The following is a 121,896-nucleotide window of genomic DNA, read 5'->3' on the forward strand; positions in this document are numbered from 1 at the left end:
ACGAAACGCGTTGCCAGTGCAATAAAATTCTATTAATACGTGAATTTGTCTTCATTGAGGTAAGCCACCTCACTTTTTTCATTTTATTTGTTTTTAACGTATTTTATCTGCTCTGGGCGCCTCTTCCCCCTTTACCTTGTGTCTTCACCCTCCTTTTGGAGGGGGATCAACCCTCTTTGACCAGTTTAGGTCATTTGAGGTTTGCTTTTTATCAAGAGTGCGACCATCACCAGCTCTGTCTGGTCACCCGAGTGGAGTCGGGGTTATACATCTCCACCTGCTTCTAGTGGTCGGTTGCCCTTCTGCAACCCACCTTTGTGAGTATAATACATTCGCATATTTTACAGGCTTCTGGTACTGTGACATACTGCACCATTTGGGCTCCTGTTGTCTCTGTGTTTTCTTCCTGCAGGGTGCAATTTTTATTATCCCTACTTTTTGTCCATTGGGGAGTGAGTGAGTGCCAGGGAGCCCCTTTAGGTAGTGAGTGAGTGACAGGGAGCCCCTTTAGGTAGTGAGTGAGTGACAGGGAGCCCCATTAGGTAGTGAGTGAGTGACAGGGAGCCCCATTAGGTAGTGAGTGAGTGACAGGGAGGCCCCCCTCTAGCCGCCGCACCTCCCCCCTCACCTGGCAGTGTAGTCAGACCTCAGGATCAGCGGCGACCCGACCAGTACTAGCAGGCGCCGGACGCACCCGCTCGATATGCGTCCTAGCGCCCGCACGATTGGTCGCTGGCTCGCCGCCTGATCCTGAGGTCTGAGTGACGCGGCGGCGGCTGGAGGGAGCCGCTGACAGAGGGGGGCGGCCGGGCGGAGATCCGTGGCACCCCAGGACAGATTGGGGGCACGTGCCCCCCCAAAATAGGGCTAGCGACGCCCCTGCTCCATACATACAGAACAAGACCAAATACTAAGAATAACACCCTGCATACAGGACAAGAGAAGTGATACTGTGCAACCTAGATATATACAGAATAAGAGCAGATACTGAGAATTACACCCTGCATACAGGACAAGAGAAGTGATACTGTGCAGTCTCCAAACATACAGAATAAGAACAGATACTGGGAATTACACACAGCATACAGGACAAGAGAAATTATTCTGTGCAGCCTCCATGTATACAGAATAAGAGCAGATACTGAGAATTACACTCGGCATACAGGACAAGAGAAGCGATACTGTGCAGCCTCCATACATACAGAATAAGAGTAGATACTGAGAATTACACCCAGCATATAGGACAAGAGAAGCGATAAAGTACAGCCTCCATACATACAGAATAAGAGCAGATACTGAGAATTACATCCGGCATACAGGACATGAGAAGCAAAGCAATACTGTGCAGCCTCCATACATACAGAATAAGAACAGATACTGAGAGTTACACCCAGCATACAGGACAAGAGAAGCAATACTGTGCAGCCTCCATACATACAGAATAAGAGCAGATACTGGGTATTACACCCAGCACACAGGACAAGAGAAGCGATACTGTGCAGCCTCCATACATACAGAATAAGAGCAGATACTGAGAATTACACACAGCATACAGGACAAGAGAAGCCATACTGTGCAGCCTCCATACATACAGAATAAGAGCAGATACTGAGAATTACACCCAGCATACAGGACAAGAGAAGTCCTACTGTGCAGCCTCAGTTTGGGTGTGGCTCCTGTGAGAGCAGCTGCAGGCAGTGCTGTGCTGAGCTCTGCTAATGTCTGGAACAAGCCCAGGGCCTGGCTGCCCTGGGCGGGGACACTCCCCAGGAGAGTCCCAGGCTTCTGGGCCTAAGCATGGAGGAAATTTGCAGGCTTCTAAGCCTAAAAATGGAGGAGTGTGTGGAGGAGAGTCCCAGGCTTCTGGGTGTAATGGTGGAAGGAGATCCCATGGACTTCCAGCAGTGAACACAGAGCTGTGCGGAGGGAAAGCCATGGATGGCGGTAATGTTGGAGGAAGGAGTGCTGAGGATGGAGCAGCAGAGAATGTAAGTCTTGATGGAATTGTTTGTAATGTAAAGTCCAGTGTGGGGGATGTGAAGAGTAATCAGCAGAAGCAGCTGAGTGGGATGTCTGATGGAAGTACACAACATAGTGAGAAACTGAAGCCCAGTCCCCGGCGCACACAGCGGAGTGGTGCGGGCACGCGAATGACTCGTAATGTTTCCCTCAGTCAAGGGAAGTCTGTACCAGACAATCAGCAGCCGGCAGCCGGCAATCGGCCCCAATCTGGCCCGGCCAGGCAGACCAAGCCAAGTAGTGGCAGCAAAGAGCCCACCAGTCCTGCTGCTAGTAAGGATGAGTTTAAGCGCCCTGCAGACAAGCAGAAAGGAGTGAGGCGAGCACCTGAGTTGCATCTTGCAGACAAGATCCCCGCACTGGTGAAAAAGCTGGAAGCTCTGAGGAAAAGTAAACTTAAGTTACAGGCGAAAATAGATGCTGTCTATAAACTGAAAGTCGCCAATCCCAAGAACCAGATTATGTATGATAGCAAACTCCATACCCTCAGCCTGGAGCTGGCCACTGTAGTGCAAGAGATGGACAATGTCCTGGATGATTCAGGACCTGTGGGAGAGGCGTACAGGAACCGGGACCGCTTTGATGCGGACAAAGGGACTGAACATTCCTCAGGATCAAATCCTGTAAAGCAAGAGCAAAAAATGTCATCTAGTGTGCAAAAAGTTCAGCAACAGAAAGGAGACTCTGCATCTGAGGAATCATTGCATCCTGTAGAGGGCAGCAGCGAGCAGCATCAGGATGAGAGTGTTGCACCTGCTTCATGTCCACCTTTAGAGGGCAGCAGAGAGGACAGTTCAGTTCAGCAGGCAATTACAGCAGAGGAGACTGTCCACAGCGATTCCCAACATATGCCTGCTGATACCATAGATCAGCATATCATAACTGATAGTGGTGACAATTGTGGAGGGGTTGTGAATAGTGAGAATGACATAAATAGCAATGCTGCTGGTATGGCTGAATCTGAGGTCGCTGAGAATGGGGAGATGGAGGTATCTGTGCAGAGTAGTCCCGAGGATTTCCCTCCTCTTGTGAGCCAGCCGCCAGCAGCAGCAGCAGCGGGTGGGAATAGTGCTGGATCTGGCCATGTTCCTCCTCGGAATGCCTGGAGCCGCGGGGCTCCCACCTATACTGGTCAGGCTTTTAAGAGGAGAAATGTGGTTAGGTTCAGGAACAGAGGATCTAAAGAGGACTTACCAGACAGGAGATTTGTTATCAGAGAGTTGCTGTGTAACCAGATGGGTTTTGTTATATCAGATATAATTGCTGTCATTAACTTGCCTGATAGACAAGGTTATGATGTTAGCTTTAAGCTTATGGCTCACTTGGACAGGTTCTGGTCCAATTATAGCAAGTTTCGGGAGGCAGAAGGCTGGAAGAACTTTAGTCTTGTTCCTATTTCCAAGCCTGACACTGTAAGTGTAAACATCATTTTCTGGAACGAGTCTGTGCCCCCTCAGGATATTGTGGTCTGGCTCAGAAGACATTGTGAGATGGTTTCTGATCTGACCAAAAATAAAGACAGTGATGGGGTGTGGACTGGTGGTTGGAGGGTCTTAGTCAAGTTGCGGCAGTGTAATAATGTAACCCAACATTTACCAAACTCCTTCTTCATTGGAAGAGAGAGGGGAGTGTGTTTCTATGCAGCTCAGCCCCGTTTGTGTTACAAGTGTAATAGAGTGGGTCATGTGGCGAGCATTTGTACGGTCCTGAAGTGTAATCTGTGTGGTGAAATTGGCCATGTCAGCTCTACCTGCGACAAAGTAAAGTGCAATTTATGCGGCAGGTTTGGCCATTTTCACAGAGATTGCCCTGAGGCCCTGCATAATGTAGAGCAAGAAATTGCAGATGAGGATTTGGTGACTGCATCAGATCAGTTAGAGGAGGAAGCTTTATTGTCTGGGACAATTTGGACAAGAAAGGAAGTAGAGCCAGTGGCCCAAATTAGTCCTACACAGGCAGCCGAAACCCAGCAGGCGGGGGAACAGCAGCCAGCTGCCCGCTCTTCATCTAATCCTGTCTCGGCCTCTGTGGAGGGAGCCCTCAGTAGAAACAGAAAAAGAAATAAAAAGGATACATCTTCCCGGAAACCAGAAAGTGACTGGACCTTAGTGCAAAAGCCAGCTAAAAAAACGAAAGTGCTGCGAAATACAGAGGTAGCTTTGAGCCCTAACAGGTATGAGGTGTTGTCGGGGTCAGAGGCTGAGTCTTTTATAGATACTGTGGAGTTGGAACAGGAGCTAAAAAGAGTAGACAGAGAGTATGTTACTGAGTCAGAGGACGATCCGCCCAATAAGAAGCGTCTTCCTCCTGATTCTGGAGAGTCAGATATGGAAACAAGTAGTCAGCAAAATGATTCTGACTCAGATCAATGATGGGGAACCTTTTTCTGCTAAGAAAGTGATGTATATTTTGTACTTATAGAAGTGTTCATAGCAGTAATTAAATGGGGTTCTGATCTAAATATGCTTTGTAAGTTTTCAGGGCATTGACAAAATGTAATTTTGTTGTTCTGTTATAGTATTATTTGTTTTGTTTCTACTCAATAAAAATTTCCATACATACAGAATAAGAGCAGATACTGAGAATTACATCCGGCATACAGGACATCAGAAGCAAAGCAATACTGTGCAGCCTCCATACATACAGAATAAGAACAGATACTGAGAGTTACACCCAGCATACAGGACAAGAGAAGCAATACTGTGCAGCCTCCATACATACAGAATAAGAGCAGATACTGAGAATTACACCCAGCATACAGGACAGGAGACGTCATACTGTGCAGCCCCCATACATACAGAACAAGAACAGATACTGAGAATTACACCCAGCATACAGGACAAGAGAAGCCATACTGTGCAGCCCCCATACATACAGAATAAGAGCAGATACTGAGAATTACACACAGCATACAGGACAAGAGAAGCCATACTGTGCAGCCTCCATACATACAGAATAAGAGCAGATACTGGGTATTACACCCAGCACACAGGACAAGAGAAGCGATACTGTGCAGCCTCCATACATACAGAATAAGAGCAGATACTGGGTATTACACCCAGCACACAGGACAAGAGAAGCGATACTGTGCAGCCTCCATACATACAGAATAAGAGCAGATACTGAGAATTACACACAGCATACAGGACAAGAGAAGCAATACTGTGCAGCCTCCATACATACAGAATAAGAGCAGATACTGAGAATTACATCCGGCATACAGGACATCAGAAGCAAAGCAATACTGTGCAGCCTCCATACATACAGAATAAGAACAGATACTGAGAGTTACACCCAGCATACAGGACAAGAGAAGCAATACTGTGCAGCCTCCATACATACAGAATAAGAGCAGATACTGGGTATTACACCCAGCACACAGGACAAGAGAAGCGATACTGTGCAGCCTCCATACATACAGAATAAGAGCAGATACTGAGAATTACACACAGCATACAGGACAAGAGAAGCCATACTGTGCAGCCTCCATACATACAGAATAAGAGCAGATACTGGGTATTACACCCAGCACACAGGACAAGAGAAGCGATACTGTGCAGCCTCCATACATACAGAATAAGAGCAGATACTGAGAATTACACACAGCATACAGGACAAGAGAAGCAATACTGTGCAGCCTCCATACATACAGAATAAGAGCAGATACTGAGAATTACATCCGGCATACAGGACATCAGAAGCAAAGCAATACTGTGCAGCCTCCATACATACAGAATAAGAACAGATACTGAGAGTTACACCCAGCATACAGGACAAGAGAAGCAATACTGTGCAGCCTCCATACATACAGAATAAGAGCAGATACTGGGTATTACACCCAGCACACAGGACAAGAGAAGCGATACTGTGCAGCCTCCATACATACAGAATAAGAGCAGATACTGAGAATTACACACAGCATACAGGACAAGAGAAGCAATACTGTGCAGCCTCCATACATACAGAATAAGAGCAGATACTGAGAATTACACCCAGCATACAGGACAAGAGAAGCAATACTGTGCAGCCTCCATACATACAGAATAAGAGCAGATACTGAGAATTACACCCAGCATACAGGACAAGAGAAGCAATACTGTGCAGCCTCCATACATACAGAATAAGAGCAGATACTGAGAATTACACCCAGCATACAGGACAAGAGAAGCAATACTGTGCAGCCTCCATACATACAGAATAAGAGCAGATACTGAGAATTACACACAGCATACAGGACAAGAGAAGCCATACTGTGCAGCCTCCATAAATACAGAATAAGAGCAGATACTGAGAATTACTCCCGGCACACAGACTCAACAAGAGTATCCCTCCTGTGCAGTGTGTTAGGTATTATTGCAGCCATTGCTCCTTGCCTGCCATTTGATTGGGAATGTAATTAGAATGTGAAGGAGAGATTAGTCATTCATGTGGTAATCTGTGACAGGTGAGATCACACAAGCAGCACATGCCACTTCCAGCTGGCGGCAGGCCTGGCACACGGACAGCTGGCACGGCACCCACTGGGAGTCACACTTGGTGCCCTGAGGACACTCATACATCAGCATATACAGGGAGACATCCCAGGCCTGATGCGCAAACACCTTAAAGAGGAAAAAGAGGAACTGAAACATACAGTAGTAGGGGAAAAATAAATCAATACATTGCAATGCAAAGTGAGTAGTTAAAAAATAGATCAAGAAATGATTGATACTCGCTGTCTAATTCATTTATGTTGTTTGATCCACTGTGAGCCTGGTGGTCTTCATCTTTACTGTTGGCAGGAACGGAAAAAAAAAGACAGCATCAACACTGCCATTATCTGTAAACACACCCTCTAACTACATATATATATATATATATATATATATATATATATATATATATATATATATATATATATATATATATATATATATATATATATATATATCCTACCTAATAAGTCACCAGGCATCTGCGTTCTCCTGTGTGCAATGCACTGTGCAGGCTGCTGTAGTGAGATGCGGGTCATGGCTGCACGCGCTAGTGCATGTGTGGGCCGCGGGCGTGTGTTGGCCACTGTCCCGTGCGAGTAGTGGGTCACGTGCTTGTGCAGTGGGTCGTGGCTAAGCACGTGATGAGATCACGCATGTGGAACAGTTCTCTTATTAACGCACTACAGGACTAGTGTGTATATACTGTATGTATGTACTGCTCTATGTATCTATTGTCCAGCGCTGTGTAATATGTTGGCGCGTTATAAATACAATAAATAATAATAATCTACTGAACCCACCTCATTAAAACAAGGATTCTTACAGACCTAAAGTGTTCTTGAATTCTGGCTCCTAATTGGTGCATGGTTTTGCCAATGTAAAATGAGATGCAAGGACACAAAATACAAAACACAAGATATAAATCATGTAAATATTTTACTACTGAGACCAGATGGACAGTTGATGACAGGATTTTTATTATTTAGTATTTATTTAGTGCCGACACCTTCCACAGCGCTTTACAGAGTACCGTATATAGTCTTGTCACTAAATGTCCCTCAGAGGGCCTCACAATCTAATCCCTACCATAGTCATATGTCCGTCGTAGTCTAGGGACAATTTTAGAGGCAGCCAATTTACTTATCTGTATGTTTTGGGGATGTGTGAGAAAACCCATGCAGCCAAGCGGATGACATAGAAACTCTGTGTAAATATTGCCTTCAGGGCAGGTCATAGACTTATAGCTGCCTGGAGCAAACTTCTGAGGAAGCGCTTCTGGTCAAACCATTGATCCTGCACTGCAGACAGAGTTTCTGGGGGGATCTGCTAGGAAACAGTAAAAAAAGGGCGCAGGTGGCTAGTGGACAAATCGGGCACCGCCATTCACTCCCATAATAAATATCATTTACTGGGCACCGAACGGGAAAAAAGGGCGCCTGAGAACAAAAAAGTTTTCCAACGGCGCCCGAAGATTTTTAATGTTTTATAACTGCTTGTGATGATTTACGTTTCCTATTTCAATAAAACATTATTTTAAATGTTATCCCTTACTGTTTGTAAAACATTATTATTCACAAAATAAAGCGATCAGTACGTAACGTAAATTGTAATATATTTTATCCCTTACTGTTTCTAAAACATTATTCTACACACAATACAGTGATCACTAAGGAGGGTCTTTGGTTTAGGCACCACCAGGGGGGTCTTAGGTTTAGGCACCATCAGGGGAGTCTTAGGTTTAGGCACCATCAGGGGGGTCTTAGGTTTAGGCACCAATACTGGGGTCTAGGGGTTAGGGGTAGGTACAGGGAGGGTTACTTACTAATTTTTTTTTAAACGTTATTATGCATTTCAGTTTTTAAACGGAAGATTAACGTTTTCACAATTGCCGATTTCATGCACATTATTTAATGATTTATAACTTTATAAAACATAATTTATAAACGAAATATAGTACAATATATTTTTAAATGTTATCCATGCTTATCTTTTAAAACCCAGCGCCCTTTTTTCCCAGCGCCCCTTTTTAACGTACGCAATCTGCTAAATCTGAAGCCTGCAGTTCACATTTCTGCATACAAGACATGCCAACATGACATACCAACATGCTAGCAAGTGTAGAGGTCCGTCTAAAAGCATCGTTAGGTCACGTGACAGGCATCAGGAGGATGGAGGATGCAGCAGAAAAGCAAGAAGCTGTAACAAGAACAGATGACTGGACCTCTGGTATGTCCATTCCACTGTGCGCTGCTCTGCAAAGCTGGAATAGAGGGCTTTGTAGGGGATTTTTTTGTTGGACTCACAAGCAACCGAATTATCTGGTATCAGCCAATAGCCGTCTGTGCAGGTTAACCGGGACTCTACTGTACTCAGCAGTGGGCATCTTATTGTCAGGACTCATTTTGTGTCCGCGATTCCTATTAGCACATCTAGAACAGGAAGGAAGGCACATAATCCAGAAGGAAGTGTGGTAGAAGGTAAAGGTACCTGGACAAACATTTAGTCACTGAATCACATACTCCCAAAGTTGGACAGGTAGTCCAGTACTTTTCTTCCCACTCCTTTGCTTAAAAGATACACTTGCTGGGGTGGGAAGTATTATAACACTGTGTGGCAAAATCAAAGCTCCTCCAGGGTTTGATGGTACACATTGGTCCATACTAGCTCAGGAGGACCATAGGGAAAGGTCTAAGTGATTTGCAAGAGATAAAAAAAAACTTACAATCTCCCAGGCACCTTGACGCTTATCTCTCGCTGCAGATTCGCACTACTATTGACCCGATTAAGCTGCTTTTGGCAGCGAAATGTGTTGCGTTGCTTAATAAAAAATCATATCCTCAGCTCTGACCAAAATAGGGGTTAAACACTACCTTCTTCCCATAAGTCACATAATGCTAAGTAGCCTTCTTCCTCATATTTATGCCAAGACTACATGAAGCTCTAATGGTCCCACTAAAGACCATCTCCACATTAGAAGTCCAGGACCTTCATTGTGCAGCAACAATGTTAATCTAGATGTGACTGTGTCCAATGTATTACTGTCTGAGCTAGTCCGTAATATCTCTGCAGAGCTTTATTGAAAGTCTTCTGATGAGGTGGCCTCTCATTCTGTAGATGAGGGTGAGTCACAAAGGGAGTCAGCAGAGATGCAGTTTATGAGGGGAGGAGGCTACGAGGAAGGATGTATAGCAGCTAAATATCTTTACATGATTGAATGAGCATTACTTCAGCTGAGTGACATTCTTCGTCACCTCCCGACTAACAACTGGAAATACATCTTCGAGGATACCTCACTGTATTTCCTCCGCATCTGTCCACTGGGCCTCCATCCTGCTGTGTCCTTATTAATCAGTGTTCTCCTCCCCACTGCTCACTGTGAGCTGTGGAGGGGAATCATTCACCAAATTCCACCTGGTGCCTCCACCTGGATCCTATAAGCTGACCACCAATACCATGAGAAATCACCATCCTCTGTGGACTCTCGCTCTTCTTCTGACCACAAGTAAGTACATTGCTGGATTTTCAGGGTCATCTTCTGGGTAACAGGTCATTGCATGGTTGGTGTGGAGGATAGAGAGGTCACAAATGGGGTGGTAATAGTCATGGCTACTGTGATTACATCTATGAAGAAGTTCTGTTTGAAGTTCTGGTAAAATTATTCCAGCCTTATTGCACTTCTCTACATTCTGCTGTGCCCCGAAAGGGGTTATTTGTCAAATTTTGGATTTGTTGTAAACCAGGGGTGTCAAACTCAAACACAAAGTGGGCCAAAACAGAAAACTTAGACAATGGGCTTGATTCACAAAAGAGTGCTAACTGTTAGCACGGCCGTTTTCGTGCGAATTTTTGCATTGCGCGCGATCGCAAATGTTCACGCGAAACGATAACGTTTTCGCGCGAAAATTCGCGTTTGCGCGCGAAACCGTTATCGTTTAGCGCAAAAAATCGCGAGCGCGCACAATGCGAAAATTCGCGTGAAAACGGCCGTGCTAACAGTTAGCACTCTTTTGTGAATCAAGCCCAATGTCGTGGGCCTTACAGTTCCCTGGTGTCTAGTAGCTCCCTTCTCTCCTCTGTACTGTTCCCGGGGGTCTCGTGCTGTCCTCCTCCCCATATGGCTTCCCTGATGATCAAGGGTTTCACCACCAATATAGTTTCCCTGATTTGTCTATAGTGGGCCAAACATAATGCAGTGGGGAAACCATTTGGGGGCCAAATTTGATGGCTCTGCAGGCCAGTTTTGGCCCGCACGCTGGAGTTTGACATGTATGCTGTACACTTAGGAGTCAAAAACTGCCTTGGCAGTAATTTCCCTTTCATTACCCATGGATAAAAACCCTTCATTCCAAACGGATTCCTCAATATCTGTATTTGTTAGGTTGTCTTTCAACATACAATGCTATTTTCTCCAATGCCCGGTTCACATCGACACGGATGGAAAACTGATCAGTGTACAAACTGATCTGTGGAATGTAGCAGTTTTTAGGCTCCCTGCACACTGCATGCGAATCCGATTCCGATTTTTAATCGTTTTTTACATCCAATTCCGACTTTTAATCGTTAGTGCATGCTGCGTTTTTTACTCCGTTTTTCTGTTGATTGCAATCAGGGAAAATCGGAATTGCAAATCGGAAAACGGAATCAGAAAACATATTTGCAGTGTGCAGGGAGCCTTAAAGGCATCAGTTTTTCATCTGTGGTCCTCCGTTCCATTAGCGCACAGTTAATGTGACGTATCCGTCAATCCAGATAAATTGTTTCAGACCCAAAATAGACCAAACTGATCCGTTCAAACAGAGCATTTTGAAGGGATCCTATTAAAAAAAAATTTAAGGCACTCATGGGGCTTACCGGTAATTAGGAAGTGATTGTAGTAGGCTCTATTTAAACGTATACCACTCAGTCAATACTTACCTCTGGAGAAGCAGAGAGCCGCGGAATGCATGAGGGCGCACGTGGGGGCGACGGCATTTGCAAGACTTGGCAGTTATTTTTTCCTTAATTGATGTCTTTTCTTTGTTTTGAACGAATCCTATTGATTAACATAGGATCCGTTCACCTCCATTCAGCTAGGTTCACAGTGGTCAGTCGCAACGGAGACTGGACATACACTAATGCAAAGCCTGTATGCAGCGAGTTAGAACAACGTGATCTGTTACAATGCAGTACTTTGAAAAGGCCCATTGGCAGTGAGTTGACATGCAGAATTATTCTGAAAGCCACTGAGCACTGCAAACAGGGACTTAAGGTCTGTTCCATTACAGTGCGCTAAACAGAGAATCTTCATCTTCCTCTGGAGAATCTTCAGTAAAATATTTACTGATCAGACCCTTCTTTCCAATGACTGTTCTCCAGACATTCTCTTTATTTTTTTTCTCTAAATTTTCACCAGATACCCTCACATCTCCATCTGGCCAATATTTTTTTTAATTTTCTAAACAGAAATTTTACTGCAACGAATCCAGATTAATAAATGTGACCAAATGTACTCATTATCTAGACTATGGGAAAGGATTATGAATGTCATGAGTCCACATCAACGCATTTTTTTTTTACTAGAACAGCATTCAAAGGGTTAAACACAGGCCTTAGAAGCTCCCCTGCAGGGAAAGCTTAACGAATCCGAACTAGAGATAATGTTATCTTGTGTTTAATTGTATCGTGTGAGAAATGTAAACAAACACTTCTCTGACACTGCAAACTCTGAAGACAATGAGACAATCAGAAAGCACCAGAAAGCGTTTCTGCTTACGTTAGAAGATGAATATAGCAGTTATGAATAAAACGTACAGTCAATTTCAGAGCAAAAAAAGTGTACTTTGGGAACATATCATTTCTAAATTAATAATAATACTTATGCACAAAAGCAAATATATAAACAGAAAACAGACTCTGCGCTGACAATGTACACTTAGACACTCGGTCGCCCCTCTGCTTTTTGATTGAATATAGTGCTACCAAAGGTTGGCGCTCACAGTGTGACCCACACCCTCTCACAATTCCCTGGGCAACAGTTTCCCAAGCAATACAGTATATACTTCGAGATTTACTCCTTCACACCCTTTGTGGATACAATGCCTAATGCTGGGCATACACGGTTAGATTTTCTCTTATCAATCGAGCCGCTGATGGCTCGATTGATAATTTCCGATATGTTCGATCACAGTGTGGATCGATTTCCCGCTCGATACCCGCGGGCGGACAATAGCGGAAATCAAGCGGAAGATAAGGAAGCGCCCACTGGGACGAGCGGGAATCGATCCGGGTGGCCGCGGGGACGAACGGGGACACGGCGGGAGTCGATCCGGAGGCTAATCGAGCCACCGGGTCGACTTGTGCATTCTCAGCATAACACATTGCTTACAAAGTAGCTAGCATAGTCCACTGTCATAAAAAGAGGCTCATGCAGTCATAACACAAAAAAGTCCACTGTAAGTTTAAGCTGCTCCAAGCTGTTCTACAATATACAGGGTTGGAGTATGGTTCAGTGTTCCTCAGCTGCTAGTGGAGATCTTGTCCTAGGATTGGACTCTTACTATAGAGAAAGCCGTCACCACACTCTAGTGAGATACACTCACTAGATATTGCTGCTGGTAGGTCAAATGGAGCCTTGGGACAGTTACCCGGTCGTCCCTGACCACTCAGGCAATGTTCCGGATGTTCCACTATATTGTGAATCTTCCAAGATATCAGTACCTCAATAAAAAAAAGCCCCAACATAGTGTGATACTGTCTCTTTAATAAAATTTATAAAAACATATTTCACTTGCAGATTCCGACACAAATGTTCAGCATAGAGTTTTTCCCACGGGCTCTCCCCCATCAGGATGGTCGGCTGGCATAGGTTTCCCTTTACTCTCGGTGGACCTCATATTTTTTTGCATACACCATGACCTAGATCACAGCTGTCAAACTCCAGTCCTCCTCAAGGGCCATACCCATGCAAGTATTTAGGATGGATTGAGAAATGGAGAAATGGCTTCTACTTGATGTACCAAACCTTTCCTGACTCAGTCCCATCAATTAATTTGAGCTGTGCCAAAATGTGAAAAGACCTCGGCCCTTGAGGATTGGAGTTCTACATCCCTGACCTGAACCACTTAAGGACCAGGGCTGTTCTGTCTGATCTGCGCTGCGGGCTGGAGAGCCCACGTGTGCAAGGTAGGGTGATCAGACTTCCCCCCTTTTTTCCCCACTAGGGGGATGACCTGCTGGGGGGGGTCTGATCGCCGCCGCTCCGTGTGGCCGAGCGTGGGAGGCTCCTCAAAGCCCCCCTCCGCAGCGTTTTCTACGCTCCCTTCCTCTCCCTTTCCCTATGGGCTGCGCAGGACGGAAATCCGTCCTAGGCGGCGCAGGATTTCTTCCCCGCGTGTTTACAATTAGCTTGCGAGCCGCGATCGGCGGCTCGCAGACTGTTCGCAGAGACACCCTCCGTGAACTGACATGGAACGGCCCATGGAAACACCACTTCGACCTGCCGACGCCTATCGGCGTTAGGCGGTCCTTCATAAGAACCTCCCCGGATAAAAAAAGATGATGCATGGAAGTAGGATGCATTGGCCACTTTAAAGACACGACACAGAGCATGTATATCGCGCTTTTCTCCTGGAGGCCTTATAGTGCCAGAGCTGCAGTCATTAGGGCGTGCTCTATAGGCAGTAGCAGTGTTAGGGAGTATTGCCCAAGGTCTCCTTAATAGGTGCTGGCTTACTGAAGAGGAAGAGTTGAGTTTCGAGCCCTGGTGTCCTGTGTCAGGGGCAGAGCCCTTAACCACTATCCAGCCACTCAGAAGTAACCTGTTATTTTTCTGTATTATTTGCTTTTCTATGTTGTATATTTAATAAGATGGTGCTTTTGCCACACAATTGCAGTCCACCAAGAAAAGCTAAATGAAAACCTCATATCCACTGCAAGCTACAAGAGCCCTCAACATCAATCAATGAAAGAGCACTTCTTTCGCAGATGTAATAGTCCCCTCCTTACTACTACCACCACCATCTTCTCCCCCAGCCTTGATGGAGGAGATCCCACATGACCAAGTAAATCCCGAGAGGCTGTTTTCTGATGGCTTTGCACTGATAGAGGTAACAGGCGTCCACATGAGATCCCAAGGATCAGGCAGCCAATTGTTCTCTGGTCACCCAGTGCCGTTAGAAATGGAATAATGTAAGCCAGGGTTCACAACACAGAAGAAAATATCAACACAAGGACATTTTAGGGCATTGTGTTTAAAGAATTCAAATTGATATACTGTGTATATTTGTTAATGTGGAATGTTCCTGGCCTTATTTCTTTGTGAGTTATTTTATACAGCTCAAATCTCTTGTTAGTCATATAGTGATAAAATGTTTTTTTCCCTAGACTGCAGTAGTAACATAGATTGTGAAGATAGTGGTGATCAATTCTACCATCGGGTTCACTTGAGAGTGATTAGATTTTCAGCAGAAATCTAATCAAGACAAGAGTAGATTGAATAGATAGTGTTGTACCACTTGATGCAGTGCAACAATATGTGACCATCTTTCCACCTTCCCTCCTCCCTCAGTCCTAATAATGGAAGCTTCCAACCTTCCCAATTACTCCTTGAATTGATGATCTGCCCTAAATAGCTTGAAAGTAGATTGATCAGCCAGGTTGAGGACAACAGATCTCCTGGTGGATTTAATTAAAATGACTGAATCAGCTGAAACAATGAATACACATATAGGCAGCCTTAGTGGTAGGAATTGTTTGATGTAATCTGGAAAAATATTAGTATTTTTAACAACAATAATATTGTCTCTTTTCATGTGTCTACAACAGTCAGTCAAATACCAGTTTTTAAAAGTAATTTAACCAATATTTCTTTCCATATTGCTCTACTTTCCCATTTTCTCTTACTTCACATTTCCTTTAAAGGGAACCTGAAGTGAGAGGTATATGGAGGCTGTCATATTTACTGTCTTTTCAGTTGCCTGGTTGTCCTGCTGATCTATTTGGCTGCAATAGTGTTTGAATAATAGTGTTAAGTTAAAGGGACTCTGACCTGTAAATAAAAAGAAAATCTGAACTTACCTGGGTCTTTCTCCAGCCCACCGTAGGTCGGGAGGTCCCTCGGCGTCCTTCTGGCTCCTCCCCTGGTCCCTCCGCAGAAATGACACCCGGCGGCTCTCAGCACCACCGGGACCGAGTGTCGGGCTCCCTCTTCCTAAAAGATGACGTTAGTCGTCATCATGCCGGCTGCCTCGCGTCATCACGGCAGCCGGCGTGACAGTACTGCGCATGCGCGGTTTAATACTTAATGTAAGTAGATAAATACTTGCTCTACTTACATAACAGATATATTATAGTGTCCTCGTTTTCCTTCCATTTAATTTTATATTTTAAATAAGGCTGGGTCCACACTAGACCCGGTTGCAGGACGGACACTGCAGTCCGGATCAGGGGAAGTATCCACCGTACTGCAAACTGATGAAAGTGCATCAGTTTTGCATCAGTTTTGTATCAGTTTCCGTTCAGGTTTTTCCCTGACAGAAAACGTCTCTATCATTAGGAAGGAGTGGGAGGATTTTTTGGGCCAATCATAAAGCTCAGGCTATCCGTTTTCACATCCGTTTTTTGCCTGTGGAGCTGGAGATGCGTTTTCTCATTGCTTTCACTACCCCTGCGTGTATCCGTGGTCCTGATCCGTTGCGTGAAAATGCAGCAGGTCCGGACCTTCCGTTCAGGTTTTGAAAACGGATCCCCGCAAACGCAGACGGATCCGTTTTTTACTTGGGTGAGGCTGGCTGCTATTTTAAACATTAGTATCCGGGACTCCGTTTTTCATCAGGTTTGAAAAACGCAGCCACGGATACGTTTCCGGACCTAGTGTGGACCAGCTCTAAAGGTGCATTCTCTTGATGGCAGGGGCCACCCTGCTTCCTCCGGGTAGCTTCTTCACCCCCCCCCCCCCGCATACCCCTCCTCCCCGCACTAATTATGAGCACAGCGGGGAGAATAAATGCAGCAGGCACAGACTCACCTATTAATGGATCCAAGCGCTGCCGTTCCCATCTATTTTCTGCATTACCGCTGGTGGTAGTGCAGAGAGTATAGAAGGGAACTGCAGTGCCTGAAACCATTATTCCGGGAGTCTGTGTGCGCTGCCTTTATCCTTCCCCAAAGTTCAGTGCGGGGAAGAAGGAGGATGCGGCGGCAGCGGATGGCAGAAGGGCAGAAGGGGGGCGCGGACATGCCACTGGAGGAGGGGGGCAGAGGACAGTAACAGGAGATTGCCTCTGGCCCCCCTCCATGCGCTCTAACAGCGGCTGCGACCACCGCAGACAAGGGGAGACCAGGTGGCCAATTGCAGTGCAGAGAGGTGAGTGACAGAGGCTTCAGCCAATCAGGCTGATTCAGCATGCTTGTCACTTCTCTTTTGCGTCTGCGTACCATGTTAGAGCCTGGGGGCATGGGGAGAGAAAACCTCTTAGGAAAAAAAGTAAGAATGATTTTAAACATTTGCATTGCCTTGTTAGCACCTTTTCTTAGCTATGTAACACCCTGAAATAGAAAATTGATTTTATATTTAATGCCTAACAGTTATTCTTTAAGGAGAATAGTATAAATAAGTAAAAAAAAATAATAATTTTTCAAAAATACTTTGTAATTTTTAAGAAAATCGATTTTAAAAATGCAAAGGAAAAATGTTATTTAAATTGTATTTTTTTTCGAGTTTAAAAAACGTTTTTTCCTTTGCATCTTTAAAACCGATTTTCTCAGAAACTACAAGGTCTGTTTAAAACATTTTTTTTTTATTTATTTATTTATTTACTTGTTTCCTTTCTTTTCTTTAACCCTCCTGGCGGTAACCCCGAACGTAGTTCGGGGTAAGCCGCGCAGGAGGATTTCTCAGGCCCTGCTGGACCGATTTGCATAATTTTTTTTTTGCTACACGCAGCTAGCACTTTGCTAGCTGTGTGTGCACACCGATCGCCGCCGCTACCTGCCAATTTGCCGCTACCTGCCGCGCCCCCAGACCCATGCGCTGCCTGGCCAATCAGTGCCAGGCAGCGCTGAGGGGTGGATCGGGACTCGCTTTGACATCACGACATCGCTGACATTATCCCACCCGTCGCCATGGCAACGTGGGAAGCCCTAATGGAAATCCCGTTCTGAACGGGATTTCTGGACGGGCTTGATCGCTGGAGGCGATCAAAGAGGGTGGGGGGATGCCACTGCACAGCGGTGCCTGGCGGTTTTTAATAGACTAACATACCTAGCAAGTTTGCTGACAATGGCATGTATAGGAGCTTTCCTATTAACCACTAAAGTCATCACGGAATTATGTGAAAATTATGGTTCCTTATTAAATTTACGAACAAAAGGAAATTCGATTTTTTCTCAAAATATTGAATTACAGTTTGCATCATCATTGCAAATTACAATGAAAAATTACGATTATGCAATCACTATGACTGATGGACATATTTTACAAAGAAACAAACGCCTAGGCATTTTCAAGTGCTCAAGGAAACCAAGAATGGTGTTACCAAAAAACGGTGACTCAGCAAAGCTTACAACACGTGAATAATAAGTCTTACTTATTAGGTATCAGTCACACAAATAGTATAATAGGAGTAATAATAATCTTACTTATCTTCTTAGGCAATAGTCACATGCAAATTTGAATAACAGCCATCTCTCTAACCTACTGGATAATAGACACACAAATAGCACAAAGCCAGGTACTTATGACACAATTATCACACCCAGTGCAGCAAGCCACCCACCTCCTTATTAATGACCAAGACACAAACTGGAGGATTTCGTTATAACAAATTGAAACATCTGTGACATTCTGCATTTACTCACAACCAATTCAAAACTATAATTAAAGGATACCCGAAGTGAAATTTGACATAATGAGGTAGACATGTGTATGTACAGTGTAGGGTTGCCACCTTTATGGTGAAAAAATACCGGCTTGTGGGTGTGGCCTGAGGGGTGTGGTCTAAAAGTGGGAGTGGTGTGTCACGGACTTTTTAAAGGACAACTGACCTGAGAGGGATATGGAGGCTGCCATAATTTATTTACTTTGAAGCAACACAAATTTCCTGGCTGTCCTGCTGATCCTCTACCTCTAATAGTTTTAGCCACAGCCCCTGAACAAGCATGCAGATCAGAGTTTTCTGACTAATGCTGGGTACACGCGATACATTTTTCCGCTCGATTTTTCAACCCGTTCGTTTTATCCGCTCAATTCTCCACTCGATTCTCTTATCTTCCACTTGTTTTTCTTATCTTTTTCCATTCACTTCTATGACAAATAGAATCGATCAGAAGGAATATCGGACATGACAGGAATTATCTATCAGATCCATCTATCGAGCGGAAAAATGTATTGTGCAGTGTTCTCCCCAGAAATTTTTTCCAGCCGGGTGGCATGAAAAAGTAGCCGGGTGGCATGAAAAAGTAGCCGGGTGGGGCGAGATGAGAGAATACAGGGCTGGTGCTTCTGTGAGCAATTATGCTTACAGAATAGGAGGTGGTGAGCTGATATCAGCCGGGTGCTCATCAAAACTAGCCGGGTGGAGCACCCGGCTAAAAGAGCCTGGGGAGAACACTGTTGTGCATACCCAGCATAGAAGTGTGACAAGATTAGCTGCAAGCTTGTGTCGGGTGTTTGATGCAGACACTACTAATGCCAGAAAGCTCAGCTGGACAGCCAGGCAACTGGCTTTGTTTTAAAGGAAATCAATATGCCATCCTCCTTATCCCTCTCTCAGGTCACTTGACCTTTAATGCTTGGTACACACTATACAATTTTCTGACAGATTTACTGTCAGATCGACTATTTCCAACAGGTCCGATCTGATTTCCGATAGATTTTCTGTTCACTTCTATGGAAAATCTACCGGAAATCAGAACAGAAATAGTAAATCTGACAGTAAATCAGTCAGAAAATTGTTTAGTATGTACCTAGCATTAGGCTCAATCTGGGTCTCATAGAGGCAGCATTAATGGGCGTATTTATACTTACCTGGGGAGCTTCCTCCAGCCCTATGAGGTGTGGGGGCTCCCTAGCCAGCTGTTTCATTCACTTGATATGCTCCCCCTGGTAATATCTGGCTGGCCGCGCTCTTGTGTGCCATGCATCTACCTATGTAGTGCTCCTGCAGCGGGGAGCATTACACACATGTGCGGTAGTGGCTGGGTTGCGTATATGCAGATGCGCATGACTGGTTGTGACTGACCAGATTACCGGGGGATATCAAGTGAACGGAGAGGCTGCAAGTGAGCCCACACACTTCATGGGGCTGGAAAAAGCCCCAGGTAAGTATAAATACACCTATTATATCAGGTACACTTTAACCTCCTTGCGACCGACTAACGCTGATGGGCAGTCGCAAGGTGGCTCCCCCAGGACCGTCTAATGCCGGCTGGCAACAAGTCCTGGGGGAGGAGCGGAGTTACGAGATCAGTTGCCTGCAGGCGGCAGCCTGTTTCACATTAAAAAAAAAATAGTTTATTTACATGTACAGCCCTGCGATCTACCGCAGCGCTGTACGGGGGACAGCTCTGTAACTGAGCTGTCCCCTCGAGTGTGCCACAAGAAGATCCCTCTCATAGGCTGATGCCTATGAGAGGTGATCAGCTCTGATTGGCTCTCCGGTGGGAAGGGAGGGTGGGTGAATCATTTAAAATACGTGATTTTATTTAAAAAAAAAAAAAAAAAATCTCAGCAGCAATCAGATGCCACCAACAGAAAGCTCTGTTGGTAGCAACAAAAGGGGGCAAGATTTAATTGCGTGCTAAGTTGTATGGCCCTGCAGCAAGCTGCAGTGGCCTGAATTTTAAAAAATAGCCTGGTCACTAGGGGGATGTAAGCTTGTTATTTACTGTAGATCGCAAAGGGGAAAAATGAGTTGAACCTACCTGGGGCTTTTAATGGTCCCCCGCAGACATTCTGTGCCCGCGCAGCCACTCACCGATGCTCCGGCTCCGCCTCCAGTTCACTTCCGTAATTTGCAGCTTTTAAGTCGCAAAACTACTGTGCCTGCGCAGGCTTCTCTTTACCCCCACTGACATCCCCGGGAGCATACTGCGCAGGCCGTACAGGCGACAGTGGCAATTTCCAGAAGTAACCGGCGGCAGGGACTGGAGCATTGGTGAGTGGCTGCGTGAGCACAGGATGTCTGCGGGGGTTCATTAGAAGCCCCAGGTAAGTTCAACTCTTTTTCCCCTTTGCCCCACAGTACTACTTTAAGCAGTTAAGAGAAGGGTGGGTCAGGTCTATCAGGGACAGGTGGGGGAGGGGAGGGGGGGCAGGGTTATGGCAGGACAACTAGTGCAGAAGAAGCGTGGAGGTGTATTGCCCATGCTTGCTATGGGGTTAAGGGAGGGGGTGTTACACTGAAGGGGGGATGCAGTTTTTCATACATACACCCACATGCTCTATGTACATACATACATGCTCTGTATACATACATACATACATATATGTATACATACATACATACATATATGCATACATACATACATACATACTCTATATAGACGTACATACATACACACATGCTCTCTCTCTCTATACACATGCAGATCACATCACACACACACAATATACTAACACACATGCTCTGTATACAGTACATACACACATACTCTATATACATACATACATGCTCTATATATACACGCAGATCACATCACACACTATATACATACACACACATGTTCTGTATACAGTACACATACTCAATATACATACATACATACATACATACCCAATGAGTTCTGGGTCACCTTGAGCTTGCTGGTTAGTCTATACATACATACATACATGCTTTATATATACACGCAGATCACAACACACACACACTATATACTTTACATACACACACCTGCTTTGTATACACACAGATCCCAGAGACACACACACACTATATGCATACACATCACGTCACACACGTCATACATGTACACACACTGCATCCATACACACACAGCAGTGACAGCACCTCTCCTATAGCAGCAGCATCTCCTGGCACTCACAGCTTCAGCTCCACGTGTCTGACTGTATCTCTTATCCTCTCCGACCGTCCTCAGTCTGCGGGAGGAGGAGGGGGAGGAGCTGCACATTCCTCTCCTCCACACTTAAGTCAATCAGTGTAATCAGCTCCGCAGTCCGCAGTGACAGGGAGCTGTGCAATCACAAAGGAGGAAGGGGGAGAGCAGGCTGTAGCCTCATCTAAGTTAGAAAAGAATTATTATAACAGACCTGGTGTCTCCCCCTCTGTGGAATAGTCCAAATTACCGGGCAGATACATTGCCGGTAAAAACATTTTTCCGGCAGCGGCTTTTTAATTGATTTAACGGCTTGGCCGGGGAGATACCGGCCAGGTGGCAACCCTAGTACAGTGCCTAGCACACAAATAACTATGCTGTGTTCCTTTTTTTCTTTCTCTGCCTGAAAGAGTTAAATATCAGGTATGTAAGTGGCTGACTCAGTTCTGACTCAGACAGGAAGTGACTACAGTGCGACCCTCACTGATAAGAAATTCCTTTTTTTACCTCTTTCTTGCTCTCAGAAGCCATTTTCCACTAGGAAAGTGTTTTATAGTTGGAATTTCTTATCAGTGAGGGTCACACTGTAGTCACTTCCTGTCTGAGTCAGGACTATTCGAGCTATTCGAGCTAACAGCGCTATTCGAGCTCGAATACCGAGCTCGAATAGCGTCATAGCCCAGATTGATGTCCTTAGAGCCAATCATAGGGCTCCCAGGCCCTCTGACGGCAGCCAATCACAGAGGGGGACCCTGGCCAGCCCCTACCCTATAAATAGCGGCCGCCATGTTCCGTTTTTCCGTCCTTGCCTGACTTTGTACAGAGAGAGATCTGCTCCTTTGTGCTTTGGCTTAGCAAGAGCTTTATTGTGGTCAACTACCTAGCGTTTTTGCTCACATACACCTCCTATACACACCTATATTGTTGTTAGTTAGATAGACATTGTATTTTAGTTAGTAGCTTGTGTGTTACATAGAGACAGACACAGCTGCTGCAGGCAAGCTTACACTGCTTTAGGCCTCAGGGCCTTGCCTGTGTGGGCAGCTGTCCTCCTGTGACTGTCCTCTGTTAGTTTATTATACCAGTGTTTCTGCTGTCCTACCTTTACTACTGAGTGATTGTATTTTGTAGTAACTGTACTAGGACACTCACTGTCACTGTTTGTTCATAGCTCCTGCGTGTGTGCGTGCACAGTACACACAGGGCCGGCCCGCTCATGAGGCGGGGTGAAACATTTGCCTCAGGCGGCAGATCTGGGGGGGCGGCACCCGCCCGTCCATGGACGCTGGGGCCGCCCGCCGAGCTGGAGGGGTAGCGGGCAGAAAGGGGGTATTGGGCCTAGCGGCGGGGAGGGGGGTCGGACCCCCCCCTCCCTCGCCTGGGTCCCCCGATCTGCGCTCCTCCTCCAGCATAAAGTACCAGCCAGCGTGCATATGAGAAGAGGCAACGGGTGGGGGAATCACTCACCTTCCGCGTTCCATCGCGTGCTCCACTGACGTCACTTCCGGCAACGCCGCCCACTGTATTGTAAGTGGACGGCCTTGCAGGAAGTGACGTCGGTGGAGCGCACGATGGAACGCGGAAGGTGAGTGATTCCCTCGCCCGTTGCCTCTTCTCATATGCAGGCTGGCTGGTACTTTACGCTGGAGGAGGAGCGCAGATCGGGGGACCCAGGCGAGGGAGGGGGGGGTCCGACCCCCCTCCCCGCCGCTAGGCCCAATACCCCCTTTCTGCTAGCTACCCCTCCAGCTCGGCGGCACCCCCCCCCCCACCCACGGGGGAGGGGGGGGCGATTTTTTTTTCTAATTTTGCCTCAGGCGGCAAAAAGTCTAGGGCCGGCCCTGAGTACACACACACACTCTATTTCCTTCTGATTACTATTGATTATTGTAATTTCTAGTTGTACTCACTAACTACTTACTACTAGGGACACTCCATTAAAGTACTCCACTTTGGGCAAGGGGAAGGGCAGCAAGGGAATCAAGAGGAGAGGGAGCAGCATTGTGGCAGGCCGCGGCCGCGCCACCATGCACAGTTCCGCAGCAGCAGCAGCTGCGTCAGTGGCTAACATTCCTCCTAGAGCCACTGTCCGTGGACGCCTTGGGCGCCGCCCAGCAGGAGCAACTCACGCTGCAGAGACACAGCAGCAGCAGCAGCGTGTAGTACCTGCTCCTATTTTCCTCCAGCCGGGTCGGAAACGTCCCATTGAGGAAAAGGATGCAGACACTGTGGTGCAACTGATGACGGAGGATGAGCAGCCCGCCATCAACTCTTTTTCGCCCGCAAGGCCATTCCTGCACTGCACCGCTTTGTGATGGCCAATGTGGAGCGAGGGCTGGAGCACGCGGTTGGTGAAAGGGTCCACGTCACCATGGACTCCTGGAGCAGCCGCTTCGGGACAGGCCGCTACCTGTCCTTCACTGTCCACTGGGTCAGCTTGGTGGAAGGGGGTGAGGATGGGAGAGCAGCAGCGGGCACAGCAGCAGCAGCAACACAGTGGGTGGTGCCACCCCGCAGGGTCAGGGGAACTGCAGCAGGTTCCTCCGATCCTCTGCCATCCTCCGGCACACCTGGCCAAACCCCCCGCCTCAGCAGCAGCGTGAAGGCCCGCCACTGCCAAGCGCTGCTGCACTTGGTCAGCCTTGGGAAGACCAAACTGACGGCAACCCATGTGTTGGCCAAACTCCAGGAGCAGGAGAGGATTTGGCTGACCCCCCGAGGCCTCAGAGTCGGAGAGGTGGTGGCCGACAATGGGGCCAATCTGGTTGCCGCAATTGACAGGGGAAACCTGACCCACATCCCCTGTCTTGCCCACGTGCTGAACCTGGTGGTGCAGAAGTTCTTGCGCACCTACCAGGGGTTGGGCGAACTGCTGGAAACGGCAAGGAACGTTGTGCGTCACTTCCGGCGCTCGGCTGCAGCCTGTGCGAGCCTGGAAGACGTGCAAAAGGAGCTGGAGCTGCCACGCCATCGGCTGATCCTTGACGTTCCAACTCGCTGGAACTCCACCCTGGCGATGTTGGAGCGTCTGGTTGAACAGAAGCACGCTGTCAACCAGTACCTTGCCCAGGCCACTGTTTCCGCCGCTCAGAGAAGGGACAAGACCAGCAACATTCCATCCATCGTCCCCGATGATGACTGGAGGCACATGCAGCAGGTGTGCTTAGTGCTGGCTCCCTTTCTGCAGACCACTAACATGGTGAGCAGGGACCATGCTATGGTCTGCGAGTGGGTGCCCCTGGTTTGTCTGCTGAACAGGGCCCTCGATGCTTTGCTGGAACAGGGAGCGGCAGCCTTGGACCAGCAGGAGCGGCAAGCAGCTGCACAGTCCACCTCTGAGGGGGAGGAGGAGGAGGACTTGGTGGAGGTCCCTGACCTTGCTGCTGATGAGGGGGATCAGCACAGCGCAGCTGAGTTGGTGCGGGGGTGGAGAGAGGATGAGGCGGCAGAGGAGGAGGATTAGGACAGCACTGCCGTCGATGTGCCAGCACACGTGGCCCGCCTCTTCCCAATGGCAGCGCACACGCTGACGTACCTGCGCAAGGACCCCAGGGTGATCCAGATGAAGCAGAGGGAGGACATCTGGATCAGCATGATGTTGGACCCACGCCTCAAGGGGAAGTTGAGCCAGTTCCTGCCGCCTGCAGGAGGAGACCCAGCGCAACAAATAAGGAGCTTGCAGCAGGCCCTTGTTGAGCGCTTGGAGGAAGCCTTCCCCCAGCCTTCCACCCCCACTGTCCAGCCAGCACAGAGGCAGCAGCAGGTGCCTGCATCCAGCAGCAAGCGCCCCACAGACCTGCTGTCTCTCAGCAACGAGCTCTACAGGACTGTAGAGGCTCCGGCAGCAGTGACTAGAGAGGAGGTGCATGCAGCAGCATCCTCCTCCGGTCACAGCCAGCGCCTGACCCGAATGGTGGCTGACTACATGGGGTCCTACAGCGGGCTTGACAGCGATGCCCCTGTTGATCCCATGGAGTATTGGGTCAAGCGCCTGGAGATCTGGAGCGAGCTGGCGCAGTACGCCCTGGAAGTGCTGTCCTGCCCCCCTTCCAGCGTGCTGTCCGAGCGCTGCTTCAGTGCAGCTGGTGGCGTGGTCACCGAGAAACGCTCACGTCTGTCTCACAAGTCTGTGGACAGACTGACGTTTCTCAAGATGAACCAGGCGTGGGTGGAAGGTGAGTTCCTGGCCCCTGTTGTCGGCGAGAGTGGGACATGAACTGGCTGCCGGAAGAACCATCGTTAATGTGCCTTACCACCCTTTACCACCTCCTGGCTCCTGCTCAGTGCACTAAGCCAGCCTGGTTCACTTTGACGATTACGTCGCCTGCAGCCACACATTTTACATCTACAGTGGGCTGCTGTGTACTGCCCTTCTGCTGTCTGTCTGTCTGTGTTTCCCACTGCCAGGGTACACAGATTTACCTTCTGCTGCCGCTCTGCCACCAGCTATTATGTCAAACAATAGGTGCCCTGCTGCCTGTATTTACCTTTAAAAAAAAAAAAAAAAAAAAAAAAGGTTTAATTTTTCCTGAGGTGCCCGGGTTGAAAACTGTGTTGTCCCAGTTGTGTATTGGACACGATGTGGGCTGCACGACCGCTGTCTGGGACCTCCTGTTGTGTTTATTTACAGCCCTGGTATCAACGCTAGGTACCAGGGCTATTATGTCACGCTGCCTACCTACCTGCTGCCACACTCACACTACTCCTCCATTCCTCCTGCTGCTGCTGCTGCCTGTCTGTGTTTCCCACTGCCAAGGGTACACAGATTTTACCTTCTGCTGCCACTCTGCCACCAGCTATTACGTCCAACAATAGCTACTCTCATTACTCCTCCATTCCTCCTGCTGCTGCTGCTGCTGTCTGTCTGTGTTTCCCACTGCCAGGGTACACAGAATTACCTTCTGCTGCCACTCTGCCACCAGCTATTACGTCCAACAATAGCTATATCTGTGTAATTTGCTGTAAAAAAAAAAAAAAAGTAAACCATTAAAAAAAAAAAAAAAAAAAAAAAAAAAAAAGGTTTAATTTTTCTGAGGTGCCCGGGTTGAAAACTGTGTTGTCCCAGTTGTGTATTGGACATGATGTGGGCTGCACGACTGCTGTCTGGGACCTCCTGTTGTGTTTATTTACAGCCCTGGTATCAACGCTAGGTACCAGGGCTATTATGTCACGCTGCCTACCTAACTGACTGCCTGCTGCCACACACTCATCCTCCTCCTCCTGCTGCTGAATTTACCTCCTGCTGTCTGTGTGTTTCCACTGCCAGGGAGCACATACAATGGCGCTTCCAACATGCGTGCGCCACCAGCTATTTATTACGCTCAAAAATAGCTGCATTTCTTTAAAAAACCAAAAATAATATATATTCTTTTTATTAATACTTTGTGATATTATTTTTAGAGGTGTCCGGGTTGAAAACTGTGTTGTCCCAGTTGTGTATTGGACATGATGTGGGCTTCACGACCGCTGTCTGGAACCTGTGTATTTACGGCCTGGTACCACCGCTAGGTACCACACAGCCTATTATGTCTCGCTGCCTGCCTCATTGACTGCCTGCTGCCACACAATCATCCTCCTCCTCCTGCTGCTGCTGCTGAATTTACCTCATGCTGTCTGTGTGTTTCCACTGCCAGGGAGCACATACAATGGCGCTTCCAACATGCGTGCACCACCAGCTATGTATTACGCTCAAAAATAGCTGCATTTCTTTAAAAAAAATATATAAAAGAGAAATAAGTGAAGAAGAAGAAGACGATATAGAAGAAGAAGAAGAAGATATAGAAAAAGAAGAAGACGAAATAGAAAAATAATAAGAAGAAGAGGATATAGAAAAAGAAGATATAGAAAAAGAAGATATAGAAGAAGAAGATGAAGGAGAAGAAGATGAAGAAGATGAAGAAGAAGATGAAGGAGGAGAAGATGAAGAAGAAGATATAGAAGAAGAAGAAGAAGATATAGAAGAAGAAGAAGATATAGAAGAAGAAGAAGAAGATATAGAAGATAAAGAAGAAGAAGAAGTATATACACTACTGAACAGAATTTTGGACACAACTTCTCTTCTCTTTCCACCTTTTTTTTTAAAGGAACATCCCCACATAATCACTTGCTGTTGTTACTTGGAAAAAAAGATGTTTCTTGCATCATTCACCCTCAAAACAAGTGTTGGAAGCTATTTAAGGCCAATTCGAATAGTCAGCTCGAATAATGAGCTTGAATACCGACTCGAATAGTGAGCTCGAAGTCCGAGGTTGAATCGAATAGTAAAAAATATTCGACTCGAATATTCGACCGAATTCGAATAATTTACTATTCGAATTCGACCAAACTCGAATAATAAAAAGGGGTATCCGAGCATCACTACTTTAAACACATGTATTTATTTACTTTGTATTTATGTAGCATTGACTTCTTCCGCCATGCTGCACAAAGTATATAGTATTGTGACTAGCTGTCCCTCAGAGGGATTAAAGAGAGTCTGAAGCGAGAATAGATCTCGCTTCAGACCTCATATATAGCAGGGGCACGTGTGCCCCTGCTAAAATGCCGCTATCCCTGTCCCCCCAAATCCCCTCCGTAATGCGGGGGAGCGCTTTCGCATTGGGGCAGGGCTAACCGCCGCAGCCCTGCCCCACACGCGTCTGTCAGCGCGTATCTCCGCCTCTCCCCGCCCCTCTCAGTCTTCCTTCACTGAGAGGGCCGGGGGAGAGGCGGCGATGCGCGTCTGATAGACGCGCTGAGAGGCAGGGCTGCAGCCGTTAGCCCTGCCTCTAGTAAGCATATTCTACGACCAACCTTTGCGACCAACTTTTGCGGGGGGTGGGTTTGGGGGTCAGGGACCCTCGTTTAGCCGCGGGATAGCGGCGTTTTAGCAGGGGCACTCGTGCCCCTGCTATATATGAGAGCTGAAGTCTCGCTTCAGTGTCTCTTTAACAATCTTATCCCCACCATGGTCATGTTTCCATCACAGTTTAAAACAGAGAAATCGAACTCCAGTCCTTTACCCTTTAGCAGCCAATTTATTTAAACGCCAGTAAGTGCTCCAGAACAATTTATTTTAGCACATTTGTTTATTTCTTCTTTGTTACATTTTCATGTTTTTAACTAGTACTGCTGTAATGTGTGTTTATGAGCACTTGTCACTAGGGGGCAGTGTGAGACAATAACAGAGGACTTCTGCTTTCAGTTTCTATATTTTCTGCCATTCTTCACAGCCGCGCATCTGGCAATAATGATCTTCATATGCTCACAGATCCGTTAGGTATCCCTAAGGGAGCAAATACAAGTACATAGCGGGTAACCTCCAACAACGGTACATCCCTGTGCTCAACAAACACACTGTGTTGTGATTGTTTCCACCACATGCAGGATGGGGACACACACTCCCCCGTCAGTTCCCTGCTCACCAGCCAACTTCTTGTAAGTGTGTGTATCAAAATCACTCTAATCCAGACTCTATAGCTAGAACATAAACACCACTTCTCATTCTTCTCAGTCTTTCAAGGTCTCTGCAGTAACATCTTATCTGAAGTTGTCTTTCACTGTTTCTTTGATGTATAAGCACTTCAGAAAATAGCATTGCTCTTTGACTAAATTAACCAGAGAGCTCAGAGAAGCTCTTTTGCATAGATAACAAGTAAAGTTTCTTAACTCTTCCTGTACTGGAACCAATATGAGAACCAAAAACATGGCCTGACATACCACTGCTATGCAGACGACACCCAACTATATCTTTCCTTCAAGCCTGGTGTGACAGACCCAACTCTAACTATAAACGCCTGCTTACGTGAACTACAGAAATGGATGAATGACAACTGGCTGAAACTAAATGCAGACAAAACTGAAGTCCTTCTGATTGGAGGGCAGAGTGGATAACAAAACAACTTAACTTGCAGTCTTCACCACTGGGAATAGGAGGCACGGATCTATGCAGCTCTGATCATGTGCATAGCCTAGGAGTTCTAATTGATTGGGATTTAAACTTCAGAACTCAAATCTCTGCTGTGGTGAAATCATCCTATTTTCACCTGAAGAACATTGCAAAAATCAAGCACCTCATCCCCCCAGAAGATCTGCCAACCTTAGTCCACGCCTTCATCACATCCCGACTGGACTACTGCAATGCTCTCTACACTGGCCTTCCAAAAAAGGTCTTGTACCGCCTACAGCTGATACAGAATACTGCTGCCAGACTGCTAACCAACCAACCCCGTCACTGCCACATAATGCCAGTCCTGCATTCCCTTCACTGGCTACCTATAGAATGGAGGGTCCTATTCAAGATCGGCCTACTGACATTTAAATCCCTGAATAATCTAGGCCCTGGATACATGAAAGATATGTTGCAGCTACGTAGCAATCCCCGCATTCTCAGATCAACAGGTTCTAATAATCTAGTCATACCCAGAGTCCACCTGGAAACATTTGGTCCCAGAGCCTTCTGTCATGCTGCCCCTACGTTTTGGAACTCCTTACCTCAACAGATCAGGACAGCTCCATCCCTGGACGTGTTTAAATCCAGACTGAAAACCCACCTGTTCAGTTTGGCACTTGCAGAAATATAACTTTTGTTGTGTGACTACTTCATCCTACTAATTACTGAATCTGAGAGAGCCTAAGCGCTTTGAGTCCTATGGGAGAAAAGCGCTATAGAAATGTTATTGTATTGTATATTGTATTGTAACACCTGTGATACTAATGTTATATTTCTTAGCTGTACTACACATACAATTCATTATATCATAAGTTTATTTTCACTTCACTTCAGATTCCCTTTAAAAACTACCTACATGTACCTGAAATAGTCAAAACTGTTCAGGTACATGAGTATAGTTATGACTATGATATAATAAGACTTTGAGATTCCAGTCCTGTTTAAAGTGGACCTGAACCCAGAACATCCTCTCTACTGGCGGAGCCAGTACGCCTGACGCATGTTATAAGGTGAGGGTGGAACGCGGAAGGAACCAGGTGGGAGCGTACGGCCGGAGAACGCGGGATACCGCGAATTGGATATAGAAACGGCGCACGCCAGGCCTGGGTGATCCACCGCTGTAACACACCATTTCATTTTAAATCCTGTAAGTTGCTGGAGTGCGCGAGAAGCGCAGTTGAGTTGTATTTGAGCAGACATACTGCGCAATGAAGTTTTATCTTTGTTTTATTAAAAAAGGCCTGTTTTACAAGTTGAAGCTGGGTATGGTCACTGATGTGCGGGGTGATACATACAGATAGAGCGTAATTCCCACCTGATGTTAGGTGGTCTACATCTGGTGAGCCTCTTGATTCATGAGGTGGTGGGAGCACAGTGTTTTTGCACCGTTGGTCAATTGTACACGGACTTGTGGTGAAAATTGAACCTTGAAACAGTATTACACTATGTGCAGTTATCTTTTATGTGCCTGAGAAGAGCGCAGTGGATTATATATTGTGGTGATTACAGAACTGAGAGGACTGACCACAGCGCACTATACTCCAGGACTTTAATTGTATTGATTTATTGTTTTTTTTTACTTTTGTTTGTTGGAAAGTGTGTATTTTTTACTGGTGGCTCAGCATATTATTTGCATTTAGTGGTATGGTAACAGCTGGCGAGCTAACAGTTCCGCCAAGTCAGCTGTGAGACGCTGGGCAAGGGGGTGACTGGCAGACATTGGCCTCTTCCGCTCAAAGATTGCCCTCATGGACACCTGGCTGCTGCTGTGGGCAGAGGAGCAGGAACCGCTCAAGGTGAGAGGCGGAGTGGAGGCTGTGATTGTGAAAGTGCAAGAGAGAAAGCGGCTGAAGATGATGCACCTGAAGGGGAAGAGGAGAAGGAGGGTGGCTTTGCTTTTGTGTGCTGCTTTTCCTCAGGTGGTCTTCCCATTGCAGTTTGTGCCTTTTCTGCATGTGCCTTCGTAAGGCAGTTGTCCCTACGTGGGTGTTGGCCTTTCCACGGCTCAATCTTTGGAGGCAGAGAGTACAGATGGCTTTGCTCTGATCTTTGGCATACACACTAAAAAATGTCCACACCGCTGAGCCACCCTGGGGTGTGGGCACTATGGTGGCATCAGCAGCTGATGTTGAAGGGCATGTTGGCTGGCTGTCCATAGGTGGTGATACATGGCGCCGGACACTGCCACCAGCTCTTTCTGAGGACGAGCTCCCCCTGCTTCTTTCAGGAACTTCTCTCCTCCTACTCCTCTCTGACTCCCCCTCTGAACTGTCCCCTGTTCATCTCTTCTATTGGGAACCTACTTGACATTCGTATCATCATAATCATCATAATCATCCTCCCCAGCTTTGCTTGCCTCAGACACCTCATAAACTGCACCAACAGCAGGTACTTCATCATCCTCCTCCTCCTCACACATTACATCCATAGTGTCGCCTAACTCAGACATATGAGGTGGTGTAACTTGCTTAGCGCCTTCATCTTGTTGTAACAATAATGGCTGTGCATCAGTGATTTCCCCACCAAATAACTCCTGCAAAATGTCAAATGTAGCGGATGTGGTACTTGGAGTAGCGCTGGTGGATGAGGAAGATGAGGTGTTCTGTGTTAAATAGTCAACCACGTCCTGACAATCTTGGGAGTTGATGGGATGTGCCTTCTTCTGAGCACTGTACTTTGGGCCAGGGCCGCACAAAATCATGTCAGCAGGACCTTGAACAGACCTGCCGGGTGGCCTGCCTCTGGGTCTCTGGTCTGCCTCTGGCTCTGCCTCTGCCTGTTGTTTTGTCCATATCGGGGGGGGGGGGGGGGAGAAGTGAAAGGCATGCACTGACTTGACTAATACAATGTGCAGTCACGCAGCTGCAGTGAAAGGTATGCAGTGACTGGTATTACAATACAACGTGCAGCTGTCACACAGGTGCAGTTAACAGGTATGCAAGGACTAGTATACTGAACTGCATGCGGTCACACTGGTGCAGTGAACAGGTAGCAGTGACTGGTATTACAATACAATGTGCAGCTGTCACAGAGGTGAAGTTAACAGGTATGCACAGACTGGTATACTAAACAGTGTGCGGTCACACAGGTGCAGGGAACAGGTATCAGTGACTGGTATTACAATACAATGTGCAGCTGTCACAGAGGTGCAGTTAACAGGTATGCACAGACTGGTATACTAAACAGCGTGCAGTCACACAGGTGCAGTGAACAGGTAGCAGTGACTGGTATTACAATACAATGTGCAGCTGTCACACAGGTGCAGTTAACAGGTATGCATGGACTGGTATACTAAACAACGTGCAGTCACACAGGTGCAGTGAACAGGTATGCAGGGATTGGTATTACAAATGTGCAGCTGTCACACACAGGTACCGTGAACAGGTGCAATGACTGGTGGTATATTACACTGCTTGCGCTCACGTAGGTAAGTACAGTAGGTAGGTGCACTGAACAGTGAACAGGTGCAGTGATTGAAATTACAAATGTGTAGCTGTCACACACAGGTACCGTGAACAGGTGCAATGACTGGTGGTATTAACAATGAGTGCACTCATGTAGGTATAGGTAGGTAGGTGCACTGATAACTGAACAGGTGCAGTGATTGTGATTACAAATGTGCAGCTGCCTGTCACACACACACACAGGTACCGTGAACAGGTGCAGTGACTGGTGGTATTAACAATGCGTGCGCTCACGTAGGTATAGGTAGGTAGGTGCACTGAACAGTGAACAGGTGCAGTGATTGGGATTACAAATGTGCAGCTGCCTGTCTCACACACACACACAGGTACCGTGAACAGGTGCAATGACTGGTGGTATTAAAAATGCGTGCGCTCACGTAGGTATAGGTAGGTAGGTGCACTGAACAGTGAGCAAGTGCAGTGATTGGGATTACAAATGTGCAGCTGCCTGTCACACCCACAGGTAGTCACTGAATGTGCTGGGGCTGGCAGTGGCACAGTAGGTATTACCAAGGCTGTCTATGCAACACAAGTGTCTGTGGGACACAAAAAAAAAATAGATCACAAGAACAAGATTAGCTCTCAAAAGAGCTGTTGAGGGGTGCTTTTTTAGCAATAAGAATCAGCAAGGAGCAAGCTAACAAGCCTACAAGAGCCTAACTAAGCTTTCCCTATAGCTCTCTCTGCAGCAGCAGCTCTCCCTTCTCTAATTACTGCAGGCACACAAGTGAGTCCAATGCCTGACGCTGCCTGCCTTTTATAAGGGGGGGTGGGGCTCCAGGAGGGAGTGTAGCCTGATTGGCTACAATGTGCCTGCTGACTGTGATGTAGGGGGTCAAAGTTGACCCTAATGATGCACTATGGGGCGAATTGAACTTCCGGAAAAGTTTGCGGTTCTCAGCAATCGCGAACCCCGGAAGTCTGCCAGTTCCCGTTCACCGGCGAATTGTTTGGGCACTCTCTAACCTTCAAATGGCCTTATCTGCCATCTCTGACATAGGGAGTCATGTGACACAGGGGAGATATCAGATTACAAATTGTGATTAGACACAAATGAGTGGGAATTAAACAGGCTAAATTCTCTAAATACATACAGGGTGCATTTCTCTATGTATTTCTTCAGTCCTGTGCAAGAGTTCAGGTCCACTTTAAGAATAGTTCTGAATTGTTTCAGTTATTTTCACTTCAGGTTTGCTTTAAACTCAACCCTTTTGGTGACTTTTTATTGTTCCTGAAACACCCCAAACCAGCCGCAGAGTGGGTGGGCTAATACTGTGTCCAGTCAGGTTGTAGCACTTTGCTCATCCCTGTTCCTCTAACATGCTGCAGGCACTGGGGAATCAGGACTCGAAAGGGAGGTGTTTAGGTTAGGTACTGAGAGCAGAAAGGAGAATTGTTAAATACTAGGTAAGCAGGGGGTGTTTGAGGCAGAGAAGGTGGCTTAAGACAGAATAGAAGGATGAAAATGCTTTCAAGGCAGCTAAAGATCACATGGGTGGCTCTAGATAAACCCTAGCTTTCTTTAGGGTAACTGAACACTCTTTACATGTAATTAAAGGAGCAGGTTCTCTTAGGGTATCTAAAGACTTCATTGTGATTCAGGAGAGAACCCAATTGTGCGAGGGGAGCTGAAGACCTCATAGAGGACTCTAGAGATGCTTAGGGTAAGGGTCACACAGGAGAAGACAAGGCTATTCCAAGGCATCTAAAAAGACCTAATAGATTACCCTAGAAAATCCCAGAGTACAAGGAGCACGGGCGAACACAAGACTCTTCTAAGAACCTCTGAAATGATTGTTGAGAGGGCGGCTGAATGTAAGGGTCAGCATGAGAAGACACAACTCATCCAGGAGAAGACCTTATGTCAAGATATAAACTTAGAATAGTTATAGACCACACAAGGAACTCTAGAAAAGCAAAGCATAGCTAAGACCACACAAGGAACTCTAGAGAACCTCAGCTTAGCTAGGACCACATGATGAACTCTAGAGAAGCTCATCATCTTAGCTAACTGTAGACTTCTTATATACTAGGTCTCAGACTCCCTTGGGCTAGCTGATGTCTAGTAATGGACCTGGAATTCCACCAGTAAAGTAAAAATTAATACATTGGTCCAATACCAACCAGAATTTGTGGTGACTATGCTGAAAATTTGCAGCCAGATAATCAGATACAGGCTCTGCCATGTAACTATATTCAGCAGTTTAATGAATTTGATAAGCCAGCTGCAAAGTACTAGCTTATCTGCCATAAATTATAGTTTCAGTAGAACTTACGTTTTAGCATTCTCAATACTAATCGCTGCGTGGCTGTAAAGCTGTCATTTGTGACCTGTGAAGGGACAACCTCTTTCCATGGTAGCAGAATAATTGTCATTAATGATGTTCATAATCTGCTCATTACAATTACACAAAATATCTCATACGGTATATTCGCGCAATTACGGCTATATGTAATTATGATTTCATCATTCAACTAATTTTGTGTAATCCATTTGCAATTTTGCTTAATTTTCATGTAATTTAGTGCCAAATTTAGAGGGTAATGGCAAAGCCCCCATAGATGCTATAGTCAACAAAATTTCTGGGTGGGAACAAGGCACAGAAAAATATTTTTTTCAAAAAGACCTTGTAGTTTTTGAGGAAATCGACTCTTAAAATGCAAAGGAAAAGTTTCCTTTGAATTTTAAAAATCAGTTTTCTCAAAAACTACAACGTCTTTTTGCCTTGTTCCTACTATTCCCCTTAACATACATAGCAATGTTGGCGATGATAGCAGGTATAGGGACTTTGCTATTAGCTGCTAAAGTCAGCACAAAATCACACGAAAATTTTTAAATTATGGTTCCTGATTAGGTTTACTAAGAAAATAAACCACTTCACCTCCAAGGATTTTTCACAATAATGAAAATGTATTTCATTTTTTCTATGGGAAGGTGTATAATAGGGTATTTGGATGTGGTTTTACTTTTTGGCCACAAGATGGAGATACAGAGTTAGTGTGTTCTAAAAATAGAAGACAGAACCAAGTGTTTACACATGTTTATATTTGTGTATATACAGGGATGTAGATACTCGTGCTGGCGGAGGTGAAGTGATTTTACCTGAAATTTTGCATTATGATTTTGCTTTGTAATTGCAAATTATGATGCGAAATTACGATTATGAGAAATTTGTGCTCATCACTAATTGGTCATGGGTTATCAAAATGCCAGATAATTTATTTTAAAAATAGCTGAAGGTTCTATGTGTAGATAACTCTACAAAGGACCACATTCCCTCAGTGTGCTTAAAGCACAGATCCAAGGAAAACAAAAAAACAAGATCTACTTACCTGGGGCTTCCTCCAGCCCCTGGCAGCCTATCTGCCTATCTGTCCCTCACCACAGCTCCGGTGTCCGCCAATCCTACCCAGGTCGGCATCTTCTGCTCCTGCACAGAAAGCTACAGGCCACATGAGCACGATCATGAGCGGCACCGCTCGCACAGGTGCAGAAGATGTCGGCCTGGTGAGGGGACCCCGGGACGCCGGAGTTGCGGCAAGGGACATATCGGCTGCCAGGGGCTGGAGGAAGCCCAGAGTAAGTAGATCTTGGTTTTTTTTGTTTTTGTTTTCCTTGGACCTGTCCTTTAACCCTCCTGGCGGTCTATTAGAAACCGCCAGGGGGCAGCGCAGCACTATTTTAACATTTTTTTTTTTTAAATCATGTAGCGAGCCTAGGGCTCGCTACATGATAGCCGCTGTACAGTGGCATCCCCCCAGCCTCTTCGATCGCCTCCGGCAATCTTTGATCAGGAAATCCCGTCCAAAGAACGAGATTTCCTGAAGGGTGGGATGACGTCACCAACGTCATGGACGTCGTGACGTCTAAGGGAGTCCCGATACACCCCTCAGCGCTGCCTGGCACTGATTGGCCAGGCAGCGCACGGGGTCTGGGGGGGGGGCACGGCGCGGCAATTAGCGGCGATCTTGCGCAGAGCGGCGGCGATCAGAATGCACACACAGCTAGCAAAGTGCTAGCTGCGTGTTGCAAAAAAAAAAAGTATGCAGGGCCTGAGAAATCCTCCTGCGCGGCATAGCCCGAGCTCAGCTCGGGCTTACCGCCAGGAAGGTTAAAGAGCTCATAGGTGACCCATGCAAGAACCTTATTCATTCAGCGTAGATGAAGATCACTCACAAGTCTCTGCATTGTTTCATTAGCAAAATATTAACATATGTCTTTGTCTTTTAGGTTTCCACCCTTCTTCTTCTTATTCAGGTGAGTCCTCTATATTCCATTATACTGTAGGTGTCCCTTCATATTACTCCATAACAATTTATCTACACCCTCCCAGGTGGGTGCTGACACTTTCTTGTCTTCTTCAGGTTGTGGGAAGCCAATAGTCTCTGCTGATCGCATTGTAGATGGACAGAATGCTCTGATTGGGGAGTGGCCCTGGCAGGTCAGCCTCCGGAGGAATGGCTACCACATATGCGGTGGGGTGATGATTGACAACCAGTGGGTACTGACTGCTGCCCACTGCATTATAAAGTAGGTGATCTTGCAGAGTGGGTGGCAGTGGCACATAGTACAATGAGACAGGAAATATTATGACCATTCCTAATCATTAGATAATGCAAACGAATGTACAAGATAACCAGCTTTACAGAGGACCTGAACTCTTGCACAGGACAGAAGGAAAACAGAGAAATGCACCCTGTATGTACAAAGAGAGTTTAGTCTGTCTTATTCCCCCTCATCTGTGACTAAGCACAAGTTGTAATTTGATCCCTTAGCTGTGTCAGCTGATTGCCATGGCAGAGAGCTAATTTGTAAACACAGGATGTTAACAAAGTCTATGAGAGCAGGAAGTAGACAAATTGCAGATGTATTGCAGGATTTGTATCAGCTGTAACAAAGAAATGTTTTTCCTTTAAGACGTTTATGCTGTTGCTTATCTTTTAGAGCTGAGATGAAGTCCTGAGTTCAGGTCCGCTTTAAACATGTACTCCGGGGTCAAAAATAAAAGGCATGACCCACTGCTGGCAAAGCTGCTATAGCCATATAACCTTATAAAATTCAAGATTCAATATTCTCCTTTTGTGAATGGTGCATCAGAACTTACCTTTAGGATGTGCAGTTGCATCAGTGCAATAGGCAGGATTAGGTGTTGACTGGGCTTGTCCTAAAACTTTATGTCAATGTGTTCATTTGTGCTCCATTTTGTACAATGTGGTACGAGCTGGTTGGTTTGGTTACTAGGGCCGGCGCTACCACCATAGAGGCAAAGGGGGCAACTGCCCCGGGGTCCCAACCTCTGCTGAGGCTCCCGCAGCGCCGCCCCTCCTACAGGGCCGGAGCTACCATAGGAAAAAATGAGCGATTGCCCCAGGGCCTCAGAGCCTGTAGGGGCCCCCAAGTTGTCCCTCCCCCATCTTAACTGTTGCTCTCCAGGGACTCTGCAGAGTCTGTTAAGTTGGAAGGTGATTGGGGGAGGGTCAGCAGCCAGCTCAGGGGCCCAGGAGGGAAATTTGGCTGCAACAAAGGGCCTCTAATGATGCTTTTTGGGTGGGGGTATGTGTGCCCTAGGGCCCAATTGTTACTTGAACCGGCCATGCCCTCCTACATTCTACCTGCTCCCCGGGGCCCTGCAAGTATAATAGCCATAATTACCTATTAGTCCCAGTTGTTGAGCGGATGGGCAGCGGCTGCTCGTCCGCTCACCCGCCGTGACTAATAAGTAATTAATTATGGATATTATACTTGCAGGGCCCTGGGGAGCAGAGGGGTAATGGTGACATGGGGGGGGGGGGGATTGGAGAAGCTTTGCGCTGGGGTCCCCAACTCTAGTTTGCCACAGGGCCCTTTAAACCAGCCCTGTTGGTTACAGTGCCTCACTATTGTTGGTAATAATAAATAAGCCAAAACATAACAAGCAGCTTTCTAGATCTGTCTCCATCCTGCCTCGTTATACTGTGTGTAGCTGCTCAATCTCAGTTTTTAGGTCTAGTTTTCAGAACAGCAAACTCCACCCACATTCAGGCATCAAACAATGATGTCACTTTGCCACGCTCCCTAGGTGACTGTGTGAGCCTGCAGCAGGCTGAAATGTAGTCATAGAAGCAGGGTAGTTCTATATCATTGAAATGCCATTTATACCGTTACATGAGGAAGCCATAAGGAGAAAAATACACACCTAGGGGGCTTTTGCTGCTTTTTATATACTGCACATGTGGCACATTCAAGAAGTATTCAGACCCTTAACTTTTCATTATTTTGGAGCTGTGTGTTAAATTTAAATAAATGTATTTTCCTTTATAAATAGAATGACTATGGCTAAAAGTATTGTAGGTAGAGGATCAGCAGGACAGTCAGACAACTGGTATTGTTTAAAATTGAATAAATCAGCCTCCATACACCCCTCACTTTGGGTTCCCTTTAAGTAAAGGGATCTTTGTACAGACCCCTTACCCATTCCTAAGATGCTTAAAGTAATTGTTAAAGAACAATACATCCATGTGACTGGAAAAATGATTAATTAAAATAAAATAAACCCTCGGTGGCATTGACAGACATCAACCATAGAGTGGATCTTTATCTGTTTTTTTACATTCGCCATCTGTGTTATTTTTCTTAATTGCAGACTTGTTGCCTGTATGTCTATCAGGGCCAGCCGAGGCAGAGGCAAGAGAGGTTCCAGCCTCAGGGCGCAGTGTAGGAAGGGGCGCACAACTCACTCAGCTATCATTCTGCTGTTGTGTTTGAAGCAGAGAGAAATAAGAAAAGGAAATACATGGCAGTGACTGCAAGCCAGATAACTAGAGATGAAGGTGTTGTGGGCCCTGGGGAGCGTCTTAGTCTAATAGCAATCAGTGTTAGAAGGCTGGGGTGGGAGGGATGCAGGGGCCCACTTTGGTGTCTCAGCCTTGGGTGATGGAGGACCTTGTCCCGGCTCTGATGTCTATACCAGGCATATGCAAACTTGGCCCTCCAGCTGTTAAGGAACTACAAGTCCCACAATGCATTTGCCTTTATGAGTCATGACTGTGGCTGTCAGACTCCTGCAATGCATTGTGGGACTTGTAGTTCCTCAACAGCTGGAGGGCCAAGTTTGCCCATGCCTGGACTCTATACTCATCACAATTCAGTGAGCAGATGAAAGCAACCTCAGAGCTGACTTTTCTGAATTTGGTACAGAGAATCCCCAGGAACAAAAAAAGATACTTGCCACTAAATTTTGACCAGTAGGTGCTGAAGATGCCGTCATTTGGATCAGCAATGAAAAATGTGGGGTAAAAAAGACCATGATCTTCTAGTCATCAGTGTAAATTATAGCTAAGGACATAGAAAAATAATTACAGATCAGGCATTGTTTTTATTTTTTCTTTAAATGAAACCTGAAGTGAGAGAGATATGGAGGCTGTCATATGTATTTGCTTTTAAACAATACCAGTTGCCTGGCAGCCCTGCTGATCTTCTTGGCATCACAATACTAATAATAATATTTGTACAACACTTTTCTCCTGTCAGACTCAAAGCACTGCAGCAACTAAGGGTACACTCATTAGGCCACCCTGCAGTGTTAAGGATTCTTGCCCAGTGACTCCTAACTGAATGGTTGATGACTTCCTAAATCGAAATAGCCTAACGCTATGCCGCTATTTCAGTCAGACTTCAATCAGAGCACCTGATCTGAATGCTTGTTCAGGATCTATAGCTAAAAGCATTAGAGGCAGAGGGGGATCATGGGGGATTCTCAGGGTTTGCTTTGTTCTCAGCTGCTCAAATAATATGATGCCAGCCTCCCTACTCGCACACTATTTTGGCAATTGGACTGAGCAACTGCTGTGCAGGGAATGCTTTTGAAAACAAAGAAACCACTGAGAATGCCCCATGAGGAGATGGACTAGTCCAAAACCAGTCCTGTCAGATTTTAACTGCTTACTTTTTTATTTGCAGTGGTCCTTTAAGAGATTTTCACTAAACCAGAAACAATAATAGTGAGTGAGGCTGCTGGAGTGCTCATGTGTTCTTCTTCCTTCCACTAGACCCTATACTCTGGCTGATTACATGGTGAACCTGGGCGCCTACCAGCTGGCTGTACCCAGTGGAGTCTTAGCTGCAGTCAGCGCCATCTATGTCCACCCCATCTACCAGGGGGACGGTACCAGTGGAGACATCGCCCTCATCAGGCTGCAGTCTCCTGTACCGTATACGGACTACATCATGAACATCTGTCTCCCCGCTCAGGATGTCCAGTTCCCGAGTGGCCTCAGCTGCTACGTCACTGGTTGGGGATCCATCAAGCAAGGAGGTGAGGGTGCACAATTATTATTATTGTTTATACTATTACACATACCATGTTTCCCCCAAAATAAGACAGTAACTTATATTATTTTTTGCACCAACAGATGTGCTCGGGCTTATTTTCAGCAGATGTCTTATATTTCTATGAACACACAAGTTCCTGTGCTGTGTGTCCTCCTGCTTTCCCCACTGTGCCGCCTCTACCTCTGCTGGATCCACTTCTTGTGTGTCCGTGTCCCCTTGTACCTTAAGTGTCCTAGTGTCCCCCTCTGCCCACATGTCCTCCTCTATTCCCTGTCCTCCTGTGTCCCATATCCCCCATGTTCTCCTTCTCCTCTGCATCATCCGCTGTTGTCTATGTCCTCCTGGTGGCCCCATGTCCTCTGATGCCCCCCTGCATCCTCTTCTTACCCCCAGCTCAATGCCACACTTTTCCTGTGACCCCTGATGTCCCTATGCATCCTTTTCTTTCTCCCAGCTCCATGCTGCTGTCCCCCCGAGCCTCAGCTTTTGCAGAAGCAGTACAAAAACTTGTGTTTCTACTGGAGCCAGTGGTCCCGTTATTGGGCCAATCACTGCCCTCGCTGTGGCTCAGGTAATAACACAAGTTGCCATACTTTTTCCCCTTACTACTGCAAGGGCTTACTTTAAAGGGTAGGGCTTATATTTCGAGCATGCTCGAAATGTCTTAATTTCGGGGGAAACAGGGCAAACATATGGAAACAGCACAAGTCTGGATACAAGATCTCAAGCAATTTATTCATTTGTGTGCTAAAATGGACCTGGAGGTTAAAAACTGCTATAAGTATAGGAAGTGGTGTCACAAAAAGTGCAGATGCTCTTCGCGTACCATGGAGTACCTTTTCTTTTCACAAGAAACAGAGTCTGAGGCTTAACTAATCTCCACCAGCAAGCCTCACAAAGAGGTTTAGTTTTGGCTGAGTGATATTCTAGTTGTAGCTTTCAGGTTTAGCTTAAAGGGATACTGTAGGGGGGTCGGGGGAAAATGAGTTGAACTTACCCGGGGCTTCTAATGGTCCCCCGCAGGCATCCTGTGCCCACGCAGCCACTCCCCAATGCTCCGGCCCCGCCTCTGGTTCACTTCTGGAATTTCAGACTTTAAAGTCTGAAAACCACTGCGCCTGCGTTGTCGTGTCTTCACTCCCGCTGATGGCACCAGGAGCGTACTGCGCAGGCCCAGTATGGTCTGTGCCTGCGCCGTGTGCTCCTGGTGACATCAGCGGGAGTGAGGACACAGCAACGCAGGCGCAGTGGTTTTCAGACTTTAAAGTCTGAAATTCCAGAAGTGACCTGGAGGCGGGGCCGGAGCATCGGTGAGTGGCTGCACGGGCACAGTATGTCTGCGGGGGACCATTAGAAGCCCCGGGTAACTTCAACTCATTTTCCCCCGCCCCCCCTACAGTATCCCTTTAAGCCCCAGGGCTGATCATTAAAGTAAAGGTCCAAGTCTACAGGTCAGCACAGTCTACAGGTCAGCACAGTCTACAGGTCAGCATAGTCTACAGCCAACTCCAGCTGCAGATTGGTCAGGTCAGGCCAGGCTAAATTACAGTAGCAATCTATTTTGGAGACAAGAGTTCTGAAGACACAAAAAATCTAAATGACTAAGGTTCCCCAAGTTGGAGATGAATGGAGAATGTAAAGACACCTGAAAACAGAGAACCTGAACTTATGAAAGACTGCTAAGTTTGAAATGTTTCAAATTAAAGTTTGTTTGTTTTTAAAAGGCCTTGTAGTTTTTGCAAAAAAATTATTTCAAAGCAAAGCTGAAGTGAAAATAAACTTATGAGATAATGAATTATACTGTGTGTATAGTGTAGTATAGTGTATGTGTAGTACAGCTAAGAGAGAAAACAGTAGCACAGATATCAGTCTCATACTGTTTCCAGTACAGGAAAATTTAAGAAATTTCAGTTGTTATCTGTGCAAAAGAGCTTCTCTGAGCTATTCGACCCACTGGGACAAATACAGTCCTGTTTTCTGAAGCACTTAAACAGTTCTGTAGATGAGAAAAAAATATAGTTCAAAATATCACTGGTCTAACAGTTACATTTTGAATAATGCAGCAACATAGGAACCTTGGAAAACATTTGGGGGTCCGCTTGTCTTTTGGCCTGAGCCAGTTACTCACTTTGTCTACCTTGTTTGATTTTAGAAACAAGAGTTGGTCTAAGAATTTCCCAAGCCAGCATTTTGCTCTTGAAGAAGTGAACATTATCTTATCATCTAGATTCATAAAACCCGTTGAGTCTCCCTTTTAGCCTTAGCTACAATTGTATGTAATATTCTTGAGATATGATTGATCTATGGGCCCACCACTCAAAACTAGGGGTGAAAGATGTAATGTTGGCTCTGCAAACTTTCATTAAAAGAATATGGCCTTTTGAGTTTTGTAACACCGAGTGAGAGATGCAGAAAAACTAACACGTTATATACAGTATAATTATGTACAACAATTATTATAAATGGCAAAGCGCGACGTTTTGCAGTTTTATCTTGTCTTTGCATGATCTTTGGTAATAAATTGAATTTTTCCAGATTAATGACCTACTTTACCCTAATTGCCCTTTATTGTTACAACTGATCCTCGTTATAAATCCTACTAAGCCATTTATGAATAACTATACAAAAATTACATCTTGTCGTTGCAGTGAGCCTTCCAGCTCCACAGACTCTTCAGATGGTCCAGCTTCCAATCATAGACCAAGCACAATGTAATTCCATGTACCACATCAATAACCCCTCCCTGCCTGCCAGCCAGACCCTCATCCAGTGGGACATGATCTGTGCGGGATTCCCAAATGGGCAGAAGGATGCTTGTCAGGTAACAGAAAAGGAACTTCCACATCTACCTATATATGGCCACTGTGGTGATGATGAACAAGCAAGAGTATTGTCTACCCAGCATCTGGTCATCTTGAAGGCTGGTAGGATCTATGCTGTATGCCAAGACTTCTGGAAGCAGTGAGAGCAGTCCAGAACACAGAAAGCTATTTAAAAAAACGTATGCAGACATCAAACAAACATTTATTCCGGTAATATCTTTAATGACTAACTGTACATGGTATATTGCAAGCTTCTTTTAAACACTAAGTTTCTTCTTCAGGCATTATACAGAACTGGATCAGAACTGTAAAAAAGTTAATGTACGGTTCTGATCAAGTTCTGTATAATGCCTGAAGAAGAAACGTTTCAGAAGCTTGCAATAAACCATGTACAGTTAGGCCTGGTGCACACCAAAAACCGCTAGCAGATCCGCAAAATGCTAGCAGATTTTGAAACGCTTTTTCTTCTTTTTCTGCAGCGTTTCAGCTAGCGTTTTGCAGCTTTGTGTAGCGGTTTTGGTGTAGTAGATTTCATGTATTGCTACAGTAAAGCTGTTACTGAACAGCTACTGTAACAAAAAACGCCTGGCAAACCGCTCTGAAGTGCCGTTTTTCAGAGCGGTTTGCGGTTTTCCTATACTTAACATTGAGGCAAAAACGCCTCCGCAATCCAAAATCTGCAGCAGCCCGGGAGTATGCGTTTTTGCAAAACGCCTCCCGCTCTGGTGTGCACCAGCCCATTGAAATACATTACCCTAGCGGATCCGCACCCGCAAGCGGATCGCAAACCGCAGCAGAACCGCTCTGGTGTGCACTAGGCCTAAGTCATTAAAGGTATTACCTGACTTAACGTTTGATGTCTGCATTTCTGCTCCTCAACTAACACCGGACCACACTTCACTTGCTTAACAAACTTAAGAACATATATTTTTAGTGATAAGAAAATAAAATAGTCAAAACAGGTTCCAAATGGGATCTTTCCAGAGCTACGATAACCTATTACTAGGATCTGTCCAATCATGGAAAGGTTCTCCTACATGGTACAAGCATCTTGACTTTTTATCAGAATACCACCACTGAACCTAATAAATTAAATGTTCACCAATGACTTCCAGAGGACAGACCAGACTTTTCGAAAAAGTTATATATTAACCTATGAAAAGGGAAAGTTCTGGACCTAAAGAGCTTTTTCGGTCCTCTCATAGTGTCCTCGTCCAAGTGCTGTCTCTAGTTTAAACTTGCCACCTCTGGGAGCCCTTGGAAGGCTTCTGAAGCACTAGAGTCCTCGAGACAACCAGACAGGCCTCAGCCTGAATCTCAGGTTCATGAGCCTGAAATGTTTATTTGCTTGCTGACTGGTATAGGTAGAAAAGCAACCCTTTCTATGGAGGGAACCTCAATGCAGGTGGAAGAATCCAGTGCAGGATGTTGTTGCATTCAATCCATTTTGGAAATTAATGACCTCTATTGTGCAACCAAATATAGTTTTGCACCCTCGTTTTTATTGCTATCAGAGTTCCAGCTTATTGTGAGTGTATTGAGCATAGAGGGTTAATGACTGTTTGTATGGTTAATATTAGGGATGGTCAATGAGATGTAAATAATTTCGAGTTGATATAACATCATGCAAATTTTCTATGCAAATTGTATGCAGCTTGACCATAAGCGTATGAGGTAAAAATGTGATCAGTCCATTTTTAAGTGGCATACATTTGCATACAAGATTTGCATAATCCTGCATCAACTTAAAATGATTTGTATCTCATTGACCATCCCTAGTTAATCTATCCAAGATGGCGCTGCCTTTTGGAGGGCTACCATTTTTCTAAGCAAGGTTGCCACAGCAAGCCATTGTTACGATGTTGTCTCTAAGTGATTTTTTGGTTTGATTTTCACAGGGTGACTCCGGAGGTCCCCTCGCATGTAAATGGAATGGCTCCTGGCTGTTAGCTGGCCTGGTAAGCTGGGGATTTGGCTGTGCCATCGCCAACCGCCCAGGTGTCTACACCAGAGTCTCGGCCTACTCAGACTGGATTCAACAACACGTCGCAGTCCAGGCGACTCCTGCCGACATCAGCATACAGAACGTTCCCAATAACTCCACCGGCGCCTCTTCCTGTCTCACCTACCTCCTCTTCCTCCTCACTGTCTTCATACACATCATCCTGTGGTGAGACAATGGAGGCCAGACGTCCAGAGACTAACCTCTGTGAGAGCCATAGTTTTATAGTACAGAGTAGAATTTATATATTTTTCGTTATATTTCTATTAGTTATGATGACAAACTATCCATTAAGAGACGGCTGTATAAAAAGCGGGGCCTAAACACAATGTTCAGAGATGGCTACAGCCTGAGATTTCTGGCGTTTCTGTCCATGGGTCAACCTAACTTTGCAGTTTAGTAACGGAGATGGACATGCTCTGCACCTAAAATGTTGATGATTCTCTAGAGGAGTCAGTCTACCCTCAGCACCCGAGAGGAGACTTAATAATAGCAATAAAAGTTTATTTAAGTAAATTGAGTTTTCATGTGACTTATTTCAGATCTACACACAATGTGAAATCTTTGCAGAGATTGAGAACTCATTAACACTTATGGGAAGAGGGTGGAGACACCCAACAATATAAAACTATTAAAAAGCAGCTTACAATGGAGAGGCAGTGGTGAGACTCATCTCTCCTGTAGAAAAAAAGTGCCCCCAAGAGGACTCTTGGAGTTGGTCGTATGGTTCTCTACTCAACCATTGGGTACTTACATAGTTACATAGTTATTTTGGTTGAAAAAAGACATACGTCCATCGAGTTCAACCAGTACAAAGTACAACTCTAGCCTGCTCCCTCACATATCCCTGTTGATCCAGAGGAAGGCGAAAAAACCCTTACAAGGCATGGTCCAATTAGCCCCAAAAGGGAAAAATTCCTTCCCGACTCCAGATGGCAATCAGATAAAATCCCTGGATTAACATCATTAGGCATAACCTAGTACCGTAATTGTAGCCATGGATGTCTTTCAACGCAAGGAAAGCATCTAAGCCCCCTTTAAATGCAGGTATAGAGTTTGCCATAACTACTTCCTGTGACAATGCATTCCACATCTTAATCACTCTTACTGTATAGAACCCTTTCCTAAATAAATGGCTAAAACGTTTTTCCTCCATGCGCAGATCATGTCCTCTAGTCCTTTGAGAAGGCCTAGGGACAAAAAGCTCATCCGCCAAGCTATTATATTGCCCTCTGATGTATTTATACGTGTTAATTAGATCTCCTCTAAGGCGTCTTTTCTCTAGAATAAATAAACCCAGTTTATCTAACCTTTCTTGGCAAGCGAGACCTTCCATCCCACGTATCAATTTTGTTGCTCGTCTCTGCACCTGCTCTAAAACTGCAATATCTTTTTCAGAATCAGAATCAATTTTATTTCGCCAAGTAAGTTTGCACCTACAAGGAATTTGTCTTGGCAGTTGCTTAACAAACACAAACAAAAACAATACAAGGACAGACAGTGTGTATATTACAAGTCAAGGATATTATAAGTATAGTGGCAGTAAGCAATGTGAGAATTGTTCATTTACAGTTCTGTGCTGATTACTATCAAGTCCTAGCAGCTCTAACGTGGTTCAGCATTAAGTATGGCTACCGCTTGAGGAAAAAAGCTGTTCCTGTGTCTGGAGGTTTTGGTAGCGATTGACCGGAATCTTACTCCTGAAGGCATGCGCTGGAAGATGGAGTGAACTGGGTGAAGGGGTCAGAGGCAATTTTGGTTGCTCTTTTTCTGCACCTGCTAGCGTAAAGATACTGCAGGGAAGGTAAGCTACAGCCAATTATCCTTTCCGCTGATCGGATGATGCACTGCAGCCTCCCCTTTTCTAATGCTGAGCAGGAGCTGAACCATACAGTCATAGATGATGTTATGGTGGATATAAATAATTGCAGTTTAGAACTGCACCATTAAATTTTGAGGTAGGCCAAACTTTTTCAGCTGCCGTAGATGGTACATCCTCTGTTGCGCTTTCTTGACAATAGTGGCCGTATTGTTATCCCATTTTAGGTTGTGTGAGATCGTGGACCCAAGAAACTTTAATGACTCTACCTGGGTTATTGTGGATCCATTTATGGTTAACAGGAGGTGCTGGGGGGGGGGGAGATCTCCTAAAGTCTATTATCATCTCCATGGTTTTGAGAGCGTTTAGTTCCAAGTTGTTGCTGCTGCACCAGGAGGAAAGCTGTCCCACCACCTGCCTGTATGCAGATTCATCCCCGTTTTGTATGAGACCAACTACTGTTGTGTCATCTGCAAACTTCAGAACCTTAACAGATGGATCTGTGGTAATGTGGTGTCCAGAACTGAATTCCATATTCAGGAATTGCTTATAGGTATCATCAGGGACGGATTTGCAACTCAAAAGCGTGTAGGCAGAGGCGTTATTGCGCCCTCAACTCCTCCCCTGAACACAGGCCACACCCCCAATTAAAAATATTCTAAACTCTAATTCCTGCCTTATGTAACTGTCCCAGAATCCTACACTCTAATTACTGCCTCATATCATTCTAAGTGACATGAGGCAAAGTTTGGGGTGTAAGTGTCTGAGGTCAGTGATATGAGGCAGGGATTGAATTGTAAGCTCCTGGGGTTAGTGAACTGAGATGGAGAGGCCGCCTCTCCCACATAAGACACTGGTAGGCACGTGCCTACAGTGCCTTGTAGAAAATCCAGTACTGGGTATCATTGACCTGAGGAAGCGAGTAAAGCCTGTTCAGCCTGTAAATCTCTTTACGCAGATCATTACCCAATGCTTCGACATATTGCACTAATGGCTCCTGTTTTTCTGTGTTGTGTTTCCTTTGGTTCCTGGATTTTTCACGTCCAACCCCCCCCCCCCCCCTTTCTTGCAAACCAAAGGAGACCAAAACTGTATTTCTGCTGTGGCTTACCTGGAGGAAACTCGCACAGATATGAGGAGAGCTTACCATTTCTATGCAAATAGTGGTCAATATTCAACCCTGGGACTCTGGCACTGGAAGGTGAGAGTACTGACCACTCAACCACGGGTATATAGATACCCATACACACTCAGGACCCATTCACACCAGAAGCACCTTTCTGAGCGTTTTGCGATTGATTAGTGTTTTTTAAAATCACTCCCATTCACTTTCATTAAAACCACAGTAAAAATCGCAGAAAAACTTGTGTACGCGTTTGCAAAATCTGAGCAATTTCAAAAACCGCGAATCAATCGCAAAACGCTCAGAAAAGCACTTCAGGGGCTTGATTCGCAAAAGCGTGGTAACTGTTAGCACGCCAGTGAAAAGCTGCTTATTATCACGTGCAAACTGCCTCTTCGCGTGCTAATGAGTGCGTAATAGTTTGCGCACGTAAAGTTTAGTGCGCATAAAGTTTTGCACGCGTAAAGTTTTATGCGCTCATTAAACCCTATGCGACTTTCCTCATGCACCGGACTTTGCGCGCAGGACTTTGCGCGCCAGTTTATTCCTCAAAACGGTGCTAACCTACTTAGCAATGGTTATCACGCCCAAAAGTCTTTAGGCGTGCTAAGTAGGTTAGCACCGCTTTGCGAATCAAGCCCCTAGTGTGAATGGTCCCTCAAGGCCTGTTTCATCTTGCTCTAATGGAAGAATGTAGGGAAATCCCTCTAGCCAAGCCATGCACGGTTATGGGGAGCTGCAATGCAATTTTTTGCTGCCAACCATTTTTTTCCCTGCGCACAAATTTGTAGGCAGCCTATTGATTTCAATAGATTGTGTTCCCCTCTTGCATGCAGGGAAATGCTGCAAATCGCCCCTAGTGGAAATAAGTCCTCATAGATTGCCACCCGATGTGGCAAAACCATTGATTATTTTCTGATCCAAACCAATCTAAAGAAGAATCAAATCATAACACGCACAGCACATAGATTTTCAATATATACCAGCAGGGAATCTATTGAAAATCGATCGAACCACAGGGTATTGGCCGCTGATTGACCATCGCTCCTGCCCCGATTGACCTAAATCTTCCATCTGGTCTGAACAATACTTTCCCTACCATAGGCATTTGTCTATGTATGTATCATAGTCTAGGGCCAATTTAGAGGGATGCCAATTAACATATGTATGCTTTGGGGTGTGGGAGGAAACCAGAATGCCCAGAGGAAACCCATGCAGACACGGTGAGAGCATACAAACTCCTTGCAAATCGTGCACAGTACTGCCTTAAAGGACAACAGAACTGAGAGGAATATGGAGGCTGCCATATTTATTTCCTTTTAAACAATACCAGTTGCCTGGCAGCCCTGCTGATCTATTTGGCTGCTGAATAACACAAAAAACAAGCATGCAGCTAATCTTGTCAGATCTGACAATAATGTCAGAAACACCTGATCTGCTGCATGCTTGTTCAGGGTCTATGGCTAAAAGTATTAGAGGCAGAGGATCAGCAGGACAGCCAGGCAACTGGTATTGCTTAGAATGATATAAATATGGCAACCTCCATATCACTCTCTCTTCAGTTGTCCTTTAAAGGGGAACTGAAGAGAGAGGTATATGGAGGCTGTCATGTTTATTTCCTTTTAGACAATACCAGTTGCCTGGCAGCACTGCTGATCCTTTGCCTCTAATACTATTAGCCATAGCCCCTAAACAAGCATGCAGCGGATCAGGTGTTTCAGTGGTTCAGACTTATAAGTCTAATCTGACAAGACTAGCTGCATGCTTGTTTCTGGTTTTAATCAGATACTACTGCAGAGAAATAGACCAGCAGGGCTGCCAGGCAACTGGTATTGATTAAAAGGAAATAAACATGACAGCCTCCATATACCTCTCTCTTCAGTTCCCCTTTAACTGTACATGGTTCACTTGGCAGACGTGTCCAACAGAGAATATTGAAGCTTTCAACAGAGATGATCCCCAGCTGTCTGTGCTCAAACTAACCACCAGATGTCATTAGAGTCCACAGAATAAAATCTGGACATGGGCCATACAGTAGATCCCTTATATGTTATGTTTATACCAACCAGCAGGTGTCACCAGAGTCCATGGAATATAAGATCTACATTATATAACCTAACCAGAAAAAAAAGATCAGCAAATTAGCTCCTTCTCTATTTTCATGGATGCTGCAAATGGTGACGTGGGATTGGATGCTCTCAGCACTTCAGCAAATGTACATAAAGGTATAAGTGACAAGAAGAACATGCCTACTATCAGTTCTCTTTTTCTTATGTGTGGCTTTTTGATTTTCTAACCCATATATTCTTTTTCATGAAGAAACAGGAAGTATGTGGATCCGTGTCCTGCATTTTTCTTCCTCAATGTTTATACCAGAGCTGAACAATTAAATTAAAAACGGAGGTAGCAGGCTTGTATTAGATGCCACCCTCATGCCCAACGTGCCTCACCCATTCTCTTCCGACCCCCTCCTTTGTACTGTAGTCCCTCTGTCGTAGCTCAGTCCAGGTCGCCAGAGTCAGGCGGTAGTGCTCAGGTGCCAGGAGCACTCTGTGTGTGCACACGACGGCGCAACGACATGCCTGCGCACTACGGCCCGACTCCGGCAACCTGGACTAAACTGCAGCGGAGAATTTATGGTACAAAGGAGGGGGTTGGAGGAGAAAGGGGTAGCATGAGAACTGCATCTAATACATGCCTGCTCCCCTGTTTTTATTTAATTGTTTAGCTCTGGTATCCTTTAATGACTATTGGTTCCACTGAAGCGTTTGTCCTGCTTCCATCTGGCATTCTTACAGGACTGATTTGCAGAGGTAACCAGAAATAAGACTGGTTTCTGTGGATAATAAGCACAAATATCTCCCACACACGGGGTCCTGAGCTGCAGTTTTATTTCTCACAGGAAAAGCTGATCTAAGCTAAATGAAGACCAGTGCTCACTAATATCACATGACAAGAGATGACAGCTGACCAATGGAAGAAGCTTATTGAGGCAGGAAGGGGTGGACATTATTTATTACACCTTCCCTCCAAATGGATAGCAATATTGTAAAGCATGTGTACATACCTCCCCTCTTTACATATCAGCCTCTGTGACACACACGCACTGGTGAATTGAAGAAAACTTATTGTTTGAAGCCCCAGTGCCCTAGATTAGCTACTCCAGAGAGTGCTGGGGCTACTTGTTGTCCTCAGGATTCCCTGCCACCCTCTTATTGCCGCAGCTACCTAGAAGTTCCTCCATGCAGCGCAGAGCAATTATAAAGCTTAAAGTGAACCTTCGGACTAAAAATCTACTCAGCAGCACTGAAAAGGCCTGGTGTTTCCTTAATAGTTTCACAGCATCAGAACTTTTCTTACCAAAGCATCATTTTTAGCTGCATTTTTAGCTAAGCTCCACCCATCAAAGAAAAAAAAGCCCGGGCTTTTTTTCCCTGATGCTGTGCAGAGCATGATGGGATTTCCTACGTTGTTATTCACGTTGCCTAGCAACTGGGAGAGGTGCTCAGGACACAGGAACTGTGTCTGATGCTCCCTGTCACCTCCTTTCAACCAAAAAGATGGCTGCCATCATGTAATCAAACGTTTGCCTGTTCTTTTAAAACAGTGTTGGTAAGTGATTATATTACCTATCTATTTTAATTAACATAACTAATGTAACTTAATGACAGTATGTTTGTTTAGGCTGGAGTTCCTCTTTAAGGCAGGATAAATCACGAGAAGACCAAAAATAATAATGAACATTTTCTTTTAATGTTCCAAAAAGGTGCAGAAAAATATACAAAAAAAATCTTCAATCTGTAGAAACATCCAAAGGCAAGGAAAATCATATAGGGCTTGATTCACTAAGCCGTGATAACTCATATCACGTCCGTTTTCGCGCGCATTTTCGCTTTTGCGGGCAAAAACGCGTGCGCAAACGGGCGTGATATTGGGTTAGGCCCAGGTCACACTGATAGACGAAACGCCGTGATTACCGCACTGCAAACAACCGCAAATTATTCCTTTTTTTGTTTAGCGCTTTTCTCCTGTCGGACTCAAAGCGCTTGCGAGGCAGCCACTAGAGCGCACTCAGTAGGCAGTAGCAGTGTTAGGGAGTCTTGCCCAAAGAACTCCTTACTGAGTAGGTGCAGCTTACTGAGTAGGAATAGGAAGAGACAAGATTTGAACCAAGGTTTAAAAGCGTTTCTGCAATGTTGCTCTATGTGAGTGTTCTCACAGAAGAGATGAGTTTTCTTTCCAATCGCAAACGCGGCTTCTTCACGATTTCCTGAGCGTTTGCACTTCAATGCAAAGTGTAGGGAAATCGCAAAGCGCTTGAGAAAGCACTTTGAAAATCGATTTGCTCAGTGCTTTCAAGAATAAATATTTTCTGAGTGTTGTCAGGAAGAAAAAACGAAATCACCGGACAAAAGTGATTAGAAAAGTAAATCACTCTGAAAGCAAAGGGAAAATTGCTTTCAAAAATGCCCACAAAAGCGTTTAGCGCTTGCGCTAGCGATTTATAATGTGAACTGGCAGCACGATAGGGTTAAGTCCCGCCCACTTCACCCCATAGGATCAAATATGTATAAATGAATTCCCTCAAGCATCCCCCCTTAGGCTTTTGTCCTCACAATCACCTTACCCCTGGGACCCATGCACAGAAGATCAGATGTTGGAAAGATGGATATATGGATCGATAGCTGCTTCCTACAGTTCCAGCAGGTTCAGCCTCTCCTGCTGAGGTTCCCTTCCAGTAACTAAATGGCGCTGGCTGGAGAATTCACCATTTCTGGCCATGGTGGGGGAAGTGCGCTTATTAGCAATGCTACAATAGCACTTCTCTTTGGAGATTGTTAGGCTAAGATGTATGGCTGGCTGTTATTTTCCTTCCTGCACTTCCTCCCTGGTGCTTAACGGAGGATTAGCATGCGTTCCACTGTGCGCTCCGGACTTTTTCTGCGACGTTTACTGAGATTTTAATGAAAGTGAATGGGAGCGATTTTAAAAACCGCTAATCAATCACAAAACGCTCAGAAAAGCACTCCTAGTGTGAATGGGCCCTTAGAGAGGCTCGTCAGAGAGACCTTCTTCCAGAAGAAAGTAATCTTCAAACAGAAGATCATGTTCACGCTCCAGAAGACGCTCTTCCTCTACGGGACATTATAGAAGCAGATCGCCTAGATGGCAATGTTCACGTTTAAAACATTCTTCAACGAAGAAATGCTGGGCTTGCGGTAGGGAGGTGATGCCGGGAAAGCTGGTGTGTAAAAAATGTTTTGATTCTATGGCTAAGGAGCCGGAGCAACCAATGGACATATCCTTGATGATAAAACAGGCGGTCCAAGAATCAATGAACCAGTATATAGCGACTCTATCTGCCCAATCAAATACTTATATCTTATATATAAGATATAGATCCTGAAGCACAAGCTGGTCCTTCCAGTGTACCTGACCTGGATCCTGATCAACCAGCCGTGGGTTGTGATTTCGGGCTTGTTCAGCCATATGTTAATTCGGTAAGAGAAGCAATGGAGTGGCAGGAGGAGGAACTACCAGGCACCTCGACTCAAACCGAGAATGAGTACTATGCACACCTCAACAAGACAATCAAAACTTTTCCATTTATTGACATCAACAACAACATTATATTGGATGAATGGAAAAAGGTTGATAAAAAAAAAAAAACAGTCTCTTGCAAACAGACTGAACAAGCTTTATCCTCTAGAAGAGAAAAGGACCTCAGTATTTGATGAGCCTCCAAAAGTAGATGCCTCGGTCATGGTATTAGCAAGGCATGTGCCATTACCATGGGAGAATGTTGTATTATTTGCGAAACCCTTGGATAGGAAGTGGTATGAAGTACTATGGTAGGGGTGTCTTGACACCCTGGAGAAAAGACACAGGAAACACAAAAAGGACAGGAGCCCAATAGCGTAATACATTTTAGTATAAGGTCTACTAGTGGTATAATGAAAACTACTCACAAAGGCGGGTTGCAGAGGGGCAACCGGCCGCAAGAAGCAGGTGGAGACCATAACCCCGTATCTAAGCAGAACTGGTGTAAGATCCCGTATGATGGAAAAAACCTGTTTGGGCAGGAAATGGACACTGCCATTAAATGTGTAACAGGGGGTAAGACAGGAATTATCCCCCAGGACCGCCAGAACAGGAAGCCAAACATCACTCAGAGACCGACATACCAACAGAACAGGTATAAGTCAGGTGCAGGCTATAGAACTACGGAAGGTTTTAGGAGAAACTGGCAAAGCTCGCAAGCTACCCTGCAGAGACTTAACAAGCAGAAAAAGACCAACAAGGGGTCAAGCCAGCAGAAGTCTTTTTGATGTTCAGTTCGTCCAGACATTGCCGGTAGGCGGAAGGCTTTCAGGCCTTTGCGGATGTCTGGGCGGGCAGTATCAAGGATCTCTGGGTGGTTCAGACTGTAAGACATGGACATCATTGGAAGTTTGCCAGAAAACCTCCAAATATATTCATGATAATGGTAAAGCCTACCTCCCCTTAGTCCTTCCCCCCAACCAAACCCCATACATCATCTTATGCTAAGGAATAACTGCACACGGACTACTCGACATTGGATTTAATTTAAGGCCAGAGCAGCCCTCCTTTATTCAGCCAAATTAACAAAGATCCAAAACATTATAATACCAAAACATTATAATACAACATATACAAAGAGCTGGGGTACAGGGGGTCCAGGAGGCACCGAATGCAGTTATCAAAAACACCATGTGACATGCAGCCTTGAACCGGCCCCCAGCCGCGCATCCGGCTCAGGGACAGCTGCATGCCCCAAATTCGTCTTCTCTCTTCGTTCACCTAAAACACCGTATTTGTCCAGCGACAAATCCTCTTTTACAGTAAAACCGGCCTCCGAACCCCCTTTTTACCCCTCCGGCTGCAATGACAAACAAGACACCACACGACACCAAATATAAAACACAGGGAGGGAGGGAGGGAGCTTCTTCCACCTACGCTCTCTAGCCGGAAGTGCCCGCCCCCCTTCTTCCTCCCCTAACCCAGGCAGCAACTCCCCGCCTACCCACACGGAACCACCCCCCTTCTATCCTAATCTACTGCTGTGGGAACCTCCCCAGCCCACCCACCAGCTAGCCCCACCCCCCGTCAGGGAGACGGCTACCCCATCATGGCCGGGCCCTCCGCATTCCGCTCTGCTACAACTCCAGGCCCTCTCTTGATAATAGTAAAGCCTACCTCCCCTTAGTCCTTCCCCCCAACCAAACCCCATACATCATCTTATGCTAAGGAATAACTGCACACGGACTACTCGGCATTGGATTTAATTTAAGGCCAGAGCAGCCCTCCTTTATTCAGCCAAATTAACAAAGATCCAAAACATTATAATACCAAAACATTATAATACAACATATACAAAGAGCTGGGGTACAGGGGGTCCAGGAGGCACCGAATGCAGTTATCAAAAACACCATGTGACATGCAGCCTTGAACCGGCCCCCAGCCGCGCATCCGGCTCGGGGACAGCTGCATGCCCCAAATTCGTCTTCTCTCTTCGTTCACCTAAAACACCGTATTTGTCTAGCGACAAATCCCCTTTTACAGTAAAACCGGCCTCCGAACCCCCTTTTTACCCCTCCGGCTGCAATGACAAACAAGACACCACACGACACCAAATATAAAACACAGGGAGGGAGGGAGGGAGCTTCTTCCACCTACGCTCTCTAGCCGGAAGTGCCCGCCCCCCTTCTTCCTCCCCTAACCCAGGCAGCAACTCCCCGCCTACCCACACGGAACCACCCCCCTTCTATCCTAATCTACTGCTGTGGGAACCTCCCCAGCCCACCCACCAGCTAGCCCCACCCCCCGTCAGGGAGACGGCTACCCCATCATGGCCGGGCCCTCCGCATTCCGCTCTGCTACAACTCCAGACCCTCTCTTGATAATGGTAAAGCCTACCTCCCCTTAGTCCTTCCCCCCAACCAAACCCCATACATCATCTTATGCTAAGGAATAACTGCACACGGACTACTCGGCATTGGATTTAATTTAAGGCCAGAGCAGCCCTCCTTTATTCAGCCAAATTAACAAAGATCCAAAACATTATAATACCAAAACATTATAATACAACATATACAAAGAGCTGGGGTACAGGGGGTCCAGGAGGCACCGAATGCAGTTATCAAAAACACCATGTGACATGCAGCCTTGAACCGGCCCCCAGCCGCGCATCCGGCTCGGGGACAGCTGCATGCCCCAAATTCGTCTTCTCTCTTCGTTCACCTAAAACACCGTATTTGTCCAGCGACAAATCCCCTTTTACAGTAAAACCGGCCTCCGAACCCCCTTTTTACCCCTCCAACACGAAGGAGCATGACCCCTTATGCTCTTGAGGCCCACAACATCAAAGCTCTTTGTATCCCATCCTCAATACCCAGAGCCCACATGTCCATCCCAATGTCATTGAGGTGGACCCCGTCCTCCCGTAAAAACAAAACGATGTCCTCCTCCAAATCGATGTGCCGGATGGCCAGGCCCCCGTTCCTAACAAAAAAACGCGCCACCTCCTTATTCATCTTAATCCTGGCTTTATTAACTCTGGGGACTGAATTAGCCAATCTCCAATAACTCCTGGCTATTACATCAGACCAGACCACTATGGTCCCCGGGAAAAGGGCAATAATTCTAAAGAAATCGTATTTAATTTCTTTTATAACCACCCTGGTGGACCGTGCTGCCAAATCGTTGCCCCCCACGTGCAAAACTAGAATATCAGGGGACCCATCTAGCCGAGACAGCCTATGTAGTTCTGCTAACAAACTAGGCCAAACCATACCAGGGAAACCCAACCACCTGATACGCACCTGGTCCCTGGGGAACCCAAGTTGCCGGCCTTCCGGCCTGACATCAGCTCTCCTTGCACCCCTGCTGACGTAGGAGTGCCCCACAATCCAGACCGTTCGTCGCGGACCTGCAATAAAAGAAAACGAGACTGACAGCCAGTGCCCTGATGCCACTAACCCCCCCTCTATCTAAACCAAATGAGGCCTCACATAAGTCTTGTACCGCATGGACTCCCACCTGCCAATTTGCCTAATGACCCCCTCACTCAAAACCCAACGTGACGCTTCCATAGCCGCCCCAATTCGGAAGGAGTGGGAGGCGAACTCACAGGGCGGAAGGCCCAAAGCAGTCAAACATTTTCGAAAAATGGCCATAAATTGGAACCGGGACAAGAGGGTACCATCTTGATGTGCTAAAAACACCAAGGACTCAGGAGGCCTGGCCTCCAGAAAACTCTTAACATTAAAATGCGGGCACAAATGTCCGCCAGTACTGAACAAAGTAATTATCCGGCCCTTGCCCGCTTGATCAGTCTTGGAACGCTCCAAAAATATGGCCACCGAGTCGGCCAGGACCGTTACGTGTTTTGCGAGGATGCCTCCCACTCCCGACTTGTTGCGGCTCACCAGTTCCCCTATCCGGAAAGCCCCAAAAAAGGCTAACACAAACGCTGTTCTGAATAGATCACACTCATAGCTAGAGGAACACAATCCCGGTAACTCACCCACCAACCTGCCCAACAACTCGAACGTAACCGGGCGCCTGGCCTCCCTGCGGACCACCCCCACCCGGTATCCCTTTATGGCCTGCTTAACTCTAAAATCCTTAGTAACGTCTACCAACCCCCTCATTTTAAACCAAAATGCCATTGCCGACAGTTTCTTGGAAACTGCAGACGCTGACACTCCTTCCACAAAATTCCGCCCCACGAAATACAGCAATAAACACAGCCTCTCCTCGTCCGAACCACAACCTCCCACCTGCGCCATCAAAGCGTCCCACGTGTTCCATACTACCGTGTACGCTGCCGATGAAGACTCCGATAAGGATCTTGAAATCATACTGGAAACGGCCTGAAGGGAATCTTCCACGCCGTGGATGGGCAAGGAACCCCACGCTCTTCCGCCGTGGGAACCGCCGCCCGGAATCTGCTCCACGGGAACCGAGAAAGTGCATCAGCCACAATGTTATCAATCCCCGGCAAGTGTACAGCAAACAAATAGATATTGGAACGCAAACAATCTAGGACCAACTGACGCATCAGACAGATTATAGGGGGCGAGGACGCCGAACAAGTGTTAATTGCCGACACCACTCCCATGTTATCACAGTTGATCCTGACCCGCCGATTCGCCAACTGAGGCCCCCAAACCTGAACCGCCGCCACTATGGGAAATAATTCCAACAACACTAAATTGGAAGTAAACCCCGCCTCCACCCAGGTCCTGTCCCACGGCGCCGCGCACCAACGCCCTGCTAGGAATGCTCCAAAACCATGAGAGCCCGATGCATCGGTAAATAAATCGAGCTCCAAATTACTTACCGTATCCTGCATCCACAGTGACCTACAGTTGAAATCTGCTAGAAAAAAATAACCAGACCTGTAAATCAGCCCTGAGCTCTGCAGTCAGCCGGATGCGGTGGTGTGGAGCCGAAACCCCAGCGGTTGCCATTGCCAATCGCCTGCAGAAAATCCGCCCCATGGGCATGATTCTGCAGGCAAAATTCAACTTACCCAGTAGAGACTGCACCTCCCTGAGCGTCAATTTCCTGCTCCTTACTGCTGTACCAATGGACTCCCTAAGATCCTTGACCTTGTCTTCCGGCAAGCTGCATTCCATGGACACGGTGTCAATGGTAATGCCCAGAAACTTCAACGATGTAACTGGCTCCGCCGTCTTTTCCTCCGCGAGTGGGACCCCGAATTGCTCGCAGACCCGCCTCATACAAGCCAAGGCGCAATCAGGGGAATCCGCCGGGCCCATGAACAGGAAATCGTCCAGGTAATGTATCACCGACCGGATACCTGACACGTCCTTCACCACCCATTCCAGAAAGGTACTAAACCTCTCGAAATAAGCGCACGAAATGGAGCACCCCATGGGGAGGCATCTATCCACGAAGTACTCACCTCTCCAAAAGCAACCCAATAAACGAAAACTAGCAGGATGGATTGGTAACAGCCTAAAAGCCGATTCGATATCGGCTTTTGCCAACCACGCACCCTGTCCTAAACGCCTAACCCAACCCAAAGCCTCATCGAACGATGTATACACAACCGACGTATCATCACTCGACAGACCATCGTTAACCGAAGCACCTCGGGGAAAAGAAAGATGGTGGATTAAACGAAAAGCCCCCGGCTCCTTTTTAGGGACAACACCAAGAGGCGATACAATCAAATCCACCAACGGACAAGACCTAAAAGGACCCGCCAGCCAGCCGCAACCTCCTTCTCAATTTTCTTATCTATAACACCCGGGTACTCATATGCAGATTTTAGGTTCCGAAAAGGAGGTTCCGAACGCAACAAACAACTACTGGGAAACCTAAAACCCTCCTCAAAACCTACCCGTAAGAATTCCGCCACCTCCCGCTCGGGGTACCTACTTAGAAACCTGGCCATCTCTGTTCCCCTCACTGGCGTCATCCCTCTTGTGCGCAGAATCCCCTGGCTTGGCCCTCCGCTGCTTATAACACCTTGTGGCCGCATGTGAGCCTCCGCAACTGGAGCACTCATGTTTAAAACGACAGGAGTGGCCAAACCGACAGGAACCCTCATTAAATTGCCAACATACGCCTTTTCCTCGGGCAACCGACTGACCCGCCGGGGACGACCCGGCGGCTGCGGCAGGAAAGGACTGGGGAGATCTAGATGGGATCATCAGCCGCATCCACAAGGTTATATCCTTGTGGTCCCACCGTACTTCCGAACGCACTGCCTTGGTTTGCCGGAACTGCTCATCATAACGCAGCCAAGCATTCCCGCCGTATGACCGATAGGCCTCCCCAATGGAGTCCATGTAGCCGAACAGAGCCGAGCAGTGCTCCGGCTGCTTTTCCCCAGTTACGCTTGCCAGAATCGAGAACGCCTGGAACCAATTCTGAAAAGTACGGGGAATCAACCTGTATCGCCTCTCCTCTTCCCGTTTCTTCTCGTCCGGCTTACCCTTGTCTGAATTAAATTTTTCCAGCTGTAGAAGCGAGAATATTTCAATATACTCGCCCCTCCAGATCCGCTCCTTCACCTCTTGCTTCAAATCCAACCCTAGAAGGCCATTGAAGCAAACGTAAAGCTCTGCATGTGACGCGTCCGCCAAACGCACCTGACCCCCACTGGCTGTGGAAGACTCACCTGTGGATACCTCAGTTTGCACCGCCACCTCCGACTGGGCCCCCCCTAAGCCTAAACCCACCGGCGGGGCCACCTGAACCACCCCTTGTGCTAATGGTCCTATAACTGGCGTAAGCAAATTACCTGGGGGGGGAGAGGGGCCAACTGACACCGTGTTTGAAACCACAGACCCCAGACTAGAGGACGGGGGTACCCACGCCCCCACTGGAGACACTGACAACCCCGGCACCACCCCCCCAGACGGAAGCTGAGCCTGTGAAGGAAACTGCGACCCCAAGGTTGCTGATAAGTTCCCCCCTCCCTGACTACCCCCACAAATTCCCAACAACAAGGTGGCTAAGGCATTTATGGCAGCTACATTGGCCTCACCTGGCTGCGCCGGACGTGCGTCCCTGCCAGCCGTCACTCCGGCTCCACCCGCAGCATTGTCATCAACGTCCTCCACGGATTCGGCCTCAGAAGCCGGGCTGGTCCTGGCCGCATGGTCCCCACTGCGCTGGTCACGCTGTCCCTGCTTGTCACTGGTACTGCTGCCCCTCTTCTTTGCAGACCCTCCAGGCTTGGCCTTGCCGACTGGACCCTTGCTTCCACCATGCGCCCGATGGGTCGCCGCCGCTGTGGACCGAGCAGCACCCGCAGCATGGGAGTCCTTCTGTTGAGCCCTCTTAGTCTGCCGCGCAGCGCGGGGACTAAAGGCCGCATTACCTCCTGCTGGTCTCTTGGAAGGGCGAGCGGCTCCAGACGTGCCCTCCCCCGCCGAATCTTCCCGCTGTGGTGTGGGATTCCTCCCGCCTGATCCCCCCGTCTTTGAGGAACGCTTTGGGGGGGGAGGCGGAGGGTCCCGTGGGGGGCTCCCCGAGCGACGCAGCGCTCGTCCCTGTGGCTCCGGGCTCAGCCGCTCCGGCGGCCTAGACAGGCGTCTCCCCGTCTCCTGTGCGGCCGGAGCGCTGGGCGCCGCAGCCGCGGCGGGCTTGCTGGTCGCCGCAGCCTCCGCTGCAGGGTTCATGGCAGCCAGCTGGATGTGGACCCAGGATGGGCCCCTCGATTCCGCCTCCTCCCTAATCCTGGCCACCAACCTCTCGACGTCTTCCATTGCGCAGGGAACGAGCGGGCATCCAGCGAGAGCTTCTTCCACCTACGCTCTCTAGCCGGAAGTGCCCGCCCCCCTTCTTCCTCCCCTAACCCAGGCAGCAACTCCCCGCCTACCCACACGGAACCACCCCCCTTCTATCCTAATCTACTGCTGTGGGAATCTCCCCAGCCCACCCACCAGCTAGCCCCACCCCCCGTCAGGGAGACGGCTACCCCATCATGGCCGGGCCCTCCGCATTCTGCTCTGCTACAACTCCAGGCCCTCTCTAGATAACCAGAGTTCCTTCAACTCAGGACAAAAGAAAAATCTTGATAGACTATGTACAAGGGATGTTTTGACAAAAAAATGCAGTTAAAGAGGTTCCACATCGAGGGGCAGAGGGGTATACTCCCCCTTATTCTTCATGGAAAAATAAGTCAGGAGATCTGCGACCGGTGATGGACTTGGGAAGGCTAAACAGCCATATCAAATTAAAAAAATACAAAATGAAGACTTTACAAACAATTACAAAGGTAATAATCGAGAACGACAGGGCCCTTTTAGAGGAGGCTTATCTTCACATCATGATTTATTCGGATTATCAAAAATACCTCAGATTTGCCATAGGCAATCTCCATCTACAGTTTTGATGTCTTCCATTCGGAATATGTACCGCCCCAAGAAATTTCTCAAAGGTCCTTTTGGCGGTAGTGGAAGTACTGAGAGTAAGGGGACTCAGACTTTTTCACTAACTGAATGACTTACTTCTGTTGGACCAAGACAAACAGCTGTAACGATTGTGGAACTTTCTCCGTGAGCAGTGCACAACGCGTGCGCTGATACGGCGGAAATCCTCCACAAGCGTATAATTGCAGGCACCCAGCAAAAGGTGCTATGCACCAGTAGAGGGAAATTCCTGTCGGCAGATGGCGCTGGGGAGTGCAGAGGAACCAATCCTCTGTACCTCCACAAATGCCAGACAGGAATTGTACGAAGCGCAGAACGCAATCGCAAGAGAAGCGATTGCGAATGAGAATGAGCAAAGGGACAGATTGTATGTGTGTGCGCCAATCTAGTCGCCACCCTGCGACCGCGCACACACAACAGCAGATACGAAACAGAAACGCAACCGCAAGAAAGGCGATTGCCAGAAGTGACACAAGGCAGATCAGAACAGAATACGAGGATAGCAAAGGTACAGCAAATCATTCAATGAGGAGATGCGGAAAATAACAAATGCTAGCTAACCGCAAACACCGCACTCATTCGCAACAGTGCACGCGGTTATGCGCGGTCTCCACGTGATAAGCACAATAGAGACAAGCACGCATAACTAACCAAGACAAGACAAACAAGTAACAGAGGATGCGAGCGCTTGCTTAACGGTTACCTCACCGAGCATCCAGCAAGCGTTCGTAGCAGACAAGACAGACACACGAAAACAGGGACAAGCGAGAGATAGGATCCACAGCACTAGCGAAAGTGGCTAGCGCGATCCAGGTACAGAGTAGCAGAACAGAAGGATCCACAGCACTAGCGGAAAGTGGCTAGCACGATCCCAGGAGACAGAACAGAAGGATCCACAGCGCTAGCGAAAAGTGGCTAGCGCGATCCCAGGAGACAGAACAGAAGGATCCACAGCGCTAGCGAAAAGTGGCTAGCGCGATCCCAGGAGACAGAATAGAAGGATCCACAGCGCTAGCGAAAAGTGGCTAGCGCGATCCAAGGAGACAGAACAGAAGAGATAGCTGGTAGCAACCGCTGGACCAGCTATACTCCAAGAACAGAGATCAGAACCATTTCCTGTCGACCACCGCTGGGACAGGACAACAGCAACAGAACAAACAAACAGATAAACAATCCTAACTGCACTAGGGAACCTGCCTAGCACAGTTTCCAGGAATTACTCTAAGCTGATCTTCAAACAAAGAGCATGGCTGACACTCTCCAGAGTGTTTCACAGGAAGACTCCTTATGACCAGCCAAGCATTGTGGGAAAGACATAGTACTTATAGTACACGCCTCCAATGAATGTGGCCAGGCAATTTGCATGACAACGTATGCAAATTCCTCTGCAAGCACAAGCTGCAAAACTGACAGAAGCTCTTCTTTCCAGAGTCCTGCAGCATGCAAACCTAAACAATGGTCAAAAAGCTGACTGCACAGGCAGCTAAGCGGATTCTCACAACAGCCGATTCTTCTACACAGACAATCTCTTCTTATAGAATTGCAGAAGTTTGGGTGGAAAATCAACTCGAAGAAGAGCCAACTAATGCTGGGAATACACGTTAAATTTTTACTTTAGATAGATGGGTTCGATAGATAAAATCCAACTTGTCGGATCTGGTCGATTCTACTTTTGTTTAGATCCTCCTTATTGAAGTGAATGTAAATTGATAAGAAAAGATAAGGAATCGAGAGAAGAACCGAGCAATGAATCGAGAGTAGAATCGATCGAAAGCGAAAACGACGGCAAAAACGAACGTAAAAACGCATTGTGTATTCCCGGCATAACACCATCCATAGAGATTGTATTCTTAGGGGCACTACTTCAAACAGAACTGAATACAATCAGTCTTCCCTTGGACAAGCAGGAGAAGATCATACAGAAAGTATGGAATGTGACCTGTATATCCTCTGCAACGGCAAGACAGTACCTCAGTTTATTAGGCACAAAGACGTCCATGATCCCTATGGTGCGTTGAGCCCAATGGCATTGCAGGAAATGGCAGATGGGATTCCTTCTAGGTCAGGTGGTGCAGGGCCATTGGAGAGAACGCAGTTCAAACGTCCCTGTGAACATTCTGGAGATAAGGACAGCTTACCTGGTACTAGAGAAGTTCAAAAAATGATAGCAGGGGAAGCAGGTTCTGGTACGAATGAAAAATCATACAGTGGTGGCCTATATGAAGAAACAAGGAGGAACGAGGTCCAAGAAGCTGTTACAGGAAATATCTCCAATATTCTATCTGGCAGAGAATTATCTACTCAATCTCACAGCAACATACATTCCAGGCATGGAGAATACAGCGGCAAACTTTCTCAGCAGAACTTGTTTAGACAATGAGTGGTCACTCAATGTGGAGGTGTTTCAGATGATTTGCAACCACTTGACTTGACTTGATGGTAACATCCGGCAGCAACAACAAATGCTGACATTTCATCTCCAGATGGTATTCCAGGCTGGCAGTAGCAACGGATGCATTGATAGCAGATTGGAACTTCATGGTGGACTATGTATTCCTGCCTGTTCCTCTAGTTCATCGTCTACTATTCAGACTCATCAAGGAACCAGCGACTCTAATAGCAGTTATCCCCTTCTGGCCGCGGAGGAGACCCTGGTCCCCACTCTTATGGCGTCTGAAAACTCAGCAGGCAATGATGCTTCCAGATTGCCCCAACCGTCTACATCAGGGGACGATTCTTCATCCCTACCCAGCCAGGCTGGATCTAGCAGTCTGGACATTGAAAGGAGGAAGCTAGAATCTCTAGGTTTCTCAAATTCCTTAATTAATACCATCCTGAAGGCTAGAAAGTCTTCAACTAATAACGTACCAGAACATTTGGCATAAGTTTGTAGCCTTTGCAGACCAACTACGAATTGATCTTTTAAAACCTCCGGTTTTTACAAACGGTACTAGACAAAGGCCTAGGATATCACTCATTTTTAAGGTTCAAGTCTCAGCGTTGTCTGCACTTACAGATGTGAGATAGGCCATGCATCCCTTGGTGGTCCAGTTCCCTAGAGGAGAGATGAAGGATAGACCTTCTAGGAAAACAGTGTTCCCTAAGTGGAACCTACCTTTAGTACTGGATGTGTTGTCAAAGCCACTGTTTACGCCAATTAAGAACTGTAATTGGATACAAGTGTCTTACAAAGCAATACGATAAAAAACTTCAGCACTATTCTCAATGATCCATCACCAGTAGCACCAATAAAGAAGATGCGCTTACTGGATTCCCTTTAGACCTTAATTACAGGGTCCAAAATAAAGCCTCATAAGACTAGCGGATGGTTTCTTCGCTGCCGGTCTCCACACATATGTATTGTTGTCAGCTGTTGTTTTGGATAATCACATCCACCATAGCTCGCAATATGCATAAAAAAGATAAAAAATCTAATCTAAGCATATCAATCTTAAATGATTTTTAATGTTCTCCAAATGTTAAAATTATAAAACAAAGTAAAACTCACATATGGGCCCTTGCTACAGGGACCTCAGAAGTTAACAAGCGTATCAATAGACCAGGACGCCATCCAGCCAAACATCCACCGCACCCGACTGGTTTCACTAATATAGCTTCCTCAGGGGCTCAGATCGGTTGCGCAGATATAATTGATGATTGCAATTTTCTGTCTTACAAAGCAGTGTTCCTGGTCGCCATGTCGTCTGCAAGACGAGTATCGGAACCACAAGCACTAGGCTGGGAGGAATCATCTTTAACTTTCTTCCCAGATAGAGTGGTGCTCAGACCGATCCAGCATTTTATTTGCAAGGTGTCGTCATTGTATCACTTCAACCAGGACTGGACTCTACCTACACTATGGCATGATAGTAGCAACAGCCTAGCCTTCCCGGACATACACCCCCCGTACAATAAAACACTGGACACCATAGCTGAATTTAATAGGCCAAAGCAGCCCGTTTATTTAACCAAAATATTCAAGTACACAAAAAACTTCAGAGAGCTGAGGTAAGGGGTCCGAGATTCTTTTTACGGTTGAAAAAACAGGATAACTGGCAAGCAGCCTGTAACCGGCCCCCGCCGCAGTCACCGGCTCAGGGACAGCTGCATGCCTACTGAGTAACTCTCACTTGTTGAGACCATAACCGAGTGATTTGCACCTGAGGCAAATCTCCCACAAAAACACGCAACCTTCGGAGCCCTTACCCCTCCACCACGAACCGGCGTGACCCCTCATGCCAGAGAGGCCCACACCCTCAAAGCTCTCTGAATGCCCTCCTCTATACCTAGTGCCCATAAATCTGACCCAATCTCATTCAAGTGAACCCCATCACCGCTATGAATTAAATGGAGATCAGTTTCAAGCTCTAGATGCCTGATCGCCACGCCCCCGTTATGAACCACAAATCTCGCCACCTCCTTATTTAGCTTGACCCTGGCCTTGTTAACTCTGCTCACTGACCTCGCCAATCTCCAAGTAGCCCTGGCTACTACATCCGACCATACCACTACAGTGGCCGGAAACTCCCTCCTAATTCTTAAAAAATCAAACTTGATGTCCCTAATTATGGCTCTGGTGGATTTAGATGCCATGTCGTTGCCCCCTACGTGCAGGACCAGCACATCCGGGGCCCTATCCCAATCAGCATGTCTGCGGATCTCGGGCAAGACCCGCGCCCAAAGCATACCCAGCCAACGGATACGGACCTCGTGTCGAGGGAAACCAAGTTGACGCCCCTCAGGGCGGACCGCTGCTCTTCTTGCACCCCTAGCAACGTAAGAGTGCCCGAAGATCCAAACTAGTGCTGGGTTTCCTGCAAAACACAAAACATAAAAGAAAACAAAGAGAACAAAGCTGAAAACGCACACCGTTATCTGCTGACTTTACATCAAATGCAGTCTAACATACGACCTATATCTCATAGAATCCCATCTGCCTATTCTCTTGACCGCCTCCTCACCTAGTCCCCAACGCGACGCCTCGGTCACTGCACCTATACGGAAGGAGTGGGAGGCAAACTCGCCGGGAGAGAAGCCCGCGCTCTGAAGACACTTGAGAAATATAGCCGAAAACTGAAAGCGAGTCAAAGGCGAACCGTTCTTGTGCGCTAGAAAAACCGGCGCTGAATCCGGCCTGGACGAGAACAAACGCAAAACGTTCTCCCGTGGGCAAAGCAAGCCCCCTATCTGAAACAGCGTAATAACTTTTCCTTTACCCAGATGGTCCGTCTTAGACTTCCGCAATAATATGGACACCGATCCCTCCTGGACCGACATATCTTCAGCGAGGATGCCTCCCACTATCGCTTTTGACCTGCTCACCAGCTCTCCCACCCTAAACGCTCCACAAAATGCCAAAACAAATGCCGTGCTGAAAAGAATCACTTCACTCTGATCTGAGCATATACCTTGCAAGGCCAGCACTACTGTATTCAAAACCTCAAAAGTAACCGGGCGTCTGGAATCCCTACTTGTGCAACCCATCCTGAAACCTTTCATCGATAATGTTGTCGACCCCCAGCAAATGCACCGCAAGGATGCAAATATTCCATCTCAAACACAACAAAACCAACTGTCTCATTACTCGAATTACTGGTGGCGAGGAGGCTGAAAACTTGTTCACAGCCAATACCACGCCCAGATTGTCACAGTTGAAGCGAATGCGTTTATTCGCCAAACGCTGCCCCACCGATCCACTGCCACGACTTCGGGAACAATTCAAATAACACCAAATTTTTTGCAAATCCTGACTCCACCCACGACACATCCCATGGGGCGGCACACCACTCACCTGCCATAAAAGCTTGAAAAACCATGAACACCGGACGCATCTGTAAATAATTCCATGTCGAAATTACTCACCTCTTCCTCCATCCAGAGGGACCTACCGTTAAATTTCTGCAAAAAGGTTAGCCACACTTTTAGGTCCTCCTTCATATCTGCCGTCAACCGAATACAATGATGAGGCGAAGAAATGCCAGCCGTGGTGCTCGACAGGCGCCTGCAGAAAATACGGCCCATAGGCATAATCCTGCAAGCAAAGTTCAGCTTGCCCAGCAAAGATTGCAGGCTTCTCAAAGTAAGCTTTCGCTTCCTCACTGTCTCCTGGATGGTGAATTGGAGGTCCCTAACCTTGTCAAGTGGTAGACTACACTCCATGGCAACTGTGTCAATCTGCACACCCAGAAACTTTAATACAGTGGTGGGACCCTCCGTCTTGGCTAACGCCAAGGGAATACCAAAATCATCACAAATCTGGTACATCGTGGCTAAGGCGGAAGAACAATCTGCTGAACCCGCCACACCCATAAACAAGAAATCATCCAAGTAATGTATCACGAATCTTACCCCTGAGACTACCCGAACAACCCACTCAACAAAACAACTGAATTTCTCAAAAAAGGAACAAGAAATCGTACAACCCATGGGAAGACAAAGGTCAACGAAGTATTTTTCTTCCCAGACAATGCCCAACAACTTAAAACTAGATGGATGCACTGGCAGCAACCTGAAAGCAGACTCAATGTCTGTCTTGGCTAACAGGGAACCCTGACCCAACCTCTTCACCCAACGGAGTGCTACATCAAATGACGTGTATTCAACCGATGTGACCTGCTCAGCCAGGCCGTCATTGACCGATGACCCTCTCGGATAAGACAGGTGATGTATCAGGCGAAATGCGCCCGGCTCCTTTTTTGGGACCACCCCCAACGGTGAAACTATCAAACCTGCCAGCGGGCAACTATCATATGGTCCTGCAACCCGACCAGCCGCAATCTCCTTATTTAGTTTCATGGCCACGACTCCCGGCAAATCATTTGCCGATCGCAAATTCTTATGGAACCCCTCACCCCGTGAAGCGCATTGGCTGGGAATGACAAAACCCACTGTAAACCCCATCCGCAAGAATGCCGCATCTTCTGTATTAGGGTACTTACAATGGAACGGCTCCATCCTTGGAACTCTCACCGGCGTCTTCCCTCTTGCTTCCAGCATCTGATGTCCTGCCTTTTTTCTGCTTATAACATCTGGACGCGGGGTGTGATCCACCGCACCCAGAACACTCGTGCTTGAAACGGCACGAGGAACCAAACCTGCATGTGCCATTGTTAAATTGCCAGCACAACCCCTTGGCCCTATTGCCCGGTTTACCGGAGGGACCTGTACTGTCCTGTCCTCGAAAGGACTGCGGCCCAGTTGATGGAATCATCAAACTCATCCATAATTCAATATCTTTGTGGTTCCAGCACACTGAAGGTCGAACCGCCTTTCTCTGCCTGAATGCTTCATCGTACTTAAGCCAAGCATCCCCGCCATACCTTCTGTATGCCTCGCCGATGGCATTCTGGTAACAAAAAAGCGCAGAGCAACACTCGGGGTTCTTTTCACCAATTACACATGCCAAAATTTTAAAAGCTTGCAGCCAATTCTGAAACGTGCGTGGTATTAATCGGTACCGACGCCGCTCCTCTTCCTCTTTTTTGGATTCAGTCGATTTCACCTTATCCAAATTAAACTTGGCCAAGTGAAGCAGAGAAAAAATCTCCACAAACTCACCCTTCCAAATGCACTCACGCACCTCCGCCTTCAGGTGAACCCCTAGCGGCCCACTAAGGCACACGTACATCTCTGACTTCGCCGCATCGGCTAACCTGATCACCTCAGAGTCTCCCGATTTTGCACCCTCCCCCGAAGACTCGCTAGTCTGCACCGCTACTTCAGTGCTGCCTGACACCACCAAGGGCTGCTGAACACCCGTACCTGCTATTACTGCCCCCGGTGCGACTGCCAAACCTGACTGTGGCACCACTGCCCTTTTGACCCCACCTAACTGTTGCAACCCCGCCTGAGGAGCCCCCCAGAGGGGCACCTGTGCTTGCTGACCCGCCCAGACTCCTACTGGTGAACCGAGAGCTGCTGGCGTACCTACCAGCAAGTTTCTCATGCCAGCCATAAATGACTCTAGTGCAGGGAGAATGGCTGCCTGTGCCCCTGCTGACAACCCCCCCCCCTAAATGTATTGATCCCCCTTGCACACCCGACCCCACATCACATGATCTATTGGCAAAATGATTAATGATGGTGGCCTCACCTGGTGGCGCAGGGGTGACAACCTGCCCGACCGCTGCTCCGGATCCTGAAATGTCGCCTCCAACTCGCCTGTCTGATGCCAAGCCACTGGGCCCTGCGACTGACCCGCCTTGTTGCACTCCTAGTGCTGCCTGGACCACCTCACTCCCCGCGTTGGATGCCACATCTCCCGCTCTCCTGCTGCTGCTGGTGGATGCCTCCTCACCATCTCCCCTGCTGCCGCCGGTGGATGCCACATCCCCATCTCTCCCGTTGCTGCTGGTGGATGACATGCTGCCCTGGGAAGATGAATGGGCCACCGCTGCGCTCTGTGAAGAGGCGGTGCCTGCACGCCTGGAGCCGCTGCCTCCCTTCTTCTGCTTAGAGGCGTGTGAGGCCTGCTGCTTAGTGGCCGCCGCCCCCGTCTTGTCCGCCGCCTGTCCCTTCTTGCTTCCTCCCCGCTGACCCACCTGCCGCCGAGTGCTTCTTGGCAGGGGGTGCCTGCTGTTCCCGGACGGGGCTCCCGCTCCTCCTTTGCGACCTCGTGGTCGGCTCCGGGTTAAGCCTATCTGGCGGTCTGGATGTCCTCCTCCCGAGCTCCTCTTGCTGGTCGCTGGACCAGCCATGGCCGCCAACTGGATGTTAACCCACCCTGGACCCCTGGACGCTGCCTCCGCCCGGATCCGGTCAACCAAGGCCTCAATGACATTCTCAGCAGGCAAGTGAGGTCTGTCTAGCTTCTTCTCCTAACGTCCGACTGGCTGTCTCCACCCCCCCCCCCCCCGCCTCATTCAAATCCCCCAGCTCCTCTTAACTCCTCCTTTCCTTACGACCTCTTCCCCACACTTAACCCCTTCCTTCCCAGGCAGGCTACACTATCATGTGTAGGCCTTCCTGACTGCGCTATGCTTCGCTCCCAGGCCTCTTCTGGAGGGTAGGCTGACTCCGCATCCATTAGATGTGGGCACGATATTGAAAGAATATATTTCAAGAACTGCACCTATAAGAAAGTCTGAGAGGCTATTTGTGGTACCTTCTGGGTATAGGAAGGGCCTTTCTGCATCATCTAGAGCAATTCAGGAAGCTTATAAGTTATATAACTTAGCTCCCCCTGAACAAATCACGGCCCATTCAACTAGAGGCATTGCTGCTTCCTGGGCCACAATCACTAAAGTGTCTCCTGAAATGATTTGCCCGGCAGCAAATTGGACTTCTCTAAACACCTTTATGGAGGAGGCGCCTGGAGGAGGAGGCGCCTGGAGATGGCAGCCTCGGCAGCTTGCTCTGTCTTTCTATGTTTGTTTTATGTATTTTTGTTTTTCAACATTGCCTTGTGCAACCCAACCCGGATAACCTTCACCAGTGAACAACTACTGAGCATTCGGAACTTAGCTAAATATAATCTACCTCTGGATATTTCATCTACTCTTGATCTTCTGGGGATTCTGACCAGTGGAGCTACAGTGCTGAACCAGGCAGTGAGGCTTAGAAGAAGAGGCAAACGCTCTGGGATCCAGACTCGCTTTCGACGCAGAGGACTGCGCTCTCCACTACCTGGAATCATACTCTCTAATGTCAGGTCCATATGCAACAAACTAGATGAGCTTCAACTACTGATCAGAACAAAGAAGGACTTTTATCTCTCTGCGGCTATTTGCTTCACAGAAACTTGGCTATCTGAGCTTATTCCAGACAACGCTCTGCCGATTAATGGATTTACACTCTACAGATCTGACCGGGACCCACTTACTTCTGGCAAAACCAAAGGTGGAGGACTCTGCTTCTATATTAATGATAGATGGTGCATGGATGTTACAGTTATTAAGAGGACATGCTCGGCTGGGCTGGAAACACTCTTCATAAACTGCAAACCCTACTATTCACCCCGTGAGTTTTCTTCATTTATTTTGGCTGCTGTGTACATCCCTCCACAAACATGTATGCAGCCTGCGCTCCAAGATCTCGCAGATCAAATCACTGAGGTGGAAAGGGAGTACCCAGATTCTTTTTTTATCATACTAGGGGATTTCAACAGTGCTAACCTTTCCAAAGAACTCCCCAAATACAGGCAACACGTCACAAGCGCAACTAGAGAAGGTAAGACACTTGATCACTGTTACACTACGACTAAGGACTCATATCACTCTGTCAGCAGGGCAGCTTTGGGGAACTCGGATCATGCTGTTATACAGCTTATCCCAACATACATCCAAAGACTAAAAACTGCCAAACCTGTAGTGACCACAGTTAAGAAATGGACTAGTGAAGCTGTAGAAAAACTGCAGAGCTGCTTTGATTTAACTGACTGGAATTTATTTAAAGAATCCTCCAGTGACCTAAATGAATACACTGACGCTGTGACATCATATATTACCTTTTGTGAAGAGTCCTGCATCCCCACAAAAAAGTGCACCAGGTATAATAACGATAAACCCTGGTTTACATCACATCTTAGGAAGCTGCGCCTCGATAAAGAAAGGGCATATCGTACAGGCGATAAAGTCCTCTACAAAGCTGTGAAATACAAACTGCAGAGAGCCATTACCGACGCAAAAAAAGATTATTCTCAAAAACTTGAGGAAAAATTTTCTAACGCCGACTCATCCACAATATGGAAATCTCTACATGAAATTACCAGCTACAGGAGGAAATCTCCTCCCCCCTCACTACATAACCTGCAGCTTGTAAATGAGCTGAATATATTTTATTGCAGGTTTGACACTACCAACAAAAGCCAAACACAACAAGTCAATTTGCATCTCTGCCACAGGCAAACTGAACACTCTTCCTGCCAGCCAACGTCTCCACCCCCTGCGGTGCCTCAGCAACTACACAACACAGGAGGCCAGACACAATCTATTGACCTGTCCCCAGATGTGCATGCTCTAACAATATGCCAATCAGATGTAAACAGACTCTTTAAAAAACAAAACACCAGGAAAGCAATGGGACCAGACGCTGTGTCTGCGAAATGCTTGAATCTCTGTGCCGACCAATTAGCGCCTGTATTTACAGACATATTCAAAGCATCTCTAGAACTCTCAATTGTTCCTGCCTGTTTTAAAAGCGCAACTATTGTACCAATTCAAAAAAAACCAAAACCTGCATGTTTAAATGATTACAGGCCTGTTGCGCTGACATCACTGGTCATGAAAGCATTTGAAAAACTGATAATGACTTATCTGAAATCCATCACAGATCCCCTGCTGGACTCTTTGCAATTTGCCTACAGGCCTAACAGATCCGCAGACGATGCCGTGAACATGTGTATGCATTATGTACTACAGCATTTAGATAACCCAGGAACCTACACCAGGATTTTATTTATAGATTTCAGCTCTGCATTTAATACCATAATTCCATCACTGCTGCACAGCAAGCTCTCCCAGCTACATATACCTGAATCCCTCTGCAAATGGATAACCGACTTCTTAACCGACAGAAGACAGCGTGTTAGACTTGGTAAACTCACATCAAGCTCTCTGACAGTCAGTACTGGTGCACCCCAGGGCTGTGTGCTTTCCCCACTGCTGTACTCACTTTACACCAATGACTGCATCTCCACAGATCCATCTGTTAAGGTTCTGAAGTTTGCAGACGACACAACAGTTGTTGGTCTCATTCAAAACGGGGATGAGTCTGCATACAGGCATGTGGTGGGACAGCTTTCCTCCTGGTGCAGCAGCAACAACTTGGAACTAAATGCTCTCAAAACCATGGAGATGATAATAGACTTTAGGAGATCTCCCCCCCAGCACCTCCCCTTAACCATAAATGGATCCACAATAACCCAAGTAGAGTCATTCAAGTTTCTTGGGTCCACGATCTCAAACGACTTAAAATGGGACAACAACACTGCCACTATTGTCAAGAAAGCACAACAGAGAATGTACCATCTACGGCAGCTGAAAAAGTTTAGCCTACCTCAAAATCTAATGGTGCAGTTCTACACTGCAATCATCGAATCAACCATAACATCATCTATGACTGTATGGTTCGGCTCCTGCTCAGCATTAGAAAAGGGGAGGCTGCAGCACATCATCCGATCAGCGGAAAGGATAATTGGCTGTAGCTTACCTTCCCTGCAGGATCTTTACACTAGCAGGTGCAGAAAGAGAGCAACCAAAATTGCCTCTGACCCCTCTCACCCAGCTCACTCCATCTTCCAGCGCATGCCTTCAGGAGTAAGATTCCGGTCAATCGCTACCAAAACCTCTAGACACAGGAACAGTTTTTTTCCTCAAGCGGTAGCCATACTTAATGCTGAACCACGTTAGAGCTGCTAGGACTGAAAGTAATCAGCACAGAACTAAACATGAACAATTCTCACATTGCTTACTGCCACTATACTTAGAATGTCCTTAACTTGTAATATTCACACTGTCTGTCCTTGTATTGTTTTTGTTTGTGTTTGTTAAGCAACTGCCAAGACAAATTCCTTGTAGGTGCAAACTTACTTGGCGAAAATAAATTGATTCTGATTCTGATTCTGATTCTGATGAGACATTACAGGGTAGACCCCAGCTGTAAATTCCTCAGTACAGTTTGGTACCACTGTCTAGGAGAGGGCCTGGAGCTGGAGCAAAGCGTAATACGCAAGGCCCAGCATGATAGGGTAGCCGTCCAGGAGTAGGGAAGGGGTGGTGCCTTAGGGTGGTGAGGGAGGAGTGGTGACCCTGGTGAGTAGCAGGAAGAGGCTGGGCTGGGGAGTAAGGGTATTGCGTAGGGGGTAGGCGGAGCTTAGGCACTCCGCGGAGAGAAGAGAAAAAGTTGGCTGCACGCACTGCTTCTTCACAGCATGGAAGACGTGGAAAGCTTAGTAGCGCGCATCCGCGACGAAGCAGCAGCCAGGGGGCCCGAATGGGTTCAGTCCCAGCTAGCAGCTATGGCCCCGAGTACGTCTGCGCAGCCAGAGGGGAGCCAAGGTGAGACTGCGCAGGCCAAGCGTAAATCCAGGCCGCCGGAGCGGCTCAGCCCGGACGCCAGGCCAAGACGGAGCAACCGCAGTGGGAGCCCCCACGGGGACCCTCCAGCGCCTCCTGCCAAGCGAACACATGCTAGCGGCAGGGGGGCGGCCGAGAGGAATCCGAGAGGCGGGAAGCGTTCGTCCAGCGGCGCGCAGAAGGGGCAATCGGCTCCTGCGCAGGCGTCCAGAGGATCTGCCCAGTAAACGGCCCCTGTGCCCCGCTCATCCCAGCAGGCCAGGCAGGCTCAACAGGAGGCTACCGCAGGGACGGGCACCGCTTCCTCCCAGGGCGCGGCGGTGGCCCAAACCCAGAGACCAGGATCATCCAAGGCGGCTAAAGGAGGAGGGAAGAGCAAGGGCAAGACTTCATCCAGAGGCACCAGTCAAAGGGGTGTTCGGAGTGTGGTTCAGCGCCGCCAGGACCATGGTGGGCAAGACAACAGACGATCGGCAGAGAACGCACCACTGTCGGATGAGGATTCATCGGCGGGAGAGGAAGCGGACGCCAGCTCGGGATCCGGAGTGACGGCTGACCAGGGCGTTCGTCCGGCACAGCCAGGTGAGGCCAATAATGCCAATGTACTGACCAATTTGTTGTTTGGGTCGGGTGCGGGGGGGCAGGGAGTGGTTACCGGTATGCCATCTCAGGTACCTTCTGCTTTAGAGGTGTTGTGGGCAGGTTTAAGAGCCATGTCAGGCCTGCCAGGGCCGGTGGGAGCATGGTCCGCGCCAGGGCAGGTAGTACCTCTTCCCCAGGTTGCTCCGGTGGGGGCGGGGTCCGCGCCGGGGCAGGTAGTACCTTTTCCCCAGGTTGCTCCGGTGGGGGTGGGGTTAGCCACAGGGCAGGTCGTACCTCTTCCTCAGGTTCATCCGGGGGGGGCGGGGCCGGCCCCAGGGCAGTTGGTATCTCTTTCCCAGGTTCCCCAGGTGGTACAAGCAATCCAGGTTTCTCCCCCTTTGTCGGAGCCAAACGGGTCAGCAAGTGGTGAGGTATCGGTCACGCCAGGGCCGAGTGATCAGTCGGGGGGCGGTGGGGCGGAGAGAAGGGAGGCGGATTTGGTGCGTCTCTCAGACGCTGCTCATAGTGAGACGTATGTTTGTTTTATGGGACGTTTGGGGGCCCATTTAAAACAGGAGACGAGGGAGCGTATATGGAGGGGGGAATATGTTGAGATTTTTCCCTTTTACCGTTGGAGAAGTTTAATTTAGATAAGGGGAAACCAGATGAAAAAAAGAGGGAGGAGGAACGCCGCTACCGGCTTATCCCCCGAACGTTCCAAAACTGGTTTCAAGCGTTTAATATATTGGCGAGTGTGATTGGGGAGCGTCAGCCGGACTGCTGTTCGTCGTTATTCAGGTATATGGATGCGATAAGGGATGCTCCTCGGTCATACGGCGGAAATGCTTGGCTCAGATACGACGAGCAGTTTAGGCAGAGTAAGGCGGTCCGTCCAGCCATACGCTGGGACCACAAGGACATCGAGTTATGGATGCGCCTTATGATTCCTGCTCGGGCGACACCGCCCTTTCAGGGACAGGCCAGCAGCCCAGCCCCCACTGGACAGCTGGCCGGTAAGGGAAAAGGAGTGTGCTGGCAATTCAACGACGGATCTTGTCGTTTTGGACAATCGTGTCGTTTTAAACACGAGTGCTCAGCCTGCGGAGGTTCACATCCGGCCTCAAAATGTTATAGACAGCGCAGAGGTAAGGCGGCTGAGCCTGCAAGCAAGAGGGACGACACCGGTGAGGGTGGAAAAAATGGAACAGTTCCTCGGTAGGTATCCTCAGAGGGAGGCAGCGGAGTTCTTGCATGCAGGTTTTAGGGACGGTTTTATCATTCCCAGTAGTTGTACGTTATCAGCGGACGGTCCAGTGAAGAACTTGAGATCAGCATATGAATTTCCTGAGGTAGTGTCTCAAAAGTTGAACAAGGAATTGGCAGCGGGCCGTATTGCGGGCCCATTTACAGAACAACCATTGCGCAATTTAGTGGTGTCACCCTTGGGTGTTGTGCCAAAGAAGGAACCGGGTTCCTTTCGGCTCATTCATCATCTGTCTTTCCCAAAAGGATTATCGGTTAACGATGGCCTGGCAGATCAGGAAACATCAGTGGCATACACATCCTTTGATGTGGCATTGTGGTGGGTCAAGCGATTAGGTGCGGGGGCCTTGTTGGCAAAGACCGACATTGAAGCTGCGTTTCGGTTGCTCCCAGTACACCCAGCGAGCTTCCGTTTGCTTGGATGTCACTGGAAGGGTAAATACTTTGTAGACAAATGCCTTCCTATGGGGTGTGCCATTTCTTGTTCATATTTTGAGAAGTTCAGCTGTTTTTTGGAATGGGTGGTGAGGGAGGTTTCAGGTGTACGATCAATTATCCATTACTTGGATGATTTTTTGTTTATGGGGGCATCGGATTCGGGTGAGTGCATTTCCGCGCTTGCCGCAATGAGACATGTGTGTGCTCTGTTCGGGGTGCCTCTGGCAGAGGACAAAACAGAGGGCCCGGTGACGTCCATAAAATTCTTGGGCATCACTATTGACACATTGGCCATGGAATGTCGGTTACCGCCGGACAAGGTGGAAGATTTAACGGCGGCAGTGAAGCTGGCTGAAAAGTCTAAAAAAATTACGTTGCGAGATCTGCAGTCGTTACTCGGGAAATTGAATTTTGCCTGCAGAATCATGCCCATGGGACGTGTATTCTGCAGGCGGCTGTCCATGGCAACGGCAAGAAAGTCCTCTCCGCACCATCAGATTCGTCTATCGGCAGAGTTGCGGGGGGATTTAAGGGTGTGGGTTAGATTTCTGGAGGAATTTAATTGCAGACCCTTACGGATTCAGGAAATGGTGAGTAATGTGGATGCTGAGTTATTCACGGATGCGTCGGGTGCAATCGGTTTTGGAGCCTTCTTGGCAGGAAGTTGGTGTGCCTCCGCCTGGGACATGTCCTGGGTGGAAGCAGGTTTTACCTCCAATTTGGTTATGTTGGAATTGTTTCCGATCGTAGTGGCATTTCGTTTGTGGGGGCAGAGACTGGCTGATAGAACGATTCGAATTAACTGTGATAACATGGGTGTGGTGGCAGCTATAAATAACTTTTCGGTGTCATCAACGCCAGTTATCTGTTTGATGCGGCAGTTAGTACTGGACTGCTTGCGTTTGAATTCTCAGATTACTGCAGTGCATATGCCAGGAATTGATAACGTGATTGCTGATGCCCTCTCTCGATTCCAGTGGGCCAGATTCCGGACGGCGGCTCCATCGGCGGACGAGAGTGGGGAGGAGTGTCCCGAAGCGGTGTGGAAAATTCCTTTCGGGCAGTATCTGGATTGATCAGGCAATCCTTGTCAGCATCGTCATGGGCAGCGTACACGTTGGTATGGAACACGTGGGATGCTTTGATGGTACAAGTGGGCGGCTGTCACTTGCAAGAGGACAGGCTATGTCTGCTATTATACTTTGTGGGAAAGTGCTTTTCGGAAGGAGTGTCGTCATCAGCAATGTCTAAGAAATTGTCGGCGTTAGCTTTTTGGTTTAAAATTAGGGGTTTTCAGGATGCGACAAAGGATTTTAGGGTGAGGCAGGCATTAAAGGGTTTCAGGGTGGGGGTGATTCACAGGGATTCAAGGCGCCCGGTGTCTTTTGAGCTGTTAGGGAGATTAGTTCTTAGGCTGGACGGGGTTTGTTCATCGGCATTTGAGGTAAGTTTGTTTAGGACAGGGTTCATTTTGGCATTCTTTGGGGCCTTTAGGATAGGGGAATTAGTTAGCAGCAGTAAGGTTAAGGTGGGAGGCATCCTCGCGGAGGACGTCAGGGTGCAGGCGGATTCCGTAGTCATCCGTCTTCGGTTTTCAAAAACGGATCAATCAGGTAAGGGCAGGTGCATCTCTTTATTTTGGACGGACGGCCCGCTTTGTCCTTGCGGAGCAGTGGAAGCTTTTGGGGCCATGAGGCCTTCAGCGGCTCCCTCATTCCTAGTGCATAGAGATGGTACCCCCTTATCCAGGTTCCAATTTATTGCCGTTTTTAGAAAGTGTTTAACTGGGCTTGGGCTCCAGGCACGCGAGTTCGCCTCCCACTCTTTCAGGATAGGTGCAGCCACAGAGGCGTCTAGGTGGGGACTTAGCGAAAATATCATTAAAAGAATAGGGCGATGGGAATCTTCTCGTTATAAGTTGTATGTTAGGCCGCATTTGGTGTGTTAAAAAAAAAAAAAAGGGGGGTTAGGTATTGGGAGCAGAAGAGGACATTTATTGTTAGAGACCTGTTGTTTGTATTGCAGGTCCGCAGGTCCTGGTTTGGATTTTCGGACACTCATATGTCCGCTGGGGAGCAAAACGAGCGTAGGTGAGGCCAGAAGGTCGGCAACTTGGCTTCCCCAGGGAGCAGGTTTGTATACGGTGGCTCGGTTTCCCAGGCATGGTGTGGTCTAGGGTAATGCCGGAGCTACACAGATGTTACAGACTTGATAGGGCCCCGGACATTTTGGTGCTACATGTTGGGGGGAATGACCTGGCTGCTAGGTCCACAAGGGTGTTAGTAAAGGACATAAAATTTGATTTTTTGCGTATCCGTACGCTTTTTCCGGACGCGATCGTGATATGGTCAGACGTGGTGGCCAGATCGTCTTGGAGGTTGGCGAGATCGGTCAGCAAAGTCAACAGGGCCAGAGTGAAGTTGAACAAGGAGGTGTCTACATTTTTATTAGAAATGGGGGCTTGGCCATTAGGCATTTGGAGTTGGAGGAGGATACCCATCTTTTCTTAAGAAGGGATGGGGTTCACCTTACGGATGTGGGGTTGGATTTGTGGGCCCTAGGGATAGAAGATGGAATCCAGCGAGCTCTGAGGTTGGGGGCCTCTCGGGCATGAGGCTTCATGCCCGTTCGTAGTGGAGGGGAAGGGGCTCTGGAGGTTGAGTTTATCAGGTTAAGGATTTGTCAAGGGACAATCCTGCAAGAGAGACAATTCGGCGGAAGGTCGCTTTAAGTGGGCATGCAGCTGTCCCCAAGCCGGAGAACGCGGCGGGGGCCGGTTCAAGGCTGCATGCCAGGTTCAGAAGGGTACGATTCTCAGAGGGCGCCTCCGGACCCCTTACCTCAGTGCTTAGAGTTACTGTTGTGTTTTGAATAAAGAGTTATTTATTTATGTATGATGGAAATGTTGTTCTTAAATATGTTTTGGTTAAAATAAATGGGCTGCTTTGGCCGAAAAATTTATCCAAGCCGGGTAGTCCGTGTGGTTTTATTCAAGGATGCATGAATGGGGTTACAAGAAAAGGGGTGAAAATGGTTTGGGGGTTAGACGGAGACTGGGTAGGTTATACCACTATCAAGGAGAGGGCCTGGAGCTGGAGCAAAGCGTAATACGCAAGGCCCAGCATGATAGGGTAGCCGTCCAGGAGTAGGGAAGGGGTGGTGCCTTAGGGTGGTGAGGGAGGAGTGGTGTCCCTGGTGAGTAGCAGGAAGAGGCTGAGCTGGGGAGTAAGGGTATTGCGTAGGGGGTAGGCGGAGCTTAGGCACTCCGCGGAGAGAAGAGAAAAAGTTCCCGCCCTCCCTCCCTTTAGTTTTAGAGTATAGGGGGTTAACTTGTCATTGCAGCAGGAGGGGAAGGGGCTCCGGAGGTTGAGTTTATCAGGTTAAGGATTTGTCAAGGGACAATCCTGCAAGAGAGACAATTCGGCGGAAGGTCGCTTTAAGTGGGCATGCAGCTGTCCCCGAGCCGGAGAACGCGGCGGGGGCCGGTTCAAGGCTGCATGCCAGGTTCAGAAGGGTACGATTCTCAGAGGGCGCCTCCGGACCCCTTACCTCAGTGCTCAGAGTTACTGTTGTGTTTTGAATAAAGAGTTATTTATTTATGTATGATGGAAATGTTGTTCTTAAATATGTTTTGGTTAAAATAAATGGGCTGCTTTGGCCGAAAAATTTATCCAAGCCGGGTAGTCCGTGTGGTTTTATTCAAGGATGCATGAATGGGGTTACAAGAAAAGGGGTGAAAATGGTTTGGGGGTTAGACGGAGACTGGGTAGGTTATACCACTATCATGACTGTCAATACTTTATGTGTGTAATAAAAGTTTGAAGTGCACCTCATCCCTCCCTATGGTTTTTGTGACTAGTTATCTCCCTATCGTGCTACCATGGAAACATGGAATAAGAAAAATTGGATACTTACCTGCTGGTAATTTTCCTTTCCAGATGTGTGACTGGCAGCACGATTCGGAGATTCCGGTGATTCCGAGCTACAAGACTAGGGGAGATGCTTGAGGGAATTAATGTATAGATATTTGGGCCTATGGGGTGAAGTGGGCGGGACTTAACCCTATCGTGCTGCCATGGACACATCTGTAAAGGAAAATTACCGGCAGGTAACTATCCAATTTTCCTTAATAACTCACAATGCAACGAGGTTCACAGACAGCAAAATGTCAGGACCATGGTCATGACATCACACTGTGGGAGGGGTTTCACCGAAATATCAGCCATACAGACTCCCCCCTGATGATCCATTCGAGAAAAGGAATAGATTTCTCCTGGGAAAGGGGGTATCAACTACTGATTGCAATGAAGTTCAATCCTAAGTTAAAGTTCCTTGGGATCGATTTTGTGCAGTAGCGATCAGAAAATTGATCCCGTTATTGATCGAGAACAGATCAACATGTCATAAATAATCATCTTGACCCGTTGATCGGACAGAAAGTTGCATGGTGTGTACCTAGTCTTACATCACAACTGCAGAGGCAGACAGGGAAACTGCAGAGAGACAGCATAGGATTGTTTCACACTAGACGTTGATTGGGGGGGGGGGGGGGGCGATTGTGCTGCGATCACAGGTGATCAGCAAATCGTCTCAAAATGCAGCGATGTGATCGCAAAGGCGCTGCATGCAGCCTTACAGAAGCGATCATGCTGTAATTCTCGTTCCTGCAATTAAAATCACAATCGTAAAAAAATCGTTTAGCAATTGCAATTTCTAAGCAGTGTAAAACAGCCTTAAGTCCGCAGATACAGAAAGCGACAGGACACATGAAGGAATCAAGATGTCAGATCAGCTTTCCAAATCTGAGCAGCCTTATGCTACATTCTCACTCAGTCCCTGCTAATACTGAAGAGGGGTGTGATACAAAACAATAAATACACAAGTCCATCCATCCTCTGGGGAGAGAGGAGCCCTCAGGTGGAAGAGACAATATGAGAGGGAGGAGAGACAGTCAGGGGGAGGGAAGGGGGATGGGGGAGACAGCCAGAGGGGTGGGCAGACTGTCACATGGAGGGAGGAGAGCTGCAAAACTAGTGATTTGGAAAATCAGGATTCAGGAGGAATCAGAAGTCTGGAATAATCCAACGTGTCAGCACAGAGCGGGGACAGGAGAGAGACTGCAGCACTGAGAATAGAGACTGCCACACAGACTGCAGCACTGAGAACAGAGGCTATCACACAGACCGCAGCAGACAGGAGAGAGACTGCAGCACTGAGAATAGAGACTGCCACACAGACTGCAGCACTGAGAACAGAGGCTATCACACAGACCGCAACAGACAGGAGAGAGACTGCAGCAGTCGGGAGAGAGACTGCCACACAGAGACCACAGCAGACAGGTGAGACTGCAGCACTGAGAATAGAGACTGCCACAAGGAGACTGCAGCACTGACAGGAGAGACTGCAGCACTGAGAATAGAGACTGCCACACAGAGACTGCAGCAGATAGGAGAGAGACTGCAGCAGACGGGAGAGAGACTGCAGCACTGAGAACAGAGACTGTCACAGAGACCGCAGCAGACAGGTGAGACTGCAGCACTGAGAATAGAGACTGCAGCACTGACAGGAGAGACCCAAACAGAAACTGCGCCACTGAAGAGACTGCAGCACAGATAAAAGAAAGTGCAGCACAGAGAAGAGAGACCACACTGCTGACAGCCCACCATGGCCCTCTCTGACATCAGACGGATCCTCATCAGTGACAGTCTGGCCCCAGCCTGCGCCCACATTCTGCGCTCTCAGGGAGGCATTGAGGTGGAGGAGAGCCCAGGACTGACCCCGGCAGAGCTCATCGCCAAGATCCAGGTAATAACTCTGCGATGGTCTGCAGAACTTCTGTACAATAATGAAAACATCTGCAGAGTTGTGGTGGTCCCCAGTGATCCTGAACAGTGGTGCAGAATTTTTGTTCCATAGTGCAATGGTCTGCAGTGATCCTGTGCAATGGTGCAAAGATTTGCAGAACTATTGTGCAGTGGTGCAATGGTCTGCACTGATTCTGTACAGTGGTGCAAAGATTCGCAGAACTTTTGTGCAGCGGTGCAATGACCTGCAGTGAGTCTATTATGCAATGGTCTGCAGTGAGTCTATTCAGAGGTCTGTACTGAGCTTGCACCGTGGTGCAGTCATCTGTAGAACTTTCTGTACAATGATCTGCAGAACTTCTGTACAAAGTAGCACAATGATCTGCAGCCCACATGTTGCTGGGAAAAACTTCATTCATTCTCAGTCTGATGCAAGACAAGAGTGAGGTGTCAGGAGAGGAGGGGGTGGGGATAGGAGTCAGGAGAGGGCGGGGCCTGTGTTCATTCAGGGACATGCTGCTGCTGGCCTCTGCTGCCTCCCAGTCCTGCTGGAACAATGCTGGAGGAGTCGGAGAAAGTCTCTGGGAAAATGCTGCTTGTGGAGCATATGGGAACATTCCTGATATACACAATTAGAGATGGGAAGTTCGGATCTTTTCAATGATCCGGATGATTCGAATCGGATCATTGAAGAGATCCGGATCTTTGATCCGAATCTCGGATCATTTTACTACCGGAAGCATTCGGGGGTGAAATGAACAGCAGGACAGGTCTGTGGACAGGAGAAGGGGAGGGGGTGGACACACAGAGAAGGGGAGAAGATGGACAGAGGGCAGGGAGTGGACAGAGAAGGGAGGAGGGACGAGCAGAGAGCAGAAATGTTTGAACACAATCCCCACATGCTGAAGTCATATGCTTTACATATATTTCACCTATATGTTCATCTGTACACTTTGAAAGAAAAGGTCGCACAGTGAAATAAAGCATTCCCAGAAGATAAGTGCAGCTGTTTAGTGCCGAGTGCAGGAGGATTATATTGCCTTTCAATCACACTGTCTGCAAAGTTACTGAGCTGTGCTGAGCCAAAAGCTTCCAATGTGTTCACTGTGCACAACTACGGAACAGACAGCCTATAATGAGCAGCACATTTTAGCCAGTATGTGGGCTCTACACATATCTGGCAGTGGCACCCATGTCCCCTCTCTCTCATCTACCTGTCTCCCTGCAAGGCTGCCTCCCATCCAACAGAGCGATCCCTGCTTCCAGGACCCCGCTGCCCGCTGAGAGGGGGCGTGTCGCTCCTGGCCCCGCCCCTTTTGCGATCCGAATCGTTCATTTTGATGATTCGGATGATCGACTCATAAAATAGATTCGGATCAAAGATCCGAATCGTTCATGATCCGGACAACACTATACACAATACATGTATATCACATCAGGGCCAGCCTCCTCCTCATAGCACACATTATAAAGTATGTGTAGTGAGACAGACACTGGAGTCTTCAGTTACCTCCTGTCTCTGTCAGCCTGTTCCTCTGTAGCATCAGCCAGCTGTCAATAAATGGCTTAGAAGAGCCCTAAAGATGCCCACTAACAGTGCAAAGTTTTAGCAACTGATCATATTTCTGGTAAGATCAATCAGAATGAAAGAAAAGATTGTATTGAATCTATCCACAGAATTAAAATAAACTTGTAATTTTTAAAAAGTGCCCCTTGGCGGTACTTACCTCGGGAGGGGGAAGCCTCTGGATCCAAATGAAGCTTTCCCCGTCCTCCACAGTAGAGACTAGAGAGGATCCAGTGTTGGGACCTTCGAAGACCCCCCTTGTCGGCGTGCATGCGCAGTTGAGGCTTTCCGCTCGGGCTCCAACGGAAATAGACGAGCCTGATCGGGTCCGCTCTATTGGGCAGATGTTTCACACCTGTGCAGTAGAGCCGACCCAATCAGGCTTGTCTATTTTCGCCGGAGCCCGAGCAGAGAGTGCGCACGCATGCACAAGCCACGTGGGGTTTCTTCTTGGGAACTGCCAGCGCTGGATTCCCGATGTGAAGAGGGCAGGGAGCTTCATTTGGATCAAGATGCTTCCCCTTGCCAAGGTAAATAGTAATACCTCTGGGGGCACTTTTTTCCTTACATGTTTTCTGTAAAGAATCCAAATTGAGAGCATATGTAAACCTGTCATATGTAAACTTCTCACCGAAACCCTCCAAAAGATCCATGTTACGCTTCTCTTTATGTGTAACTGCGTCTGAACAGTAGCACAGAGCCCCCCATGTACAAGCAGCTCCAGGTTACTGCACAGTACGGCCATGCTTGTCCTTGAAGAGCAGCACATCCCCAATCTTCAATCTGACAAGCGCTTGTGAGATTTCTTTGGGAAGAGGGGGGGGGGGGGGGGTCTGTGCTCGGTAATGGGGTGCCAAAGAATGGTGTGGGATTAAGCCTCTACAGGATCCAGAAGCTTTTCTCGTCTAACGTAAGTGTGTGTTTCCTAACCCGAGGTTAGCCTCAAGTACCCTTTAACCACTGAAGGGTATAAATGCGTGTGAGCTCCCGCAGCGCATGTGCACTTCAACAGATTGGACATTTATGTAAACGTCCTATTTATACTAAAAGCGCACAAATATTATAAACGTCCATTTTGCAGGAAGTGTAGAACCAATCGATAATACGATCGTTCAGAATCGATTGGGTCCACCAACCTTTCTGCTTTAAAATATAATTGTTCACTAAAAATTGCACTGTTAATGGCACCTTTATACTAGGGCTGTGGAGTCGGTACAAAAATCATCCGACTCCACAGTTTATGAAACCACCGATTCCAAGTACCAAAAATTGCTCCAACTCTCCGACCTCACAGCTCTTGGCAGGGCTATGGAGTGGGTACAAAAATCATCTGACTCTACCTCATCAGTTTATGAAATCACCAACTTCAGGTTCCCTAAAATTGCTTCAACTCTCTGACTCCGACTTCACAACCGGTGCAGGGCTATGGAGTGGGTATAAAACTCATCCAACTCCGACTCCTCAGTTTATGAAACCACGACTCCAACTCTAGGTAGCCAAAAAATTGCTTTGACTCCTCGACTCCAACTCCACAGCCCTGCTTTATATTGTAGAGATTTGAGGAAATTGCAAATCTATCAGCTGATCAAACCAATCACCTGCTTCTCCATGAGTTCTAGACATATGACCATCATTAGCATGGATGTCCTGTACAATTTAACCAATGTTCACTGATCACAAGAACTCATTATGAAACTTCAGAAGGGATAATTCATCTTTTCGCCATGGGAAGTTTTGTTTCCAATGCCTGGCCTGTTGCTGTCTGGCCTGGCCTGTCTGAGCTGCTCTGAGAATGCTAAATCTCCATAAACGTGGTAATTATCTAGCCAAACAGGTTCCTGTGTGTTTCACCAGTTTAACTAGAGTTTTTCAGCTGATTTTCTCTCAGAAAGTTATTCCAGAGAACCAGGCAACCTATTTCCAGTGGAGCAAAAATGACAGTGAGGGCCCTTTTCCACTAGCGGCGTTTGCGATGCTGAATCGCAAACCGCTAGTGATTTTGAAATCGCTACGGTTTGCTTTTTAACATAGGAATCGCGGTAGGTAATTTCCACTACCGCGATTCGTTTTTGACTCAAACGCGATCGCACCGCGGAGCGATCTTTGCCGCGATTTTGCTATGCAGTGCATTGCATAGCAAAATCGTGAACGCAATCGCCGGGAAGTTTCCTGCACTTGTGATTCAGCAATCGCTAGCGTTTAGCGCGAACGCTAGCGATTGCTAGTGGAAAAGGGCCCTGAAGCAACTTTCTTCAGTCTTGATGACCTCCATGTGTGGGATTTTACCAGGTCTTTATACTTCACGTTTCCATCAAAACTTCTCGGGATGACTAGGTTGAAGGGGTTAAAGACCGAGGCGGGCGAGAGAGACATAGGACCAGGCTTGAGGTACAGGCATGTCATGAAGGGATAGCAAAGGAGGGGCAATGGGGTACAGATGTGGAGGGGGGTTGGAGAGACATGATGGAGCCAGACTATAGATACAGACATGCCAAGGAGGGGCAGGTAGTAAATGTGAGAGCGTACAGACATGGAGAGTGACATAGAGCCAGGATAGGTATGATGATGGGGTACAGATCTGGAGAGGGAATATTTGAGGGACTTGAAGTCAGGACAGAGATACAGGCATGTGGTGGAGGAGGAGGGGGAGTGGGCAGCGGAGGACCGGCAATGCCTGGGATTAGAGCACAGAAGGTTCATTCATGCAGACAGACAATGCAGACTGAACAGCCAGGGGAAGAATAAGTGGCAGAGATTAGATGCCGTTACATAACAGGATGGGCACAGCACAGTCTTATACCAACACCAAATATGCCACGTGGGAGAACATTCAGCGCTGCGTAATATGTTGCCGCTTCAGAAATACAATAAATAAATACATTTGTGATGTAACGGGCAGCGAAGAAAGTCTATCAGAAGCTGATTTCATCCTCGCTGGGTGGAAGTCGTGAGCGTATTGTTGATGAGATAATATGGAGGTCAGGGGGTAATGTCGCCATAATAGCCAAAATCATCCACAGATCAATGTACACAGAGGAGAAAGTATGATGGAAAAAGATACAGTAATATGCTAATAATACTCATCAGTAGGGTGAGGCAGGAATGAGGAGGCTGAGAGACCCCCAGCACTGCACAGAGACCCCTCTGGATACAGCACAGGTTTACATGGATCTGATGTAATCAGGCTGCAGAAAAATTCAGAGCCTCTGTCGTGCTCTGATAACTGACAATAAAGTTTTGAATAATCCCTCTGAGAGCGATCTCTAGTTTGTTCTTAAGAATTCAGAGTCACTTTGCCTGGGGACATTTACTAATTGATATCATGGCTTTCATAACCGTGGCTTTCATAACCTCTGAGGATGACTATGCTGAGATTATGGATGCTGATTCTTTGCTTATTCCTAATTGGCCCTCAGGATGGACCAAGCGCCTCAGCCTCACTGAAGCGCTTGGTCAGTTCTGAGATTGTTACAGTTTCTCCTTATTTTTGCATGATGAAACAGGTCAACCCTGCGAAACGCATTGCGCAGTGGAGTATTTAATGAAGTCTTATTTAATTGAATCAGACAAAATCGAGTACTTTTGGGGAGGCATGTTCACCCACTATCTTCCTTTCTAAACTGTTACCCCCCCCCCCTTTTTTTTCTTCCAATCTATAGAGAGCGACTTCTTAACGCAAGTGAGGTCAGGTCAAGCTCCACCTGTCCAATCAGTGGTTTTTTGTGAGAAGTATATCATACTAAGTGCTCCATTCCTCTCAACTTTTTGGGATGAGAAAGAGGGACACTTAAGCGACGCACCTTCCACACCCCGGATCACACCCCCGCCACACCCCTAGTCTCACATACCATAAAGATTTCATAACAGAAATATGTTGTTTTATAATTCAAACCACAATGGTCCCTTCTATCCTGGTTCATTTTCTATTATAGTAACATTTTAAAACGAGTAATATATCAATTTAAAGGACGGGAATAAAGTTTAGAGTCAATGAAACACCTTTTTTATTAGCAAAATATATATGTTTACATAGAAAGAGGGACAAAGTCCTGAAAGAGGAACAAATGGGGAGGAAAGAGGGACAGAGGGACAGCGCTCCCAAAAAGGGACTGTCCCTCTGAAAGAGGGACAGTTGGGAGCTATGCTTTATATAATCCTGATATACTACTATCAAGGGCTCTCGATTTCTCCCCTTTTCCTGCCACAACTTCACAGGAAATGAGCAGAATACCACATTTCCAAAGCTCTGCAGAACGGCTGGATTTACAGAGGAAATAAGTGAAAAGAACAGGAAATGTGGAATTTGGGTCATATGATGTTGGTTTATGGTTGTAATGGGCCTGAAATTGCTTCATTCAATTAGGGAATGTCTACTAGACTTGTGCTGAAAATAGTGCCTCTGCCTGCTGTGGCTGTACAGGCCTGGATGTGTGGCCCAAGTAGCTCTGGCACTGACCTTCTGCCTGTCCTTGTGACCACACCCGCTTCATTGCTTGATGCAGGAGGCTGTTTATGGGGAGTATGGATTTGTATTGCACCTTGTCCTCTCCAGGACAGGTGCTCTTTGTTTTGGCTCCTCTTTCCAGGACCAGTACTCCTTGATTTGCCTTTTCCTCCCTGGACTAGTACTCTTTGATTTGCCTCCTCCTTCCAGAACTAGTGCCCTTTGATTTGCCTCCTCCTTCCAGAACTAGTGCCCTTTGATTTGCCGCCTCCTTCCAGGACCAATACTCTTTGATTGCCTTCTCCTCTCCTGGGACCAGATACTGCTGGTACGCAAGAGCAATTTCCACTGAATTCTGCCATGGATTCTATCACTTATTTCTATAACTCTATAACTCACCAGCAGATTATAGCATATTTTTATTTTATTTTTATTTTTTTTAGAAATTAACAATATTTTTTTTTCTTCAGATCTGCCTATCTGTCTTATCTGCTCCACTTAGAAATAACCAGCCCAGACGTAACCCCACTCCATCCAGATTTCATTCTGTGTCAGACCTGATTCTCCTTTCCCAGGCATAACTCCAATCCACCCAGACTAAAAGGGAACCTGAAGGGAGAGGTATATGGAGGCTGACATATTTATTTACTTTTAAACAATACCAGTTCCCTGGCAGTCGTGCTGATCCTCTGCCTCTAATTCATTTACCCATAGAACCCGAACAAGCATGCATATCAGGTGTTTCTGACAAAAATCTGATAAAGAGTTGCTGCATTCTTGTATCTAGTGGGATTCAGACACTACTGTAGCCAGTAAGATCAGCAGGACTGCCAGGCAACTGGTATTGTTTAATAGGAAATAAATATGGCAAGGTAAATCACACTACAACCAGACCTTGTATAATGACACTGCCTGAACCATGTGCGTCAGGTGGTGTCTTCCAAAAAGGCAACATTCGACCGGCCTCCTCCTTTCAATTCAGGTTCCCTTTAATCCTGTTCAAGGCCTGATAAGACCCTGATTCCTCCTCAGATATAACTCTGCTCCACCCACACATAAGCTCTCTATTAGCAGCAAACAATAACTGGTCAATATATGGTCTGGTCAATTTTATGGTCAATATATAAATTATGAACTTTTAAAAGGTAAAACGTTTTCTCTGCTTTGCACAATACTACTGTGTCTCCTATGCTGATGACTGACACGGTGGGCTTTCTCCTTCACCTTCACCACAGGACTATGATGGGCTCATCGTACGGTCGGCCACAAAGGTGAGCGCAGAGGTCCTTAAGGCTGGAAAGCGGCTGAAGTTGGTGGGAAGGGCCGGGACTGGTGTGGACAACGTGGATGTGGATGCCGCCACCAAGAATGGGATCATTGTAATGAAGTAAGAGACCAGACGCCACAGCGCCCCCTGCTGTCTGTACTGTGTCCCCAGGATTGTCCGGTCTCACTGTCCCATTTCTCCTCCTTAGCACCCCCACTGGGAACAGTATCAGCGCTGCCGAACTGACCTGCGGACTCATCCTCAGCCTCTCCAGGTGGGTACAGGGGGCGGAGCAAGCATGGCTTACGGGGCCCAGTGGGAAAATCCTTGGGAAACGCTGCTAATGTTATTGGGTGGACAGCACCCTCTTAAACCCCTAGGTTTCAGATTTGGCCAATTAGAATGTTTCAAGTTGTAAAAGTCGAAGTCATTGGAGAAGCTTAAATAATTGATAGAGAAAATGTATGCAGTGCTTCACTGCAGTCAGTTTTTCTTCTGGATGGGAAAACGAACAAGTGTGGTCTCAGCTACGTATGGTCAAGATTGCAGATTTTGGCAAATGTCGATTACCGATACTGCGACCTTTTGAGGGAAATTCCGATTTCCACAGAAAGGGCTCAGCCGTACTATAAGTGCTTTTCTGAGCGCTTGCGATTGGTTAGAGCTTTTTGAGAGCTTTTTAAAATCGCTTCCATTCACTCTCATTAAAATTGCAGTAAAAATCGCAGTGATTTTTTGCGTACGGGATCTCGATGGTTTTTACGCGATTTTGACCATGATTTTAATAAGAGTGAATGGGAGCGATTTTCAAAAAGCGCTCAGAAAGCGCTAATCAATCACAAAGTGCTTAGAAAAGTGCTTATAGTATGGCTGAGCCCAAAGTGTTGTTTTTGCCATTTTTGTTTATAAAGTTGGGTAATGTAAAAATATGAAGTCCATAATTTATGGCGGATGTTATTAATAAATGCAGACGTCCACAAAATATTACGGATTCTGTCAAACAACCGCTTACAGTATACTTCCGAATACTCTGATTGGCCAAATACTTCCCGAGTCAGAAGTATTGGACCAGTCACAGAATGCAGATTTTTCTTCCATGGAAATTGGATTTCTGCTATAATTTTAGACCAATCACAAGACTCGGATACTACTGAGTTTTTCTGAGTCTTGTGATTGGTTTGAAATTTCTGTGGTTTTCCAATTTCTGCTGTAAAGTTTTGCATTTTCTGATTAGTCCAATACTACCGAGTATTGTCCAATTGGGAAATACTCAGTAGCATTGGACCAGTCATGGGGTACAAAACTTTACAGCATAAAACAGAAAAACTGGGTATTTGAAACCAATCACAAGACTCGGAAAAACTCTTTAGAATGTGAGTCTTGCGATTGGTCCAAAATTACTGCAGAAATCTGCATTCTCTGATCCAATCTTGTCCAATACTTCCGAGTTCTGTGATTGACCTAAAATCTTTGAGTTACGGTAATGGGGCATTCTGAACGATTTACAATTTCATGTCGATTTCCGATTACTGCTGCAGAAGGATTGGAAATTGTTATTCCACCGAAATTTTCCAACCATCCCTACTCCCAGCCTTAGTAGGGATTTACGTAAAGCAATGATGAAGGCCCACAACTAACGATATTCAACAAGATACTAACACTTCTGACCTTCATTCAGATTTAATGCAAATTGTATGCTGCTTGGAATTGGGCCAATCAGATGCACTTTCTGTTGATTTGGAGTGGCCCAATTTCAGTTGTATTCAGTTTGCATGAAAGTTGGAATTATCAGCACGTCACCGACCATCTCCACCACCAACAACATTGTATGAAGTTCCACAAAGAGTTGGTTTGGGGTCAGGAGGGTCACATTCTCCTCCATGGGGTATCTGAGGCTTCTCCATCCAGCTAACAGCTTTGTATGAAGTTCCTGAGAGAGTTGGTTGCTGGTCAAGTAGGTCATATTTTCCTTCATGGGGTATCTGAGGCTTCTCCATCCAGCTAACAGCTTTGTATGAGGTTCCCCGGAGAGTTTGTTTCTGGTGTGGAGGGTCACATTCTCCTCCATGGGGTATCTGAGGCTTCCCTATCCCGCTAACAGCATTGTTCTTCAGAGAGTTGGTTTCTGGTGTGGAGGGTCAGGGCCCTTTTACACTTAATAATTTGCTCTCAGTTATAACTGAAAGAAAACTGATTTTCAAAGTAAGTCCCATGTTTTCCTATGGCACCTTTCACACTTAACGCGTTTTGACTGAAATCTTCTTCCCAATGCACTGCTATGGAAAAACCGCGTACCAACGCGCACTAACGCGTACTAACGCATACTAACGCATATTAACGCACACTAACGCATACCAAATGATTAAGTGTAAAAGGGCCCTCAGGCTCACCTCCATGGGGTATCTGAGGCTCCTCCTTTCAGCTAACAGCATTATATGAAGGTCCTCGGAGAGTTGGTTTGTAGTGTGGGTGGTCACATTCTCCTCCATGGGGTATCTGAGGGTTCTCCATTCAGCTATCAGCATTGTATGAATTTCCTTGGAGAGTTGGTTTCTGGTGAGGATGGTCCTATTGCCCTCCATGGGGTATCTGAGGCTTCTCTATCCAGCTAACAGCATTATATGAAGTTCCTCAGAGAGTTGGTTTGTGGTGACAAGGGTCACATTCTCCTCCATGGGGTATGTGAGACTTCTCCCCCAGCCGTGTGTTATCTGTCCTGCTAAGCTGACTTCCTTCTCTCTTCTCCAGACAGATTCCACAAGCTGCGGCCTCCATGAAGCAGGGAAAATGGGACCGCAAAAAGGTGGGAGTCAAACAGCTTACAACCTATTGCCGATTTGCCTTTATGTCCCCTGTGCATGTTTTGCTTCCCATGTAACTCACACCGATGGTTCCAGCCACATAGAAGTCTTGATATTGAGTTATTGAAAGTGACTGTATCACCAAACAAGGAGTCTCTCTGGGCAGTTGTCCATTTTGAGTATTCTGAGTGAATGCTCTGAGCAACTCCTTCAATTTTTTTGCACTAGTATTCATAACTGTGCCCCACATGACTTTACTCAATCTATCAGTGATGATTCATATTTGTTTATGCTGAGTGCCAGGGCTCATTCAGATATGAGACATACACAGCGCAGTGTTGGCATGTCCATTCTATTCCCAGCCCATAGACATTGACCTGAGAGTTTCCAAGTGAAGCCTCCAAGACGTGTGCCGTAGATGTTGCATGCGTCGGGAGTTGTAACTGTCCTCGGATCCTTGAAAGACTTTAAGAACATACCGCTGGTACAAAAATAACTTTCTTTATTGGTAACATCATCAGGATAGGGAATCAGGAATAAAGCTGATCACAGTTTTAGTAATATTGGTGGCTGAACATGGTAAAATGCGATCTTAGCAGTTTCAAGCGAGCGTAAGTGTGATTTCAAGCGTACAAAGCGGTAGAACTAGGGGCAAACATACAAAAACAGTATTCAGTATAGATTCTAACATATCATCACTGACATTGTTATTAGCAGCATGAATCAGTACACATAAACCAAGATAGCTCACCTATTTTGGCCTCATAGGATCTTAAAGAGGAGCTGTTAGGTATAAGGTCTCAGAGAAAATAAACACATATATCAGTAGCTAAAGATTGGCTGTACTTACATTACATATGCATTTCACTGTCCACGTTTGGATTTCACAGAATTTGTATATAGTATATGCAGAGATAGATGCTCCTGACAGCTCATGGCAGGTTCCATGTTTTTCTGTCAAATGTGTCGTCATGTCCTGCCTGCTTCCTGATCACAGAAAAGCTCGTACTGAATAACACAGTGTGCAGTGAATATTAATGAGCCATGTGGCTAGGAACAATAGCTGACTCCTGCAGTGTACTCTGCCCGGAGATTTATCAGTGCTACGCGCTGGACTGATTACAAGCTGCTGTAACGTCTCATTAGCAGCCGAGGGGAGGGCCCCAGAATGCTTTGCAGTATAGTATGCGGCTTGCGTCCTCTTGGGTCTATAACAGCTTTGCTGATAAGCACACATCAAAGGTAACTGAGATTTTTATCTTCAGTAATGCCTTTTTGGCTTCCTTCTAAACTGTTTAACACAGGAGAATAGAGGTTTAAATTAGCTTCTGCAGCCTGACAGTTACTCTTTAAGGGCAGTTTCTCTGCTCTGTCTCTCTCATAAGCTCTGAAGATTCTGTCTGTAAGATGGCTGCTGGCATGTCTGGATAGAAGATTCTAGAAGATCTCAGAGTGAGGCTGGGTTCTGATTGGACTAGAGTGTCAGGTGACTGGAGTACTCAGATTAACCATGTAATGTCCTGTGCTTAGCTAGCTATATTATAGCTGATGCTGCAGGCTGTTACTCTACACACAAATAATTAACAGCAGGCTAACTTTTCTGCTTATCATACAACAGACCTATATAGGTATATACATACCTCCCAACATTTTGAGATGAGAAAGAGGGACACTTAAGCCACGCCCCTGCCACACCCCTTATCACGCCCCGTCACACCCCTAGTCACGCATACCATAAAGATTTCCTAAGAAAAATATGTGGTTTTATAATTCAAACCACACTGGTCCTTTCTATCCTGGTTCATTTTCCTTCATATTAAAGAGAATCTGTATTGTTAAAATCGCACAAAAGTAAACATACCAGTGTGTTAGGGGACATCTCCTATTACCCTCTGTCACAATTTCGCCGCTCCTCGCCGCATTAAAAGTGGTTAAAAACAGTTTTAAAAAGTTTGTTTGTAAACAAACAAAATGGCCACCAAAACAGGAAGTAGGTTGATGTACAGTATGTCCACACATAGAAAATACATCCATACATAAGCAGGCTGTATACACCCTTCCTTTTGAATCTCAAGAGATCATTTGTGTGTTTCTTTCCCCCATGCACTGAAGTTTCAGGCTGCTCTTTTCTTCCTGCAAACAGCTTTGCCCTTGTCTGTAATTCCTCAGTATGTGAAAGCCCAGCCAGCTCAGAGGACGATTTATCCAGCTGATTAGAGCAGCTTCTCTCTTCTCTCTTATCTAAATAACACACAGGCAGTGTGCATAGAGGGGCCAGGAAGTGTGAGTTCATAGCAGAACCACAACACTGAAGAACTTGGCAGCCTTCCAGACACAGGCCGACAAGTCTGACAGGGGAAAGATACATTGATTTATTACAGAGACTGTCATAGTAGAAAGTGCTGCAGTTAGCCAGAACACATTAGAATAGCTTTTGGAACTTGTAGGATGATAAAAAACAGGATGCAATTTTTGTTACGGAGTCTCTTTAACAATTAAAAATTAGTAATATATCAATGTAAAGTATCTCCACAGTATATGTAGCCAGGTGTATAGGTGTCCCCAGTAGATGTAGCCAGGTGTATAGGTCTCCCCAGTAAATGCAGCCAGATGTATAGGTCTCCCCAGTATATATAGCTAGGTGTATAGGTCTCCCCAGTATATATAGCTAGGTGTATAGGTCTCCCCAGTATATGCAGCCAGGTGTATAGGTCTCCCCAGTATATGCAGCCAGGTGTATAGGTCTCCCCAGTATATGCAGCCAGGTGTATAGGTCTCCCCAGTATATGCAGCCAGATGTATAGGTCTCCCCAGTATATATAGCTAGGTGTATAGGTCTCCCCAGTATATGTAGCTAGATGTATAGGTCTCTCCAGTATATGCAGCCAGATGTATAGGTCTCCCCAGTATATGCAGCCAGGTGTATAGGTGCCCCCAGTATATACAGCCAGGTGTATAGGTGCCCCCAGTATATGCAGCCAGGTGTATAGGTGCCCCCAGTATATGCAGCCAGGTGTATAGGTGCCCCCAGTATATGCAGCCAGGTGTATAGGTGCCCCCAGTATATGCAGCCAGGTGTATAGGTGCCCCCAGTATATGTAGCCAGGTGTATAGTGGCCCCAGTATAGCCAGGTGTATAGGTGCCCCCAGTATATGTAGCCAGGTGTATTGGTGTCCCCAGTATAGCTAGATGTATAGGTGCCCCCAGGAAGGGAGGCCGCCAGTGAAAGAGAGCTGGTGGCAAAGCGGCGGAGAAGGGGGTAAGTATCCCCCCCCTTAACTCACCTTGGTGCTCCCTTTCCTGGCTCTCCCTTCCGGATCAATGTGTCCCCTCCGATGGCTCAGCGGCAGAGTGATAGCGGGCGGAGAGGACTTACCGATGTCCTTCCAGCCGGCAGAGGGAGCTGTGATCTGTGCGTCGCAAGTCTGGTCTAGAGTAGCCTTGCGGCGCACAGATCACAGCTCTCTCCGGCGGCTGCGTAACAGCGGTAAGTCCTCCCCGCCCGCTGTCAGCCGCTGCGCCATCAGAGGGGACACATTAATCCGGAAGGGAGAGCCAGGAAAGGGAGCACCAAGGTGAGGGAAGGGGTGGGAGACTTCCCCCCTTCTCCGCTGCTTTGCCACCAGCTCCCTTTCACTGGCTGCCTCCCTTCCTGCGCAAACAGTCCGCCCCTGCGTCTGACCCCCCAGCCAGCCGGGACACTGGGGGGTCATAGCGGGATAGCGGGAGAGCCCTCCCAAATCGTGCCAGTCCCGACGAAAACGGGACGGTTGGGGACTATGGTATATATGTATTGTTCTGTACAGAAAACTAGCACTAAATTGCTATAAACCTCTTATTAGCAGTGACTATGAATTATGCTGTTCAGATGTTTGATTGGCTTGGGCGGGCAGCTACAGGTGGGGTGTCTTTCTGGTGATAAAGTCACAGCAAACTTTAAGCAGGAGTGACTGGTGCACAGAATAAAGCGCCCTCTAATGGGAACAGATCACACTGTACATGTCATACAGTTGTGTTCAAAATTATTCAACCCCCACTGAAATTGAGTGTTTTGGCCAGTTTGACATTGATTTTGATCATTTCAGTCATCTTGTTTACAATTAAATCAAAACTTTTGTGGTAGTGTAGTGTTCTGTAGACTGATGAAACAAAATTAGAACTGTTTGGTCCCATGGATCAACACTATGTTTGGAGGAGGAAGAACAAGGCCTATGAAGAAAAGAACACCTTTCCTACTTTGAAGTATGGCGGGGGTCACTCACGCTTTGGGGATGTTTTGCTTCTGCAGGTACAGGAAAGCTTCAGTGTGTGCAAGGTACCATGAATTCTCTTCAGTACCAGGAGATATTGGATGAAAATGTGATGCAGTCCATCACAAACCTGAGGCTTGGGAGACGTTGGACCTTTCAACAGGACAATGATCCCAAGCATACCTCCAAGTCCACTAGAGCATGGTTGCAGATTAAAGGCTGGAACATTTTGGAGTGGCCATTGCAGTCACCAGACGTAAATCCAATTGAGAACCTCTGGTGGGACTTAAAGAAAGCAGTTGAAGCACGCAAGCCTAAGACTGTGACTGAACTGGAGGCTTTTGCCCATGAAGAATGGGCTAAGATACCCGTAGATTGCTGCAAGACACTTGTGTCAAGCTATGCTTCACGTTTAAAAGCTGTTATAACTGGAAAAGGATGTTGTACTAAGTACTAAGAATGAATGTCACTTGGGGGTTGAATAAAACTGATAATGATGTGAGCACAGAAAAGACATTTGTGTTTATTTCATTATAAATATTATGTTATATTTGTCTGACTTACAAGTGCCTCTTTGATTTAATTGTAAACAAGATGACTGAAATGATCAAAATACATTTCAAACTGGCCAAAACACTAAATTTCAGTGGGGGTTGAATAATTTTGAACACAACTGTATGACATGTACAGTGTGATCTGTTCCCATTAGAGGGCGCTTTATTCTGAGAACCCGGACATACGGAATAATGTTCCTCTCCTTCCCCTTGCAGTATATGGGCTCTGAGCTACACGGAAAGACTCTGGGAATTCTGGGACTCGGCCGGATCGGAAAGGAAGTAGCTATTAGGATGCAATCATTCCAAATGAAGGTGAGGCGGACGAGACTACTTCTGCACCCAGTCTATTCTTGTGCCCCCAACCCCCCCCCCCCCCCCCCCCCTCTACTTTCTTGAGGCTGTCCACCTGTTCACTGAGTGTTGAGAGCAATTTTATATCCTCACTAGTCTTCCCACCTTCTCCGGCATCTCTCCTCCACTCAGTGTGACAGTCGGCTACTCCCAGTTGTTCCTTCATTTCGCTACTCTCTACACAGAGATCAAGGAGCGGAACATCCACCTGTCTGTTCTGCATATGCCTTCTTCCCTTCACCTCTCAGAACCACCACTGTCTGCTTCAGAACCTCTATCTCACCTCAACCTTCCACCAATCAACTTTTCTATCACTCCACAGACCATCGGATATGACCCCATCATCCCACCACATGTGACTGCAGAGTTTGGGGTTCAGCAATTTTCACTGGAAGAAATCTGGCCACAGTGTGACTACATCACCGTTCACACACCTCTTCTACCGTCCACCACAGGTATACCCAGCACTCTGCACCACTATAGGTATACCCGGCACTGTACACCACTACTGCCCTCCACTGCTGGTATATTCTGCATTACACATCACTACTGCCCTCCACTACAGGTATACCCAGCACTGTACACCACTACTGCCCTCCACTACAGGTATACCCAGCATTGTACACCACTACTACCCTCCACTACAGGTATACCCAGCACTGTACACCACTACTGCCCTCCACTACAGGTATACCCAGCATTGTACACCTCTACTGCCCTCCACTACAGGTATACCCAGCACTGTACACCACTACTCCCCTCCACTACAGGTATACCCAGCACTGTACACCACTACTCCCCTCCACTACAGGTATACCCGGCACTGTACACCACTACTGCCCTCCACTACAGGTATACCCAGCACTGTACACCACTACTGCCCTCCACTACAGGTATACCCAGCATTGTACACCTCTACTGCCCTCCACTACAGGTATACCCAGCACTGTACACCACTACTCCCCTCCACTACAGGTATACCCAGCACTGTACACCACTACTCCCCTCCACTACAGGTATACCCGGCACTGTACACCACTACTCCCCTCCACTACAGGTATACCCGGCACTGTACACCACTACTGCCCTCCACTACAGGTATATTCAGCAGTGTACACCACTACTGACTTTCACTACAGGTATACCCTGCATTGTACACCTCTACTGCCTTCCATTACAGGTATACCCAGCACTATACACCACTACAGGTATACCCAGCACTATACACCACTACAGGTAGAACTGGCACAATAGCTTCATCTGCACTGATATTTCTCCTGTTTTTCTTCTCTGCAGGGTTGATAAATGACGCAGCCTTTGCTAAGTGTAAGCGTGGTGTGCAGGTGATAAATTGTGCCCGTGGCGGCATCATTGATGAGGGGGCATTGCTGCGGGCCCTGCAGAGCGGGCAGTGTGGGGGCGCCGGCCTGGATGTCTTCACTGAGGTGAGAGAGAAGAGAAAATGTGTCAGTAATTTATAATCATGTCACAGACTTTTACCAACAGCCCCCCTATATGTGTCTCCCTGCCTTCCATAGGAGCCGCCCCAGGACCGGGCTCTGATAGACCACCCTCTGGTGATTAGCCTCCCCCATCTGGGGGCCAGCACACACGAGGCCCAGAACCGCTGCGGGGAGGAGATCGCACAGCAGATTGTGGATCTGGTGAAGGAACGCGCCTTGCTTGGAGCGGTGAGGCTTATTCAGGGGACATTACTTTCCATATCTACATAAGTCATCCATAATAATACAGTGCAGGGGAGGATAGGGGCGGGGCCAGATACGCACATATAACTTGAAGGAACATAGAGCAGTCTTCAGGTTATAGCAATAAATTATTATGTGTTTCCTTTTGTGTGTATGGCCTCTGCAGCTGGCCATGCTATGGTCTGGTACCTCAGATGGATGTGAATTTACATCATGGTTAAAGTGACCATGGATGGTGCAATTTTTCCTTCAGATTTGGTCTTTTGATGTGATTTGAACAATCAAAACTAATCGGAAGGTAATTATCAACTGCTCCCATTTAACAGAACGACTTAAGAAGCTTTTACATTCCGATTTGATCATAAAATCCAACTTTCAGATTGAGAATTTTTCTTTTTCCGATCGACAAAAATATCATTTTACATCAATTTGCGCCACACAAAGCACAGTTTTCTATACAAAATGCCTCAAAAGATTGAATCTGAAGGAAGAATTGTACCGTTAATGGGCTCCTTAAGTCTTCTGGTTTTTATATTGCAGGGTGTGGCCTGCTTCAGGACGCTAGAGTAAATCATATGGGCCACCAAGGAGAAGTCACAATCCCACCCCATCCCACCTCAGCGTATCATGTGTTTGCAAACATGTGCAACTAATACCTGTGTTTTTAATGGTGTTTAGAGTGAGGTACAGCTGCAGACCTGTGTCGGATGACCTGGAGTTGCTTTTTAGCCAAGGGTGAAAATGCTTTTGTTCTGGTCTTTTGAAGTGGGATTCAAACTACCTAAATTAAAATTGAAAGGGTCATTTAAGAGTAGAAAAAAATGAGTTTTACTCACCTGGGGCTTCCAGCAGCCCCTTGCAGCTGTCCCATGCCCACGCAGCCTCGCTCGGATCCTCCTGTCCCCGCCGGCGGCTAGTTCCGTTTTCGGCGACAGGCGCCCACAGGCCTGGGAACGCAAGTGATTCTTTGCGTTCCAGGCCGCAATAGCTCCCTATAGCAGCATAGAGGGCGCTATAGAGGTCGCTGAAAACTGAAGTAGTTGCCAGCGGGGCCAGGAGGATCCGAGCGAGGCTGCAGAAGGCTGCTGCAAGCCCCAGGTGAGTAAAACTCATTTTTGGCTTGTTCCCATGGATACACAGAATCCATGCCATTCATATCGGCGGTCGTTTGTAAGTCGGGCATTCGTAAGTCGGGGACTATCTGTACTTTCAATCAGGGTCAGATTTATCATAAGGCACTGTAGGCATGTGCCTACAGGCAAGCAAATAGAGGAATAGTTGGCACTGCAGTATAGGATAGCTGGTGACGTCTGGGGTAGGCAGTATAGACACAGCTCGCTCACTAGGATGTATGTTACGTGCTCTGGTCCTGGAGCAGATGCATTTTACAACAAAAGAGGAGAGGGATCGGCACTGCATAGATACATTTATTGTCCAAAAGTGAGGCTCAGTACAAAAAATAACAAGTATGCGGCAGCTATACAAATAAAACGTACCGGTGCTGCGAGGTGTGGTAGGTGCGGTGGGTGCTGGGCACTGACAGGCGCCTGATGATGGAAAGCCGGCTCACTCCCCTTCCCCAACTGCTTCCCTCCCTCCTTCCCTATGCAGAGTCCCGAGCAGAGCGTAAATGAGCAGTTACTCATCCTACTCTTGGCATTCCACTGACCAGATCTCCCTTCAGTCAGGGGCACCTCTAGCTACTTAATACTGAGGATAAGGGACACCGGTAGCTACCTATGATTGATGGGCAAGGGTAGTAAGGGAGAAGTGACAGCTGGGCCAGCCAGCACACTTGAGGTGTGGTGCGGAAGGTGTTTGGAAGTTCATGGAGCACAAAGTCTAAGGTGCCAGAAAAATCTGTGGCTATAGGCTCTTGTACTGTAGATCTGGGCCTGCTTTCAATGCAGAGTGGAGTTCAAGTTTTTACTTCTCTGCTAATCGGCAGATGTACCGGTAATCAATGCAGGCTAGGTTAAAACCATCGCCTGGTCTCTTCACTCTGCATCCCCCTTCTCTCTTCTGCTGTATAGACACTTTGCCATGGCGGCGTCTTAGTAACTTCAGGAGAGGAGGGAGGGGAAGCAAAGTAGAAGAGACAGGCTGAGATCTTCTAGCTGGCAATGATTACATTTTTCGATTAGCAGAACCTTACAAACTTGTACTGCTTTCAGCATTGAAGGTAAACATTTTTACACACTAATAATACTTTCAAATGTTATTTTATGTAATGAGTAGGTACTTAAATTTTAGTTTAGGGATTTACATCCCAGTTTAATTGTATTGATTTGGCATTCCTTCCAGAAGGTGAAGCTGTCTATTATACTGATAGATGTCCATCCCAATTTGATTCAGCCATCGGGTTCAACCAGAGACTAGCTTCTCAGCATGAGCTGCATTCTCGCTGGTGGCCAGCAGATGGTAGAGGCGCACCTTGCAAGTAAAATTTGCCGTCCTTGACATTGCATAGATGCGAGACAATAATGTAACCAGTTTAATTACTACAGTGTAATGGCTCATACTCACGGGCTACAATTGTCGCCGCAACCACGTGGCACGCGTGTGTTGCGGCGACAGGTCGCCCGTGAGTATGAGGCGCAGCACGGCGCAACACGAGCGTGCACCCCGAACCGTCACTCATTGCTGCTGTCGCCAGGCGATTGGCGCGGTCAATCGCCTGGCGACAGTTTCCACCGCAACTGTCGCTAGTCCGCGTGTGTATGCGGACTAGCGATAGCAACCAGCAGGGAATACCCTGAGCTTCCGGCGGGGGGCGTGGAACGTCGGCGATAGCTTCCGCCGCATCAGTTGCCAGGTCCATCCACCGTGTGTATGCGGAAGGACCTGGCGACAAGCTGTCGCCTATCTGTCGCGCACACGCTCCCGTGTGCTAGCGACAGCAACAATTGTAGCCCGTGAGTATGGGCCATAAGTGCTAATAAGCCTTATTACTGTATTAGCTAAAGGCGCCTATACACTGATCAATAGGTAGGAGATTAGATATAAGACATGCGTACAGGAAATCATGATGACCCCTCTCCACCCCTGATTAGATCGATAACTCAAATGTAATCAGACATGTCCTATCTATATTTGAAATACTGACTGAAAATGTCTTAGGGCCTGTTTCCACTACACGCAGATTCTGCATGCAGAAAACTGACTCCAATTAATGCCTATGGGAAATCTGCATCAGAAAAATTGCGTTCAGTGGAAACAGGCCCATAGACATTCATTGGAGTCAGTTTTCTGCATGCAGAATCTGCGTGTAGTGGAAACAGGCCCTTAAGGTGCCCATACACTTATAGATTTTACCTGTCAATTTTTTGGCATGTTTGACCACTGTGATTGTATCTGCCAGAAACCTATGCCCTGACATGTCAGATCAATGTACTGAAATGCAGGGCTGTGGAGTCGGGAGTCTGAGCAATTTTGGGTACCTGGAGTCAGAGTCGGTGGTTTCAATAAACTGAGGAGTTGGAGTTGGATGATTTTTGTACCAATGCAGGTATAGCTCTATCTTGTCTACTCTTACATGTAGATCAGGTCTGTACAAGCAATGCAGCACCATGTAACCCCTGGGGTACTGCTACGCCTGTGTCAGCCAAACCTTCTGAGAACTCTTACATGATCAGGTCAGTACACGCAATGCTGCACCCTGTAACCCCTGGGGCACTACTGTGCCTTTGTCACCCAAACCTTCCTGTCACTGATTCCTCCACTGCAAGATTCACAGCAATGGCAGCATAAAGGAGAGAACAGAAGTGTATTCTGTATGGACCTTGGGTTTATCTAAGTAGATCTCTGGTGGACTCACACCTTAAAGAGGAACTCCAGTGAAAATAATGTAATAAAAAAGTGCTTCATTTTTACAATAATTATGTATAAATGATTTAGTCAGTGTTTGCCCATTGTAAAATATTTTAAATCCCTGATTTATATTCTGACATTTATTACATGGTGACATTTTTACTGCTGGCAAGTGATGTAGCTGCTGCTTGCTGTTTTGGCAGTTGTAAACAGTTGTAAACAGCTATTTCCCACAATGCAATAAGGTTCACAGACAGGAAACTGCCAGAAGTACCTTGGTACTCAGAGCTTCTTGTGGGAGGGGTTTCACCACAATATCAGTCATACAGCGCCCCCTGATAGTCTGTTTGTGAAAAGGAATAGATTTCTCATGTAAAAAGGGGTTTCAGCTACTGATTGGGATAGAGTCCAATTCTTAGTCAGAGCTTCTCTTTAAAATGGAGCTGGACTCTTGCAAAGGAAAACAGAGAGAAATGCACCCCGTGTGTTTTTATAGAGAAGAGCCTGTCTAATTCCCCCTCATCTGCAAGTAAACACAAGTGTAATTTGATCTCTCAGCTGTGTCAGCTGGCTGCCTCGGCAGACACAGCTAATGTGTAAACACAGGATGTTAAGCATTTGCTTCCATGAAAGCAGGAAGTAGAAGCATTTCAGATGTATTGCAGGATTTGTATAAGCTGTAACAAGGAAGTGTTTTTCTTGAAGGGCTCTTTCACACTCTAGGCGTTTTCGGCTTTTTTTTTACACGCAGGCGATTTTTAAAATCGCCCACCAAACGCTTGTGCAATGAATGTCTATGAGAAGGTTCATATCAGCGCGGGTCGTGCGCTGTGCGTTCAGCAAAGCGATGCGTGGGGCAGTTTTGGGGCGGTTCCGCCTCAATGGAAAGTATAGGAGAAACACAAAACGCTCACAACATCGCTTTGTGTAGCGATTGCGTTCACGGTTTTAAGAATAAATAAATTGTATTTATTCTTTTCCAGGTTCATTTCCTGACCAAAAAGCACTTAGAAAAGCACTTTTAACAAAACCGCATCGCCCACCCAAGTGGCGGGAAAAGGAAAAAAATCACCTAAAAAAAGCCATCGCGGACGGACACGCGAACGGAGTGCAGTGCGAACAAGGCCTAAAGGTTATTATGCTGAGTATCTTTTAGAGCAGAGAAGAAGTTCTGAGTTCAGGTCCGCTTTAAGAGGAAATAAATATGGCAGCCACCATATCCCTCTGTTCAGGTGTTCTTTAAAGAGAACCAGAGATGAAGCACCCTCATGTACTTTATTACATTTATCAGTGGGAACATGACAGTAAACACCTACCCTGCTTTTAGTTTTATTCTTCTCAGTCTAATCTATCTGTTATTAGCTGTGATAACAATCCACCGACTGATTCAGTCTAGGTTTGACCTGGAATCATTATAGCTGAGTCACTCTTCTGTGGAGTCTTTTCAAGCCCAAGCCTTCCCCCTCCTGGCTCAGATTTCATACTCAGAGCTGTTGACATGAGAGGGGCTGCTGCTGCCCAGAAAGAAGCTCTGAAACAGACAGTGTATCTGTGTGCATTGTGCAGCCAGTCATTATCTACTGTATGCAGTTTCATTTCTATGACAGACACTTCCTACAGGCAGCCACACAGCATGCCAGAATAATAAAGTTGAAAGCAGACAGATGAAAGCCTGCTGCAGCCCTGCTTGTCTATAGTCTATAGACAGCACATCCAGAACAGTTTATAACCTGGAATCAGAAGAGATATGAGCCGGCGGCCATATTTGATTTTTCCTGGAGCAATAATGGATAAGAAACACTCAAAAAGGCACTCCAGAGTGACGAAATTATCAGGTAGAGCATTTATTCTTTACAAGCTATCAACTGATATGTTTATTTTGTGTGAATCGTTCATCTCTGGTTCCCTTTAACAACTCCTCCCCACAACAATGATTGTGTGTGTTAGTGTACAAATCTCATATATAAAATCAAAAAAACAATATCAGCGCAGCCAAGCAAATCTTAACATGTGGAACACTACATATATCGCAGCCAAAGTCCAACGTCTCAGCAAAACGTCTTCAATTAACATAAATAGTACACTTCAGCGCGAATTCACTTGTGTCCACCACCGAAAACACCATAAAAATAATACGCTTACCAGATTATCACAGACCTTAACTACAGGGTCTGCAATATGGCTTAATGAGGTCAGCAGCAGGTATCTTCGCAGCCGGCCTCCTCTCCAGACAAGCCGAGCAATCTAATCCTCAATTGCAGTGTTTCACCAAAAATGAGGCATGCAAAGAGACAAACGCACATCTAAGCGTATCTACAGCGATTTTAGTTTCACCAAAAATGAGGCATGCAAAGAGACAAACGCACATCTAAGCGTATCTACAGCGATTTTAGTGAATTCGCGCTGAAGTGTACTATTTATGTAAATCTCATATATAGTTTGTGTGTTATACACTGTGTATGCTGCATGTGTATATTGTGTGAACTATTCGTGTATATATCCTGTCTGTGTTACCGCATGTGTGTATACAGTGTGTACAGACTGTGTGTATACAGTGTTTACAGTATACTGAGAGTATATACAGTGTGAACAGTTTGTTTTCATACAGGTGTTTGTGTAAATACAGTGTGTACAGCAGGGCCTGTATACTGTGAGTGTGCTTACCGTGTGTGTACGGTATGTGAATATACAGTATGTGTAGGTATATATGTGGACGAGGCAACATTACACACACACACCACACACGGCAGGATGTTGTCTTGGAGGAAGTGGCACATCAGTAGGAAGAGTCACACTTAATTTGCTGCTGGGAATCCAGCCCTGACCAGAGACCATATTAAGCAGACCTCAGTACAGTTCTTAGTCACATATGACAGAAGCCAGGGTGCTATAAATAAACCTAACAGTATGTTTTCCTCTTCCTTCTTTGTATAGCGTGTAATGATATATACAGTCTCTCACACAAGTGAGCAAACGTCTCACAGTTTTGTAAGTATTTTATTATTTCTTTTCATAGGTCAACACTGAAGCTATGACACTTTGATACAATATAAAGTGGTCAGTGTACAGCTTGTCTAACAGTGTACATTTGCTGTCCCATCAAAATAACCCAACACACCTGCCACTAATGTCTACTGGCAAGTGGCAACAAAAGTGAGTGAAGAATATCCCAAATTCTGTCCACCATTATTTTCCAGCACCATCTTAACTCTCTTGGGCATGGAGTTCAGTAGAGTTTTACAGGTCACCACTGGAATCCTCTTCTACTCCTTAATGAACCTGAATTGAGTAAAAATTATTTAAAATAAACGCATGATGTACCTGTAGATCAAGGGTGTCAAACTCAAGGACGAAGTGGGCCAAAATTGTACACTGGGACCTAGACACGGGCCAACTTCAATGTTTCCTGGCCACCTTTCTCCCTTATATATTTCCCTCCATCCCCTATACAGTTCCCTGGTGTCTAGTGGTCCTCCCTCCCCTATACAGTTCCCTGGTGTCTAGAGGCCCCACCCTCTCCTATACAGTTCCCCGGTGTCTAATGGCCTCCCTCCCAACCCTATACAGTTCCCTGGTGTCTAGTGGTCCTTCCTCCCCTATAGAGTTCCCCGGTGTCTAATGGCCTCCCTCCCAACCCTATACAGTTCCCTGGTGTCTAGAGGCCTCCACTCTCTCCTATACAGTTCCCTAGTGTTTAGTGTGCCCCCCTACCTATTCCATATGGCTTCCCTGGTGTTCTAGGGCTTCACCTACGATATAGCTTCTCTGGTGGTCTAAAGTGGGTCAAACATAATGCAAAGTGGGAAAAACCACTTGAGGGCCAAATTTAATGGCTCTGAGGGCCAGATTTGGCCCGCGGGCTGGCGTTTAACATGTATGCTGTAGATAAATATTACATACTTACCTTGCCGTCAGTTCCACTCAGAAGCTTACCATTTTCCTCTTACGATTCCTTCCAGTTCTGACAAGATTTTGTCAGAATTGAAATATATTAGTTGCTGTCAGTTATTTATCAGTTTCTGTCAGTTATAACTGAAAGGACAGCTGATGAGCAAGGTAATGTCCCTGCTTCCCTATGGCTCAAGTGAATGATATTACAGTTTAACAATGTGCTGACCAGGAAGCAGTTATGGGCTAATGGCCATTTTTGAGCCCGGGGGGGGGGGGGGGAACGAGAGGACCGTGAGGAGAACAGGAAGGGTCTATAGGACTCAGAGCCTTCTCTCTCCTTAGGTAGGTATCTGTTTTTTGTTTTTAATATCGCTTCAGATTTACTTTAAGTTGAATTACTGAAATAAGTGGGCTTTTGCTCTATATACTAATTTTTCGAGTTTAACCTGTAAATGTTGACATTCCTGGTTCCCTCAATGAACTAATGCTCCCCAGAGTCCTTTAAGCTGGAAGGAGGAAGTGCGCGTAGTGAGACTTGCAACGTGTCCAATAGGACGCATGCAAGCTGTTTGGAGCACAGGCAGGACGGCGGAATTATGGGTAAATAACCCCTTTTTTCCCCGCCGCACAGCTGCGGCAATTAACGCTCATTTTAATTATGAATTTGAGTCCTTACAGATTCGTGATTACTCGTAAGCCCATTCCTGGGCAGAACTCATGTAGTCCCAAACCATGAAACTCCCACAACCACGCTTGACTGTTGGCAAGACCACCTGTCTTTGTACTCCTTTACCTGGTTGCCACCACACATGCTTGACACCTTCTGAACCAACCAAATAAGTTTATCTTGGTCTCTTCAGACCACAGGATGTGGTAACAGTAATCTATGTCTTTAGTCTGCTTGTCTTCAGCAAACTGTTTGCAAGCTTGTGCATCATCTCTTAAAAGAGGCTTCCTTCTGGGAAAACAGCCATGAAGTTCAATTTAATGCAGTGTGTGCCTAAAGGTGCCCATACACTCGTCAGATTAGCAGCAGATAGATCATCAGATGGATTTCTTATCTATCTGATGTGTTTTTAGAACATTTTTTACTAGGATAGAATTCCAATAGATTTCAGAAATTCGATCTGATGGCATTTTTTTGCCATCAGATTTCCACTAGGGCCAAAGCAAAGTGATAAGCAATCTCAACAGATGGACCTGGATTTTCCACCCTGCCAGTTTGATGGAAATCCTTCGAAATCCATCGAAATCTTCAGTCGATCGGTCGATTGGCCAACCGATTTGCAATCGATCGATCGGCCAGAAAATCGTCTGAGTGTATGGGCCCCTTAAGGGCTGGTTCATACAGGCTTCTGCTGAGCTTCTGCTCAATGTCTCGCTCAAACGCTGTGTTTTTTTTTTCCAAGAATACCAGTGTTTAACAGCTTGGCTTTTAATTAATTTTGAATGCTTTTAATGGCTTTCAGGAGAGCGTTGCATTTTCTGGGCTTTTGCAGGAAGTATAGGGAAAGGCAAGGCTTGTATGGGCTTTCATTGGCTTTCAATGGCTTTTGCTGGCTTTCAAATGACTTCTAGAAGCTGCATGTTGCTTTTGAGATGAGACGAGATGCTGGGATCAACTGCCAGGCTTTCATGAACGCCTGCAAAAGCTTGTACTAAATGCTCCCATTCACTTGCATAGGAGGGTGGTAGATCTCTAGAAACATTACTTTTAAAATGGCACAGGATAATGGGGAAAGAGGCGTCCAGAGAAGATGAAATGTGTTAAAAGCAAATAAAATGGAGAAAAGTGAGGTGGCTTACCTCAATGAAGACAAATTCACGTATTAATAGAATTTTATGGCACTGGCGACGCGTTTCGTGGGTGCATACCCACTCTTCCTCAGGCCAAATAACCGTGCCTAATAGTGCTTGTAGACACAAATAAGGCGCCTCTGAGAGACCAATGACTAATTTAGGTCATTTGAAGTTTGCTTTTTATCAAGAGTGCGACCATCACCAGCTCCGTCTGGTCAACTGAGTGGAGTCGGGGTTATACATCTCCACCTGCTCTTAGTGGTCGCTTACCCTTCTGCAACCCAACTTTGTGAGTATAATCCACCCGCATATTTTATATACTTCTCAGTGGCGGACACAGGCAGCAGTGGGCCCCTGTGCAAAATATCAATTGTGGGCCCCCCTGACCTGCGAAGCGCGCCGCGCCCAAAAATGGGTGCAGCTATAACCTGCGGCGCGCGAAGCGCGCCGCGGCAAAAAATGGGCGTGGATAGAACCTGCGGCGCATAGCGCCGCGGCAAAAAATGGGCGTGGCAATGACCGGATAAGGGCGGAGCTAACTGTAATTTAAAGTGATCCCGGGGTGAGAGTGATATGGAGGCTGCCATATTTATTTCCTTTTAAACAATACTAGTTGCCTGGCGGCCCTGCTGATCTATTTGGCTGCAGTAATAAACTGAATTACACCAGCAACAAGCATGCAGCTTAATCTTCTCAGTTCTGACAATATTGTCAGAAACCCCTGACCTGCTGCATGCTTGTTCAGGGTCTATGGTTGAAAGAATAAGAGGCAGAGGACCAGAACGGCAACCAGGCAACTGGTATTGCTTAAAAGGAGAGAAATATGGCAGCCTCAATATTATTCTCACCTCAGGTTCCCTTGAAAAGTGCAACGCAAAGACAGTGGGCCCAAGTTTTGGTGACCCTTTCCCCAGAAAATTCACATAATTGTGCAGGTTTTCTCAAGAAAATACACATAATGTGAGCAGATTTGCCCAGAAAATACATTCAATCATGTCGGCAGATTTGCCCAGAAAATACGTGCAATGATGTCGGCAGATATGCCCAGAAAATACGTGCAATGATGTCGGCAGATATGCCCAGAAAATACGTGCAATCATGTCGGCAGATATGCCCAGAAAATACGTGCAATCATGTCGGCAGATATGCCCAGAAAATACGTGCAATCATGTCGGCAGATATGCCCAGAAAATACGTGCAATCATGTCGGCAGATATGCCCAGAAAATACGTGCAATCATGTCGGCAGATATGCCCAGAAAATACGTGCAATCATGTCGGCAGATATGCCCAGAAAATACGTGCAATCATGTCGGCAGATATGCCCAGAAAATACGTGCAATCATGTCGGCAGATATGCCCAGAAAATACGTGCAATCATGTCGGCAGATATGCCCAGAAAATGCGTGCAATCATGTCGGCAGATATGCCCAGAAAATACCTGCAATCATGTCGGCAGATATGCCCAGAAAATACCTGCAATCATGTCGGCAGATATGCCCAGAAAATACCTGCAATCATGTCGGCAGATATGCCCAGAAAATACGTGCAATCATGTCGGCAGATTTGCCCAGAAAACACATGCAATCAAGTAGCAAATTTGCCCAGAACATACATGCAATCATGTGGCAGACCTGCCCAGAACATACACGCAATCATGTGGCAGACCTGCCCAGAACATACACGCAATCATGTGGCAGACCTGCCCAGAACATACACCTGCTAAAATAAATAATAAAAAAAAAAACATTTACTCACCTGCAGCAGCAGACCTCCTGTCCCAGCCTCCATCCGGCGCGCAGCTCCCATGGGTGGTTGGGTGGATAGGTAAACTGGTGGGTAGGTAGGCAGCCGGGTGGGTAGGTAGGTAGCCCTTAGCCGGGTGGGTAAGTAGCCTGGTGGGTGGCTGGGTAGCCGGGTGGGTAGCCTGGTGGGTGGCTGGGTAGGCGGGTGGGTAGGTAGCCTGGTGGGTGGGTAGGTGGGTGGTTAGGTAGCTGGGTGGGTGGGTAGGTAGCCTGGTGGGTTGGTAGGTAGCCGGGTGGGTAGGTAGGTAGGTAGCCTGGTGGGTAGGTAGGTAGCCGGGTGGGTGTGTAGGTAGCCGGGTGGGTGGTTAGGTAGCCGGGTGGGTAGGTAGCCGGGTGGGTGGGTAGGTAGCCGGGTGGGTAGGTAGGTATCCGGGTGGGTAGGTAGCCGGGTGGGTGGGTAGGTAGCCGGGTGGGTAGGTAGCCAGGTAGATAGCCGGCAGGGTGGTTAGGTAGCCGGGTGGGTAGGTAGCCAGGTAGATAGCCGGCAGGGTGGTTAGGTAGCCGGGTGGGTAGCTAGGTAGCCGGGTGGGTAGGTAGCCAGGTAGATAGCCGGCAGGGTGGTTAGGTAGCCGGGTGGGTAGGTAGCCGGGTGGGTGGGTAGGTAGCCGGGTGGGTAGGTAGGTATCCGGGTGGGTAGGTAGCCGGGTGGGTGGGTAGGTAGCCGGGTGGGTGGGTAGGTAGCCGGGTGGGTGGGTAGGTAGCCAGCAGGGTGGGTAGGTAGCCGGGTGGGTAGGTAGCCAGGTAGATAGCCGGCAGGGTGGTTAGGTAGCCGGGTGGGTAGCTAGGTAGCCGGGTGGGTAGGTAGCCAGGTAGATAGCCGGCAGGGTGGTTAGGTAGCCGGGTGGGTAGCTAGGTAGCCGGGTGGGTAGGTAGCCGGCAGGGTGGTTAGGTAGCCGGGTGGGTAGCTAGGTAGCCGGGTGGGTAGGTAGCCGGGTGGGTAGGTAGCCAGGTAGATAGCCGGCAGGGTGGTTAGGTAGCCGGGTGGGTAGCTAGGTAGCCGGGTGGGTAGGTAGCCAGGTAGATAGCCGGCAGGGTGGTTAGGTAGCCGGGTGGGTAGGTAGCCAGGTAGATAGCCGGCAGGGTGGTTAGGTAGCCGGGTGGGTAGCTAGGTAGCCGGGTGGGTGGGTAGGTAGCCTGGTTAGGTAGCCGGGTAGGTAGCCGGGTGGATGGTTAGGTAGCGGGGTAGGTAGCGGGGTAGGTAGCCGGGTGGGTGGGTGGGTAAGGTAGCGGGGTAGGTAGCCGGGTGGGTGGGTGGGTAAGGTAGCCGGGTGGGTAGCTATCCGGGTGGGGGGCCCGACTCCTATCCTCCCTCACTCACCTCGGGGCCCCCCTCCCGGTATGCGCTGCAGCCGGCGGGAGAGCAGAAAATACAGGAAGTCTCCGGCCGGGGCTGCAGCAGACGCTAGAGGCAGCTGCTGCTTAGTTTCCGATATGTCTCCAAAGTTGGAGACCAAGCGGCAGCTGCCGCCCCGGCCGGAGACTTCTTGTATTTTCCGCTCTCCCGCCGCATGAGGGGGGGGGGGGGGCGAGGTGAGGGGGGAGGACAGGAGTTGGGCCCCCCAGGTTAAAAAAAAAAAAAATAAAAAAAAAAAAAATAAAAAAAAAAAAACCTGCAATACTTAATGGGCCCCTGAAGCAGCAGAACTTCAGGGGCCCTCGTGCGGCGGCACGGCCGTATGTCCGCCACTGATACTTCTGGTACCGTGACATACTGCACCATTTGGGCTCCTGTTGTCTCTGTTTTCTTGTGCAGGGTGCAATTTTTATTATCCCTACGTTTTGTCCGTTTAAAATGGCACAATTATTGCCAGCAAAGCATCCATGTGAACCAGCCCTTACAGTATGAGCACTGACTGACAGGCTGAAGCCACCTCTGCAGCAATGCTGCCAGCACTAAGAACCTCTATTTGTAAAAGAGTAGACAACCTCTGGATGTGAAGTTGAGCACATGTACTTAACTTCTTTGGTTGACCATGCCTGTTCTGAGTGGAACTTGTCCTGTTAAAAAGCTGTATGGTCTCTTGGCCACCATGCTGCAGCTCAGTTTCGGGGTGTTGGCAATCTTCCTTTATCTTAGGCCCTCTTTATGTAGGACAACAACTTTTTTTTTTAACCTCTTGATGACCAGCTAACGTCGATTAGCGTAAACTGGTCGTCTGCGGGTTTCCATGTCGAGCGGCCTTTCCATGTCCATTCACGGAGGCTGTCTCCGTGAACAGCCGGAGAGCCGCCGATCGCGGCTCGCCGGCAAAATGTAAACACGCGGGGAAGAAATCCCCGCTGTTTACATCATACGGCGCTGCTGCGCAGCAGCGGCGTAAGGCAGATCGGCGATCCCCGGCCTCTTATTGGTGGGGGATCGCCGTCATTTGATATCCGTCCTGCGCAGCTCAGAGAGGGAGGGAGGGGGACGGAGCGCCGAAAACGCTGCGGAGAGGGGCTTTGAAGAGCCCCCCCCGCAAAGCGCAGAGAGCCGGCGGCGATCAGACCCCCCCAGCAGGACATCCCCCTAGTGGGGAAAAAAGGGGGTAAGTCTGATCACCCTGGCTAAAACCTGATCTGTGCTGCGGGCTGGAGAGCCTACGCAGCATAGATCAGACCGAAATCCACTGGTCGGCAAGTGGTTAAGATCCTCAGAGAGTTCTCTGCCTTGAGGTGCCATGTTGAGCTTCCAGTGACCAGTGGAAGTGAGAGAGTGAGAGCGATAACACCAAATTTAAAGAGACTGTAACAAAAAAAAGTTCCCCGGGGGGGGGTACTCACCTTGGGAGGGAAAGCCTTAGGGTCCCAATGAGGCTTCCCCCTCCCCTGTAGCTGCAGGCAATCCAGCGCTGGCTCCCCTGAAGTGTCACGCAATCCTGGCTCGACAAGCCTCACAAGGCTTGATATATTTACCTCCCCTGGCTCCAGCGGGGGCGCTGTTGCGGCTCTCAGCACGGGGATAGGCAGAAATAGCCGATCTCTGTTGGGTCCGCTCTACTACGCAAGAGCAGGAGACTTGTATCTGCGCAGTAGAGCGGCCCGACAGTGATCGGCTATTTCCGCTTATCTCCGAGCGGAGAGCCGATACTGCGCCTGCGCTGGAGCTGGGAAGGTAAATACCGCTGGAGGGGCACAGCGAGACCGCCGTGGGGCACAGGAGGATGGGGGAAGCCTCGATAGGATCCGGAAGGCTTCCCCTACCCGAGGTGTGTACCCCCGGGCCCTAGGGGAACTTTTTTTAGTTACAGGATTTCCTTAACACACCTCCTCCCCATTCACACCTGAGACCTTGTAACACTAGCGAGTAACATGACCCCAGGGAGGGCAAACTCCTCATTGGGCAGAATTTTGGTATTCTTCACTTAGGGTTGTCCTCACTTGTGTTGCTAGTGGTGTTGACATAATGGCTGTGTGTGTGGCTCTGTTATTTTGAGGGGACAGCAAATGTACACTGTTATACAAGTTGTACACCGACTACTTTACATTGTATCAACGTGTCGCATCTTCACTGTTGTCCCAAGATATAATAAAATACTTACCAAAATGTGAGAGGCTTACCCACCTTTGTGAGAGACTGTACATGGGGGAGGGGAGAGGCATTTATGTGATTACATGTGTAAATCCTCTGCAGGGAATACCTCTGTCCTTTGTGACATAGGAACTTTTGTGGGATGGGGGAGTCCTCTGTCCTCCTGAGGTAACCCTGTCTCCTCTGTGAAATGGGGCATATTTTGTTCACTGCAATCTTCCAATTATCTATAGCAACACCTCACTTTTTTATTTCCCCTCCAGCTGATTGGAAGTTTGAAACAAACACAAGGTCACTTTTCTCATTTTCTGCATATCTCTGTCTTTAGTGAATCACCATCTAAATGCTCTTTCCTCAGCAGTTGTTCAGCAGAGATGTAATCTGCGCTGCTTGACACGTAGGCATGCACTAGGGGGACTCCTCTGAAATACCACCATAGCCTACCTGTAAAGAGGTCCTGTCACTAAGAAGAGATGTCAGCCTTGCAGCAGGGACTGGGTTAATGTAGCATTATAACACCGAAGTTACTCTGCCGGGGGTTATCTGCAATAATTATCTGTAGAGTTTATAGCTGCTGCCAGATTTCTGAATCTGGTATTAAACACACAAGTTGCCGACCGGACAGATTTTTCCTCAGCAATGGCAGCATGAAGGGATAAAGAGCATGGACTTAATTTGCTCTGTAAATCTCAAGTGATACAAAGTTAACAGGTTCTCTTTAACCAGTGTCTGTTCTCTGCCCTCCACAGGTGAATGCTCCTGCTCTCACCAAGGCCTTCTCTCCCGACACCAAGCCCTGGATTCAGCTGGGTGAAGCTCTGGGGGTTCTGCTACATTCTCTGTCACCAGAACTCAGAGGGGCTGTCAAAGTGTCCACATCAGGTGAGCGTCTCAGTATCCTCTGCAGGGAATACCTCTGTCCTTTGTGACAAAGGGATTTTTGTGGGATGGGGGAGTCCTCTGTCCTCCTGAGGTAAACCTGTCTCCTCTGTGAAATGGGACAGCCTCCGTGAGAGGGGGTAAATCTCTGAGGGATGCCACTAGGAGGATGTATCTTTCCTCTGGAATGGGGAAGGTTCTGTTCTCTGTTCTTGGAGGTGGAAAGCCTCTGTCCTCTGAGTGGGGAAAGTCTGTCATTTGGGAGGAGGACACCTATGTTGTCTTAGATAGGGGGTTCCTCTGTTGTCTGGTAGGAGGGAAGCCCCCCTCCTCTGTGAGGGTGATAGCCTTTGTTGTGTGGGAGGGGAAAGCCATGGTTATCTGGAAAGGGGGATTACTCTGTTTTCTGAGAGGGAGGACATGTTTGTTGTCTGATAGCGGTAATGTCTTTTGGTGGGGAAAGATGAGGGATGCCTCATGCCTGGGAAGGAGGATGCCTCTGTCATATGGGTGGGGCGGGGGATGCCTCTTTGGTCCAGGAGGAGGAAGATTTCGTATTCTGGAAGGTGGTAGATGGGCAATATCCATGTTGTCTGGGATGGGGGGAGGTCTCTGTTGTCTGGGAAGGGTAGCACCTCTTTTGTCTGAAGGAGGGGGTGGTGCTTCTGTTGTTTGGGATGCACTTGGTGGAAGAAGCTGGTTTCCTGCATGGAGAAAGTAGCTTCTGTCCCTGGTGGGAGTGAGAGAGTTCTGTCCTCCTCCAAAAGGTTCTTCTCTGTCACTGGTTGGAGTGAGGGGTTTTTGTCCTCAAGGTTCTTCTCTGTTCCCTGATGGTAGTGAGGGGGTTCTGTCCTCCACAAGGTTCTTCTCTGTCCCTAGTGCGTGTTGGAAATATTTTTCTTCTCCAGAGTATGTTTTACCCTCTTTCTAACACTTATGAGTCATGATTGTTGAATGAATGAAGAATATAAGTAGATGGTACAAACCATGATGTATATTTCCCTCTGTTGACAAATAGGTGACTCCCTGAAGAGCTCCGGTTCTTTCCTCTGCTCTGCTGTTGCCATCGGACTTCTTCGAAATTCAGGAAAGAAAGTGAATCTGGTGAATGGCTGCCTGTTTGCAGAGGAGCTTGGAGTCCAGGTGACTACACATTTTATAATGATGGACCACCACATCCATCTGCCAAGCTTGCCTCTAGAGGAGGCAGAGATATAATGACCACAATTAAAGGCTCATTAGGTCAGCACTAAAAAATGCCAACATGAAGGTGTTTGCTAACATGAGCCAAACAGCCCAACATTTTGGAACATTTATGACCTTTCTATAAATATATTATTTTAGATATGCAGCAGAGAACCACCTTTATTATATCAGACAAGAGGCATGGCAGAGAACACCCCCTTTAGGAAGGCCTCGTATCAAATATGTAATAGAGGACTCATTTAAAGGGCATCTGAGGCAAAAATAAACAAATGAAATAAAGTACTGTATCTATCTTTCTTTCTCCTAAAAATGACTTTTTAAGATATTCCTCAGTTTTAGTTTATGTTTAAATCTACTTTTTAAGTTTTAACTGTTTTATTGTTCCATCAGCTTTGGATAGAATTTATGGATAAGAATTAGTAAAACATTCTGTGACCTCCTGTAGTGCTTGAATAAAGTAGGTGTCGAGTTGGTAAACTGCATTGGACTTTCCTGTAATGCTGGAAATAGAGCAGGTGTTTTCCCAACAGGATAGGAAACAGTTTGATGGATAAGACTTGGTGTTAGTTATGTGGTAGCAGAAATGGAATAGTACAAAGTGGAGTTGGAAGGAGGAATGAAGAGTATAGTGTCATGGATATAAGATGATTCATCAAGGCACTGGTTTGGATGAAGTAAAGGTTTGTAGAGTTGAGTTTATGCTCAACACTTTTTTTTTGTTGGACTAGTGCTTGAGGAGGTCATAATTTTCCAGTACATGGTAATCGTTCCACCAACTAACGCCAAGCTTTAACTCCTCTAAAGTAGTATGGGCTTCCCACTTTACCATCTACATGCCACTATAGATGCCACTTTGTGTCTGCTTACCAACTTACTAACCACCTCCTTTTCCTCCAGGTGACATCACAGCATTCCACTGATTCAACAGAGTCCAGGCTGGAGGTATCTGCTGGGATTGTGCACCTTATTGGTGGACTGAGCAGTACTGAGCCTTGTCTGCGCCAAATTGGGTCTTCAGCTTTCCAAAGTCCGGTGACACTGAGAGGAACTCTGCTGCTGTGGACAGGGGAGGCCAGTCCTGGTAAATTACTAGGTACGTGACCAAGTGAATACTATCATATACAGTCCGAGGTCTGCTGTCCACACAACTCTAACTGGAGTGACGATAAACAATATCTGACCATTATAGGGTATATCCACCTTAAACCACTGATTCTGTTTTCAGCAGATATTGTAACGATTGGTGTCAGCACACAGAGAGAATCTGATTATTAATGATCTGCAGAATCATCAATAATGCAGATGTATACTTGATTATGGATGATCTGCAGAATCACCAATAATACAAGTATGACTAACCTCTGATCACCTAATGAAGTGTAAGTGTTTGGTGTAACTGTAGGCTATCTCCCGTGAGGCGGGAGACACAGGCAGCTCGGCCAGGAACCACCTGAGAGGGCAGGTGGCCCTCGGCTGTGCAGGGACTATCTCCTTGAGAGAGGGAATAGAGAGAACCTGGCAACCAGTGATACTTGGTGATCAGATAATAGACTGTACTGCAGCCAGGGGACTCCAGAGGAGTAGAAGCCACTGGCTGCTTCGCAGGCCGTAGTCTCTGAGGAGGAGCAGGAGTCCTAATAGCTAACTGACACTTGGTGAAATAGTGTCACAGCTAGTACAGATAGACTGAACACTCAAGGGATGAGTGACAGCCTGGAGGGTCGGGCAGGCCAGGTCGGCAACACACGAGCAGATAAGGTACAGAGACAGAAGGCTGATTCGGTAACCGGGTACAGGCAGGGTTTGGCAACAGGTAGGCAGATATGCAGAGGTACCGAATCAGAAAGCAAGAGAGAGGTCGACAGAGCAAATGGTCATAACAGAAATAAAGCACAGTCCTAGTCTGAGGTTTGAGGTCCTTGGTCTCGACACCCAGGAACTAGTCTAAAGAATAACTCAGCAATGACACAGTAATCCTAAGCTTGGGTATGAGGTCCTTGGTCTCAACACCCCGGAACTGGTCTTAAGTATAACACAGCAATGACACAGTAATCCTAAGCTTGGGTGTGAGGTCCTTGGTCTCAACACCCCGGAACTGGTCTAAAGTATAACACAGCAATGACACAGTGATCCTAAGCTTGGGTGTGAGGTCCTTGGTCTCAACACCCCGGAACTGGTCTAAAGTATAACACAGCAATGACACAGTGATCCTAAGCTTGGGTGTGAGGTCCTTGGTCTCAACACCCCGGAACTGGTCTAAAGTATAACAAGAGCGTAATCTGGCTAAGTGTGAATTCCCAGGTCCACCTGGTTCTAACACACTGTGGGATCTGACTGAGGTCTGAGTGCTCACACGTAAGTATTCGCAACGGCAGCCAACCAGAGACTGACCAGCAAGATCTATATATACTGCAGCGCTCCCCAGCGCCGCCCTGCGCCACTCAGCCAATCAGTAACTGCGCTGGGATCAGCTGATCGTCCTGATCAGCTGATCCCTCTCCTACTGGCATAAAAAGAGCCTGCCTTCTAGCGCGCGCGCGCGCGTAGCTCTCCATCTGTGTGCACTAGAAGGCCCAGGCAAACCAGATGCATGCTGCTGTGCGGAAACCGCCGGTCTGAACGCGGAGACAGCCGCCCCGCTGCCAGACCGCGCGGCGGCATCTCCGCAATCCATTACAGATATCAGTTATAATATTTCAGCAGACCTATATTGCTTTAGAACTGCTGCCATAGTTCCTAGCTTGTTCATACCCACCTTGGGGTGTGTCTGTTTTTGTGGTTGCAACTTGTAGAACATAAATCAATAAATCCAGTAAGGGGCGCTGCTTGTAATGGATGGTGCAGGTGTCCAAAGCTGCCAAGAGAACTCAAGAGTTCTCAATAGATATAAGAAATCTTCAGGCACCTTTTCTCTTCAACCTCCACAAAACATTGAAAAATTAGTTCTGGGTGGGTTGTCCATCTACATTCTTGACCCCATACTGACCCATCATTCTCTTCCTCTCTTGGCAGATCTCCTCTCCCTTGCAGGACTCCATCTTCAATCATTCCACATAGCCAGCGGATACAGCATGGCTGCTATCTCAGCCCCCCTCTCAGATCTATCACAGCTGGGATCCTGTCTGCAGATCACCTTCTGATCACCTGATATCCTCTGACCATTCCAAGTGCCATATCCTCCTGCTTAGTCATTAAAGTGATGTTGATAATTGCTGTGTTGTGTCTTTCTATCGGTACGGAAGAGTCATACTAGTGTTGATATCAGATGCACATAGACAATGCTGGTCATCAGTAAACATAACGGTCCCTTATAACAGCCTCAAAGTCTATAGGAACCCAAATGGTCAATGAGACGAACACGGTAAATCCAGCGCTGGAGACTTGGGCGCAGCCGTCGCCACCATAGGCCGTAATAGGAACTACGGCTATCGCAGGCACAGGGAGTAACTTCAGCGCCGTCAGAAGACGGACCTGAAGTTGCTTTTAAAACAATAATTCGGATTCCAGCGATTGCTGGAAGCCGAATTATTTCATTCCCCCACTATCCATGTCGGCCTGGAGGGGGAATAGTAATTAACACGGCCCGGACTTGTGCGGCAGCAGGATCAGCCATATACTGGCTGTGTCCTGCGCCCAAGTCTCCGGCGCCGTTCTCTCTCGTACGCCAATGAGATGCCTGTAATTTAATACAAATTGTTTGTGGCTTGGGAATGGGTCAATGAAATTATCTCGCATCCGGGAGCGCTCTGCGCATGCGTGCTACATCACAACTACGTAGTGTGCATGCATAGAGTGCTCCTGGCCACGCAGTGGCGGCTCCAGGAATTTTTTTAGGGGGTGCTATGCAGGTGCTGGACCAATTTCCGGGGTAGCTGACGACCTACGGCGCACGAAGCGCGGCGCAGCAAAAAATGGGTGTGGCTACAACCTGCGGCGCGCTAAGTGCGGCGTGGTGAAAAAATGGGCGTGGTCATGATCGGATGAGGGTGGGGCTAACTGTAATTTAAAGTGAACCCAGG

The 121,896-nt window shown here is 47.2% G+C and overlaps 2 protein-coding genes across 6 annotated transcripts; both read left to right on the forward strand.

Annotated features, from left to right (window-relative positions):
- The first annotated feature begins 37,370 nt into the window (after window positions 1–37,370).
- Window positions 37,371–46,541, forward strand: LOC137525551 (prostasin-like). Of its 4 annotated transcripts, none has more exons than XM_068246679.1 (4): window positions 37,371–37,449; window positions 40,947–41,212; window positions 43,878–44,050; window positions 45,950–46,541. In XM_068246679.1, the coding sequence occupies exons 1-4, from the start codon at window positions 37,403–37,405 to the stop codon at window positions 46,223–46,225; spliced, it is 762 nt and encodes a 253-aa protein (XP_068102780.1). In that variant the 5' UTR covers window positions 37,371–37,402; the 3' UTR covers window positions 46,226–46,541. The 4 variants fall into 4 exon arrangements, with proteins under 4 accessions (XP_068102780.1, XP_068102781.1, XP_068102783.1 ...); XM_068246680.1 differs by lacking the exon at window positions 37,371–37,449 and adding an exon at window positions 38,950–39,025; XM_068246682.1 differs by lacking the exon at window positions 37,371–37,449 and adding an exon at window positions 39,073–39,146.
- A 4,604-nt stretch (window positions 46,542–51,145) lies between these two features.
- On the forward strand, window positions 51,146–121,086 carry PHGDH (phosphoglycerate dehydrogenase). Of its 2 annotated transcripts, none has more exons than XM_068246684.1 (12): window positions 51,146–51,220; window positions 91,279–91,430; window positions 91,519–91,584; window positions 94,059–94,113; window positions 99,133–99,231; window positions 99,593–99,725; window positions 100,567–100,715; window positions 100,809–100,961; window positions 116,542–116,674; window positions 117,690–117,814; window positions 118,775–118,970; window positions 120,890–121,086. In XM_068246684.1, exons 1-12 carry the CDS (start codon window positions 51,161–51,163, stop codon window positions 121,015–121,017), a joined length of 1,449 nt encoding a protein of 482 aa, XP_068102785.1. In that variant the 5' UTR covers window positions 51,146–51,160; the 3' UTR covers window positions 121,018–121,086. The 2 variants fall into 2 exon arrangements, with proteins under 2 accessions (XP_068102785.1, XP_068102784.1); XM_068246683.1 differs by lacking the exon at window positions 51,146–51,220 and adding an exon at window positions 83,228–84,033.
- The last annotated feature ends 810 nt before the right edge of the window (window positions 121,087–121,896 follow it).

The sequence above is a fragment of the Hyperolius riggenbachi genome, chromosome 7, assembly GCF_040937935.1.
Source record: "Hyperolius riggenbachi isolate aHypRig1 chromosome 7, aHypRig1.pri, whole genome shotgun sequence".
Lineage (NCBI taxonomy): Eukaryota > Metazoa > Chordata > Amphibia > Anura > Hyperoliidae > Hyperolius > Hyperolius riggenbachi.

Coding starts and splice junctions, on each gene's coding strand:
- LOC137525551 (XM_068246679.1), top strand. CDS start 37,403: ATGATTGACAACCAGTGGGTACTGACTGCTGCCCACTGCATTATAAA. Junction 41,213..43,877: donor GGGATCCATCAAGCAAGGAG/GTGAGGGTGCAC, acceptor TTGTCGTTGCAG/TGAGCCTTCCAGCTCCACAG. Junction 44,051..45,949: donor GGCAGAAGGATGCTTGTCAG/GTAACAGAAAAG, acceptor TGATTTTCACAG/GGTGACTCCGGAGGTCCCCT.
- PHGDH (XM_068246683.1), top strand. CDS start 83,893: ATGGCCCTCTCTGACATCAGACGGATCCTCATCAGTGACAGTCTGGCC. Junction 84,034..91,278: donor AGCTCATCGCCAAGATCCAG/GTAATAACTCTG, acceptor CCTTCACCACAG/GACTATGATGGGCTCATCGT. Junction 99,726..100,566: donor TCTTCTACCGTCCACCACAG/GTATACCCAGCA, acceptor TCTTCTCTGCAG/GGTTGATAAATGACGCAGCC.